This window comes from Hylobates moloch, unplaced genomic scaffold (assembly GCF_009828535.3).
Source record: "Hylobates moloch isolate HMO894 unplaced genomic scaffold, HMol_V3 SCAFFOLD_8, whole genome shotgun sequence".
Classification (NCBI taxonomy): domain Eukaryota; kingdom Metazoa; phylum Chordata; class Mammalia; order Primates; family Hylobatidae; genus Hylobates; species Hylobates moloch.
This window is the reverse complement of record NW_026652283.1, coordinates 37,496,324-37,636,914: the sequence shown is the minus strand read 5'-3', so window position 1 is coordinate 37,636,914 and position 140,591 is coordinate 37,496,324. Positions and strand designations below refer to the sequence as shown.

The window sequence follows — 140,591 nt, the reverse complement described above, 5'->3', positions numbered from 1 at the left end:
AAAAAAAAAAAAAAAAAAAAAAAAGGCCGGGTGCAGTGGCTAACGCCTGTAATCCCAACACTTTGGGAGGCCAAGGTGGGAAGGTCACCTGAGGTCAGGAGTTCAAGACCAGCTTGGCCAACATAGTGAAACCCTGTCTCTAGTAAAAATACAAAAATTAGCCGGGTGTGGTGGCGCATGCCTGTAGTCCCAGCTACTGGGGAGACTGAGGCAGGAGGATCGCTTCAACCCCGGAGGTGGAGGTAGCAGTGAGCTGAAAGTGTGCCACTGCACTCCAGCCTGGGTGACAGAACAAGACTCCATCTCAAAAAAAAAAAAAAAAAAAATTAGTTGGGCCTGGTAGTGCACGCCTGTAGTGTCAGCCATGAAGCTGAGGCAGAAGGATCACTTGAGCCCAGGAGATTGAGGCTGCAGTGAGCTATAATTGTGCCACTGCACTCCAGCCTGGGTGACGGAGCAGGATGCTGTCTCAAAATAAATTCGTAAATAAATAGGACGGGCGCGGTAGCTCACACCTGTAATCCCAGCACTTTGGGAGACCGAGGTGGGTGGATCACTTGAAGCCAGGAGTTTGAGACCAGGCTGGGCAACATGGTAAAACCCTGTCTCTACTAAAATTACGAAAGTTAGCCAGGCGTGGTGGTGCATGCCGGTAATCCCAGCTACTCCGGAGGCTGAGGCAGGAGAATCACTTGAACCTGGGAGGCAGAGGTTGCAGTGAGCTGAGATCATGCCACTGCACTTCAGCTTGAGCAACAAAGTGAGACTCTGTCTCAAGAAAAAAAAAAAGAAAATAAGTAAATAAAAAAATAAGTAAATAAAACAAAATAAAAAGTACCCACCAGAAACCAAAAGCAAACATTATGTTTGTAGTGGAGGTCTCCCATAAGGGAATGCCCACACTGTGAATCCCACAAAGGCAATAATTCAGGGTTAAATAAGTATCTGAATGTTAAATACAGATGTATTCTATTAAATATTTTACATTAAATACAGATACATCCTGCTAAGTTGAACGTTACTGTAATATGCACAAGCTGTCCTACCCATGCAAGGACAAGGTATAAGGGGTAACTGGGAAAGTATTTGGGCAGCCCCTTAGTCTCCATGAAACTCACCTCATATAAACTGTTAACATCTTGGTCACCTGACCAGGACATTTGTATGAGACCAAGAATATCTCTTCCATGATGTCTTGCCATCTGCTGAATGAGGCATCTCTAAGTAAACAGCTTGAATGGATAATGCATGCATGTTTCTCATAAATGAGGGTCAATCCTCCAAATTATGTTATAATAAAAATGGCAAACCGCGGCCGGGCGCGGTGGCTCACGCCTGTAATCCCAGCACTTTGGGAGGTCGAGGCGGACAGATCACGAGGTCAGGAGATCAAGACCATCCTGGCTAACACAGGGAGACCCTGTCTCTACTAAAAATGCAAAAAATTAGCCGGGAGTGTTGGCGGGCGCCTGTAGTCCCAGCTACTCGGGAGGCTGAGGCAGGAGAATGGCATGAACCCGGGAGGCGGAGCTTGCAGTGAGCCATGATCGCGCCACTGCACTCCAGCCTGGGCGACAGAGCAAGACTCCGTCTCAGAAAAAAAAAAAAGGCAAACTGCAAACCTCACTAAAATAAAGAACAAGAAACACATGCCAATTTTTCATCTCTTCTGGTCAACATTATATTGACTAAGGACAAGAAAAAGAAGAGGTATTAATATTTTTAAAAAGAGATAATACAAGTCCCCAGTAGCTGGACTTGAAGATTAAAGACACTACCTAGAAAATCCAAGCAAATCACTAGCCTGAGCAACACAGCAAGACTCTGTCTCTATAAAAAATTTTTAAAAAATTTAGCCAGGCTTAGTGGTGCACTCCTGTAGTCCGAGCTACTCAGAAGGTTGAGGCTGGAGGATCACTTGAGCCCAAGAGTTGAAGGCTGCAGTGAGCTATGATCATGCTGCTGCATTCCATCCTGGGTGACTAAGACCCTGTCTCAAAAAAAAAAAAAAAAAAGAAAAAGAAAAAGAAAAGAAAAGAAAAGAAAAAGAGGCCAGGTACAGTGGCTCATGCCTGTAATCCCAGCACTTTGGGGGGCCAAGAGGGGTGGATCACTTGAGCCCAGGAGTTTGATATTAGGCTGGGCAACAGTGAGACCCCCATCTCTACAAAAAATCAGAAAATTAGTTGGACATGATGGCACACACCTATAGTCCCAGCTACTCAGGAGGCTGAGGCAGGAGGATTGTTTGAGCTTGGAAGATAGAGGCTGCAGTGAGCCTGTCTAAAGAAAAAAAAAAAGAAAAGAAAAAACTCCAAGCAAATCAACTGAAAATTACTAGAATGAATGAGAGTTAATACAATGATTATGTATAAAATTACCATATAAAAATCAATAGCTTGGCCGGGCACGGTGGCTCACGCCTGTAATCTTGGCACTTTGAGAGGTTGAGGTGGGTGGATCACCTGAGGTCAGAAATTCGAGACCAGCCTGGCCAACATGGTGAAACCCTGTCTCTACTAAAAATACAAAAATTAGTTGGGTATGGTGGTGGGCACCTGTAATCCCAGCTACTCGGGAGGCTAAGGCAGGAGAATTGCTTGACCCTATGAGGCAAAGGTTGCAGTGAGCTGAGATTGCACCACTGCACTCCAGCCTGGGGGACAGAGCGAGACTCCATCTCAAAACAACAACAACAAAACAGCAATGGCTTTCCTATGACCAACGATAATTTATTAGACTATGTCATTAAAGAATATCAATTCACAATTGCTGTAAAGTTTATAAAGAACCAAGAAATAAATTTAAGAAGTGTGAAAATCCTCCATGAATAAAATTGTGCAGTTTTACTCTAAGATATAAATAAGACCCAAATAACACATAGAAAGCCACTTCTTTTAAAGATGTTGCTGGGCGTGGTGGCTCACGCCTGTAATCTCACCTCTTTTGGAGGCTGAGATGGGCAGATCACCTGAAGTCAGGAGTTCAAGACCAGCGTGACCAACATGGCTAAATCCCGTCTACACTAAAAATACAAAATTAGACAGGCGTGGTGGCTCATGCCTGTGATCCCAGCAACTCCGGAGGCTGAGGCAGGAGAATTGCTTGAACCCGGGAGGCAGAGGTTGCAGTGAGCAGAGATCATGCCATTGCACTCCAGCCTGGGCAACAAGAGTGAAACGCCATCTCAAAAAAAAAAAAAAGGCATTTCTCCTCAAATTAATCTATTAATGTGTTTTTTAAAGTGAAATTAAGCAAGTTGACAAAAAATGTTAAAATAGCCAAAAATATGAACCAAGCAGGAGGAGAAACCCTATCAGATATCAAAATGTGTTATAAAGCTATAATTACTCAAATAGAATTTTTTGGCTTAAGTTAAATAAACATAAAAAAACAGTAAAATCTCCAAATCCAGATTATCTACCCATCTATCTAGCTACCTACCTACCTACCTACCTTCCTGGTGGACTTTAGTACATGATAAACATGGCATTTCACATTAGAAAGGAAAATAATGACTATAGTAAATATTGTTGGGACAACTGGTTATCCGTTTGGAAAAAATGATATGTTCCAATCATTCTTTATATCTTATACAAAATAAATTCCAGTTTGATTAAACAAAAACAAAATAATAAAATAATAATAAAATAACAAAATAATAAAAAAATAGTAGAAAATATAGAATATTTTCAAGTTTGGGGTAGGGGAAGGAGAGGCATTTTTGAACAAGACCTAAAATTTAGAAACCATAAAAAAAACTGATATATTAATTACATGATAAATTAAAACTTCTCACAAAAACCGTCATAAGATTAACTATAAAGAGTTACTACAAGTCCATAGTAAAAGATTAACAATCCAGTAGAAAAAATGGGAATTCACATAAGAAGACATGAAAAGGTGTGCAATCAGCAATTGAAACTACAAAGAACAAAAATGATACTTTAAAAAAGTTCATAGTCCAGTCTCGGCTCACTGCAACCTCCACCTCCCAGGTTCAAGCTATTCCTGTGCCCGAGCCTCCCCAGTAGCTGGGATTACAGGTGCCCACCACCACATCTGGCTAATTTTTGTATTTTTAGTAGAGATAGGGTTTCACCATGTTGGCCAGGCTGGTCTCGAACTCCTGACCTCAAGTTATCCACCTGCCTTGGCTTAGCAAAGTGCTGGGATTATATGCATGACCCACCACATCAAGCCTACTGTTTTATTTTTTAAGACAGGGTCTCATTCTGTTGCCTAGGCTAGAATGCAGTAGCATGACAACGGCTCACTGCAGCCTCTATCTCCCTGCTCAAGTGATCCTCTCATCTCAGCCTCCCAAGTAGCTGGGACCACAGGCATGCACCACCATGCCTGGCTAATTTTTTGTATTTTTGTAGAGATGAGGTTTCACCACGTTGCCCAGGCTGGTCTTGAACTCCTAGGCTCGATCCATTGGCTCACCTTGGCCTCCCAAAGTGCTGGGACTTCAGGTGTGCGCCCAGCCTAAAAATATTTTTACAACTGATTACATCTAGATTTACTTGGTATGTATGGAGATGTTATTACTAGACTGCATAATATAGATTAAAGGCAATAAGTACAAATTTGTGCAATAGAAATGAAAGTAAAACTAAAGTCCATTGGTACAAATACTTAGGTTATTATCTGAAACATTCATATTTTCATATTAAGATAATCAGGCTGGGTGTGGTGGCTCACGCCTGTAATCCCAGCATTTTGGGAGGCCGAGGCAGGTGGATCACTTGAGCTCACAAATTTGAGACCGGCATGGGCAACATTGCGAAACCCTGTCTTTACAAAAAATACAAAGATTAGCTGGGCATGGTGGCATGCTCCTTAGTCCCAGTTACTCGGGAGGCTGAGGTGGGAGGATAGCTTGAGCCCAGGAGGCAGAGGTTGCAGTGAGCTGAGATCACACCACTGCACTCCAGCCTGGAAGATTGAGCCAGACCTTGACTCAAAAAATAAGTAAATAAAATAAATACATTGTGAATTAGCTGGGTATGGTGGCACAAGCCTGTAGTCCCAACTACTCAGGAGGATGAGGTGGGAGGATCACTTAAGCCAGGGAGGTAGAGGCTGCAGTGAGGCATCCGGCCTGGGCGACAGAGTAAGACCCTGTCAGGAGTTCAAGACCAGCCTGGGCAACATGATGAAACCCTGTCTCTACTAAAAATACAAAATTAGCCAGGCATGGTAGCGCATGCCTGTAATCCCAGCTACTTGGGAGGCTGAGGCAGGAGAATCACTTGAACCCAGGAGGCGGAAGTTGAGGTGAGCCGAGATAGCGCCATTGCACTCCAGCCTCCAGCTTGGGCAACAGGAGTGAAACTCCATCTCAAAGAAAAAAAAACACAACTAGCTGGGCATGGTGTGCATCTCTAGTGCCAGCTACTCGGGAGGCTGTGGTGGGAGGATTACTTGAATCCAGGAGGTCAAGGCTGTGGTGAGCTGTGATCATACCACTGGACTCTAGCCTCATCCTGTCTCAAAAAAAAAAAAAAAAGTCACCTGGAATTTTTGTGTATACAGGGATGGCTTATCTTCTGGTGGGCTTCATTCATAAGATTATCTGTTTGGATACTATCGTTGGAGAACTCTCAGCTATCTGACTTTGTACGCATTTCTCTTGGCTTAGTAAGTTTCCGTAGGGAAAGATCCTCCAATCTCTAGATTGAAGATACACACTTGGCTGGTGGCATTGTCAGAACTAAGTGAGGGAAGAGGGCTGAGGGTATCACCACTCAATATATAGACTTTCACTTAACTCTCTGTTTGATGGTGGTTCACTATGGGATTAACAGGAACAGTAAGGACAGTGGACTGAAACTGAACAAGGAGAATGATAAGAGAGGAAGTCAGAGAGAAGATGATGGGTATGCTGACAATTAGGGCCTTGTAGACCATTTTAGGAATTAGGAATTTTTCTCTGAATTAGTTAGGAAACCACTAGAGGGTTTTGTTTTTTTTTTTGAGACAGAGTCTCGCTGTCGCCCAGGCTGGAGTGCAGTGGCGCGATCTCGGCTCACTGCAGGCTCCGCCCCCCGGGGTTCATGCCATTCTTCTGCCTCAGCCTCCCGAGTAGCTGGGACTACAGGCGCCCGCCACCTCGCCCGGCTAATTTTTTGTATTTTTAGTAGAGACGGGGTTTCACTGTGTTAGCCAGGATGGTCTCGATCTCCTGACCTCGTGATCCGCCCGCCTCGGCCTCCCAAAGTGCTGGGATTACAGGCGTGAGCCACCGCGCCCGGCCACTAGAGGGTTTTGAGCAGGGGTAGCATAGCCTTACTTGAGCTTTTAAAGGACCACAATAGATTATGGGGGGTGGGAGTGTCATGGGTTAAATTGTGTACCTAAACAAAGATATGTTGAAGTCCTAGCCTCCTGTACTTCAGAATGTGATTTTATTTGGAAACAGGGTCTTTACAGATGTAGTCAAGATGAGGCCATTAGAATAAGCCTTAATCCAGTAGGACTGATGTCCTTATAAAAATGGGAAATATGGACACAGACACAGGCATGCATGGAGGGAAGACTATGTAAGGACACAGAAGGAGATCACCATGTAAAGACAGATGATTGGAGTAATGCATCTATCAACGAAGGAGCACCAAAGATTGCCGGCAAACCACCAGAAGCTAAGAAGAGGCAAGGATTTCTCCAGAGGTTTCAGAAGGAGCATGGCTTTGCCAACCCTTTCATTTCAGACTTCCAGCCTCCAGAACTGTGAGACAAAACTTTTTTTTTTGAGATGGAATCTCCCTCTGTCGCCCAGGGCAAAGGGCAGTGGCGCAATCTTGGCTCACTGCAACCTCTGCCTCCCTGGTTCAAGTGATTCTCCCACCTCAGCCTTCCCAGTAGCTGGGACTACAGGTACACGCCATCCTAACTGGCTAATTTTTTTCTTTTTTTTTGAGACAGAGTCGTGATCTGTCGTCCAGGCTGGAGTGCAGTGGCGTGATCTCGGCTCACTGCAACTGCTGCCTGCCAGGTTCAACTGATTCTCCTTCCTCAGCCTCCTGAGTAGCTGGGATTACAGGTGACCACCACCATGCCCCGCTAATTTTTTGTGTTTTTAGTAGAGACGGGGTTTCATCATGTTGCCCAGGCTGGTTTCAAACTCCTGAGCTCAGGCAATCTGCCTGCCTTGGCCTCCCAAAGTTCACTGTGCCCAGCTTAACTTTTTTTTTTTTTTTTTTGAGACGGAGTCTCGCTCGGTCGCCCAGGCTGGAGTGCAGTGGCGCAATCTCGGCTCACTGCAAGCTCCGCCTCCCGGGTTCACGCCATTCTCCTGCCTCAGCCTCTCCGAGTAGCTGGGACTACAGGCGCCCGCCACCACGCCCGGCTAATTTTTTTTTTTGTATTTTTAGTAGAGACGGGGTTTCACCCTGGTCTCGATCTCCTGACCTCGTGATCCGCCCGCCTCGGCCTCCCAAAGTGCTGGGATTACAAGCGTGAGCCACCGCGCCCGGCCAACTTTTTTTTTTTTTTTTAAGAGACAGAGTGTCAGTCTTGTTGCCCAGGCTGGAGTGCAATGGAATGATATTGGCTCACCACAACCTCTAGCTTCCAGATTCAAGTGAATCTCCTGTCTCAGCCTCCCGAGTAGCTGGGATTACAGGCATGTGCCACCATGCCCGGCTAATTTTTTTTTTTTTTTTTTGAGATGGAGTCTCGCTTTGTCGTCAGGCTGGAGTGCAGTGGCGCAATCTCGGCTCACTGCAACTTCCACCTCTGCGGTTCAAGCGATTCTCCTGCCTCAGCCTTCCGAGTAGTTGGGACTACAGGCATGCGCCACCATGCCCAGCTAATTTTTTGTATTTTTAGTAGAGACGGGGTTTCACCATGTTTGCCAGGATGGTCCTGATCTCCTAACGTTGTGATCCACCCACCTCGACCTTCCAAAGTGCTGGGATTACAGGCGTGGGCCACCACGCCCGGCCTAATTTTGTATTCTTAGTAGAGACAGGGTTTCTCTATGTTGGTCAGGCTGGTCTCGAACTCCCTACCTCAGGTGATCCGCCCGCCTTGGCCTCCCAAAGTGCTGGGATTATAGGTGTGAGCCACAGCACCCAGTCTGACAATATATTTCTGTTGTTTTAAGCCACCCAGTTTTTGGTACTTTGTTACACAGTCCTAGGAAACTATCCAGGGAGCAAGAGCGAAAGCAGGGAGACCACAAGGCCAACTAGTGCTTGGCTTCAGGTCAGTGTTGATGGTGGCCTGAGTGAAGGTCATCACTATGGATCTGACTACATTTTGAAGGTAGAATTTGATAACAGACCAAATATGGGGTATGAGAAAAGGGGAGGCATTAAAAATCATTCAAAAATTTCAGTGCTGTCAGTGACCCAGACATCTGCATTTCTGAGCCTGAGGCCTTTCCCAGAAGTACAAAAGGAAAGCCACTCTAACAGTTCCTACCTTAGACTGAAAGTGCTGAAAAATTATCCTGCCTGGGTGAAGCCCTCAACCAGCGATTCTCAGGAGCTGAGGTATAAATACTCCCGGCTCTGTCTCCCTCGGGTAGGATAATTCTGAGGCATGTGTTTTACACTATTTCCTAGAGTTTCCCTGCGGGATTGAGATCCAGTCAATCAGTGGTAGCTGGCTTAATAACATACCCTTTATTGGCTGCTGTCCCTTCCACATGTCATTTCCCACTCACCTTCAAGTGGTCCCTGTACTTCTAAAATAAATTACTTGAACACTTAGGGGAACAAACTAATACATAACATTTTTTGGCTTGAGCGACTGGAAAGATATTTATTAACATTTATTTATTGGCCGGGCACGGTGGCTCATGCCTGTAATCCCAGCACTTTGGGAGACCGAGGTGGATGGATCACAAGGTCAGGAGTTCGAGACCAGCCTGGCCAACATGGTGAAACCCCCATCTCTACTAAAAATACAAAAAAATTAGCCATGTGTGGTGCTATGTGCCTGTAATCCCAGCTACTCAGGAGGCTGAGGTGGGAGAATTGCTTGAACCCAGGAGGCGGAAGTTGCAATGAGCCAAGATTGTGCCACTGCACTCCAGTCTAGGGGACAGAGAGAGACTCTGTCTCAAAAAAAAAAATTATTAATAAGTTGACATTTATTAAGATGAGGGAGACTTTAGTAGATACAGATTCTTGGGAGAAGATCGGTAATATATTTTGGGTTTTTGTTTTGTTTTGTTTTGACACAGTGTATTACTCTGTCACCCATGCTGGAGTGTAGTGGCATGATCTTGGCTCACTACAACCTCTGCCTCCCAAGTTCAAGCGATTCTCCTGCCTCAGCCCCCAAGTATCTGGGATTACAGGCATGCACCGCCATACTGGGCTAATTTTTGTATTTTTAGTAGAGACGGGGTTTCACCATGTTGGCCAGACGGGTGTCGAACTCCTGATCTCAGGTGATCTGCCCACCTTGGCCTCCCAAAGTGCTGGGACTGATTACAGGCATGAGCCACCACTCCCAGCCGGTAATATATTTTGAACACATTAGTTTTGAGGTGCCTGTAAGGTCACCAAGTGGAGAGGCTGAGTAGGCATAGAGATATACAGTCTGGAGTCAGAGGATAAATTGGTCTAAAAATATACATTTGGGAGTCAACGGCATATAAAGAATATTTAGGGCCATGAGGCTGATGAGCTCACTAAAAGAGTGAGTGTAGATGGAGAAAAGAAGAGGTCCTTGTGTCCTGGGCATTGCAACATGTAAAGGTCAAGGAGGTGATCCAGCAAAGGTGATTGGAGAGGATCAGCCAGGGAGGTAGAAGGAAGAGAAGAGTGTGCGAAACCCCAGACACAAAGGGAGTTACATGTTCTATTAGTCTTTTTCTTTTTGTTTGTTTTCATCTCCCTCATTTATTTTCAGGCTTTCCTTAAAAGTCTGGTGATCCTTTTTTGTCCATTCGCATCAAAGAGGCAGGTATTAAAAGACTGATTTGAATTCTGTATCTATGTATGACGTTTGTCCGTTGGTGGCTTTTCATAATGGAAGCCCCAACTTTAGGTCATTTCTCTGGGGCTGTTTAGTTTCTCCAGAAAATTCCCCATTTGCATGCCTAGGGAGGGAGCAGCCTAGCCACCAGGATAAGGAGACTGTGGGGGCTGGGGTAGGAATGGACAGAGAAGGGTGTGTCTCATGGTTCAGTGTGTAGACTTCCAGTGGCTCGCTCTCTCTTGCTCTTAAAGCTCCCCTTCGGTTCAGTTGCTCCACAGACTAAACCTCTAGACTCCTGAAAGGTTCTAGATCATAGAGGGCTGTAGAGGCTAACTAATCCTTATAGAGACTTTTTTTTTTTTGAGACGGAGTCTCGCTCTGTCACCCAGGCTGGAGTGCAGTGGGGCGATCTCGGCTCACTGCAAGCCCCGCCTCCCGGGTTCACGCCATTCTCCCGCCTCAGCCTCCCGAATAGCTGGGACTACAGGCGCCTGCCACCATGCCCGGCTAATTTTTTTTTTTTTTTGTATTTTTTTTTAGTAGAGACGGGGTTTCAGCATGTTAGCCAGGGTGGTCTCGATCTCCTGACCTCGTGATCCACCCGCCTGGGCCTCCCTAAGTGCTGGGATTACAGGCGTGAGCCACCGCTCCAGGCCTAGAGACTTTCAACCAATCCTCTTGTCTTTCACCCATTCTTCTTCCTGGGTTCCTGGATCCCCTAGTATTTGAGCCTAGCTGGAACTCTGTGGCAGGAAATGGCTAGCTTCTCATGAGCACCACCTCGGCAGACGCTTGGTATACAGCTTTCTCACCACAGCTGATTTTTTCCACTTAGCTTTCCATCTTCTCATCCTCTGATGTTTTTCTCCCACTCTCTTTGTTCTTGTGGGTTTATTCTGGCTTTATTCATTTGCTCTCATTTTTTCTGGGGCTCCAGGAAAAAAAGGAGATAAACACATGTGTTCAAACCACCATTGTTCCTCCTTCAAAGGGGTATTTTGAGATTATCAAATATCCAGCAATTTTTAAAGTTCTGGGACCACAATTTCAGGAAAGATATAAGTTCTCCCTTGTAGAAGCCACATTCCTTGGAGTTCTTGGTACCTCTGGAGTTCCAGAGTATTCCTTGTTTTCTTTTTCCCAGAGGCTAGAAATGGTCCAGAAGCATTTCTGCCTGGTTCATCCATCTGTTTTCCAGCTATCTGACTGTGGAGGCATGTCCTACTTCCCGAGGAGCCAACTGAGGTTGTCTCCTCCCCGTTGCCAAGCCTTATGTGTCTGAGATCCACATAGCAGAAATATATGTACAACCACATTAAGTCCTTAAAGTGAGGGTAGTTAGGAAAAGTCATCTTTAAGTTATATGGAGAGAATATTTGGAAATTTTGGGCTGAGAACATGTGTATGGAGTGGGTGAAGGCAATTTGGGCCACAAAGGTTTTTTTTTTTTTTTTTTGAGACAAGGTCCCTCTCTGTCACCCACGCTGGAGTGCAGTGTCACCATCTCAGCTCACTGCAACCTCCGCCCCCCAGGGTCAAGTGATCTTCCACCTCAGCCTCCCAGGTAGCTGGGACTACAGGCGTGCACCAGAGCATCTGGCTAATTTTTGTATTTTTTGTAGAGACGGAGTTTTGCCATGTTGCCCAGGCTGATCTCAAACTCCTGACCTCAAGTGATACACCCGCCTCGGCCTCCCAAAGTGCTGAGATTGCAGGCCTGAGCCACTGTGCCCAACTCTGGGCCCCAAATCTTAACTTACATTATTGTATACACATCCTGGTGTTTCTAAATCTGCCAAAGTTAGTGCTGATAATAATTTTTTTTTTTTTTTTTTTTTTTTTGAGACGGAGTCTTGCTCTGTCACCCAGGCTGGAGTGCAGTGGCCCGACCTCGGCTCACTGCAAGCTCCGCCTCCCGGGTTCACGCCATTCTCCTGCCTCAGCCTCTCCGAGTAGCTGGGACTACAGGCGCCTGCCACCACGCCCGGCTAATTTTTTTGTATTTTTAGTAGAGACGGGGTTTCACTGTGGTCTCGATCCCCTGACCTCGTGATCCGCCCACCTCGGCCTCCCAAAGTGCTGGGATTACAAGCGTGAGCCACTGCGCCCGGCCAGTGCTGATAATAATTTAAAACATTTTCATAATGCTTGTTACAAGCCAGTAATATTCTACGTGCTTGTCTATTAATTTATAAAATAAATAATCATAGGTTAACTATATAATTTTCAATAACCTTATGAAGGAGGTACTGCCATTATCTTCAATTTATAGCTAAAGAAACCAAAGCACAAAGTAGTTAAATACAAGCCTAGGGCAAGGGGCTGTCACTCCAGAGTCCATGTGCGTAACCCCCAATCTATGCTGCCTCTCTTCTTAGGTTGTATTTTGTTTTGTCTAATTCATAAGATGAAAATTTTAGGATACCAAGTCTCAGAAACCAATCAAAGGCTTTTATATACTATTTATTTTCTATATATTTAACACCTATACCATATCTCGATAGTACCCTCACTGATTTTAGCCCTCTGTTTAAAAATGAGGTTCTTCCACTATCTGAATAGTTCTGAATCCCAGAGGTCATATTGCTTCTCTGTAGTTGGGGTTACTGATAGAGATGCCTGCACCCTTGCAGCAGAGTCTCTGAGTACTTGAGCGCTTGGTCTGAGTTGTGGTACCAACTAGAAGGAAGGCTCATTCTCATTTTCATGATTTTCCCAGTGGACAAAGTCTGTGGGTCCATAGTGAATTCTATTACAATTTCCTTTTTTTCTTATTGGAGATAAGAAGGAAAAAGTCTTAATCTACTTATGGATGCATCTGTTAAAAAATGAAAGGTGGCCAGGCACAGTGGCTCACGCCTATAATCCCAACACTTTGGGAGGCTGAGGTGGGTGGATCACCTGAGGTCAGGAATTCAAGACCAGCCTGACCAACATGGTGAAACCCTGTCTCTACTAAAAATACAAAAATTAGCCAGTCCTGGTGGGCGTTTGTAATCCCAGCTACTCAGGAGGCTGAGGCAGGAGAATTGCTTGAACCTGGGAGGTGGAGGTTGCAGTGAGCAGAGATTGTGCCACTGTACTCCATCCAGCCTGGGTGACAGAGCAAGACTCCATCCAAAATAAATAAATAAATAATAAAATAAAATAAAAGGTGGGGTTGGGCACGGTGGTTCATGCCTGCAAATCCAGCACTTTGGGAGGCCAAGGTAGGCAGATCACTTGAGGTCAGAAGTTCGAGACCAGCTTGGCCAACATGGTGCAACCCCGTCTCTACTAAAAATACAAAAACTGGCCGGGCATGGTGGCGTGCGCCTCTAGTCCCAACTACTCGGGAGGCTGAGGCAGGAGAATCACTTGAACCTGGAAGGCAGAAGCTACAGTGAGCAGAGATCGTGCCACTGCATTCTAGCCTGGGCAACAGAGACTCTGTCTCAAAAAATAAAAATAAAATAAAATATAAAATAAATTAGTAGGGGCAGGCACTGCAGGCATTAGCCAGGGGTACAGAAGCCACCTTGCAAAAGCTAGACGCAGGGCAGCAAGGTGGAGAGGGATGTCCTGAGGCACAGAAAATTGGGGGTGAGAATAAATCTCAGGTGATCCCCAAATTTAGCAGCTGAGCTATAAAGTAGAAAGAGATCTTCCACAGTTCAGAAAGTTGGCGGCCTGTTGGTTTTTTTGTTTGGTTGGTTCGTTTTTTGTTGTTGCTGTTTTGTTTTGAAACAGTCTCACTCTGTTGCCCAGGCTGGAGTGCAGTGTCGCAATCTCGGCTCACTGCAAACTCCGCCTCCCAGGTACAAGTGATTCTCATGCCTCAGCCTCCTGAGTAGCTGGAATTACAGGCACACACCACCACGCCTGGCTATTTTTTGTATTTTTAGTAGAGACAAGGTTTCTTCATGTTGGCCAGGCTGGTCTTGAACTCCTAATCTTGGGTGATCCGCCTGACTCGTCCTCCCAAGGTGCTGGGATTACACGTATGAGCCACTGTGCCCAGCCCTATTTTTTTTTAGACACAGGATCTCCTCTGTCACCCAGGCTGGAATGCAGTGGTGTGTTTATAGCTCACTGTAACTTTAAACTCCTGGGCTCCAGAGATCCTCCTGCCTCAGCCTCCCAACTAGCTAGGACTTCAGGCTTGTGCCACCACGCCTGGCTAATTTTATAAAATTTTTTGTAGAGATAGGGTCTCACTATGTTGCCCAGCTGGTCTTAAACTCCTGGCCTCAAGCCATCCTCCCACACAGGCAACCCACTTTAAAGCATAAAGAGTTTACTAGAATATTGCTGGTGCTCAGAGTCTAAGCCCTGCTGAAAGGAATCCTGATATGCCCTCAAAACATGTGAAGCCAGTGGTGAACTGAATCTAACTAAAGCTGCAACAAAGCTCAGATCCAGCTCTACTACAGATCACATTGACTAATTTGGCTGACAATAGTAATCTGACAAAAAGGGGCTTCCCTTTTTTTAAAATTTTTGTTAGTTTTTACAGTTCTTTTACATAAAATATCCCAGCATATAATAAAAAACACAAAGAACACACAAAGACACACAAAGGACAAAAAAAAGTATGGCCATGTCAACAGAGAAAACAGTACTAGAAGCAGATGAAGTGATAGCTGAGATTTTAAATTATCAGACAAGGACTTTGAAATAGCTCTGATAAATATGCAGAGGTTCTAGTGGAAAAGGTGGATAAAATGCATGAACAGATGGGGGAATTTCAGCAAAGAGGTAGAAACTATAAAAAAGAACCAAATGGAAGAGCTAGAAATGAAAAATTAGAAAGGAAATGTTTTTCAATGGGCTTAGCAGACTGAACACAGCAGAGGGAAGAATCAATATGCTTGAAGACAGGTCAGTATAAATTATCCAAACTAAGGTACAAAGAGAAAAAGAGAGTGAAAATATGGAACAGAGTGTCCAAGAATGGAGACAATATTAAGCATTCTAACATATGTGTAATTGGAGTCCCAGATGGAGAGGGGAGAGAAAAATCAGCAAAAGAAGTATTTAAAGAGATAATGGCTGAGATTTTTCTAAAATAGATGAAAGACAGAATGCACAGATCTAAGAAGCTTAGCAAATCCTAAGCAGGATAACTACATATAAAACCACACCTAGACATATAGTCAAACTACTGAAACCAAAGATTAAAAATAACATTTTTAAAGTCGCCAGTGAAAAAGGACATAGTGCCTCTAGGAAAACAACGATACAAAGAATGAATGACATCAGAAATGGAGACCAGAAAACTGGGGGCTGGGAGGAAGGGAGACAGAGGAAAAAACAAGGGAGACCAGAGGACAATGGATAACACTTTTATTTTTTATTTATTTTATTTGAGACAGAGTCTTGCTCTGTCACTCAGGCTGGAGTGCAGTGGCGTGATCTCGGCTCACTGCAACCTCCACCTCCTGGGTTCAAGTGATTCTTCCACCTCGGCCTCCCAAGTAGCTGGCATTACAGGTGCCCGCCAACACGCCTGGCTAATTTTTTGTATTTTTAGTAGAGATGGGGTTTCGCCATGTTGGCCAGGCTGGTCTCGAACTCCTGGCCTCAGGTGATCTGCCTGCCTTGGCCTCCCAAAGTGCTGGGATTACAGGTGTGATCCACTGGGCCCGGCCTGGATGACACCTTTAAAGTGCTAGAAGAAAAAAAAAAAAAGCTTCGAAAATAAAATAAAAATATTTGCAGGTAGACAAAAGCTAAGAGAATTTGTTCCAGGCAGACTTGTATTATAAGAAATGCCAAAGTAAGTTCTAGAAACTGATAGGAAATGATACCAGAAGAAAGTCCAGATTTGCAGGAAGAGATGAAAACTTGAAATGGTGAATATCTGAATAAATATAAAAGACCTTTTCAAAAATGATCTTTATTTATTTATTTTATTTATTTATTTTTTTTTTTTTGAGACGGAGTTTTGCTCTGTCTCCCAGGCTGGAGTGCAGTGGCGCGATCTCGGCTCACTGCAAGCTCCGCCTCCCGGGTTCACGCCATTCTCCTGCCTCAGCCTCCCGAGTAGCTGGGATTACAGGCGCCCGCCACTGCGCCCGGCTAATTTTTTGTATTTTTAGTAGAGACGGGGTTTCACCGTGTTAGCCAGGATGGTCTCGATCTCCTGACCTCGTGATCCACCCGCCTCGGCCTCCCAAAGTGCTGGGATTACAGGCGTGAGCCACCGCGCCCGGCCAAAAATGATCTTTAATAAAGTATATTTTATATATTTATATATGTATATAATATATTGTGAGATTTATAGAATAAATATATAACAAAGATTCAAAGGAGAAGAGGTAAGTAAATAAAATACCACTGTAAGGTTTCTTACATTATTTATAAAGGAGCACAGTATTATTTCAAAGTAGACTGTGGCAAGTTTTTTTTTTCATAGAGACAGGGTCTAGCTATGTTGCTCAGGCTGGTCTCAAACTCCTGGGCTCAAGTGATCCTCATGCCTCAGCCTCCCAAAGTTCTGGGATTACAGCTGTGAGCCACTGTGTCCAGCTGACTATGATAAATTAAAATGGCTATTATAAGAAGTGTAAGGCCGGATGCGGTGGTTCACACCTGTAATCTCAGCACTTTGGGAGGCTAAACCAAGATGATCACTTGAGCCCAGAAAGTTGAGGCTGCAGTGAGCCATGATTATGCCACTGCTCTCCAGCCTGGGCAAGAGAGTGACACTCTGTTTCAAAAAAACAAAAAACAAAACAAAATATAGCTAAGAAGCAATAGAGAAAATATGTGGAATATTAAGTTCACCCAAAAAAGGTGGGAAAGGAGAAACAGAAGAAACAAAGAGAAGACAAATACCAAGATGATAGACTTAATTATCCTGATTTGATTATTACATATTGTACCCTTGTCTCAAAATATCACATGTACTCCATAAATATGTACAACTATTATGTACTCATAAAAATCAAAAAGAAAAAGGCCGGGCGCGGTGGCTCATGCCTGTAATCCCAGCACTTTGGGAGGCTGAGGGAGGAGGATCCCTTGAGCTTCGGAGTTCGAGACCAGTCTGGGCAACATGGCAAACACCCGTCTCTACAAAAAACACAAAAATTAGTCAGATGTAGTGGTACATGTCTGCAGTCTCAGCTACTTGGGAGGCTGAGGAAGGAGGCAGGCTTGAGCCCAGGAGGCGGAGGTTGTAGTGAGCCGACATCGTGCCACTGCACTACAGCCTGGGCAACCCTGTCTCAAAAAGAAAAAAATGAAAAAAAGGCGGACATTTGCATTCGTTTATCCTTCTCTCTCAATACAGACATGTAGATATAAGAAATGGCAGAGGGGTTGTGATAACAATACTGTATTTAATGGTCACAATATGTAAGTATCATTTGGTTCCATTAGAAGGAAAAATTATAGCATCATTGTGTCAGGCATTACATTTGGTGATTTTCTGAGTATTACTGGTAGCATCTGGGCTTATTGATCAAATACATATTCTTATATTGGGAACTCATATATCTAACACTCTTCTAAAACTTGGCATTCCTGACAAGAGTTGATATCTATCTTTCAAGAAGATAACAGGGTCATGCATCTGTCAATACAGCAAAGAAGCATCCTGGAAGAGTGAAAGGAGCATTGGAATTGAAGTTAGAGAGGTGAGATTCAAATCCCAGCTAAGCTATTAATTAGCTCTGTGATCCTGAATAATAAACCCTCTCTCCTACTCTGGGCCTCAGTTTCCATTTATAAAAATGGGGATAGTAAGAGTTACCCACTCTACAGGTTTCTTGTGTCAGCTAAATAATATATATGGAAGGCTTCATTCAAACAATGTCTAACCCATGATAGGAGCTTCTTTTAATTATCCATTACTGCATAATAAACCATACTAAACAACAAACAACAATCATTTATTTGCCCATAATTCTGTAATTTTTTTTTTTTTTGAGACTGAGTCTTGCTTTGTCACCCAGTGAAATGCAGTGGCGCTACCTTGGCTCACCGCAACCTCTGCCTCCCAGGTTCAAGCAATTTTCCTGCCTCAGCTTCCCAAGTAGCCAGGAGTACAGGCATGCGCCACCACACCCAGCTCATTTTTGTATTTTTAGTAGAAACAGGGTTTCACCATGTTGGCCAGGCTGGTCTCGAACTCCTGACCTCAGGTGATCCGCCTGCCCCGGCCTCCCAAAGTGCTGGGATTACAGGCATGGGCCACTGAGTCCGGCCCATAATTCTGTAATTTGGCTGGGTTTAGCTGGTTGATTCTTCTCCTGGTCTCATCTTTGGTCACTCACATGGTTGTATTCATCTGGTGGCTAAATGGGGCTGGGTGGTCCAGGATGGTCATGTCTGGCAATTAGCTGTTGGCTGAGGTGTCTTGATTCTCTTCCATGTGGCCCATTCAATGGGATAACTTGGTTTCTTAAATAGTGGCCACAGGCCAGACGTGGTGGCTCACTCCTGTAATCCCATCACCTTGGGAGGCTGAGGTGGGCGGATTGCCTGAGGTTGGGAGTTCCAGACCAGCCTGACCAACATGGAGAAACCCCGTCTCTACTAAAAATACAAAATTAGCTGGGCGTGGTGATGCATGCCTGTAATCCCAGCTACCTGGGAGGCTGAAGCAGGAGAATTGCTTGGACCCAGGAGGCAAAGGTTGCGGTGAGCCAAGATCATGCCATTGCACTCCAGCCTGGGCAATAAGAGCAAAACTCCATCTCAAAAAAAAAAAAAAAAAAAAAATAGCGGCCACAGTGTTCTGAGATAATGAAACTGAAAGCTGCAAAATCCCTTAAAGCTTAGCCTCAGAAACTATACAATGCTACCTTCTTTTTGTTGTTGTTGTTGTTTTTGAGACAGAGTCTCATTCTCTAGCCCAGGCTGGAGTGCAGTGGTGTGATCATAGCTCACTGCATCCTTGACCTCCTGGGCTCAAGTGATCCTCCCACCTCAGCCTCCTGAGTAGCTGGGATTACAGGCATGAGCCACTGTGCCTAGTACAAAGCTACTTGCGATACATTCTGTTGATGTGGGAGGGCAGGGGAGTGGGAGAGAGGGTCTTGCTGTGTTGACCAGGCTGGAGTGCAGTGGTGCAATCATGGCTCACTGTAGCTTGACCTCACCGGGCTCAGGTGATCCTCCTACCTCACCCTTCTGAGTAGCTGGGGCCACAGGCATGCACTACCAGCCCCAGCTAAATTTTGTATTTTTTGTAGAGATGGGGTTTCACCACATTGCCCAGGCTGGTCTTGAACTCCTGGGCTCAAGCTGTCCACCTACCTCAGCCTCCTAAAGTATTGGGTTTACAGGCATGAGCAACCATACTCAGCCTATTCTGTTGATTAATACAAGTAACTAGGACAGCCCAGATTTAAGAGATGTTGAATGAGATGGGAGGTACAGCAAAATCACATTGAAAAAGGAGAAGGCACAGCCAAGATTATTCTCTCAGTCTACCACAATGTTCAATAAAGGTTTGTGTGGTGAATGAATGACTGTATGTCTTATAGTTCTATTCTTCATATTCAAGGTCTGCTATGATCCTGCTTCTGGAGCACAAATCTCATATCTTTTCTATAACACTCATCACAGTCTACTTCACAATTTATTTGTAATGATATTTTATCCTCAGAGAAAGATAACTTGTCTTGTTTTCTCTTATATCTCATGAGTCTAGCAGATATTCAGGCTCCAAATAGACACTCTGTAGATGCTTATTGAGTTGGATTTAAACAATCTTTAGATCTTATTCCCTACTTTCCTTACCATCATCACCTACTAGTCCCCTCTAAAGTCATTAGTTGGACATTTCCCTTAATATCTTACTGTTATTCCTGTCTCCATGCCTTTACGCATTTTATTTTCTCTGCCTAAAATACTTCTCCTTTTCCTCTTTGCCTATTGTAATGTTTCTCACTGACATTTAGCAACCTTGGTCTTATCCACAAAATGCCAAGAGAGTCTGGGCCATTCTGACAATCATGATAAATCTCCTGGTTGAATAACACTGGTAAAACCATCCTTTGGGCCTATAGTAAGCACAAAATTATATTGTCGGTCCAATAACACCTCCTGTCTTAGAAGTTCCTAAGTGTTCCCCTATCCCAACTATATTGTGTTTGAAGGAGTTACTATATTCTCATAAGGCTCTACCCTTCTAGGTATAGTTGAATTATCTGGCATTCCTGAAGGGGGTCAAATATTAGCCAATCTATAAGCGGGAGCTGAAATGTAATAGAACGTAGGAATGGGCCGGGCACGGTGGCTCATGTCTGTAATGCCAGCACTTTGGGAGGCCGAGGTGGGCAGGTCACCTGAGGTCAGGAGTTCAAGACCAGCCTGGCCAATATGGCAAAACCCCGTCTCTACTAAAAATACAAAAATTAGGCCGGGCACAGTGGCTCACGCCTGTAATCTCAGCACTTTGGGAGGCCGAGGTGGGTGGATCACGAGGTCAGGAGATCGAGACCATCCTGGCTAACACAGTGAAACCCCATCTCTATTAAAAATACAAAAAATTAGCCGGGTGTGGTTGCGGGCACCTGTAGTCCCAGCTACTTGGGAGGCTAAGGCAGGAGAATGGCGTGAACCCCAAAGGTGGAGCTTGCAGTGAGCCGAGATTGCACCACTGCACTCCAGCCTGGGCGACAGTGTGAGACTCCGTCTCAAAAAAAAAAAAAAAAGGTAGGAATGGACCAGACTCCATTTGTCCTTATGTGGTAGAATTCTTTTTCCCCAAGCATACATAAATGAATAGTCTCTTTAGACTGGTTGAGGCATATGTAACTGAAGTATAATTGACAAGTGCTAGGGATGCTAATGTCTAAATAAACACTACTGTCACCACCAAGCCATTAAGTTTCTTTAATGGAGGTGGGAGTCATGAAAACACTTGGGTTTTTATAAAAACTGAAGTAAAAAGCTTGAGAAAAAAATTGAATATAGCAGGGTAGAAGAATTTCTCATATTCACTTTTCCTGAGTAGGAAGCCAGAACGAAAAGGGGAATTGAAGAAAAAATATATGAATGGAGGCCAGGCACGGTGGCTCATGCCTGTAATCCCAGCACTTTGGGAGGCCAAGGCGGGTGGATCACGAGGTTAGGAGATCGAGACCATCCTAGCTAACACAGTGAAACCCTGTCTCCACAAAAAATGCAAAAAAGTAACTGGGCATGGTGGCAGGCGCCTGTAGTCCCAGCTACTCGGGAGGCTGAGGCAGGAGAATCGCTTGAACCCAGGAGACAGAGGTTGCAGTGAGCCGAAATCACGCCACTGTACTCCAGTCTGGGCAATAGAGCGAGACTCCATCTCAAAAAAAAAAAGAAAAAGAAAGAAAGAAAGAAAATATGTGAATGGAATACAAAAGAGTTCAGGTTTGGGGTGCTGTGGGGATAGCAGTTTGGAAATAGAATGGAGAGAAAGGCTGAGCCTGGGGACCACCTCTTTAGTCACCAGAAGTGACTCCAATTTGGACAATGAGTAGACCGGGGAGAGCTAGGAAGGAGAAATCTTTCATTCTACACATTAATTTGCACCAAGCTAAAGTGAGTCTGTATTTGGAATTAGTGACCTGCATTCTTAATTTTGGTGAATGGCATCACAATCCATCACTCACCAGCACAGAAATGTGGGTGTCACTGGAGTCAGATTGACTCCACTGTCCCTCGCCCCTCAAGGTTAATCATCCATCAAGCCCTGTCAGCTTTGCCTCTTTTTCCAATCCATCCTCTCCTCTCCATTGTTACTACCATTGACCTAGTTCAAGTTTCCATAATCTCCCACTTAGACAACTGGTCTTCCTGCCTCCAGTCTAATCCCCTTCCAATCCATGCTTCATATGCTGCTAGAATAATCTTTCTCAAGCATATATCTGGTCATATCGCTCTCCTTAACAAAGTCCCTCCCCACACCCCATCTGCTCTGTTCATACTGTCTAAAAACTAAACTTTTAGGCATAGCATTCCAGACCTTTTGTTCCTGGTTTAACCTTCATTATCTAACCTGTTCATAACCTGTTTAGCCTTTATTCTGGCCACACCTCCACACCATGCTCTAGTCATACTGACCTACTTTTAGTTCCTCAAACACAACATGCTTTTTCGAGCCCCTTCACAAACCTGGAATGCCTTCTCCTCCCTATACCAGCCTGGAGAACTTCAATTCATCTTTGAAACTCAGTTCAGGCCGGGCGCGGTGGCTCACGCCTGTAATCCCAGCACTTTGGGAGGCCGAGGCGGGCGGATCACGAGGTCAGGAGATCGAGACCATCCTGGCCAACACAGTGAAACCCCGTCTCTACTAAAAATACAAAAAATTAGCCGGGCGTGGTGGCGGGCGCCTGTAGTCCCAGCTACTCGGGAGGCTGAGGCAGGAGAATGGCGTGAACCCCGGGGGGCGGAGCCTGCAGTGAGCCGAGATAGCGCCACTGCACTCCAGCCTGGGCGACAGCGAGACTCTGTCTCAAAAAAAAAAAAAAAGAAAAAAAAAGAAAAGAAACTCAGTTCAGGAGTCATCTGCCCACTGACTTACCCCAGGCACAGTCAGTTGTCCCTCCCTCAAGGACAAATAGCTCCCTCCTGCAGCTACCTGTACACACCTCCATATCACACATGCTTGTTTGCTTGCCTGTCTCTGACTGCAGTGGGAAGCTCTCTGAGGACAAGATTGTATTTTATTTGTCTTTATATTCTTTGTATCTAGTAGGGGCTTAAAATAGGTGCTCAAATGGATGAATGTTTTATAGGTACTTTAGATTTGCCCAGTGTCATGGTAAGGGAGCTTCTGCACACAGACTAGCTGATGGTGTGTGCATATATACCTTGGGAAAAGGCCCTGGCATTTTTTTGTTTTTGTTTTTGTTTAGTCTCTAGTATTTTAACCACTTATTCAACAATCATTTATTATTTATTTATTCTTTTTTTGAGACAGAGTCTCACTCTGTCGCCCAGGCTGGAGTGCAGTGGTGCAATCTTGGCTCACTGCAACCTCTGCCTCCCGGATTCAAGCAATTCTCTGCTTCAGCCTCCCAAGTAGTTGGGATTACAGGCGCCTGCCACCATGCCCCACTAATTTTCTGAATTTTTAGTAGAGACAGGGTTTCACCACCTTGGCCATGCTGGTCTTGAACTCTTGACCTTATGATCCACCTGCCTTGGCCTCCCAAAGTGCTGGGATTATAGGCGTGAGCCACTGCACCTGGCCTCAACAATTATTTATTAAGCACCCACTATATTTCAGGCCCTATACCTTTAAAAAAAAAATTGAGTCAGGGTCTTGCTCCGTTGGCCAGGCTGGATGCAGTGGTGCGATCATGGCTCACTACAGCCTCAGGTTTAAGTGATCTTCCCACTTCAGCCTCCTAAGTGGCTTGGACCACAGGCGCTCGTCACCACTCTCAGCTAATTTTTAAAAAAATTTTTAGTAAAGGTGAGGTCTCACTATGTTGCTCAGGCTGGTCTTGAACTTCTCAACTCAAGCCTCCTCCTGTCTCAGCCTCCCAAAGTGCTGGGATTACAGGCATGAGCCATTGTGTCCGGACCTGTGCCGTTTTATTTTATTCTATTATTTCTTTTTTTTTTGAGACCGAGTCTCACTCTGTTACCCAGGCTGGAGTGCAGTGGTGCGATCTCGGCTTACTGCAGCCTCTGCCTCCCAGGTTCAAGCGAGTCTCCTGCCTCAGACTCCCTGAGTAACTGAGATTACAGGCACCTGCCACCACACCCGGCTAATTTTTTTTTTTTTTTTTGAGATGGAGTCTTGCTCTGTCACCTAGGCTGGAGTGCAGTGGCACAATCTCGGCTCACTGCAAGCTCCGCCTCCTAGGTTGACGCCATTCTCCTGCCTCAGCCTCCCGAGTAGTTGGGGCTACAGGCGCCCACCACCATGCCCGGCTAATTTTTTGTATTTTTAGTAGAGATGGGGTTTCACCGTGTTAGCCAGGATGGTCTCGATCTCCTGACCTCGTGATCCACCCGCCTTGGCCTCCCAAAGTGCTAGGATTACAGACGTCAGCCACCACGCCCAGCCTACACCCGGCTAATTTTTGTATTTTTAGCAGAGACGGGGTTTCACCATGTTGGCCAGGCTGGTTTTGAACTCCCAGCCTCAAGTGATCCACCTGCCTCGGCCTTCCAAAGTGCTGGGATAACAGGCATGAACCACTGTGCCCAGTGTATTATTATTTTTTGAGACAGTCTCACTCTGTCGCCCAGGCTGGAGTGCAGTGGTGCAATCTTGGCTCACTGCAACCTCTGACTCCTGGGTTCAAGTGATTCTTGTGTGTCAGCCTCCGGAGCAGCTGGGATTACAGGCATGTGCCACCACACTGGGCTAAGTTTTGCATTTTTAGTAGAGACAGAGTTTCACCATCCTCTCCTCTCCATTGTTACTACCATTGATCTAGTTCAGGTTCCCATAATCTCCCACTTAAACAACTGGTCTAGCTCCTATTATTCTGGTCGAACTCCTGGCCTCAAGTGATCCACCTGCCTCAGCCTCCCCAAAGTGCTGGGATTACAGGCTGAGCCACTGCACCGAGGCCCTGTACCGTTTTAAAAGTCAGAGGCTACTATGATAAGCAAGAAAAACAGTTCTGGCCTTCAAGCAGGGTACTCTCTAAGAGAAGCTTCATAACTGTATGCAATGACAATATGAATTTTTTTTTTTTTTTTTTGAGACAGAGTCTCGTTCTGTCTCCCAGGCTGGAGTGCGGTGGTGCGGTCTCGGCTCACTGCAACCCCTGCCTCACGAGTTTAAGCGATTCTCCTGCCTCAGCCTCCCGAGTAGTGGGACTACAGGCACACACCACCACGCCTGGCAAATTTTTTTTTTTTTTTTTGGTATTTTTAGTAGAGATGGGGTTCCACCGTGTTGCCCAGGCTGGTCTTGAACTCCTGAGCTTAGGCAATCCACCAGCCTCGGCCTCCTAAAGTGCTGGGATTACAGGCGTGAGCCACCTCACCTGGCCGAAATTATTTTTAAAATAAGATACTGGGAGATGCAGTTATTTTACCCCACCAAAGGAACATTTAAATAACTTGAATAATCTTAAAATGACCCCACGTCTCAAATGGTTTTAGGATAGAGTGGCATAACCAAGGTCTGCCACACAGTGGCAGTGTTTCTCCAGGGACGAAGGTAATTTAGCAGCCCAGGACTTTGGAAAAGCAGGTAGTTCTCAAACTTCACTCGAGAGGAATAGCAGTACTAAAAATGTAACATGGTATCCTTCCTCAATTTGCAGAAAAAGAAATAAAAGACATAATTCAGTCAATTATCTTCCTCCAAACTTTCTTAAGCCTTTGGTTTCCGCTTTTGTCTGCCAAGGAGCACATATAAACAGAGCACTTTTAGAACTGGCTGAGCATGTTAAGTTCCATGGCTGATCTTTTCCCAGACTTGGAATGTCAGAATTGCTTTTTAATTTTTTTTTGTGATATAATAATATATCCTACTAGTTAAAATGTTTCATCATTCAAATGACCAGATTAACAGCATCAGTACTGCAAAATGCTTCCTATTCATTAAACCTATTTGAGTGCCCTACTCATTACACCTATTTGAGTGCCCTACTCATTAAACCTATTTGAGAATCATGATCTCATCCAATGTTTTCTAGTTACAAAAAAGAAGAAGTTTCTTTTCTTTTTTTGAAATGGAGTCTTGCTCTGTCACCCAGGCTGGAGTGCAGTGGCGTGCGATCTCAGCTCACTGCAATCTCTGCCTCCCAGGTTCAAGCAATTCTCCTGCCTCAGCCTCCCGAGTAGCTGGGACTACAGGTGCCTGCCACCATGCCCGGCTAATTTTTGTATTTTTAGTAGAGTCAGGGTTTCACCATGTTGGCCAGGCTGGTCTCGAACTCCTGGCCTCAAGTGATCTGACTGCCTCAGCCTCCCAAAATTCTGGGATTACAGGCATGAGCCACTGCGTCCAACCTCCAAAAGAGAACACGTTTCTGAGAAACTAAATTACTTACGTAAGTTTATGAAGCCCTCTATGGGACAGGTTCAGACTAATCCCCATAAAGTGAGCACTCCAGATGTTTCCTTTGTTGCCATTTATCAACTCGATAAACAAGGATTGTTGGATGACTACAACAATGAAGGGACAGAGAGGTCAAGGTGATTCACAGGTTTCTGAACTGGTGAGTGGATTATGGTTCCATTCACCAAAATTGAGAATACAGGTTACTAATTCTAAATACAGACTCACTTTATCTGGCACAAGTTAATGTGTAAAATAAAAGTTTCCTGGGGATGGTAGGAATAAGAAGTTGTTGCTTAATGGGCATAGAGTTTCAGTTTTGCAAGATGAAAGAAGTTCTAGGCCAGGCATGTTGGGTCACACCTGTAATCCCAGCGCTTTGGGAGGCTGAGGTGCATGGATCACTTGAGGTCAGGAGTTCAAGACCAGCCTGGCCAACATGGTGAAACCCCATCTCTCCTAAAAATACAAAAAAGTAGCCAGGCGTGGTGGCAGGTGCCTGTAATCCCAGCTACTTGGGAGGCTGAGGCAGGAGAGTTACTTGAACCCGGGAGGCAGAGGTTGCAGTGAGCCAAGATAGCACCATTGCATTCCAGCCTAGGCAACAAGAGCAAAACTCCATTTCAAAAAAAAAAAAAAAAGAAAGAAAGAAAAAAAGAAAAGAATTCTGAAGACGGGTTGCATAACAATTTGAATGTACTTCTGAACTGCATACTTTAAAATGGTTAAGATGGTAAATTTTATGTTATATATGTCTTACCACAATAAAAAATGAATAAAAGGTTTTCCTTTCCTAGCTTACCCCTGTCCACCCATTGTTCAAACTGGAGCTTTCTCTCTTAGCTTCTGTGATGAGTGAAGAGGTGCTCCCCAAAGGTATTTTAAAATACCAATATAAGGAATATTATTTCACTTATTCACTTTCAGAGGGAGCTCAAGAAGTTGTCAAGTGAATGAATTAATTAGTTCAACAAATATTTATCAGTTTTCCTACCTTGAACCTGGGATGTTCTAAGCCCTTTGTTCTCAAAGTGTGGTCTCCAGATCAGCAACACTAGCATCACCAGGGAATTTGTTAGAAATATACATTCCTGTGGGGCACGGTGGTTCATGCCCATAATCCCAACACTTTGCTAGGCTGAGACGTGCAGATTGCTTGAGTCCAGGAGTTTGAGACCAGCTTGGGCAACATGGTGACACCCCGTCTCTACAAAATAAAAAATCAGCTGGGCATGGTGGTGCACACCTGTAGTCCCAGCCTCTTGGGAGGCTGAGGTGGAAGGGTTGCTTGAGCCTGGGAGGTTGAGGCTACAGTGAGCTGTGGTCATGCCACTGCACTCAGGGAGACAAAAAAAAAAAAGGAAAGACAGAAGTATACATCTCTGGACCCCACTTCAGACATACTGAATCAGAAACTTTGGCACTAGGACCCAACAATCACTGTTTTTACCAGCCTTTCAGATTATTCCGATGCATGCTCAAGTTTAAGAAAGACAATTCTAGGTTGCAATGATACAGAAGCAAAGAAAGCAAAGTGCCTGTCCTCTTGGAGCAACACCAGACAAATAGATATAAATAAAATTTCAAGCAAAGGAAAGTGTTATCCGGAAAACCAACACAGAAGAAGGAGGGAGAAGACAGAGGATGCTTAGGCAGCGTCTCTCTGAGGGGTATGAGCTCTGAAGTCACATCAAGTCTAAAAATTGGCTCCACCAGTTTCTAGCCTTTTAAAAGTTTGGTTTCCTCATCTTCTAAGAAAGAGATAATAATATTACAAGTTTACTCTGAAGATTAAATAAGATAACGCTTATAACATCCTTGCAACTGTTTCTGCCACTGAGTAAGGCTTCAATAAACGTTAGCCCTCCACATATGATGGGGAGTGCCATAGATGTATATCTGGGAATTGTTGATGTAGAAATTAATAGTAAAGTGGATGAAAAGGTGCATAAACCAAGACACAAAAAGAGAAGAGGACAGATGATGGGCTCTTGTTGGTGGGGACAGAAGTGGGTTGAGACATGGTGGGGAGGTAAAAAAATGAAGACGTGGAGAGGGAGCTTTTTTCTGAACCCAGCTAAAGCTGGAAACTTGGAAGAGGAGGCCAGTGGATTGGGTGAAGAACCAACCATTTGGTATGCCTGTGACTGAGGAGGTTCTCAGGATGCAGGACTTTTAGTGCTAAAACTAGGAAACTCCTGGGCAAGCTGGGCCAAGCTGGCTGCCCTGGCAGTGGATATGACCATGGAGGGTGAAGTGAGCAATAAATACTCTGACCTTTCTTTCCTGGTGGCCTCTCATCTCCTTACAGTAACCTTATAAGGTGCCTTTACAGGGGCCTGACCCAACCAGAAGCCAGAGGGCAAGGGAGCTGGGATAATATAGTCTAGAGAGGTCAGCCTTGCCTTGACACACATCAGGGTAAAGGAAGGACAGAAAATTGACCTGGAAGGGCAAAAAATAATGGCCAGCACAGTGGCAAAACTGGGATTAGAATTGTCTGGGATAGGCCAGGTACGGTGACTCAAGCCTGTAATCCCAGCACTTTGGGAGGCTGAGACGGGCGGATCACGAGGTCAGGAGTTCAAGATCAGCCTGGCCAAAACAGTGAAACCTCATCTCTACTAAAGTTACAAAAAATTAGCTGGGCGTGGTGGCACACGCCTATAATCCTAGCTATTCAGGAGGCTAAGGCAGGAGAATCGCCTGAACCCAGGAGGCAGAGGTTGCAGTGAGCCGACATCACGCCATTGCACTCCAGCCATGGTGACAGGGAGAGACTCCGTCTCAACAACAACAACAACAACAACAACAACAACAACAACAACAACAACAAAAGAACTGTGTCTGGGATAAACCTGATTTCAGAGCTTCAGTTTTGTTCCAGCCTTGTTTAAAGGTAGAATGCCCTCTAGGAGTGATGACTGCTTTCTACATCCTCAAATTAACCCTACATAAAATTATAAAGATTATCCAACCATATTCTTTGGTATCTGAGCAGCCCACAAAACTTTTTTCTTTAGAGACAAGGTCTTGCTCTGTCGCCTAGGCTGAAGTGCGATGGTGTGATCATAACTCACTCTAACCTCAAACTCCTGGACTCAAGCCATCCTCCCACCTCGGCCTCCCAAAGCGTTGAGATTACAAGCGTGAGCCACGGCGCCCGGCCCTCTTTAAAAAATAAAAGTGGGCCGGGCACGGTGGCTCACGCCTGTAATCCCAGCACTTTGGGAGGCCGAGACGAGGAACATTTGAGATAAGGAGTTCAAGAGCAGCCTGGCCAACATGGTGAAACCCTGTCTCTACTAAAAATACAAAAATTAGCCAGGGGTTGGTGGCGGGTGCCTGTAATCCTAGCTACTCGGGACGCTGAGGCACGAGAATCGCTTGAACCCTGGAGGCGGAGGTTGCAGTGAGCTGAGATCGCGCCATTGCATTTCATCCTGGCTAACAGAGGGAGACTCTGTCTCAAAAAAAAAAAAAAAAAAGGTGTGTGTGTATACATATATATGTGTGTGTGTATATAGGTGTGTACATATGTGTGTGTGTGTATATATATGTGTGTGTGAGTATATATAGATATATTCCGTGGTAAGTGTCATGTACAAGAGGCAGACAGGATCTAGCTGCTCCAGAAACGAAGTCAGTGGAGAAAATCCCCACGGAGACCTTAGAATTCCTCTAAAAAGTTCAGGTACAGGACACTCCCAGGTGCCCAGGAACCGTTTCCCAGCTCACTTCCCCCCGAAAGACTCACCCCTCCAAGCGCACTTGATGCTTTGGCAAGTGTCAAAGGTCAGAGACCAGGGTTCGCCTGGTACCGACGGCCCCGCCCCCGTGCACCCCCAGCTCCCCCAGGCTCCGCTACCAGCAGCTGCGACCCGCCAACTCAGCCTGAGTTATATGAGATTGGGCGGCCGGAGGCGCTGCGTGATTGGTGGGTCGGAAGGGGGCGGGGACTCGCTGGAAAGCCCCCTCTGGATTGGTGAAAACCATCTGGGTGGGACCTCCACTCTGGCTGGGCGGGAAAGCAAGAACAGCACTGCTGGGCTGGAGACGGCGGGAGCCGCTGCTCTCCGACTGAGGGAATCAGAGACAGCTCCGTCCCTAGTGGAGCGCAGGGGAGGCAGGAGTCATGACGGGCGAGGTGGGTTCTGAGGTGAGTTTATGCACACGCCCCCCATGGGGGCTGCGAAGGCCGGGCACCGAGAGGTTAGGTGGGGCCGGGGTAGACCCCGCTGACCCGAGGCGCCCGGGCGGGAGGACTGCGGCTCCCAGCGTTCGCCGCGCCGGCTCCCGCGACCTCGAGACTCGGCCGGGATGGGTTCCGACCGGGCATCCCGTCCCACCGCCGGGCTTCCCGCGCTTCGGGATCCGTGGCCGGGGAGCTCCAGGTCTCTGCGGCGCGCGCTGCCGGCAGCCCAGCCCCTCTTCAGCCGGTTCCTGCCGCCAGCCCTCCCCTTTCGCGCGCTTCCTGTCGCGGAAACTCCTCCCCTCAGGGTGCCCTGAAAGCCAGGAGGCTCTGGCCGAACCCGGCCGCAGCGGTGCGGGGGGATTCTCCGCAAAGAGAGGGCGAGCGAGGGTGTTAGGGAGTTCCACACTGGGCCTGGGAGGGGCCCTGGAGGTCATCGCGCGCAGGCCCTTTGCGTTTTCCGACGGGGCCCCGAGTGGGGAAGTCACCGTTGGGGCTCCTGGCTGGTGGCTGGCAGCTCCCTGGCGAAATTGGGCATAGAAAACAGATGTTTCCAGACCTGTGTCCTTTCTGGGGCCAGATTCGGGCAAGGCACTCCCGCCTTAGGAGCAAAATTTAAAGGGGCGTCAAAACCCTCAATCAAACTCATATTTTAATGCAATATTTTTTAAAAACCAAAATTAATGCAAAAACTTTTTATGATTTGATATTGAACAAAATATCAGACGTTTAAACAAAGAGAAGGTCCGACCAGTCATTTGCACGACCCTGCCTCACTCACCTCACCCTAATCCCATCCCTGTTTCCAATAAACTTTATTTACAAAAGCGGGCGTATTATTTACCTCATGGGCCGTAGATTATTGATTTAATTTTTTAAAAAAATATTGCATTAATATGTTATTTATTTTGATTACTGAATTTTTTGAGACCTCACCCCACCCTGTTCCTAGCCCTGCCCTTTGACGTTGCTGCAAATTGCCTAGAAGATAATCGTCATTCAAAGCAGCCCTATTCCTTGAGCTGTCTGGTTACCTAAATTCGGTTTCCACATTCACAAACAGAAGTAATAGTTTTACTGCTTTGGATTGTTGAGAGGATCGTCAGTGCATATATATTAATTCTCAGCAATCCCAGCACTTTGGGAGGCCAAGGCCGGCAGATTGCTTGAGCTCAAGAGTTCGAAACCAGCCTGCGTAGAAAACGTGGCAAAACCCCGCCGCTACAAAAAAAAAAAAAATTAGCCGGGCGTCACCTGTGGTCCCAGCTACTCGGGAGGCTGAGGTGAGAGAATCCTTTGGGCCTGGGAGGTCAAGGCTGCAGTGAGCCATGATCCTGCCACTGCACTCCAGCCTGGGTGACAGAGTGAGACGCTGTATCAAAAAAAAAAAAATTTGTACCTCGCATTCAAATCAATTTAGTAATTTTTTTTTTTTTTGAGGCAGAGTCTCGCTCTATTGCCCAGGCTGGAGTGCGGTGGCGCAATCTCGGCTCACTGCAACCTCTGTCTCCTGGATTCAAGCGATTCTCCTGCCTCAGCCTCCTGAGCAGCTGGGACTACAGGCACACACCACCACGTCCAGCTAATTTTTGTATTTTTAGTAGATATGGAGTTTCACCGTATTGGCCAGGCTAGTCTCGAACTCTTGACCTTGTGATCCACCCGCCTCGGCCTCCCAAAGTGCTGGGATTACAGGTGTGAGCCACCATGCCTGACCAATTTAATAATTTTTTGAGAAACCACTAGGGTGAGGCCTTGTGCCCTGTTACATTACTGATGTTCATATTTCTCCCTTTATTAATAAGTTGATTCAGAGCCCTGAGAACACTAAGGAGGTAGACTTGGCATCTAGGGTTAGCTTTAAGGTCACTAACTGATCAAGTCACCTAACACAGCCCTCCTCCTTAGGTTTTTATTTGCGACTTTTTAAACTGTCTTATTTAGAAATTTTCAAACCTATACAACCGTAGAAAGGATGGTATAATGAACCCATCACCTTACTTCAACTACAGTTTGAATATCTCTCGTCTGAAATGCTTGGGACCAGAAGGGTTTTGAATTTCAGATTTATTTTGGATTTTGGAATATTTGCATACACATAATGAGATATCTTGGGGGAGGGAACCAAGTCTAAACATGAAATTCAGTTATATTTCATATATACCTTACACACATAGTCTGAAGGTAATTTTATACAGCATTTTAAAATAATTTCATGCATGAAGCAAAGGTTTTACTGCAGCTCATCATATGAGGTCAAGTGTGGAATTTTCATTTAGTGGCATCATGTCAGTGCTCAGATATTTGGAATTGGGAGCATTTCAGATGTTCAGGTTAGAGATGTTCAACCCTTATTTTCAAATCATGGCCAATCTTGTTTTATTCATACAGCTACCCATTTTTCCTCTCACAGGATTATTTGGAAGAAAATCCCAGATATCATATTATTTGAACCACAAATATTTTAGTGTGCATATCTAACAGACAAGAGCTTTCCAAAAATAGATACTATGATATTATTACCACACCTAAGAAGTATCTAGTCAGTGTTCAGATTTCTTTGACTCAGAGATATTTCATTTATTTTTATATGCCATGTTAGCATAATTATTTACATTTTTAGTTTTTTGAATCATCATCCGAAGTTGGCATATTGCAATTGTTTATATTATATATGTGTATATATGCATATATGTATGTATTTTAAGATATACATACATATATAAAGCATACATTTATGTATATAGAAATATACAGGGCCGGTTGTGGTGGCTTACGCTTGTAATTCCAGCATTTTGGGAGGCTGAGGCAGGCGGATCATCTGAGGTCAGAAGTTCGAGACCAGCCTGGCTAACATGGCGAAACCCCGTTTCTACAAAAAATTAGCCGGGCATGGTGGCACGCGCCTGTAATCCCAGCTACTCGGGAGGCTGAGGCAGGAGAATCGCTTGAACCCAGGAGGTGGAGGTTGTAGGGAGCCAAGATCGTGCCATTGCACTCCAGCTTGGGCGATAAGAGCGAAACTCCGTGTCAAAAAAAGAAATATACACATAACCGGGCTTGGTAGCTCACGTCTGTAATCCCAGCACTTTGGGAGTCCGAGGCGGGCAGATCACCTGAGGTCAGGAGTTGGAGACCAGCCTGACTAACATGGAGAAACCCCGTCTCTACTAAAAATACAAAATTAGCCGGACATGGTGACACATGCCTGTAATACCAGCTACTCGGGAGGCTGAGGCAGGAGAATCGCTTGAACCCAGGAGGCAGAGGTTGCAGTGAGCCGAGATTGCGCCACTGCACTCCAGCATGGGTGACAGAGCGAGATTCTATCTCAAAAAAAAAAAAAAGAGAGAGAGAAAGAAAGAAACCACCCAGTTTGACTTGTAGAGTTTCCCACATCTAGATTGCACATCTGTGGTATTATTCAACATGTTCCCCTATTCCCTCTATTTCTTGTAACTTGCTAGTTAGATCTAGAGACTTGATAGGATTCAAATTTGATTGTTCTGTCAGGAATACTTTATAGCTAGTATTGGGTACTTCTATTAGGCAACACATAATGTCTGGTTGTTTCTCTTTTGGTGATGTTAGCAGCCATTAATGATAATTGCCGAGGTCTGTTATTTAATTGAGGGTTGATAAAATTGTGATAATCTAATTCTATCATTTATTAATTCATTAGGATATTTCTCTAAATAGAAACTTCCCCTCATCAATCATATGGATATATTGGGGAACAGTTCACACGGAAAAGGCATAATAAATGGTTGATTCTTTTCATTTTTTTTTACCATTACTAAAAGAGTTGGTTCTGTTAGCATCCTTCAAAGGTGAAAAATGAACTTTTGTTTGTTTGTTGTCCAGTAATTCTAAATGTCATCCCTTCAAGGAACCATTGTATTTGGTTCTTTCCTTAGTTCAGGTTGATGATCCCATGATGATTTGTGTGTCATTATGTACTTGGAGCTTTCAGTCACCTGCTGGTTAATACAAAGTATATTGTCATTTTCTAGGTTCACCTAGAAATCAGTGATCCAAAAGTCATTTCACAAGAGGAAGCAGATAGTCCTTCAGATAGTGGACAGGGCAGCTATGAAACAATTGGACCCTTGAGTGAAGGAGGTTTGTAATAGTATTTTTATTTTTAGGAATAGGTTGCGGGAGCCTCCGTTGTAAGTAGATTGGATTGATTTCATTATTCTCTTGATTTATTACATTATTAATGCCCCATCCTTATTGTTTGTTTTATTATAAAAGCAAAATAACAGTGCTTGTACCTTTTCAAAACTATGTTATATTGTTGAATGTCTAATAGCGACCATATTGCCTGGTTAATTGCATTCATCCTATAATAAAAGGAATTTTAACACCTGCCAGAGGATTAGAACAACTTTACACATTGTAAAGATACGTAAAATTACATTTCCCAGTAAGAAATATTTTTCCCAGGGAAAATGTTTTTCAAAATGTATTTTTAGATTTGCTTTGCTACAATCAGTTCTTAATAGTAGTTACATAATTTCACAAGGTAATATATCACTTGTATAACTGAATATATTTTTGAGGAGTAGTGGGACTAGGAGGAAGATCAAATGATGGTATAATTAAAAGAAAATTGTTTCCTCCAGATTCAGATGAAGAGATATTTGTAAGTAAGAAGGTGAAAAACAGGAAGGTTCTACAAGACAGTGATTCTGAAACAGAGGACACAAATGCCTCTCCAGAGAAAACTACCTATGACAGTGCCGAGGAGGAAAATAAAGAGAATTTATATGCTGGGAAAAATACAAAAATCAAAAGGATTTACAAAACTCTGGCAGACAGTGATGAAAGTTACATGGAAAAGTCTTTGTATCAGGAAAATCTTGAAGCACAAGTGAAACTTTGCTTAGAGCTGAGTCTTCAGTCTGGAAACTCTATGGACTTTACCACTGACAGAAAGAGTTCCAAAAGGCACATACATGATAAAGAAGGAACTGCAGGAAAAGCAAAAGTAAAATCAAAAAGAAGACTTGAGAAAGAGGAGAGAAAAATGGAAAAAATTAGACAGCTAAAAAAGAAGGAAACAAAAAACCAGGTACATTTTAAAGAATAATTTGCTATTGCTTGGGTAGGTTAACATTTTAGAAAAGGTTGCTGTTAGTACTTGAGGTTGTTTCTGCTGTCCGACTGTTGCTTTGAATTGACTATTTTGTGTTGAGAATTATTCTCAATAGGTATGTGATTTAAAACTAACTGGTCTTGGCCAGGTGCAGTGGTGCATACCTCTAATCCTGGCACTTTGGGAGGCCAAGGCCAGAGGGTCACTTAAGCCCAGGAGTTCGAGACCAGCCTAGGCAACAGAGGGAGATCCCATCTCTACAAAAAATTTAAAAATTAGTTGGGTGTGGTGGCCCTAGTCCCAGCTGTAGTTCCAGCTACTTGGGAGGGTGAGGTGGGAGAATCACTTGAGCCCGGGAAGTCGAGGCTGCAATGAAGCTGTAATTGTACCACTGCAGCCGGGCGCGGTGGCTCAAGCCTGTAATCCCAGCACTTTGGGAGGCCGAGGCGGGCGGATCACGAGGTCAGGAGATCGAGACCATCCTGGCTAACACGGTGAAACCCTGTCTCTACTAAAAATACAAAAAATTAGCTGGGCGTGTTGGCGGGTGCCTGTAGTCCCAGCTACTCCGGAGGCTGAGGCAAGAGAATGGCGTGAACCCGGGAGGCGGAGCTTGCAGTGAGCCGAGATCGCGCCACTGCACTCCAGCCTGGGGGACAGAGCAAGACTCCGTCTCAAAAAAAAAAAAAAAAAAAATTGTACCACTGCATTCCAGCGTGGATGACAGAGTAAGACCCTGTCTCAAAAATAAATAAATAAATAAAAACCAAGAAAACAAAACTTATTGGTCTTATTCTATTTTGGGTATGCAGAGGACATTTCCAAATAAATGGGTTTCTGATTTTCTTTATGAGCACATGGAGTAATTCTTTGCTATCTCTGAGCTGATGAAAATTAACTGAGAGAAGGCTTCTTTATGCATCTATCAGTCAGTAGTCTTGTTTGTTAACTAGAAAAACCATCCTCAAATTTATAAACTAGTTGCTTAACAAGTATTTTACTTCAAAAAAATATTTACTGTTTGTTCAGTTAGTTTTAGACAGTTGCATAAAATCACAACTTGGACTTCAAAGGATACGTGTGAGTTAGGAACCAGTGAGAATGTTCTAGATTTTATATGCTTGTCTGTTGATGAAACATGGGCTTTTTCTGGCCTGATCCAAATTGCCATATGATGTTGTGAAATACTGGATTTTTAAATGATTGGATTATGCTTTTTGTTTATGTATTACCTAGGAAGATGATGTAGAACAGCCATTTAATGACAGTGGCTGTCTTCTTGTGGATGAAGACCTTTTTGAAACTGGGTTGGAGGATGAAACTAACTCTCCATTGGAAGATGAAGAGTCATTAGAATCAATAAGAGCAGCTGTAAAAAACAAAGTAAAAAAGCACAAGGCAAGTAAAGCATGATTGTAATAAGAGTTAATCAACTGCTTCTAACCTTTGCTATATTTTTAATTTACTGCTGGAACCTTAATTTTTTTTTTTAACTGAAGAAAAACATGTGTCAGTTGACTTAAGTTTTTCAGCTGTTAATTTTGGAGACTTGTAGTACAAGTGATAGACATGCTAACTTCTTTGGAAACTAGTGCTTTATTATTACCCTTTTAGGAATGCTGAAAAAAAAAACACTAAGATATTTGATGGTGTAGTAAGATGCAGGTAAATAATAGGGAAGAGATGTAAATTTTGCAATCCTATAGCCCTTGAGAAATGAACCCTATAGGGTTTCAGGAAGGGTATCAAAGAGAGGCATCAGTCAAAACATTGTTGTCCCGAGTGTTTGGAAGCATAATTTTTCTTCCTAAGATTTTTTTTTAGCTTCCTGCGAGTTATTATCCCTCTTCAGGGAAAGATGTAAGCAGAGGTAAAAGAAATAAGGGTCCAGACTCCATTTGAGGTATCTAATTTGTTTTCTAAGCATAATAGGATGCTGTGTGTTTAATAATTTCTATTTGATGATTATTGATTTATTAACGTAGCATGATGTGGTGTTGGGCTACAAAAGTAGTCTTCAACTAAAGCATCCTCTTATTTGAATTTCGTTTTTGTCCTAATAATCAACCTGCCATTTCTTTTAGAACAAAGAACCATCTTTGGAGAGTGGGGTCTATTCATTTGAGGAAGAAAGTGAGTTATCAAAAGGAACCACGAGGAAGGTGAGGTAGAGCCCTGTATATTAGTCACACTAATCTCTTTACACAGGAGATTATAGATTTCTTAGGGATAAATATTTTATTTTGTCTATCATATTTTTCTGTTACCCATCATATTGCTTTGTACATGGTAGGAACAAAATATGGATTGGATTGAACAAATTCTCTGAGACTTGGGAATAAATGAATTCCTTGAGTTTATACTGCATTTGGGCTTACTCATGCTTACTATTTCCTTTCCTCTTTTCTTGGAGAGAGCAAACTCTTGAGGGATGAATATCTATCTTTCTGGATATTCATATAATTAATGTAGTCTCACTTTTTGTTTTCTTTAAGGAAAGAAAGGCAGCCAGATTAAGTAAAGAAGCATTAAAACAACTGCATAGTGAGACTCAGCGCCTTATTCGAGGTAATGCAACCCAGTAAACTTTGAGGCAAAATCACAACATTTCTTTGTAAGCTCAACTTGGATGTTGGGGACTTTTATTTTTTTAATACTTCTAATGTGAACTCAGGTTATAATATTAAGTTTAGAATTGATCTTGGTGAAAGGTCATTGTTCTAAAGCCCTTGGAACATTAGTATAAACTGAAGAAATTTTCAGAACTGTAGTGCAGGTAAGGAGGAAATTTTTTTTTTTTTTTTTGAAACAGAGTCTTGCTCTGTCACCCAGGCTGGAGTGCAGTGGCGCAGTCTCGGCTCACTGCAAGCTCCGCCTCCCGGGTTCACGCCATTCTCCTGCCTCAGCCTCTCCGAGTAGCTGGGACTACAGGCGCCCGCCACCACGCCCGGCTAATTTTTTGTATTTTTAGTAGAGACGGGGTTTCACCGTGGTCTCGATCTCCTGACCTCGTGATCCGCCCACCTCGGCCTCCCAAAGTGCTGGGATTACAAGCGTGAGCCACCGCGCCCGGCCTAAGGAGGAAATTTTTTAATGGTTGTCTATGGACTGATTGTGTCAGGATTCTTTGGAGAGGTAGTAATCCCTCCCTGTTTGCAGTTTTGGTTACCTGTGGTCAGCCATGGTCCATGGAATTTAAAAATATCATCCCTTTGTCCAGAGTATCACGCTGTATACATTACCTGCCTGTTAGTCAGTTAGTAGCCCTTTCAGTTATCAGATCAAAAAAACACTGCATGGTTTAGTACTATCTGCAGTTTCAGGCATCCACTGCAGGTCTTGGAATGTATCTCTCTGGATAAGCGGGGACTACTGTATATAAATGTTTAGGTCCCACAGAGATTCTGATTCAGTAGGTTTGAAATGGGATCCAAGAATCTGTATTTCTAAAAAACTTCCTGGATCATTTTGATTTCACATCTAGGTTTAAAAGCCACTGGTCTTCAGGGAGCTCTTTTGTACTTAGCTCCTCTGCCTTTGTTAAAGGGGAGTTTTCTATTTCTAGTGATGGCTTTGGTTATTATGTTTAGTTAACTGAATATGAAGTGACATTTCAGAATATACAGTATATATATTTGCTTGTTTTATTCCATTTTATAGAGTCTGCACTTAACCTTCCATATCATATGCCTGAGAATAAAACCATTCACGATTTCTTCAAACGTAAACCCCGGCCCACTTGCCAGGGAAATGCCATGGCACTATTGAAGTAAGAACCCTCTTTCCTTATTATAATTTTCATGAACATTTAGTTTTGTGGCAAACATCTGGCATAAAAAGTTCAGATTTCTCACTCCCTTAAAACTGATTTAACTGATATATACTAAGGGATGAGAATGTTTCACATTTAGGATAATTTTCAACTCCAGCTCATTTTCTCTTCTCTAGGTCATCTAAATATCAGTCAAGCCATCACAAAGAAATCACAGACACTGCAAATACTGCTGAAATGAACAGTGATCACCATAGTAAAGGTTCTGAGCAGACAACAGGTGCAGAAAATGAAGTGGAAACTAATGCACTCCCTGTGGTTTCAAAGGAAACCCAGATCATTACTGGATCAGATGAGTCTTGCAGGAAGGATTTGGTAAAAAATGAAGAGCTAGAAATTCAGGAGAAACAGAAGCAGAGTGACATTAGACCTTCACCTGGGGACAGCTCAGTGTTACAACAGGAATCCAACTTCCTCGGGAACAATCACAGTGAGGAATGTCAGGTTGGAGGGCTTGTAGCATTTGAACCTCATGCCCTGCAGGGTGAAGGCCCCCAAAATCCAGAAGAAACAGATGAGAAAGTGGAAGAGCCTGGGCAGCAAAATAAATCATCAGCAGTTGTGCCACCTGAAAAAGTGAGACGGTTTACTCTGGATAGACTTAAGCAACTGGGAGTAGATGTTTCCATTAAACCACGGCTAGGTGCTGATGAAGATTCCTTTGTGATACTTGAACCTGAAACCAACAGAGGTAATCCTTTAAATTGTGGGGAGCCTCCCTGGAGTGATTATCCTGGTAGCTTTTGATTATTGACTACTGTCGAGGACAGAGAACACAAGAGAAACCAATAAATACATTTGATCTTATCCTGCAGTTGTTCCAGATATGGGCAGAGTCTCTTTTAGAGAAATTTGGCAGGGTATCAGAATGATCTAAGCCGTGTTTAAAATGGAAGTCTGTTGGCCGGGTGCAGTGGCTCACACCTGTAATCCCAGCACTTTGGGAGGTGAAGGTGGGCAGATCACGAGGTCAGGAGTTTAAGACTAGCCTGGCCAATATAGTGAAACCCCGTCTGTACTAAAAATACAAAAATTAGCCGGGCATGGTGGCACTTATCTGTAGTCCTAGCTACTCGGGAGGCTGGGGCAGGAGAATTACTTCAACCCAGAAGGGAGAGGTTGCAGTGAGCTGAGACTGTACCATTGCACTCCAGCCTGGGTGACAGAGCGAGACTCTGTCTCAAAAAAAAAAAAAAGTTGTTGATAGTTAATATAAAAAAGAGGTACATTGCTATTGTGTTATGGTATTTAGGAATTTATTATTTCTGCCTTTCCAATCTGAAATTAGGTTTTTTCTATAATCCTGAGTCAAATTTTTTTTTTTTTTTTTTTTGAGATGGAGTCTTGCTCTGTCGCCCAGGCTGGAGTGTAGTGGTGCAATCTCGGCTCACTGCAAGCTCCGCCTCCCGGGTTCACGCCATTCTCCTGCCTCAGCCTCTCCGAGTAGCTGGGACTACAGGCGCCCGCCACCACGCCCGGCTAATTTTTTTTTTGTATTTTTAGTAGAGACGGGGTTTCACCATGGTCTCGATCTCCTGACCTCGTGATCCGCCCACTTCGGCCTCCCAAAGTGCTGGGATTACAAGCGTGAGCCACCGTGCCCGGCCGAGTCAAATCTTAAGACATTGATGAAAACATCATTTAGTTTTTTACTGCTAAAGAGAAACATTTTGGTTCACTTAAATTATCTGTGAAACCGAATTTCTTTTGTTTTCACTCATTCAACAAATATTAAACTATCTACTATGAGTAAGTTGCTGTGGGGCATATCAAGACAAATCTGACATTTAAGGTATACTTAAGATGCTTTTACTCTAATGGGCAAGGTAAGAAGTATGCAAATAACAAGTACAAAGGAGAAAATGGTAAATGATGTCTTTGATAATGAATATGTCATTGATAATTGGAAAATAAATAACATGAAGAAAAAGGAAAAGTATTATTATTATTATTTTTTTTTTTTTTGAGACGGAGTCTCGCTCTGTCACCCAGGCTGGAGTGCAGAGGCGTGATCTTGGCTCATTGCAAGCTCCGCCTCCCAGGTTCACGCCATTCTCCTGCCTCAGCCTCTCCGAGTAGCTGGGACTACAGGCACCCACCACCGCGCCCAGCTAATTTTTTTGTATTTTTAGTAGAGACGGGGTTTCACCGTGTTAGCCAGGATGGTCTCGATCTCCTGACCTCGTGATCCGCCTGCCTCGGCCTCCCAAAGTGCTGGGATTACAAGCGGGAGCCACCGCGCCTGGCCAAGTATTATTTTCTTAAAGAACATTTAGAATAAAGTACTGTGGGAATTCAGAGAAGGATAAATTTCTTCCAATGAATGGTTAAAGGACAGCTTGAAGAATAGGTGGATTAATTACTTGTTCACTGCCTTCCCTTTAGACTGCGAGTTGATATCTCCTGCCTTGTTCCCTACTCTATCCCTAGTGCTTCCTCAGTGGATGACACATTGTAGGCACTTGTATTTATCAAATGAATGAATGATCCTCAACATTGAACTCAAGTATTACCATGTTGAATAAATTTCCTGACTCTTAGATAGAGCTGGATGCTCCCCACTCTGCCTTGAGGCAGTATGGCATGGTGGTTAAGAGCTTAGACTTTGTAGCAAGACTAGGATTTGAACCTGAACTATCATGGTAATTGTTTAACATTGTATATGCCATTTGACCGCTTCAAGCATCTTTTTTTTTTAAAAAGAGAAGAAAGCCAGGCACAGTGGTGCGCACCTGTAGTTCCAGCTACTCGGGAGGCTGAGGCACAAGAGGGTCACTTGAACCCAGGAGTTTAAGGCCATCCTGGGCAGCATATGAAATCCTGTCTCAAAAAAAAAAAAAAAAAAAAAGAAAGAAAAAGAAAAAAGCACTATATGGCTTGTGGGCTATAGTGAAGATTTGTTGAAATAATGCATGCAAATGGATAGTATAAAGAAGCACTCAAAAAGTTATTGCTGCTTCTACTGTTATTAGTGAAATGGTTCACATCAAGACTTTTTTTTTTTGAGACGGGCTTTCACTTGCTCTTGTCAGCCAGGCTGGAGTGCAATGCTGCAATCTCAGCTCACTGCAACCTCCGCCTCCTGGGTTCAAGCAATTCTCCTGCCTCAGCCTCTCAAGTAGCTGGGATTACAGGTGCCCGCCACCACACCCAGCTAATTTTTGTATTTTTAGTAGAGACGGGGTTTTACCACGTTGGCCAGGCTGGTCTCAAACTCCTGACCTTAGGTGATCTGCCTGCCTCGGCCTCCCAAAGTGCTGGGATTACAGGTGTGAGCCATTACACTCAGCCAAGACTCTTTCATTAAACCAGGCACAGTCGGTGGCTTATGCCTGTAATTCTAGCACTTTAGGAGGCTGAGGTGGGAGGATTGCTTGAGCCCGGGAGGTCAAAGCTGCAGTGAGTTGTGAGCTGAAATTGCACTACTGCACTCCAGTCTGGGAGACAGAATGAGACCCTGTCTCTTAAAAAAAAATAAAACACAAAAAACATTATCTTTCATTAAACATCTTATTGTTGGCAGGTGCTATGTCAGTGACTCTATCTGGTGTGTAAAATATGCTCAGTGAGTCTGTTAATTGAATGGGTTGACTTTGGAGATGGAGAAGATAGAAAGAGCACCTTGTCTCATTAAAAAAAACAAAAACAAAACACACACAAAAAAGATTCTGTTTCATTAAACAGCTTATTGTTGGCAGGTGCTATGTCAGCCACTGTATCTGGTGTGTAAAATATGCTCAGTGAGTCTGATAATTGAATGGGTTGACTTTGGAGATGGAGAGAAGGATAGAAAGAGCTCTGTATGCTGGTGCATATTGGGAAGATGTGAAAGTCAGTTTGACCAGGACTGGAGGTTGAGGTGGCAGAGTTGTGTAACAGAACTAGCATAGCTCCATTAGCAAAGAAGCATGAGAATAAGCTGTTGTCCGGAACACTGAGGGAAAGTTTTTGTTATATGGTACTAAAAGTTACCTAAACAGTCCTAGACTGATAGGAAAGGGAGAAACATTTTTTGAGTACCAACTATATTAGACACTGGTACATTCTTTATTAGTTGTCTTTCTTAATTCTCATAGCACCAGGTATTATTTTGCAAAATGAAGAGACTGAGGCTCAGAGAGGTTAGGTAATTTTTCCAGCATTATACTTGGCTTATAAAGGGACCTATACAGTGGCTGGCATATAGTGAGCACTTATTTTTTAACTTGGAACATGTTTTCCTTTAGAAATAATTGACATGAAATTTGGGTTTCCAGACCAGCCATAATATACATGAAGTTAGAATCAACATTCATTCATTCATGCAATAAACTTTTATTTAGCACTGTGTTGGGTGTTGTGTATACACGTAAAACACTCCCTGCTGTCAAAGAAATTAAAGTGTAATAGGAGTAATAGGCAGGCAAACAGACTATTACAATACTGAATGGTAAGTGCTGCGATCAAGATATATAATTGAGGGTGCATTGGGAACCTAGAGGAAAGGTACCTCACTTGGAGCCTAGAAGTCAGGGAAGTTTCTGAAATGAGCTCAGTAGAGATACCAAGGCAGAGAGGTGAGGGAGGGCATTTTTAGTGGAGGGGTTGGACCTGCAGATGTCAGAGACAATAGAAAGCACAGGGTGTTCTCCCTGGCTGAAGTGAAGATAGCAAGGACATTGGTGATCAGAGCCCAGATCATTCAGGGGTTTTATGCCATGCTAGGAGCTTGGACTTTAGCTCTTTGTAAGTAGAGGACCACTGAAAGGTTTTCAGCAAAGGAAATATTCAATCAGATACTCATTTTAGGAAGTTAAATCTGGTAGCTGGTGTGGTGGATGCGTTGGAAGGGGTTAAGAGTAAAAACAGTGGGGGGAGGCTGAGGCAGGAGAATGGCGTGAACCCGGGAGGCGGAGCTTGCAGTGCGCCGAGATCGCGCCACTGCACTCCAGCCTGGGGGACAGAGAAAGACTCCGTCTCAAAAAAAAAAAAAAAAAACAGTGGGAACAGCTCAGTTTCTTTACCTCATATAGAATAAGGTTTCCATGAGAAAATGCATGTAAATTTAAATTTTGTGATGTCAGAAATACATTACTTCTGTTGCTTGCAATAGCATATGGAATAATCCCTGCCTCTAATTCCTCTACTTTCTGGACAAGAGCAATGTGAATGAGAACAGTTCTCATGCTGCTGATAGAGACAAGCTAGGGCAGAGACTTTTCACTTAAGAGAGGAGATGAGAGGTGATGGAGGATGAGAGGTGATGGACTAATAGAGACTAATGGAGGGAGAGGAACTTGAACAGGGGTTTTAGGATAAAGACAGTGATGGTTGCATCATGTAATGAAGGCCAAAGAAAGTGGTTGCACCAATGGGTTGGGGGAGGAAGAGCTTTGAGGATCCTAGCTTTCTCCAGTTATGAATGAAGGTACCTCTTGCCTGACTACTATTTTAAGTCCCAGGTAATCTTCCCACCCAAGCATTTCTCTTACTCTAGTGGCACCCATAATAACCTGCCTATTTCTATTCCCCTTTCCCTGCCACCACCTGTTGCTTTCAGCTTTACTGAACCACTGCAAAATAGGAGGCAGACTTACAGCTTGTCTCTCTACTCTTTTGTTTGCAATGTAAACATACCATCCTTTAGAGTTGGGTTTTTGCTGCTAATAATGTTGGGGTTTCAGGATAAAAAGATTTCCTTCATTTTTCTCTTTTTCTAGTAAGACTGTCTAGAGGAAAAAAAACACACATCTAGATGCTAGTCACAAAAACACTGAAGTATGATTTGAGTGCATTTTAGAAAATTAGCCAAAGTTTCATGCCTATAGTCCCAGCACTTTGGGAGACTAAGGTGGGAAGATCGCTTTGAGGCCAGGTGTTTGAGACCAGCTTGGGCAGCATAGCGAGTTCCTGTCTTTACAAAAAATAACAAAGCCAGATGTGGTGACATGCACCTGTAGTCCTAGCTACTTGGGAGGGTGAGGTAGGAGGAATGCTTAAACCCAGGAGGTCAAGGTTGCAGTGAGCTGTGATGGCACCACTGCACTCCAGCCTGAGCAACAGGGCAAGACCCTGTCTCTAAAAAGAAAAATGAAAAGTGGCCGGGCACAATGGCTCACACCTGTAACCCTAGCACTTTGGGAGGCTGAGGAGGGTGGGTCATTTCAGTCCAGGAGTTGAAGACCAGCCTGGACAACATGGCAAAACCTGTCTCTACAGAAAATACAAAAATCGGCCAGTTGCAGTGGCTCACTCCTGTAATCTCAGCACTTTGGGAGGCGAGGTGGGCGGATCATCTGAGGTCAGGAGTTCAAGACCAGCCTGGCCAACATGGTGAAACCCCATCTCTACTAAAAATAAAAATAAAAAAAATTAGCTGGGTGTGGTGGCGCACGCCTGTAATCTCAGCTTCTAGGGAGGCTGAGGCAGGAGAATTGCTTGAACCCAGGAGGTGGAGGTTACAGTGAGCCGAGATCGTGCCACTACACTTTGGCCTGGGCAACAGAGTGAGACTCCATCTCAAAAAAAAAAAAAAAAAAAATTAGCTGGGTGTGGTGGTACATGCCTATAGTCCTGGCTATCTCAGGAGGTTGAGGTGAGAGGATCACCTCTAAGCTTGGGGAGATTGAGGCTACAGTGACAGCCAAGATTGCACCACTGCACTCCAGCCTGGGCGACAGAGTGAGACTCCATTTAAAAATAAACCATTTTATCATGGACGAGAAGGCCGCCTGAAAATATCCAGTGTGCATCAACTTCAAAGGAACTTGCTCCTTAAAACTGCCAGCTCTCATCACAGATTCTATTATGATATGAAGTGTTAAGCAGAGTGAGTAGGGATTAGTTCCAGGTAACAGCTGGCTGAGGGAGAAAGGAGAAGGAAATTCTAAGATATTGCAATGGGGAAGAGGGGTAAGTTTATATCACTATTGGATTGCTGAACTTACTGTTCCCAGTATATATATATTTCCATTTGTATACAAGTTGAGCATGTGGTACTGGGGCTACAGTATTTCCTTTCTCATTGTACCAGTTGTACTAGTGTAACAGTTTTCACCAAAAAACTTTTTACAGTCCTGCTGCTTAGTTATATCACTGACTGGATTGTCATTTTATTTTCCCTTCTTTAAAAAAATTGACCTTGCCTATATTTAGTAAGATTGCCAATAATGAAACATTCAAAATAGGGAATTTGATCCCAGCACTTTGGGAGGCCAAGGTGGGCTGATCATTTGAGGTCAGGAGTTTGAGACCAGCCTGGCTAAAATGGTGAAACCCTGTCTCTACTAAAAATACAAAAAAATTAGCTGGGCATGGTGGTGTTCACCTGTAACCTCAGCTACTCAGGAGACTGAGGCAGGAGAATCGCTTGAACCCGGGAGATGGAGGTTGCAGTGAGCTGAGATCACGTCAGTGCACTCCAGCCTGGGCAATAGAGTGAGACTCTGTCTCAAAACAAAAACAAAAAACAGCAATAACAAATAGGGAATTTTAAAAGGAGACCGAAACCCATGAAAAATTAAGCCCTTGAATAGATGAGATTATAATCTTTTTTCCTACCAGTTTAATACTTTTAAAGGATTTTTAAAGAATGTTCAAAAGAATTGCACATGTTTAGAAATTTCAGGTATAAATTTCTGTCTGATTTTTTAAAGTCTGATTTTTGAAATGTTGAGGAAGAATAGTTGTGGTAGTCCATTAGTTTGGGTTAAGTTGTATGAATTTGACACAGGAGTTAGTAGCAAGGGGTTTTTGGTTTCTCTGTGTATGTGTGGTTTCCCTCATCATTGTTGAGCTAAAAAAAACTTAGCTTATAAGTCTTAAAGGAAAGAGTTTTGAGCATGGCAAACTGACCCACTGGTTGGCGTTTGGGTTTAGAACTGGAAGCCTTGAAGCAGCGTTTCTGGAAGCATGCTAATCCAGCAGCCAAACCCAGGGCTGGTCAGACAGTGAATGTGAACGTCATAGTGAAAGACATGGGCACTGATGGAAAGGAAGAACTAAAAGCAGATGTGGTACCTGTGACTTTAGCACCTAAGAAGTTGGATGGAGCAAGCCACACAAAACCAGGTATTTGAGCCCACAGATTTTGTTTTTTGCTTTTTGCTTTGTATTCTAACAGCTCTTCAAGGCTATTGAAAACCTTATAATGAAAAGTTATAGAATCTTTTTCCTTGGAGGCTTTGGACAGCAGTATCTCTGGCATGATTCACATGTTGCACACCTAGAGGTGTGGGGTGGACAAGCTGGCTTTATTTTTTTTAAATATCATTTGTCTTATTATAAAAAACAAATCCCATTATAGACAAATATATAGAATAAATGAAAAACTTAATCTTCTATCAGAAACAGGTTCTATAACCATATTGTGTGTCCTTTTAAACTCTCTTCTTTGCACGTATGTATATGTATTTAAACAAAAACAGGCCGGGCGCGGTGGCTCACGCTTGTAATCCCAGCACTTTGGGAGGCCGAGGCGGGCGGATCACGAGGTCAGGAGATCGAGACCACGGTGAAACCCTGTCTCTACTAAAAATACAAAAAATTAGCCGGGCGTGGTGGCGGGCGCCTGTAGTCCCAGCTACTCGGAGAGCCTGAGGCAGGAGAATGGCGTGAACCCAGGAGGCGGAGCTTGCAGTGAGCCGAGATTGCGCCACTGCACTCCAGCCTGGGCGACAGAGCGAGACTCTGTCTCAAAAAAAACAACAACAACAACAAAAAAAACAGGCTGGGTGCAGTGGCACTTGCCTATAATCCTAGCACTTTGGAAGGACAAGGCAGGAGGATCTGTTGAGCTCAGGAGTTGGAGACCAGCCTGGGCAACGTAGTGAGCCCTCATCTCTACCAAAAAAAAAAAAAAATTATCCACGCATGGTGGCCTGCACCTGTGGCCCCAGATACTTGGGAGGCTGAGACAGGAGGATCATTTGAGCCAGGAGGTTGAGGTTGCAATGAGTCATGATTGTGGCACTGCACTCCAGCCTAGGCGAGAGAATGAGACCCTGTCTCAAAACAAAAAACCCAAAACAAAACAACCCACCTAATAATGTGATCATAACATGCATTCTACTTTGTGTTTTAGAAATGTATTAAGGACAGCTCTCACCCCCCCCCTTGAAATCACAAGTAATATATCACTTGGAAAGCAGTTTTAAACACTGAAAAAAGGTATCAAATAACTAGTCTTCCCAAGGATAACTATTAACAATTTCTTGTATGTCTTTATAGGAGTATTTTTATCCATATACCGTTTTTTGTGAATGTGTGTGACATTGAACATGACTCCCTGTCAGGCATTGCTCTAGGTGCTTTATATGTTCTATCTCATTTAATCCTTACAACCCTATGAGGTAAATAACATTAGTATCCTTATTTTGTATATGAAGAAACTGATATGCAGAGCACTTAAGCCACTTACTCAAGTTTACACAGCTAATAATTGGTAGGACCAGTGGTCTAATCCAGACCACCTAACTCCAGAGCTCAGATCTACTTTATATTGCTTTTGAGGCTTTTTTTTTTTTTTTTTTTTTTTTTTTTTTGAGACAGAGTCCTGCACTGTCACCCTGGCTGGAGTGCAATGGCACGATCTTAGCTCACTGCAACCTCCACCTCCTGGGTTCAAGCGATTCTCCTGCCTCAGCCTCCCGAGTAGCTGGGATTACAGGTGCCCGCCACCATGCCTGGCTAATTTTTGTATTTTTAGTAGAGATGGGGTTTCACTATGTTGGCCAGGCTGGTCTCGAACTCGACCTCGTGATCTGCGTGCCTTGGCCCTCCAAAGTGCTGGGATTACAGGTGTGAGTCACTGCGCCTGGCCTTGAGGCTTTTTAAAAAATGGCTGCATAATATTCCATTGAATTAATACAACATGACTCATTAAACCATACTCGTATTGACAGATGTCTTGTTTGTTCCAGTTGTTGCTATTGCATACAGTGTTATATTATAGTGCCAGATATATGGTGGTATATTAGATGCGAAATTCCTTACAGTGGAATTGTCATGATATATATCACATTTTGATATATATCATCCAGTTGTCTTTCAGAATGGTTATAGCACTCTGAATCACAGTGTATGAATTCCTGTTTCCTCTCAATAATAGGTATTATCAAACCTTCTAATTTTTGCCAAACATGTTGAAAATGTATCTCGTTATTTTGATTTGTAGCTCTTTAATTAGAAGTGAGATTAAGCATTACTTTTAATTTATTAACAATATATGTTTATTTTTCTGTGAACTGCCAGTTCATATCATTAGCTCATTTTACTCTTGAGTTGTTTCTCTTTTTCTTTAATATAGGTAAATTTATCAGTGTTTTTCTTCATGGCTTTTGAGCCACAGACTTTTGAAGCTCTACTCCCTACCCCCCTTTTCTCTCTTTTGAACAATTATTTTATAATCCCTGAGTAGTATACTATCCAGAGTGCAGAAGTTCTCTTTGATACTTCAATTCATAATAATACTCTTGTGTTCAAATAACAAAAAAGCCCAGAATACTAGAGTCTCAGATTTTCCTTTTGGGATGTGACTAGAATACTTCTGGAGTTGCCTAAAATGCATACCTAATTATTGTATTATGTCCAAAGCATTTCTACATATTTCTGTTCAGGTGAAAAGCTTCAGGTGTTAAAAGCTAAACTGCAAGAAGCAATGAAACTCCGAAGGTTTGAGGAGCGCCAGAAGCGCCAAGCACTGTTTAAATTAGATAATGAAGATGGGTTTGAGGAAGAGGAGGAGGAAGAGGAAGAAATGACAGATGAGTCTGAGGAAGATGGAGAAGAGGAGATAGGGAAAGAAGAGGAAGAACTAGAGGAAGAGGAGGAGAAAGAAGAGGAGGAGGAAGAAGAAGGAAATCAGGAGGTTTCTGGCAATTATGTTGTTTTGTTACCTTGTCATGGTGAATATGAGAGAAAAAGTCAGACTTGAAAAAGAGTATAATAAGCATGTTCAATTGTATAAGAGGTTTTAGGGGCATGATGAGGGTAACTACCTCATACATCCCTAAATCTTAGGACCTTCAGTTCTGTCAGTACCACTGAATATCTGTAGATCATCATTATATATCTGAATACAGATATGCAGTGGTACTGACAGAATACCATTGCCTGGGCTTCCACCTGTTTATTTATATATTTTAATATAATACTAACATTAAAAATGGCTTTGTATTCGTAGGAAATTTTATCTTTGTTGTTTATTTAGGTTTCTCTATCAGATTAAAAAGCAGTCCTAACCTTGGCTAGATTGAGGCCTGGAGTAAATTCTCAGGGAGGTAGAGGCCTTTCTAATTTATTTTCGTTCTTCGTTGAAGACGGCATTTGTAGAAGGGCCTCTTGCCCTTGTTCCATAGTACTGTTTTCTGCCTAGGGAAAACTGGTGATGATACGATTGTTAAGTATTAAAAAGCTTCCCTTTTTGGGCCAGGCGGGGTGGCTCGTGCCTGTAACCCTAGCACTTTGGGAGGCTGAGGTGAGCGGATCACCTGAGGTCAGGAGTTTGAGAACAGCCTAGCCAACATCGTGAAAATCCATCTCTACTAAAAATACAAAAATTAGCTGTGTTTGGTGGCACACACCTGTAATCCCAGCTACTCAGGCAGGAGAATTGCTTGAACTCGGGCAGTGGAGGTTGCAGTGAGCCAAGATTGCGCCACTATACTCTAGCCTGAGAGACAGAGTGAGACTGCATCTCAAAAAAAGAAAAAAAAAAAACTTTCCTTTTTGTATGCTGGGATCACTTAATTTTATTTTATTTTATTTTATTTATTTATTTATTTAAATTTTTTTGAGATGAGGGTCTCACTATGTTGACCAGACGTCTGGAACTCCTGGCCTCAAGTGATCCTCCCATCGTTGTGGCCTCCCAAAGTGCTGGGATTACAAGCATGAGCCACCATGCCCAGCAAGTTGAGTTAATATTTAATTTTGGGTAAAGGAGAAAGAAAGCAATGGCTGAGCTATACAGCCTGTCTCAGTCTGTGCTTGGTTTGAGATCAGTAGTCAGCCTGCAATCTTAGACTGATTAACCTCTTACTGCCTCAATAAAATGATAATCCAGTCGTCCTTTATAATCTTAGCAATTTCAGGAGGGTAAAAGGTAAAAAAAAAAATACAAAAAAGTTCTAGAAGTGTCAGGGAAAATTATGTTGATAATGGTCATATGGAACTTCCTTCAGTTTACCTTTTTGAATTTAAGATGTGATCTGTAGCCAATCAGCCATATTTCAGGCTAACAGTGTATTTGCTTTTAAATGTTTTGACTTGTATTTTTTGTTTTGTGGTGGCATGATTGGTAAAGACTGCAGAATTCCTTCTTAGTAGTGAAGAAATAGAAACCAAAGATGAAAAAGAAATGGATAAAGAAAATAATGATGGCAGTAGTGAAATTGGCAAGGCAGTTGGCTTCCTCTCTGTTCCCAAGTCTCTCTCATCAGATTCTACTTTACTTCTATTTAAGGACAGCTCTTCGAAGATGGGGTAAGTGATTCTCTCTAAGAAAACTTAAAATTGCCTTGGATTTGCCCCTCCTGTAAAAACTAGGAACAGATACTGAACCAATTTATTTCTTATTTTGCAGTTACTTTCCTACTGAAGAAAAATCAGAAACAGATGAAAACTCAGGCAAACAGCCTAGCAAACTGGGTAAGTAGTGATTCTTGTGCAGAACTTGACATTTCTTTTGTCCCTCAGCTTTGATATTTAAGGACTGCAGTATGGTAAGTTTCCATGTTTTTAAATCTGGTCACTTCCCAGTTTCATGTGTAGCTATGAAAAGGGTTTATGAATTAGAATATTTTTCTTGGTCTATTTTTTGCAGTTTATTTATAGTAGACCATGCATGGTACATAATGTCCTTAGTGAATGTGTGTTGATTGAGTGAGCAATGAAATGTTTCTGTATGTAGATCAAAGGAAGACGTATAATTGACTGGATAATAAAGAGTGTGATCATAGGCATTAGGAAGGATAAGAGAAAGAAGAGAACTTTCGGCCAGGCACAGTGACTAACGCCTGTAATCCCAGCACTTTGGGAGGCCGAGGCAGGTGGATCATGAGGTCAGGAGATCGAGACCAGCCTGGCTAACATGGTGAAACCCTGTCTCTACTAAAAATGTAAAAAATTAGCCAGGTGTGGTGGCACGCGCCTGTAGTCCCAGCTACTTGGGAGGCTGAGGCAGGAGAATCTCTTGAACCCAAGAGGTGGAGGTTGCAGTGAGCCGAATTCGCGCCACTGCACTCCAGCTAGGGTGACAGAGCAAGACTCTGTCTCAAAAAAAAAAAAAAAAAAAGAACTTTCAAGTGTCACTTAGCTCAGAGTAATAAGCCCTGATTATATAATGCTATCTTAGTACTGTAATTTACCTTTAACTTAATGTTTTGGAACATATAACTTGAGGGGTTTGCCTATGAATTTTATCTGACAGTTTCATCCTCAACTCTTTTTCCTAAACAAATCCACCTTATTTCTGTAATCCTGCGCTTAAAAGGTGTTTCTCTTTCTCTAGATGAGGATGATTCATGTTCCTTGCTCACAAAGGAGAGCAGCCACAATAGCAGCTTTGATGCGCTTAAAAGGTGTTTCTCTTTCTCTAGATGAAGATGATTCATGTTCCTTGCTCACAAAGGAGAGCAGCCACAATAGCAGCTTTGAGCTGATTGGCTCCACGATTCCATCCTATCAGCCTTGCAACAGACAAACAGGCCGTGGGACCAGTTTTTTCCCTACAGCAGGAGGATTCAGATCTCCTTCCCCTGGGCTATTTCGAGCCAGTTTGGTCAGCTCAGCTTCTAAGGTAAGATGGTGATGGTTTTTCTAATCTCCTCCTCTCTTTGCTTCCCACATTGCTAAATAAAGTTTGTCCCAGCCAACCAACTCCCACCACGTTGGTACTGAGCTTATGTGTGTTCAGTTTAAAAAATCCACCCCCTTTGTATATTAAAAACAAGCTTCATACAGTATTCTTACTTTCTTGGAGATATTTTTCTTTATGCTTCTCATGGCTGTGTATTGTCCTCCTCAACTACAATTTCCTGAGAGTAGCTTAAATATTGCAAATAGCAACTTCTGTTATTGTCATGACAATGAATGACATTTGTAAAATGTTTTGTTATTGTTTGTTTTTGTTTGGGTGCCAGAGTTCAGGGAAACTGTCTGAGCCTTCACTTCCCATAGAGGATTCCCAGGATCTGTATAACGCCTCCCCAGAGCCTAAGTCACTTTTCCTAGGAGCAGGAGACTTCCAGTTCTGTTTAGAAGATGACACTCAGAGCCAACTGTTGGATGCAGATGGGTAGGTAGTTTTGTGTTTCTGTGGGCGGGAATGGTGCTGGGTACTGCTTAATTTTGTTTAAAAATAAGTGAGCTTCTGTCACTCCATCTGTGCTTTCTCTTCTGAGAAAGAGAAGGTGTACAGACCATTAGTATTACATTCTATAAGTTTGAACAAAGTCTGTCCAGAAAATAAACATAAATAGCTCTTGCTAACATTCTGGTCCTTAAATTTCTGTCTTATTTGAAATGCATAGATCTTGTATTGTAAGGTCATCAAATTTCCCTGTATCCATCCTGCTATGTTATTATTGTTGGGTAAGGTTGAGAATTCACAGACTGGTGGCACATTACAGGACATAATGCCAAGCCCTGCTCTAGCATCATCTGAGGCGAAAAGTTATCCTTTACACTTTACCTTCTGAGTAACATTTTATTCTTTCACAAAACTTTTCCCTCCCTCTTTAGATTAACACAAGCCTAAAGTTTGAATCTTTTGCTTTCTGGTTTGAGATTCAGCTTTTAACTGATGTAGGAAATGAATTCAGAGGTTTTTCACCCCCTACTTTGCCATTTCTCTGAGGAATTTTTTACACTATTCGTTGTGCTCATTGGCTCTTAGGTTCTTAAATGTTAGAAACCACAGGAATCAGTACCAAGCTTTGAAGCCTCGATTGCCATTGGCCAGTATGGATGAGAATGCCATGGATGCCAACATGGATGAGCTGTTGGATTTGTGTACTGGAAAGTTTACATCTCAGGCTGAAAAACATCTACCCAGGAAGAGTGACAAGAAAGAGAACATGGAGGAACTTCTGAACCTTTGTTCAGGAAAATTCACTTCTCAGGGTAAATATCCAACGGAGAGTATCAGGCTTACCACACCCAAGTATCAGTGTCCTTGTAAAGAATTCCCTGGGTGGGTGGGGTGGCTCATGCCTGTAATCCTAGAACTTTGGGAGGCTAAGTTGGATGGATCGCTTGAGCTCAGAAGTTTGAGACCAGCCTGGGCAACACGGCAAATCCCCATCTCTACGAAAAAAAAAAAATTAGCCAGGCATGGTGGCACGTGCCTGTGGTCCTAGCTACTTGGGAGGCTGAGATGGGAGGATCTCTTGATCCTGGGAGGTGAAGGTTGCAGTGAGCCGAGATCATACCAGTGCACTCCAGCCTGGGTGGCAGAGACCCTGCCTAAAAATAGAAAAAAAGAAAGAAAGAAAAGAAGCCCCTTACCCTCAGGTGAAAAGTTCTCAGAAAACAAGGCTGTGGTGGAATCTGTGTATAAACTGAATTCACTGCTTAGTGCCCTGACATTTAGAACTCTTACTTTCTTAGAGTGGTAAAGTATCAACTTAAGACTACTTTAGGCCGGGCGCAGTGGCTCACGCCTATAATCCCAGCACTTTGGGAGGCCAAGGCGGGGGATTTCCTGAGCTCAGGAGTTCGCCACCAGCCTGGGTGGCACGGTGAAACCCCATCTCTACTAAAATACAAAAAATTACTGGGCGTGGTGGCCTGTGCCTGTAATTCCAGCTACTTGGGAGGCTGAGACAGGAGAACTGCTTGAACCCCTGAGGTGGAGGTTGCAGTGAGCCAAGATTGTGCCACTGCACTCCAGCCTGGGCAACAGAGAGAGACTGTCTCAAAAAAAAAAAGTCTCAAAAAAAAAAGACTGCTTTAGCTTTGCCCATATGATACATCATTTATGATTAATGTATGTACAAAGTTTAGAACAGCGTCTGATATATAATAGCATATAAATGTTAACTTTCTGTTCCCTGCCCCCAATGCACACAACTGCTAGATCGAACATAAGCTCTATGAGACCTGGGATAGTGGTTTGTTCATTACTGTATCCCTGGTGGCCTGGCACATATGGCACATAGTAAGCACTAAATAAGGATTTGTTGAATGAATAGATGGTAGGCTCTTCTTGGCAAGCTTACCTTAGAACTGTATTGAGCTGGCATGACTTTAGATGGCTGGGAAAAGAGTATAAAGCTATCATTCCTTGGTGACACATCTTTTCCTTGTTGTGATGTAGATGCCTCCACTCCAGCCTCATCAGAGTTAAATAAACAGGAGAAGGAGAGCAGCATGGGTGATCCAATGGAAGAAGCACTTGCTCTTTGCTCAGGCTCTTTTCCCACAGACAAGTAAGTCTCAGATTGCTGGGAATTTGGGAAGGCCTGGCCTTTTGATAAAATCAAAATAACTGATCATCTTAAGGGCTTTGCACCTTTTCTGAGAATCTTGCAGTGGATTTGAGTCTCATATATGCCTAGTAAGCAAATTTTAATGCTTTGGTGGAGAACAGGGTAAAAAAGGCAAGAATATGAAAGATATTTAATATCATTAATAGGGAAATGCCAATCAAAACCACAGTGAGACACCCATTATGACTTGTATCAGAAAAACCCAAAAAGTGTTATTGAGAATGTGGAGAAATTGGAAACCTTGTGTACTATTGGTGAGAATGTAAAATAGTGCAGCTGCCAGGGAAAGTATGATGGTTCCTCAAAAATTAAAAATAGAGGCCAGGAGGCCAGGCACAGTGGATCATCTGAGGTCAGGAGTTCAAGACCAGCCTGACCAACATAATGAAACCCTGTCTCTACTAAATACAAAAAATTAGCTGGGCATGGTGGCGCATGCCTGTAATCCCAGCTACTTGGGAGGCTGAGGCAGGAGAATTGCTTGAACCCGGGAGGCGGAGGTTGTAGTGAGCCAAGATCATGCCATTGCACTCCAACCTGGGCAACAAGAGCAAAGCTCCATCTCAAAATAAATAAATAAATAAATAAATAAAAATAGAATGACCATATGATCCAGCAATTTCACTTCTTAGTCTGTACCCCAAAAAAGTGAAAGCAGGACTTGAACAGATATTTGCACTCCTAAGTTCAAAGCAGCATTATTCACAGTAAGTAGTCAAAACATGAAAGCGACCTATGTTTATTAGCAGATGAATGGGTAAACAAAATGCAGTATATATATGCAAAGGAATATTCAACTTAAAATGGAAATTCTGGCTGGGCATGGTGGCTCACACCTGTAATCCTAACACTTTGGGAGGCTAAGGTGGGTGCATCACTTGAGCTCAGGAGTTTGAGACCAGCCTGGATAATATGGCAAAACCCCATCCCTATTAAAAAAATATTAAAATTAGCTAGGCGTGTGCCGGTAGTACCAGCTATTCAGGGGGCTGAGGTGGGAGAATTGCTTGAGCCTGGGAGGTCGATGCTGCATTGAGCCATGATTGTGCCACTGCACTCTGGCCATCAGAGCGAGACCCTCTCTCAAAAGAAGTTCTGACACTTGCTACAACATGGATGAATCTTAGGATGTTATGCTAGAAGAAATAAGCCAGTCACCAAAAGACAAATACTGTATGAGTCCACTTACATGAGGTACTTAGAGTAGTCAAATGCATAGAGACAGAAGGTAGAATGGTGGTTGCCAGAGACTGAGGTTATGAGAGTGTAATGAGTACAGAGTTTTAGTTTTGCAAGCCAAAAAGAGTTCTGGAGATTGCTTAACAATATGAATGTACTTAGCACTACTGAACTATAGAAAGATCTTTAAAAAGGCAAATTTTATATTATGTGTATTTTACCACAATTGAAATTTTAAAAAATTTTCTTCCTGTTTAATTGAAGAGATTATTGGTGATAATAAAAGTTTTAAATTTGGCTGGGCGAGGTGGCTCTTATCTATAATCCCAGTACTTTGGGAGCCTAAGGCGAGCAGATTGCTTGAGCCCAGGAATTCAAGATGAACCTGGGCAACATGGTGACATCTGTCTCTACAAAAAATACAAAAATTAGCTGAGCATAGTGGCTTGTACCTCTAGTCCCAGCTACTCAGGAGGCTGATGTGGGAGGATCACTTGAGCCCTGGAGGTGGAGGTTACAGTGAGCTGAGATGGTGCCACTATACTCCAGGTGGTGTAAGAGACCAAGACTGTCTCAGAGAAAAAAAAAAAATTAACACACACAAAATTTTTTTTTAATTCCTAACTTGGCTGACTACTTGTAGTTTGCTTTCAACAACTTATTTATTGATTCATTGATTTACATTTTAGGGAAGAGGAAGACGAGGAGGAGGAATTTGGAGACTTTCGGCTTGTTTCAAATGATAATGAGTTTGATAGTGATGAGGTGAGTATGAAGGGAACAAAGTAATCATAACTGAGCTCCATGTATTGCTGCCCTCAAGTGTTTTTTTCCCCTCAGTTCTTGAGAATTCTAAGTTGGGCATCTTATCAGAAACAATTTCCTAGAATGAGGTGTTTGGGCAGATGTTTATAAATCCTTTTTTCATTGAGGACACATTTTATTCTGCTTAATTTGGATATGATGCTGATTTTGTAGGATGAACACAGTGACTCTGATAATGATCTGGCACTGGAAGACCATGAAGATGATGATGAAGAAGAACTCCTGAAGCGATCTGAGAAGTTGAAAAGGCAAATGTATGTGTTATTAATATGTCCATTCCTTCAGGTGTATTTAAAATTTGGTCACTAGGCCAGGCACGGTGGCTTGCGCCTGTAATCCCAGCACTTTGGGGGCTAAGGCAGGCGGATCACCTGAGGTCAGGAGTTCAAGACCAGCCTGGTCTTGGTGACACAGGTCAAGAGATCGAGACCATCCTGACCAATATGGTGAAACCCTGTCTCTACTAAAAAATATAAAAATTAGCCAGATGTGATGGTGGGTGCCTGTAGTCCCAGCTACTTGGGAAGCTGAGGCAGGGAGAATCACTTGAACCCAGGAGGTAGAGGTTGCAGTGAGCCGAGATCGCACCACTGCATTTCAGCCTGGGTGACAGAGCGAGACTCTGTCTCAAAAAAAAAAAAAAGTTGATCACTTAATATGTCCTGTGTGCTAATAACTGCTTTACAGGCATTAACATATTATCTTATGCCAGGTGCAGTGGCTCACGCCTGTAATCCCAGCACTTTGGGAGGCCAAGGCAGGCATATTACTTGAGGTCAGGAGTTTGAGACCAGCGTGACCAACATGGTGAAACCCTCTCTACTAAAAATACAAAATACAAAATAAAGTACAAAAATTAGCCAGGCATGGTTCCGGGCGCCTGTAGTGCCAGCTACTTGGGAGGCTGAGGCAGGAGAATTGCTTGAATCCGGGCGGCAGAGGTTGCAGTGAGCCAAGATTGCCCCGTTGCACTCCAGCCTGGGTGATAGAGCAAGACTCCATCTCAAAAAAGAAAAATTATCTTATGAGTGGGTACTATTATTCTCCTCATTTTACAGTTGAAGGAACTGAGTCTCAGAAAGATTAAATTTACCCAAGATCACATAGCTAGAAGGTAGCAGAGCCTGGATTCAACTTAGATTAGGTGAAATCTCCCCTAACAGTCAAGTTAATAGTTTGCCACTTTTTAACTTAAATCCTCCTGCCTCAGCTTCCCAAGTAGCTGGGACTACAGGCATGTGCCACCACACCTGGCTAATTCTTTTTATTTTTTGTAGAGATGGGGCCTTGTTTTGTTCCCAGGCTGGTCTTAAACTCTTGGCCTCAAGTGATCCTCCTGCCTCTGCTTCCCAAAGTCTGGGATTACAGGCATGAGCCACCAGGCCCAGCTATTTTTTTTTTTTTTTTTTGAGACGGAGTCTCGCTCTGTCGCCAGGCTGGAGAGCAGTGGCATGATCTCGGCTCACTGCAACCTCCGCCTCCCGGGTTCAAGCGATTCTCCTGCTTCAGCCTCCTGAGTAGCTGGGTCTATAGGCACGTGCCACCACACCCAGCTAATTTTTGTATATTTAGTAGAGACGGGGTTTCACCATGTTGGTCAGGATGGTCTCGATCTCTTGACCTCACGATCCACCCACCTTGGCCTTCCAACCTGCTGGGATTATAGGCGTGAGCCACCCCACCTGGCCGGCCCAGCTCATTTTTTTGATATGTTGTTCTGGTCATGAAAGTAAAATATTTATTTTAGGATATTTAAAAGAATACAAACCGGGTGCAGTGGCCCACACCTATAAGCTCAGCACTTTCGGAAGCTGAGGCGGGTGGATCACCTGAGGTCAGGAGTTCGAGACCGGCCTGGCCAACATGGCGAGACCCCATCTCTACTAAAAATACAAAATTAGCCAAGCGTGATGGCCAGTGCCTGTAATCCCAGCTACTCAGGCGGCAAAGCTGGAGAATCGCTTGAACCGGGAGGTGGAGGGTGCAGTGAGCTGAGATTGTGCCATTGCATTCCAGCCTGGGCGACGAGAGAAACTTCATTTCCCCCAACCCCCGCAAAAAAAGAATACAGAAAGATATAAATAAAAACTTATCCATGTCCACCATCCAGGATATAAATGAAAGTTAGTTCCTCTTAATCCTTTTTATGCATATATTTTTATATAGTTGAGATTTGTACAATCTTTCTATTGTATAATTTTGCATCTTTTTTTTTCCTACTTAGCATATCCAGAAACATTTTCCTATGATGTTAAAAAAAAAGTTTTATAAAGACAATTCTAATAGGTATTTAATATTATATTGTATGTGAATGATTTGGAATTCACATATAGGACATCATATTGATCCCTATTAGATTTATATGGTTGCTTTTATCCCATCATTTCATTCTATTAAGATTCACTTTGGTTTCTAATTTGTCACCTATCAAATTAACTCTCATACAGCTTTAGGTTATCCACAGATTTTTCTAAGGTAGTGGTTCTTATCTGCAGAGCTCTTTGTTCAAATAAAATCTTTTAAAGAATGACAGACAGGCCGGGCGCGGTGGCTCACGCCTGTAATCCCAGCACTTTGAGAGGCCGAGGCGGGCGGATCACGAGGTCAGGAGATCGAGACCATCCTGGCTAACATGGTGAAACCCCATCTCTACTAAAAACACACAAAAAAATTAGCCGGGCGTAGTGGCGGGTGCCTGTAGTCCCAGCTACTCGGGAGGCTGAGGCAGGAGAATGGCGTGAACCCGGGAGGCGGAGCTTGCAGTGAGCCGAGATCGCGCCACTGCACTCCAGGCTGGGTGACAGAGCGAGGCTCCATCTCAAAAAAAAAAAAAAAAAGAATGACAGATAAAAGTTGAACTGTTCAAAGATGGTAAGTGGGAAGTTTGGGAAACTTAGTGACTAGTGGCCCCTGAAGGAATTTTCCAGGAACCCTAGGATTTAGAACAACTTAGCTTTAAGAAAATACAGTATAGGCTGGGCGTGGTGGCTCACGCCTGTAATCCCAGCACTTTGGGAGGCTGAGATGGACAGATCACCTGAGGTCAGGAGTTCAAGACCACCCTGGCCAACATGGTGAAACCCTATATCTAGTAAAAAAACAAAAATTAGCCAGGCATGGTGGCACGCATCTGTAATCCCAGCTACTCGGGAGGTTGAGGCATGAGAATTGCTTGAACCCAAGAGGTGGAGGTTGCAGTGAGCCGAGATGGCGTCTCTGCACTCCAGCCTGGGCGACAGAACGACACTTCATCTCAAAAAAAAAAAAAAAAGAAAGAAAATACAGTATATAGGTCTTTGATAAAAATCAGTTTTCAGAAAGCCACCAAACTTCTGCCATTTTGGACCACATGGGACCAAGATGACTTTGAATCCAGGGTGACACCAGATTTATTCTCGGGGGAGCTGAAGTCAGAAGAAATAACTAGTAGTTGTTTTGATTACCAGGAGCCCTGAGCCTTAGTCTTCCTTCTGATGTGGGGGTCAAGATTTGTTAGGCTGTAAGAAGATCCCAGTTTATTACCTTTCTACACCACACCATCTCTAGTTTGTCTCTTAAAGCTGGTGTGCTCAAATGCAAAATGAAATAGTTTGAATCTTCCAGCAGGTATTCTAATACATGTGGAAGAGATTAAGAGTTTTCTGGCTTTCAAATCACCCAATCTAAGTTGAATCCAGGCTCTGCTACCTTCTAGCTATGTGACCTTGGGTAAATGTAATCTTTCTGAGGCTCAATTCCCTCAACTGTAAAATGAAGAGAATAATGGTACCCATTCCTAAGATAATATGTTAATGCCTGTAAAGCACAGTTATTAGCACACAAGACATATTAAGTGATCGACTTTTAAATACAAATGCTCCACATCTTACAATGGGGCTATATCCTGATCAATCCATCATAAGTTGAAAATGCACTTTCATCTTATCCAGATATAACTCCATCGTAAATTGAGAAGCATACTAAGTGCATATCACATTCATGTCATCGTAAAGTTGAAAAATCATTAAGTCAAACCATCATAAGTAGGAGACTATTACCAAAAAAATTTAAATATTATCAAATGTATTATGTTTATTATTATTAGAAGTGACTCTGTGTTCTGCTTTTCTCTGCTTCCATATTCTGTGAGTATATTCATTGTCGCATTTTCTAATCCTCAAAATTGCTTTCTAGGAGGTTGAGGAAATACCTGGAGGATGAGGCAGAGGTGTCAGGAAGTGATGTGGGAAGCGAAGATGAGTATGATGGGGAAGAAATTGATGAATATGAAGAGGACGTAATTGATGAAGTACTTCCTTCTGATGAGGAACTGCAGAGTCAAATCAAGAAAATACACATGTCAGTATCTCAACAAGCCCTTCTGAGTAATAGGGTACATCTTAAGACAAGCCATATAACCAGCCAGAATGGTCCTTGTTTTGAACACCTTATTTCTCCTGTTGCAGGAAAGCTATGTTGGATGATGATAAGCGACAGCTACGTTTATACCAAGAGAGGTACCTTGCTGATGGGGATCTGCACAGCGATGGTCCTGGGCGAATGAGGAAGTTTCGATGGAAAAACATAGGTATCTTGGTTGTTGTCTTTTTTTTTTTTTTTTTTTTTTTGAGACGGGGTCTCGCTCTTTCACCCAGCCCGGAGTGCAGTGGCGCGATCTTGGCTCACTGCAGGCTCCGCCTCCCGGGTTCACGCCATTTTCCTGCCTCAGCCTCTCCGAGTATCTGGGACTACAGGCGCCCGCCACCTCGCCCGGCTAATTTTTTGTATTTTTAGTAGAGACGAGGTTTCACCGTTTTAACCAGGATGGTCTTGATCTCCTGACCTCGTGATCCGCCCGCCTCGGCCTCCCAAAGTGCTGGGATTACAGGCGTGAGCCACCGCGCCCGACCTTGGTTGTTGTCTTTAAAAGCAATCAGTTATGGGCTGAGCATGGTGGCTCACACCTGTAATCCCAACACTTTGGGAGACAGAGGTGGGCGGATCACAAGGTCAGGAGTTCAAGACCAGCCTGAACAACATGGTGAAACCCTGTCCCTACTAAAAGTTCAAAAATTAGCCGGCTGTGGTGGCACGCGCCTGTAATCCCAGCTACTCAGGAGGCTGAGGCAGGAGAATTGCGTGAACCCGGGAGATGGAGGTTGCAGTGAGCAGAGATCACGCCATTGCACTCCAGCCTGGGCGACAGAGCGAGACTCCATCTCAAAAAAAAAAAAAAAAGCAAACAGTTACAATGCACATTTGTCCAGTTTCAGATGGCAAATGGCAAGCAAAACTATAACAGGCTATGTGAAGACCTAGTTGTAACTGTTTTCTGTTAGTGGATGGGAAAAGTTTACATCATTATGTAGTAAATGATAAGGTTTTATTTTTTGTCTGTCCAAACACTCTCTCTTGCGAGGACTGCCGAATGCTGATTACCTTCACTCTTTGTTTAGATGATGCTTCCCAGATGGACTTGTTCCACAGAGACTCTGATGATGATCAGACCGAAGAACAGCTTGATGAGTCAGAAGCCAGGTGGAGGAAGGAGCGAATTGAACGAGAACAGTGGCTTCGGGACATGGTAGGAGTTCACATACTCTGACCCTAGTTTATGAGTCTGTCCCTTAGCTTGTCATGATAGTTTCAAAATCTTAGCTTGTCATGATAGTTTCAAAATCTTAGGCAACATATTGCTATCTCTTTTAATCCTTGAGCTATCTTTTGTGTTTTGAGAAGGCTATACCATGGACAGTTCTCTTCATGTTTGTCTAAGATTAATTTTTTTTTGTCTAAAGCAGCAAAGGCTGCAAAAAGGAAAACAAATACCCCAGGAACTCTAGTTTCACAATCCAGGCCATGCTAACTATTTAGGAAGGCTATAGACTTTTAATGCTGTATAATTTTTTTTTTCAGGCACAGCAGGGGAAAATTACAGCTGAAGAAGAAGAAGAAATTGGGGAGAACAGTCAGTTTATGATACTGGCCAAGAAAGTTACAGCCAAAGCACTGCAGAAGAATGGTGAGCTCTTGTTTCTCCTTAGGGTCTAGCCCCCTGGATTGTTCGTGGTAGAGCTTTGGAGGTAACTCTAACCTTCAGGAGCTGTTGCAGCTTAATCATAAGCTTGTGTCTAATACTGTCTTAAAGAGGCTTCACAGAGGTGGTGGGAGACAGTGTACTTAGATCTTAGACTATTGGGCAGTAGAGACTGTATTTGTGAGTATATGTGGCTAGTTTTACTTTATGTTCTAAGGCTCAGAGTAGTTAATTCTGGCTTTCTCTATTTAGTTGCCCAGGATTGTATACCTAAGTGTTAGAGGTGGGATTTGAATCCAGGAATATTTAACTCCAGAAATGAAGCTCTTCACTATTCCCTACACTGACCACTTCTGTTTTTCTTAAATGATTACTGTTCAACTTAGTTGTGTCTCTTCTTGGAGCCAATTATTATAGTTTCAAAGTCACCATTGTATAGAACAGAGTTCCCATGGCTTTAGCATATTGATTTAGTTACAAGATTTCTTAGCTTGTTTAGATTTAAAAGTAATTCTAATCAGCTTTTCCCAGAATAGGCCTCTCTGTCTTTTCTTTCCAGCCAGTCGCCCTATGGTTATTCAGGAATCAAACTCTTTGCTCAGAAATCCTTTTGAAGCCATCAGACCAGGAAGTGCTCAACAGGTTGGTTGGGAACCTTGTTAATCTGACATCATAGTCTACAGGTTATAAAGGCCCAGGTCCAGCTTAGAGAATAGTCTCTCATTAGAGGAAGGAGGTGGCTGCAGGGAAAAAGTTAATGTCAAAGGAGTCTGCTATTTCTTTTCTGTTTGAATAGGGTAGGAATATGTACCCTCAATATCTGGGGGGAAGCAGGGAGGGAAGGACTTTTCATTCTTTAATTGGCACTTGGGATTTGATACCAGATGACTCTTCTTTCCTCAGGTGAAGACAGGCTCACTGCTAAACCAGCCCAAAGCTGTGCTTCAGAAACTGGCTGCTCTCTCTGACCGTAACCCTAGTGCTCCTCGAAATTCAAGAAACTTTGTCTTTCATACACTTTCTCCTGTCAAGGCTGAGGCGGCAAAGGAATCGTCGAAGTCTCAGGTATGGAATTTGAGAACTAATATAGTGGCTTCCCAAACCAGAATTTATTTATTTATTTAAATTTAAAAACAAACATTCTGGCTTAACCTCTTTATGCTGCAATGTTGAAATCTTGCAGTCCCCGATAAAGTACAAGAGAATTGCTATCCCAGTAGGTAGTCAACTTTTAAACTTGCCTAGAAAGTTTATCTTTCTTTCTTTTTTTCTGTTGTTAATCATCCACAATTTATGAGTTGCTTGAGAGCTAACTGAAGATAAGTACTTGTATGAAGGTCTTAAGCTGGCCCTGACTCCCTCTGTGCTCTCTAGGTAAAGAGAAGGGGTCCATCTTTCATGACTTCTCCTTCACCTAAGCGCCTCAAAACAGATGATAGCACTTCAGGACTGACGCGAAGCATCTTCAAATATTTGGAGAGCTAACACCATCAAAGGTGCCAAAATCTACATTGAGACTGCTTTGAGAAGTTTCTAGCACTGAAAGTTGGAATTGACACTCCAGCCAATGATCCTTCCTTCTTTCATAATCAATGCAATAAGATTGCAGACAGAAATTCCAATTATTTCTACTGCACAGCTCTGGACATCTCTTTTCCTGGTATTATTCCCTGGATTGGCCACTGATTTCAATTCTGCAGTATTTACAGCATCAACAACTCATGGAATACTTGGGTGAGGTTTCCTTTTTTTTTTTTTTTTTTTTAAGATGGAGTCTCACTCTGTTGCCCAGGTTGGAATGCAGTGGCGTGATCTCGGCTCGCTGCAATCTCCGCCTCCCAGGTTCAAGTGATTCTCCTCCCTCAGCCTCCCGAGTAGCTGGGATTACAGGCATGTGCCAATACGCCCAGCTAATTTTTGTATTTTTAGTAGAGATGGGGTTTCACCACGTTGGCCAGGCTGGTCTTGAACTCCTGACCTCAAATGATCCACCCGCCTCGGCCCCACAAAGTGCTAGGATTACAAGCATGAGTCACCACACCTGGCCTTGGGTTAGGTTTCACTTCCTCCATTAAACATTTGACATTTTATCGTAGCAGCTTTCTGGGTTAATATCTCTTTGTGATAGAAGTGGTTGGAAGAGGAAAAGTAGGGAAAAGTGTGACATTACAGATTAAACAGTGAAAATCAATACCATAATGACTCCTTTACACCCATGAGATATGTACCATGATGACCGGGGTTCGGTGAAAGAAAGATTTCTTTTTTTTTGAGACAGTCTCACTTTGTTGCCCAGTCTGGAGTGCAGTGGCGCAATCTTGGCTCACGGCAACCTCTGCCTCCCAGGTTCAAGTGATTCTCCTGTCTCAGCCTCCCAAGTAGCTGGGACTACAGGTGCATGCCACCACACCTGGCTAATTTTTGTATTTTTAGTGGAGACAGGGATTCACCATGTTGGCCAGGCTGGTCTCGATCTCCTGACCTCAAGTGATCCAGCTGCCTCAGCCTCACAAAGTGCTGAGATTACAGGCGTGAGCCACTGTGCCCAGCCAAAAGAACTATTTCTTAGATGGAGGATCTAGGAACCAATAGATGGGCTGCTGTATTACTCTTACCCCTTTCATTTTCCTGTATGCTTCTTCCCAAGACAGCATCAAATTTTCAATTAATTTTTGCTGCTTATTAAGGACTTAAACTGGTACCCAAGTCAGAAAGACTGTGCCTCTAATTTTCTGGAGCTTGGGGATGAAGATAAAGTGTTACACCCAGTGTTTGTCCACCACAGTCTATGGGGCAGAGAGACCCTTCCTGGGACTGAATTCTCAATTTGCAGCACTGTTGTTCAAAGATCTCCCTTCTGGGTCTGACAAGAAGAAACATAACCATTATTTATTGCATTCTCCTGGCTTACATACATTGCCCTCACTAATCAGTGAACATTTCAGTATTTCATTACTAATTTTGAGAGAAGACCACCATGGAATTTAATAAATATTATTGAAGAGAATTGCCATCATTCTCCATTTTCCCCGAACTACCACAAGCTTCTCAGAATTTTAGACAAATGTTTTTCCCCTCAGAACTGAGCATCAGTGCTGCTTTGGAAAAACATTCCATGTGAATACTGTGGTTTCAATGTCAGGACCTGGACTTGGGCAGTTGGAAGAGAGTGTGCCAGTTTTTTATTGGGAGATGGGAACACCAATTTAATTGATGCAATTAGGTTGTGGGTTTTCTACAGTTTTTCTTTTCTTTTCTGTCTCTTTTTTTTTTTTTTTTTTTTTTTTTGAGACATAGGCTGGCTCTGTCACCTAGGCTGGAATACAATGGCACGATCTCGGCTCACTGCAACCTCCGCCTCCCAGGTTCAAGCAGTTCTGCCTCGGCCTCCCAAATAGCAGGGATTAGGCGCCTGCCACCACGCCCAGCTAATTTTTTGTATTTTTATTAGAGATGGGGTTTCGCCATGTTGGCCAGGCTGGTCTTGAACTCCTGACCTGAGGTGATCCACCCGTCTCGGCCTCCCAAAGTGCTGGGATTACAGGCGTGAGCCACCGCACCTGGTCGGTTTTCTACAGCTTTCTAATACTCAAGATATTGACTTTGACAATACTTATGTTTGTATACTTGTAATCTTATAATGGGGAAAATATGTATAAAGATGTTTTAATATGTATGTAGTTTTTCAATAAATCTTAATGCCTTGAAGGGAAGATTTGCTGTCCAGCTTGAATGCTCATTCTTAGGTCAGTGCCTGTCTAACCTTGAGGAGCATTTCATTTTCAGGTTATCTCCATCCCAGGGAAACCCTCTGGGTCTAAAGTGAGAGGCTGCTGCAATTGTCCCCTCACTGGCTTCTTAGTCCTAGTGAACTGATCAAGTTAACTTACCAAGTGGTTTGGGTTCAGCTCAGGTGAAGAGGGTAATTGAGTTTACATAAATGGTACCTTCTATTACAGCTCTTTGTTTAAAAAATTTATTTTTTAGAGACAGTCTCATTCTGTTGCCCAGGTTAGAGTGCAGTGGCACCATCATAGCTCACTGTACCCTTGAACTCCTGGGCTCAGCATCCTCCTTCCTCAACCTTTGGAATAGCTGGGCCACATTATAGGCACATGCCACCGTGCCCAGCTAATTATTTTATTTTAGTAGAGACAGGGTCTTGCTGTGTTGCCCCAGCTGATCTTGAGCTCCTGGCCTCAAGTAATCCTCCCACCTTGGCCTCCCAAAATGCTGGGGTCACAGGCTCAGCCACCATGCCCAGCCTGTTACAGCTTTGATTTGCCTTTCTCTTTAGCTAAGTTTGTAGGTACTTCATTTTATCCATGGGTTCAAGATACGTGTTTTTACCTCTTTCTTTGAACTCTCTAAACAGTTCCCAAGGCAAGGTAGCCCTTGCTGGGCAAAAGAGAACTGAGAAATCCAGGGAGAAAATGGTTTCTGGGCTGGGCGCAGTGGCTCATGCCTGTAATCTCAGCACTTTGGGAGGCTGAGGCAGCTGGATCACCTGAGGTCAGGAGTTGGAGACCAGACTGACCAACAAGGTGAAACCCCGTCTCTACTAAAAATACAAAAATTAGCCAGGCGTGGTTGTGGCAGGTGCCTGTAGTCCCAGCTACTTGGGAGGCTGAGACAAAAGAATTGCTTGAACCTGGGAGGCAGGGGTTACAGTGAGCCGAGATCGCGCCACTGCTCTCCAGCATGGGCGACAGAGTGAGACTCCCTCTCAAGAAAAAGAGAAAGAAAATGGTTTCTGATTGAGGCTCCTGGGAGAAAGCACTCTTTGGAGAAAGAAAACTTGAGTCAAACTCTGGGTTACTTTTCCTTATGCCAGGATGGCTGTTCTAAAGTCAGCTAAGCCTTGATCTTGGTAACAAGATTGACATGGACAGTTTCCATCTGACCCATTATGCCCTTTGCCCAAAGCACTGAGCCAGCAGCATCAGCTACGTTTTAATGAAATTGAAGCCCCAGGACCTGCCACTATGGCTCCCAGGAGGACTCAGCTTCACTAGCTTGGAAATTACATATTTGGAGGGATGAGAGCCCATGAGTGTGGGAGATAGGGTAGGCTCAGTGTCAGTGTTTTTGTTTCTTCCTTGTTCCGTATGCTTGAGTAGGGATACATGGTATTAACCTCTTTAAACTGGTCTCTAATTTCATCTCATTAATTCACAGTTGCACAGCCATACTAGGGCCTCCCATAAACCATAAGATTTTATTCACCAAAGCTCTAGAGACAAGGTGCTCAGATCTCTGTGGCATCCCTCATTTTCTCAACTGCTTCTCTACAAACTTCTCCTCACTTTGAGAGTTTCTAATGCTCAGGCTGGAAGACTTTTTAGGGGGTGTTTTTGGTTTTTATCTCCTAGGGTTATGTCTAATCACTCTTGGGGCATCCTGTCCGGGATTTGTGCACCTAAGGATAGAGGAGAGTATTTCTGGGAGGAGTGTTCCCATGATACTATTCGATTATGTCATCCTTGAGGTGGTATTGTATCTTCTACCCTTATATCCTACTCATCGCCTGGCACACAGCCTGGAATGTAGTGGTGCCTACCACAGTTTGAATAAATAACACCTTTCAGAGCCTCTGTTTATAAAATGAGGATACTAAGTCATGGCTGTCTCAGAGTTGCTGGGGGGCTTCAGTTGGAAAATGTATGTCGGTGCATTATGTCAAGTGCCACTCTGTACGCATAAGAAATTGCCAGTAGCTCCCAGAAAAAAGAAATTCACCTCCTTTGAGAATGAAAGAAATTACCAGTATCACAATTATATCATATACCGTAGGCCACTTCTGAAAGGCCCATTGTTTCTCAAATATCTCAAACTTAACATGAAAATGTGATTTTCTCTAAAAACCTGCTCTTCCTCCTGTATTTGCCATTTCAGTAAAAGGTACCTCCATATATCCAGTCACTCAGACTGGAAATCTGAAGAGCATTCTTGACCCCTTCCTTAATCCTGTAATCAGACAATCTCCAAGTTCTGTTATCTCTACTTCCAAATTGCATCTTGAATCAGCTCATTTCTTCCAGCTCTGTGGCCAGCGCCCTGGTCCAAGATTCCAGTTTCTTTCCAGGGTCCTACCGTAGCCTCCTGACCTCCCCACTTCTGTTTTTGCTTCCCTTTCATCCAATCTGCACAACAGCCAGAGGCGACCTTTATGTAAATATAATTTGGAGGATGACACTTCCGTACTTAAAATCTTTTAATGTCTTCCACTGCACTCAAAGTTCAAACTTCTCATGGCCGATGCATGACATAGCTCTGCCTCCCAACCTCCTGTGTACTCTTCTTATGACATGCAGCCTCAGGAGCATCTGAAGTGTCTTCTTTTCCTGGAATGCCCTCCCCTACATCCTTCTTCTTTGTCTGACTAATGCATAATTCTCAAGGCGTTAGCTTAAGCCTAATTTCTTCAGAGAAGCCTTCTCTGACCATTAACACCCCTTTCTTTTTTCTTTTCTTTTTTTTTTTTGAGACGGAGTCTTGCCCTGTCGCCCAGGCTAGAATGCAGTGGTACGATCTCGGCTCACTGCAACTTCCGCCTCCCGGGTTCAGGCGATTCTCCTGCCCAGCCTCCCAAGTAGCTGGGATTAGAGGCGCGTGCCACTACGCCCAGCTAATTTTTGTATTTTTAGTAGAGATGGGGTTTCACTATGTTGGTCAGGCTGGTCTCGAACTCTTGACCTCGTGATCCGCCCGCCTCGGCCTCCCAAAGTGCTGGGATTACGGGCATGAGCCACCGAGTCCAGCCTAACACCCCTTTCTTAATTAGGTTACTTTTGTGTAAGTTTCCTATTCTTTTTTTTTTTTTTTTTTTTTGAGATGGATTCTTGCTCTGTCGCCCTGGCTGGAGTGAGTGCAGTAGCACGATCTCGGCTCACTGCAACCGTTGTCTCCCCCATTCAAGCAATTCTGCCTCAGCCTCCCAAGTGGCTGGGGTTACAGGCACGCACCACTACACCCGGCTAATTTTCGTATTTTTGATAGAGACGGGGAAGGTGTTAGCTTAAGCCTAAATTCTTCAGAGAAGCCTTCTCTGACCATTGCCACCCCTTTCTTAATTAGGTTACCTCTGTTTAAGTTTCCTATTCTTTTTTTTTTTTTTTTAATATGTATTCTCGCTCTGTCACCCAGGCTGGAGTGCAGTGACGTGATCTTGGCTCACTGCAACCTCGGCCTCCCGAGCAATCAATTCTCCTGCCTCAGCCTCCCAAGTAGCTGGGGTTACAGGTGCCCACCACCACATCTGGCTAACTTTTGTGTTTTTAGTGCCCAGCTAATTTTTGTATTTTTAGTAGAGATGGGGTTTCGCCATGTTGGCCAGGCTGATCTCGAACTCCTGACCTCAAGTGATCCAGCTACCTCAGGCTCCCAAAGTGCTGGGATTTATAGGATGAGCCACCTCACCCAGCCTTAAGTTTCCTGTTCTTTTGGGTCTGTCATCATGATGTGTTACCTTAATGTTTGTTGGGGCTTGCTTTCCCTACTAGACTGTAAGTGCTGTGAAAACAGACCATATCTGTTTTGTTGAAAAATGTATGCTTTGGGTAGCACCATGCCTGGCACATAAAATAATTCAATGAATTTTTTGAGCAATGAGTGATGGGAGGCCTGGAAGAGCTAATGGTGAAAAGCATAGGGCTGAATTATATACAGAGGAGCTTTCTAGTGTAGGACAGAAGAGAGGTGGAGAGCTTTAGTCCTTGCTCTTTCTGCAGCTTGTAAGCATCATGACTTTGGGTAAGTCAGTCTCTTAACTTTTTTCCTCAACTGGAAAATGGGGCTCATGTGAAATGACTTGGTTTATATGGTTAGGATCAAAGGTACAAATTAATGTGAAGTGAATGTGCATATTTAAGAGGCTGCACTAATGCAGGCTAACCCACTGCTGAGGAATGGGTAGAGCTGAGTGGGAAGGAGAAGCCAAGCCCCAACAAAGCTCCGTAGTGCACCCCTGGTGGCTAGCTATGTGCTGAGACTTGTTATAGCAGTAGAAATGGAGGCCTGCATGTATGCCTGGACTCTCTAGTGAACTGGGGAGATAGACATGGCTTGTGTATGGCTGGTGTCACCTCAGATTTTACCTTTTGAGACCAAGGTGCCTGGTTTCTGTCCCTAGTAGTTTTATCGTCTTGGTCTCTACCATCCACGTCCTTCCCATCCCCTCTTTTTGTCCTCTCTCCTCTCACCTTAAAGGTTTTTCATTTTCAGTTTATTGATTTAGTTCCTCCCTGTGGTGGGATTCATAATGGGAAAAGGGAGTCTGAAGTAGCTACAGCCTAAGGGTGATGGGAAGAAGTTGGGCTGGACACCTGAGTTCCTTCCCTTCATTTTAGAGAGAACCATAGTCCGCAGTATTCTTGATGGCTGGTGGGCTAGATGTAGGGCTGCAGAGGCAGCTCCCAGCTCCAGGCTGGAGAATTATTGCCTAGTCCAAGGGGTAGAAAGTGCTGGGGCAGGGTTGGGAGTGAGCCCGTGGTTTGGGTTTTTCAGCCCTCATGTCTTTTTCTCAGAGGCTGAGGGAAGGAAAAAGGCTGACTGCCCACCCTTCTGTTTGTTTGTCTTGTCTAATTTAACTTACGTTATTTATCAAAAAGACAGGTTATTTGGAAAACCAGATGGACCTAGGCAGAAATCATCTGGGTTTTCCAAACGTGAAAAATTAGGTTCTGGGGGCCCAGGAGGAAAGGCGTGTGTGTGTGTGTGTGTGTGTGTGTGTGTGTGTGTGTGTGTGTGTGTGTGTGTGTGTGTGTGTGTGTGTGTGTGTGTGTGTGTGTGTGTGTATGGTTGAGGGGAGGGTGAGGTTGAGTGAATGTCTCTGTAGTTAGACCCAGAAATTGTTCCATGACTTCCCAGCATACTCCCTCCTTCATTTTCCTTCAAGTTCTTTATGATTAGAATCTAAATGAGAAAATTAAAATCTTCATGTTGGTTGCTGGATGTCTTAATTGACCAAGGATGAGAACCCATCAGGGCTATAGACGAACAGCAGCTGACAGTTTTCTGTATCTTTCCAGCCCTCAGTCCCTTACACAGAGTGGGCAGGTTAGTGAGAGGTGTAGGGTACTGAGAGTTTTCTGAAGCAGAAACCTGTGCCTCTTGTCCCTTCAATGCTATTGTCCCAAAACAGTTGCAGCAAATATGGAGGTTAGACATTAGGGAAGAACTTACCATCTCAACCTTCTGATGATCAGATGGCTAAAAGAACACTGAGGATCCAGGGCTGTCTCTCCATTGACTATCCAGGGAAGGAGCTAGCCCAGTTTCCTTTTGGGCAATGGTGGCTTGCTCTGTAGCTACAACCAGGAATTTGTAAAGCTTGTGGTTTTGGGCCAGGCATGGTGGCACATGCCTGTAATCCCAGCACTTTGGGAGGTTGAGGTGGGGGGATTGCTTGAACGCAGGAATTTGAGACCAGCCTGGGCAAAATGGCGAAACCCCGTCTCTACAAAAAATACAAAAATTAGCTGTGCATGGTGGCATGCAGTTCCAACTACTTGGGAGGCTGAGGTAGGAAAATCACTTGAGCCTGGAGGTTGTGGCTGCAGTGAGCCAAAACTGCAGCATTGCACTCCAGCCTGGGTCACAGAGTGAGACTGTCTCAAAAGAAAAAAAAAACAAAACAAAAACCTTGTGGTTTTGTTACCTTGGGCAGCAACATTTTTAGGAAGGAATTAAAGCAGGAGGCTACTGAGGCATAGCTCTTGGCTGCCATAGAGGAAATGTTCTGGCTGAAAGCAGAAAGCAAGCCATCCCGTTCATACACATATACATGCACACACACAGAAGACAGCCAAGACCCTTTCTGGCCTGAGAAATCTTTGGCGGCAGCAATAGCACTTGTCCCATTGTGAATGGCATTTTTTTCAAAGTGTCATTGTACTGTGAAAGCTACTTAATAACTTGATCTCATCTGAATAATCTGAGTTAATACTAGCTTCACAGTTGTGAGGATTAAACAAAAAAATTTGTAAATTGTCTGCCTCAAGGCCTGGCACACAGTAAATCTCAACAAATGCTCATTGAATGAATGAATCCATGAATCTGAGCATTAAGGCCCCCCTCACCGTTTCCAGGGATCAGTGCATAACAGCCCTGGTAACAGACTTGTAGACTGTCCCAACTGAGCCTGCAGCTTGAGGCATGATCTAAACCTACTGTCCCTTTGACAAATATTTGATGAGTTATGGTGTGGAGGGTGGACCCTTCCATGAAGGCCTTGTTGGCTCAGCTGTTGGAAGCACTATGCAGACAGCCTTCCGGGGTGGGAATTGCCTCAGAGAGCACCTTGCCCAAGGTCAAGGATTAGCCCACATTCAATGGCAACAGGTGTATAAAGGCCCGGCCTTCTTAGCTCATTTTGGGTCAACTCTGAAGAGCCATTCTAGCTTCAAAGCTCCCTGTGGAGTTGGCTGAGGCTGTCACAGGCTTGTCTTGTAGATCAGCTTCTTCCGCTGCCCACTCCTGCTCATTCTCATTCTTCCACAGCTGTTGATCCCAAAGGAGGTTCTTAATAAACATCCGGCACATTAAACAGTCTCAGAGTTGGCTTCCTGGGAAATCCAAGCTATGAATGCACTAGTCCTGGTGGCCAAGCCTTTAGAACAACAAAGAACGGAGACTCCTTTGCAATGGATTTCCAGCGTTGGAGGTGTGGATACTGTCTCTTTATGCCCACCAGAGGGCAGCAGCATCCTAGCCACCTGCCATTCTGAGGCTCCAGGAGTGGTCTTGAAGCCTTTTTCCTGGCTACTTCACGCCCCACACCAGTATTGGGCAGGATCACCTCCCTTAAGGTGTTCACCCTCCTGACTAAAACAACAAAACGTTCTTAAACTGTCCAGGCCTTAGTTTTGTTAGTCTCAAGCTCCTGCACCACCAGCACTGAAGGCCAATCAGTCTTCCTACTGTGCCCCTTCCCCTGCTCCCTGGCTGGCAAGCTCCGTGCCTGGGATCCTCCACCTTTCACACTTACCACCCACAATAGATTTGTTTTCTGTGTGACAAGGTAATTACAAGCTTGGGGGCAGTAGGGCCAGGGGCCAGTCTGAGGATGGTCACTTCATTCTGGCTCTCCCTGTTCTGCTAACGGTATTGATTTTCAGTTTTATTTATTATGATGATGTGTGTGTGTGATCTGGCCCTGGTGACATGACATATGGAGGCAAGAGGGCGACAGCAAATTTCCTCTTGTCACAATTTGACTTCTTGAAACCGCGCCCCTCCCCCCCAACCACCACCCAGCATTGCTTATCTACAGGTTTTAGCATCTTTGCTTACCTGTCTTCATTATGTCCCCTCATTCCCAAAGATTTCTTAGAGATTCTTCTGGGAATTGGAGCCAGATGGATGTGGCTACAAGAAGGAGGAAAGGGTCTGGGAAGAAAAGCAAGAGCAGCAAGCACACCACCTTTTGTTAGCAGTCATTAACTCATCCAGCAAACATTTACTACATTCCCATCACTGTCAGTTACTTCTAGGCTAAGCTCCCCAACTCCCTGCTGGGGGCCATCCTGGAGACAGGTTTTGCTATGCACCTTTTTTTTTTTTGTCTGCATCTGTTTCTATGGCTGTGAAATGGGTGTGAGGAAAACCTGGCCAGGAAGCTTCCAGAGAGAGTGAGATTGAGTTTGGGTGCAACCAACTCAAAGAACGATGCTTGCCTGAACTTAAGGCTACTTAAGGCCTCCCGTAATGTAGTCTACTTCCTTACGAGGAACAGGAAGGGCAAGCTTGAGGCAAAACATTACAAGTGGGAGAGGGCACACTGAACTGCAATGATTGCCGTGGCAATCAGCCGAGGCTGAGGGCGATTTGTGGGGCCATGTTTCCCCAGCCTGCCTTCTCTGTGCGTGGCAGGAGAATGAATAAATCATTGTTCAGGGGCGGGATGCAGCTGCCGAGCTCCTCCCCTCGGCACATGCCCCGACTCCAGCTCCTCCATTGAGGGCTGCTGGAGCAGAGCGGTTTATACACCCAGCTCCCCAAATCCTATTGAGGCCTCCCCCTCCGCACGAGCCACCAGCTCCAAGCCCATTCAGGATGGCCCTTTGTGCTGGGGGTTAAGTGGTTACATGTGGGGGGCACCCAGAAAGGAACTGTCAGGCCTTGAAAGGCTGTGCTGATACAGTGCCCTCCTACTGATGAATGGGGTGGGTGGAGGAGAGGTGGGCGGCGGCCGGAGGGTGGGGTGGGGGAGAGGGCATGGGGATTATGGAGCCCACAGAGGCAGCTGCTAGGAAGGGGGTGGAACAGGCCCCGCCTTCTGTCTTTCCTCCTTCACTTCAGCTTCTCCGTCTAGCTCACTCCCTCTGTTGTGGGCACTGGATGATTAAGAGCCTTGGGACCTTGGATTTGGCTTTTCTGGTCTCCTGGTGACCGCTTGAGTGCACTGGAGAGAAAGAGTTTATATTACCTTTCATTCTTCCAGCAGCTCTGAAAAGACCTGTTTCTCCCTTTTCCCTTGGAAGGGGTGGGTGAGAAGGGGAACAGGGTCGGGGACAGGGGGAGGATTCATTTCCTAGGTTCATCTGGTGCAGTGGATTTGCAGCTGTGCCCTGCTGAACTTTAAAAGCTTCTCTGAAGTTCCCTCAGAACCCTTAGGTGGAGGGTTTAGGGGAAGACAGATCTCAAACTGGATATATTGGAAAGATTTTGTTGAGGAAAAGGAAATGACTTCAAGGCTCTAAAAATGCTTTAAAACTTCTAACTCAATGTACTGCCTTGTCATTTTACAGCTGGGAAAACAGCCAAAATGGAAGATAGGGGAATGGGCATATTTTACCTAAGGTAAACACATAGTGATTTCTTGATAGACTAAAGAGGCACTTTACCTTTAAGATGCAGTAGAGAAATGGATGAACAAAACAAGTAGGTCACCAGCTTCCTAGGCCTTCCTTTCCCAAGATGAACCAATTCTGGGGAATAATGTTCGTTCAAATCTGCCTTAAAGGCTCTTTGGCATGTCAAAGGTCCTCTGGGGTTGTGCCTGGTCTTGGGAGCCCAAGTAACAATGTTCACCACTACGTTATTGAACAATTTTTAAGGCATATTATTTTATTTAGCCCGAAAAGGTTAAAATGATTTGATTTGCCTAAGTTCCCAAAGCCATGTGGGGAAGTTGACAGATGATGTGACCTCAGGAAGAGAGAAGAAAGCAGGTTAGCAACGTAGTTTTTAATCCAGGATTGTGCTTTGTTCTGATATGGAAACTCCGAGGGCTTCCTCAGTTATTTCCCTGCTGCCCCCAGGATGGAGCCCAAGCTCCTTGGGATGGTGTCAAGAATTTTCACAACTGGGCCAACTTTATCTTCTAGCTTCACCTTACCTCCATTTCCCACCGAGCTTCTAGCTTCACCTTACCTCCATTTCCCACCGAGCTCCAGCCACACTGGCCTACGGGGTGTTTGCTGAACTCACTCTGAAAATACAGTCTCCTATGCCTTCTCTTGCTTTCTCTTGATGAGCTCTTATTCATCCCTCAAGGCCTGGCTCAAATATCACCTCTGTGCTAGCTGGGTGTAGTGGCTCATGCCTGTAATCCCAGAATGTTGGGAGGCCAAGGTGGGAGGATCACTTAAGGTCAGGAGTTCGAGACCAGCCTGGGTAACATAGCAAGACTCCCATCTCTTAAAAAAAAAAAAAATCACCTCTGTGAAGCCTTTCCTTACCCTTTTTTGGGCTTACTACTTTTGCCTCCTGGCTCTGTTGCAGGGCTCATTACATTGTTGTAGCCCATTCTTCTGTCTATTCCTTTTTTTTTTTTTTTTTTTGAGACAGGGTCTGGCTCTGTCACCCAGGCTAGAGTGCAGTGGTGCGATCTTGGCTCACTGCAACATCTGCCTCCCAAGTTCAAGCAGTTCTCCTGCCTCAGCCTCCCAAGTAGCTGGGATTACAGGCTTGTGCCACCATGCCTGGCTAATTTTTGTATTTTTAGTAGAGACGGGGTTTCACCATGTTGATCAGGCTGGTCTCAAACTCCTAGCCTCAAGTGATCTGTCCGCTTCGGCCTCCCAAAGTGCTGGAATTACAGGCATGAGCCAACACACCAGGCCTTCTGTTTCCCTTTCTAAACAAGGAGCTCCCCAAGACCACGACCGGTTCTGATTATGCTCTGAATTCCCAACAAAGTACCTGGCACAAAGTAAGCACTCTGTAACTGTATGATACATGTAAATGAATGGGTGGGAAGGGACAAGGTCTTTGAAGCTGAAACACCTTGATCTTACCCACCCCTTTCTTCCTGAGAATACTGACATTGAGAAATTATCCACCTATGAATAACCCTTAGGCCTGTCCTAGTTCCTGGATGAGAAATTCATCTCATCTTCTCTGGTCTCCTTGCCTGACACCCCAGGCCCTGGGACCTGGATCTGGCTACTCACTGCTAGCCTCTCTTGGCTCTGACATCTGTCTGTTTGCCAAGAGGCTTACCCACTGTCCATCATTGGGTCTTGATGGCATGGCCTTTTGCAAAGCCCTGTTCAGGCTGATACTGGCCATCTCTGGAGATTTCTGCGTCCCTGCCACTTAAGTCCCTGGCATGTATGTGGGTAGGTGAACCCAGCCACAGATACCCTTTCACTTGGGGGTGAATTATTCTCTGGTGTCCTCACTGGAAAAGCCTCTGGTGAATGAATAACAGGCATCTCTATAGCTGCTTTTTTGTCTTCCTGTGGACATGGACATCCCTGCATTTGGAGCTTTTTTTTCTTCAGGCTTTGAGCTCTGAAAATTATGCAGTGACCAGGACTGCTGTGTGAGCACTGACTGTATTAATTATACAGTGCTAAAGTATTCCATACAACACTGCCCTTGATTAACAAAACAGGCTACAGGCTGGGTGCGGTGGCTCACGCCTGTAATCCCAACACTTTGGGAGGCCGAGGTGGGCAGATCACTTGAGGCCAGAAATTTGAGACCAGCCTGGGCAACATAGTGAAACCCTGTCTCTATTAGAAATACAAAAATTAGCCAGGTGCAGTGGCACACACCTGTAGTCGCAGCTACTCAGGAGGCTGAGGCATGAGAATCACTTGATCCTGGGAGGCAGACGTTGCAATGAATGGAGATTGCACCACTGTACTCCAGCCTGGGCAACAGAGTAAGCCTCCGTCTCAGGAAAAAAGAAAAGAAAAGAAAGAGAGAGGCTACGATCTGACTTCCTTCAAATGAATTCACTTGACTTAGCAGGTATTGTATTATTTAGGAATAACTAGCTTTAGGCCAGGTGTGGTGGCTCACACCTGTAATCCCAGCACTTTGGGAGGCCAAGGCGGGCAGATCACCTGACGTCAGGAGTTTGAGACCAGCCTGGCCAACATGGTGAAACTCTGCCTTTACTAAAAATACATTCACCCAGTGGTGGGCACCTGTAATCCTAGCTACTCAGGAGGCTGAGGCAGGAGAATTGCTTGAACCCAGGAGGCAGAGGTTAGAGTGAGCCAAGACTATGCCACTGCACTCTAGCCTGGGTAACAGAGAGAGACTCCATCTCAAAAAAATAAATAAATAAAAGGAATAACTAGCTTTTTAGAACAATGGAATTGATGACTCAGCTATTCCAGGCTGGGGTGCTGCCCTGCAGAGCACGGAATAGTCTTTATTTATTTTATTTTTATTTTTATTTTTTTGAGACAGGGTCTTACTCTATCACCCAGGCTGGAGTGCAGTGGCGCGATCTTGGCTCACTGCAACCTCTGCCTCTTGGGTTCAAGCGATTCTCCTGCTTCAGCCTCCTGAATAGCTGGGATTACAGACACGCACCACCATGCCTGGCTAATTTTTGTATTTTTAGTAGAAACGGGGTTTCATTATGTTGGCCAAGCTGGTCTTGAATTCCCAGCCTCAAGTGATCCGCCTGCCTCAGCCTCCCAAAGTGCTGGGATTACACGTGTGAGCCACCACACCAGGCCCAATATAGGCTTTAAATCAATGTATATAGCCGGGCGCAGTGGCTCATGCTTGTAATCCCAGCACTTTGGGAGGCTGAGGTGGGCGGATCACGAGGTCAGGAGATCGAGACCATGGTGAAACCCCGTCTCTACTAAAAATACAAAAAATTAGCCGGGCGTGGTGGCGGGCGCCCGTAGTCCCAGCTACTCAGAGAGGCTGAGGCAGGAGAATGGTGTGAACCCGGGAGGCGGAGCTTGCAGTGAGCCGAGATTGCGCCACTGCACTCCAGTCTGGGCGACAGAGCGAGACTCTGTCTCAAAAAAAAAAAAAAAAAAAAAATCAATGTATATAATGCTTTGTCCTTTGTGGCCAGAATGCATAGGAAGAAGAGGTAGCGGTGGTTGTGGCACCTTATATGATTTACCTAAGGACTAAGAGTTTTCTTCCTGTCTCTGAGATTCTGGGTATTGCAAGTCAGAAGGTGATAGCATGGGCCAGGCACGGTGGCTCACACCTGTAATCCCAGCACTTTGGGAGGTCAAGGAGGGCGGATCATTTGAGGTCAGGAATTTGAAATCAGCCTGACCAACATGGTGAAACCCTGTCTCTACTAAAAATACAAAAATTAGCTGGGTGTGGTGGCACGCGCCTGTAACCCCAGCTATTCGGGAGGCTGAGGCAGGAGAATGGCTTGAACCTGGGAGGCGGAGGTTGCAGTGAGCTGAGATCGCACCACTGCACTCCAGCCTGGGTGACAGAGTGAAACTCTGTCTTGGGGAAAAAAAAAAAAAAGATGGTGATAACATCATGGGAGGAATGTTTCTAACCAAGAAACACAAAGATGATTCCCTGGGATTTCGGCTCCTGGTAGCACTAGAGGAATAGGAGAAGGGGGTGGTCACAGTGTAGACTGGACTGATCATGGCTATCAAGGAGAAAGGGAATTACTGCTACCTAATAAGAGTTGAGAGGTACGTGAGTGGAACCCAGAGACCCTGGGGTCACCACCTTGTGCTATTGTATTAATCAGCATTCTTTCGATTGTCGGTGAAAGAAATTCCACTCAAGTTAGGCTTGGCAAAATAAGGCATACAAAACTATAAATTTAGATGCAGGAAACAGGGTCTGCAACATTATCAGAACTTCTGTCTCTCATCTCTGTTTCTTCCCTATCTCATCTTCCTTTAATTTCATTTCAGAAGATCCCAGAGAAGGACTCTGACTGGCTCACCTGGAGTGGAGCTCCTATCCCTGGATTCTTCAGGCTTTCATTTGACCCACATGGTTAAGCTGGGAGAGACAGTCCAAAGAGAGGCGGAGAAGGGCTATTCTGGGCAGAACAAACAGTCGATGACTTTATGGCTCTGTGATCTGGGCAGAACTGTGCAACCCTAGATCACCAAAGCTGAGAGCCTTTAAGAGTGAGGATTTGGGCCAGGCATGGTGGCTCACGCCTGTAATCTCAGCACTTTGGGAGGCTGAGGTGGGTGGATCATGAGGTCAGGAGATCAAGACCAACCTGACCAACATGGTGAAACCCCATCTCTACTAAAAATACAAAAATTAGCTGACATGATGCGTGCACCTGTAATCCCAGCTACTCAGGAGGCTGAGGCAGGAGAATCGCTTGAACCCGGGAGGTGGAGGTTGCAGTGAGCCAAGATTGCGCCACTGCACTCCAGCCTAGGCGACAGAGCGAGACTCTATCTCAAAAAAAAAAAAAAAAAAGTGAGGATTTGGGTCACCCCAGACTGAAGGCCAGGGGAACCTGAAGTGGATAAGGGAAGGGAGAAGACTTAGGCCACAGGATCTGATGTAGAAATGGGGCTGACGTCTCCACCTGTATTTTCTTAGCTGGAGGAGTGTGCAAAGTTTGAATTACTTCTGCTTTCTCCTTCTTATTTCCTTTTCCCTCTTAAAATAGTCATCATAATCATAAAAATTTCTTTTCCGTTTTCCCTGTTTTTGCATATAGGATTTCTTGGTGTGATTTAATTTGCCAATTAGTCTCTAGGTTGCAGAATGGTGACTTGGAATCAAATTGAAACTGGAAGAGGGCACCTCATATATTAGGGTCAGCAATTACTGAACTCTGTTCTCTTTTATTCCAAACAGGGTCCCCAACTTCACATTTCCCCAGGGTGCAAAAGAGTGAGGGAGATCAAGCTTCAGTAGAGTGGAGCTCTGAGAAGAATCCACTGGAGTTTGGAACCCAGGACCCTTTTTTATCACGTTGTTCCTCCTCACCTGGGCAAAAGCACTGGTGCCCACTGTACAGGCATCATGGGTGGGCTGTGTCCTGCGGAGAGCTCCCGTCCTGGGTACAGGACATCAGCCCTGAGCCCTATCCCAGACTTGGATCTTCTTCTTTCTCTCTCTCTCTTTTTTTTTTTTTTTTTTTTTTGAGACGGAGTCCCACTCTGTTGCCCAGACTGGAGTGCAGTGGTGCAGTCTTGGCTCACTGCAACCTCCACCTCCCAGGTTCAAGCGATTCTCCTGCCTCAGCCTCCCGAGTAGCTGGGATTACAGGCGCCCGCCACCACGCCTGGCTAATTTTTATATTTTTAGTAGAGATGGGGTTTCACCATGTTGGCCAGGCTGGTCTGGAACTCCTGACCTCAGGTTATCTGCCCGTCTCGGCCTCCCAAAGTGCTGGGGTTACAGGCGTGAGCCACCGCACCCGGCCTCAGTGACTTTAGTCAAGTAAGCACAAAAAGGAATATATAATTCCAAATTGTGATAAATGCTATGAAGAAAAGTAACGTGCTCTGACAAAGGAGGGAACGAATGTGATCTAGGGAGTCAGAGATCTCTCCGAGAAGAGATCTGAAATAGGAGTAAGTTGAGAGGGGGAAGAGAATGCTAGACCACGTGCCAAAGCCGCGTGGCGGAAAGGGGCGTGCGGCAGGGTAGCTGCGGAGAGGGAGGGTAGAGGACGAAGCCAGAGAGGCAGACGGAGGGCAGGACGCGCAGAGCCCCGCGGCTGCCGCCTTAGGGGTTGTCCCGGTGGTGGGGAAGCCACTGAGGAGTTTAAAGCCGGAAGGTGGTGACTAATCAGATTTCACTTGAAAATGGCACGGTGTCTGCAGCGAGGCCAGCTGATGGGAAGGGCCCAGCGAATGCCAATAGGAGAGAGCACCGGACCTGGAAGGCCTGGATCAACGCGGCTCCGCGCGGGAGAGAAGCGGTTCCGGCGCAGGGGCCCGGCGCGCGGCTCCGCGGAAAACCGAACCGGCCCACGTGGGACCGGCAGCTCCGCCCAGCTGCGCAGACGCCGCCTGACTCCGCAGTCCTGGTGTGGGGCTGGGCGCGCTGCCCGGGAGCCCCGCACCCACGCCTGGACCGCGGAGACGCCCAGGCCGAGGAACCCCCAGCCCAGACACTAGACACCACCGGGGCCGGGCGGAGCCAGAGCCAGACGCGCCGGAGCGGGCGCCTCTAGGCCGTGAGTCCGAGTCTGGGGCCCGAGGCGGGGGGCTTGGGGCCCAGCCGCGGGAAGCTGGGAGTCACAGCGGCCTCCTTCGAGGAGACTAGGCAAGGATGGTCTCTGTCTCCTGGGGTGGTCTCCCACTCTCGCAAGGCCAGGAAAGGAGGCTGCCTCCTGTTTGGGTGGAGACCTAGTCCTGGGGTGTCGGGGTTCCCATTTTACGATCTCTGAGAACCCTGTGATCCCTAGCGCCACCCCTACCCCATCCCAGCTTCCTTCACGGCCCCATCCAAGTATAGGCAAAATAAAAAATTGGGGCGAGGGGAGATCTCTAGGCACCTTCCCACAAGCCTTGCTTAGAGGGCGATTAGAAAGGAACTGTTCCTACACCCTTCTCCCCAGGACTTCTGCCCATTGCTGGGGGTGGGGAGGGTCCATGCCACCTATGGAGCGCCTTCCAGTGCCGGCTCCACTTACAATATCCTTCCTCTTCATGCTCTTCAATTGTTCTAATCCCAGTGCTGTTTGGTAGTAGAATCCCTTTGTCAATTCAAACCCTAATTTTGGTTAGGAGCAGGTTATGGAGGAGAGAAGAGTGGTGTGGTATGCCCTCCCTCCAGGGCCTCAGGATGGAGCAAGCTAGGGACAGGGACACAAGATAGTGGCCGTGTTCCAGAGGCATTGGGAGGGAAGGGGGCAGGCTCAGAAAAAAAGCTTGTCACTGGGGAAGGCGGGGCTCCCTGGCTGTGGTACAAAAGGGAACCAAATCCAGCTCTTCCAGAACCCAGCTCTTCCAGCCCTGGGGAGTCGAGAGTAGATTCCTGAGCATGGAAATTCACTGCAGTCTCTTCTCCCATTCACTCACTTAGCAAGTACCTGTATGCACAGATGGCCTGGTTCAGGGCTCTATGCTGGCTGACTCTGGGGAATATGATGGAGGATATATATATATATATACACACACACACACATGCAGGAGGTCCAAGCCAGATTACAAACTGCTATTACAAGATCATTACCACAAACCAAAAATGCCAGTTGAATAGACATTCACTGATCGTCCACCATGTATGCCAGGGACAGACGCAAAGTTGGATAAGACAGTGTGTACCCAGGGCAGTGGGGACCCAGAAGAAGGCATAACTAACCGTGCTTGTTCATGTAATATTGATTGGGGCAGTATCAAGACGGCTTCAGAGACATGGGGACATGGAAACATGGGGATATTACAGCTGATTTTGAAGTACAAAAAGGAATTTGCTGGGTGGAGAAGGGAGGAGCTTTGAGGGGAGGAGAGAGGAAGGATATTGTAGGCCAGGAATACTGTAAGAAGAACAATGGTGTGTTTTGAGATCTCTGGGCAGTTTGCTATGATGGGAGGGGCAGAGTGGCAAGAGGCAGGTATGAAGGGGTGAGCAGGGGCCAGATCAAACAGGGCGTTGTAGGCCAGGTAGAGGTTTAGCAGGAATTCAGGGAGGGCATTCGGAGTGGTGACAAGTGAAATTTACATTTTTAACTGGAGGCAGAGAGATCAGTGAAAAGGCCGAGACAATAATCCAGGTCAGAAATGGCCTGGAAGAGGAAGAATGGTCAGAATGTGGTTATTAATGAGATGGGAGAAGGAAGGATAGTGAGGAGCCCAGGATGCTCCCAGCCTTCTGGATGGAGGACGGAGCCATCTTGCTGAGGATACTGAAGGAGAGCTTGTTTGCTTATGTAGAATTTTGGCGGGGGGCGGTGGTGGAGGGGGATGATGTCTCACTCTGTCACCCAGGCTGGAGTGCAGTGGCGCAATCTCGGCTCACTGCAACCTCTGCCTCCTGGGTTTAAGTGATTCCCCTGCCTCAGCCTCCCAAATAGCTGGGATTACAGGTGCCTGTCACCACGCCTGGCTAATTTTTGTATTTTTAGTAGAGATGGAGTTTCACCATATTGGCCAGTCTAGTCTTAAACTCTTGACCTCAGGTGATCTGCCTGCCTCGGCCTCCCAAAGTGCTGGGATTACAGGTATGAGCCACCATGCCTGGACTGGTTATGTAGAATTTGAGGAGCCTATGGTTGTTTGCAGGGTTGGATAGCAGTTAGATCTGGGCTGAAGACAGATCTGAGAGTCACCAGCATATGATGGTCCTTGAAGCTACAGCAGAGAATGAGGTCCTCTGGAGAGAAATGCACAAAATCAGAAGACAGCCTCTGAGGACTGAGCAAAAACCCTCTGCAGGAGACTGAGAATGAACAGGTAGACAGGGAGGACGAAAACCGTGAAGGGAAGTGTTACCAGCGTCAAGAGAAAGGGCTAAGGCCGGGCGCGGTGGCTCACGCTTGTAATCCCAGCACTTTGGGAGGCCGAGGCGGGCGGATCACGAGGTCAGGAGATCGAGACCACGGTGAAACCCCGTCTCTACTAAAAATACAAAAAAAATTAGCCGGGCGTGGTGGCGGGCGCCTGTAGTCCCAGCTACTCGGAGAGGCTGAGGCAGGAGAACGGCGTGAACCCGGGAGGCGGAGCTTGCAGTGAGCAGAGATTGCGCCATTGCACTCCAGCCTGGGCGACAGAGCGAGACTCCGTCTCAAAAAAAAAAAAAAAAAGAGAGAAAGGGCTTGACAGGGAGTGGCCAGGCTCTTGTTTGCAGCCTTGTCCCTGCAGCTAAGTTGCCCTGACTTCAGGCACCCCACCCTGTCCTACTGTGACTCGGTCTCCTGCTTTCCCTTTACAGACTAGATGTTCGCCATCCAGCCAGGGCTAGCTGAGGGGGGCCAATTCCTGGGGGACCCACCCCCTGGAGTATGTCAGCCTGAGCTCCAACCAGACAGCAACTCCAACTTCATGGCAAGTGCCAAGGATGCTAATGAGAATTGGCATGGGATGCCAGGCAGAGTGGAACCTATCCTGAGGAGGAGCTCCTCGGAGTCACCCTCTGACAACCAAGCCTTCCAGGCCCTTGGATCCCCTGAGGAAGGGGTGCGCAGCCCCCCAGAGGGGGCAGAGATTCCCGGGGCTGAGCCTGAGAAGATGGGTGGTGCTGGCACAGTCTGCTCCCCTCTGGAGGACAACGGCTATGCCAGCAGTTCCCTGAGCATCGACAGCCCTAGCAGCAGTCCTGAGCCTGCCTGTGGGACCCCGAGAGGCCCTGGCCCTCCCGATCCCTGTCTGCCCTCAGTGGCCCAGGCTGTACAGCACTTACAAGCCCAGGAGCGCTACAAAGAGCAGGAGAAGGAAAAGCACCACGTGCACTTGGTGATGTACCGTCGCCTGGCACTGCTCCAATGGATCCGGGGCCTGCAGCATCAGTTGATTGACCAGCAGGCCCGACTGCAGGAGAGCTTCGACACCATCCTAGACAACCGGAAGGAGCTTATTCGCTGTCTCCAGCAGAGGGCAGCACCATCCAGGCCCCAGGACCAGGGCTAAGGGTGTGCCTCTACAAGTGTGCAAGGGTATATGTATATATTTGTAGGCATGTGTGAGGTTGTGCACTAGTAAGTACATAATTTGCTGGCATGATTGCAGGTAGGCATGAGTGTGTATGTGCTAACATGTAGGCTGGTGTGTGTAGGCATGTGTGAATAAGCATGTATAAATGAGCTTAAGTGTGCTGTGTGCACATGTGTACACACAGCTAATTTATCTGCAGACCTATATGTGAGCATGTAAGAGTGAACATATGTGTGTGTGTGTAGTATGTAAGAATGAGGAACTCTGTATGTGCATGTGTAGACAGGTACCCAGCAGTGTGTGTATATGTGCATGAGTGAGGAGGTATATGCAGAAGATGTGTGTGTCTATGAGTGAGTTTGTGCAGGCTTGTGTTAGGTGTATGTGAGGGAGCCTTTGTGTGTGCAGAGGTGCACATGTTTGGCCGCAGGCATGGAAGGTGTAAGGAGCATGTGTGTTTGCAGGCAGACTCATGAGCAGGTGTGTGCAAATATATATCCAGCTGCACTGTGGGGTGTCCACCCACACCTTGTGTTCCTCATGGCCTACCCTAGCCTTTCTTCTCCACTGGGTCCCACTGTTCCCTGGAGACAGAGGGCTAGCATGCTGTCATTTATCTGAGGGTTGTGGCTGACCCATTCTCCTGGGATTTCCCAGGCCACCTCTCCTTTCCCTTTCCCTCACTTAACCCAGACTTGCTCAGCTGAGGCTATTGTCCCTGATGTTGGCTTTGCTTGTAGGAGGTTTAGTGGCTGCTCTGGCCTGCCATGGAATTTTGGCTGCAATTTTGGCAGTGGGTGGAGAACTGGTATCAGGAAGGGGAACTGGGAGTAGTGATGAAGATGATGGTGGGGGTGGGGACAGAGGACATAGGGGACTGTCCCTCTTGAACTCTGCCTTTGGGCACATGGGAGATGGAGACAGGAGGGATGATAACAGTGGAACCCTGTGAAGAATAGGCGAATGGGAATTCTAAAATACCAGTTCCCAAACAAACCATCTCTCCATTGGAAAAAGAGCTGTTGCAAACCCTGTTCATTTAAGCTTCTGATGAAAAGCAATGTATGTTTATAAGCTTGCAAGTAACAGACAAGATGTTCCAAGGCTGATGAGGAAAATATCGCTTCCCTGTCTCTGCCTCTACCTTGCTGTTCCTCTCTGGCTTTAGCAGCATTGGATGTTGAATTGGTTTGGTTCATTTCTCTGAAGTCGGACTGTCAGGGGGAGCCAGAGGTTGGCTTTCTGGGATGGGAAGGAAATGCTTAGGATTTCCTAAGCCTCTGGAAATGCTTAGGATGCTGAATTTTAACCCCTTCTTTCACTGCATGGCCCTTCAAACAGGGATTGGCAGGCTCCGTGAGTTACAGAGTGGGTGAGTCTTGGAGAGAACCAACGACTAAGATAGCTTAGCTCTCTGCTTTGTTCTGGGGAGCCAAGAGAATGCAAGATCCTGGTGGGTGAGCAGTGGTATGAAGAGGGGACACTGGTGGGTGAACAGTGGCATGGAAGTCACTGATGCAGCCTCTGGCCCTCAGTCTCCCTATCGGCAAAGTGGGGGGCTCTTCCTGTCTATCTCTAAAGAGTTTCATCCCTGACAGGTGGATGAGTGAAAGATCCAGGGAGTGGGGGTGAGGGGTGGGCTCTGAAGACTTTTTGTCTGTAGCTCTTGCATATTGAGTGTGTAAACCCGGCCTCTGGACCAACTCAAGATGAATAAACTGGGGCAGAGAATTACATTTCTTGAGTATGTGTTTTGCTTCTACCTGTTGTCTGGTGGCCTCTTTTTCATACCATCTGAGCTCCCCTTTTGGGTAGGGTCCTGGACTAGGAGCTAGGGAGGTGGTTTTGGGGAAAGACACTGAAGAATTTAGACTGCTGTGCCTGGCGACCCAGTGGGGTGGAGAAGTCTCTCAGGGGCCTCCCAGTGTGACAGGGGAGACGTGACTTCTACCCTGAGAACCCCATATGGGATTGTCCTTGTTCTGTGTCACCTTTGGGCCTAAACGAATTGTGAGGGACACATACCATACACAGTCTCACATACTCAACTGTACCCTGGGCAGGGCACGGTGGCTCACACCTGTAATCCCAGCACTTTGGGAGGCTGAGACGGGTGGATCACCTGAGGTCAGGAGTTCAAGACCAGCCTGGCCAACATGGTGAAACCCTGCCTCTACTAAAAAATACAAAAATTAGCCAGATGTGGGGACGGGTGCCTGTAATGCCAGCTACTCAGTAGGCTGAGGCAGGAGAGTCACTTGAACCTGGGAGGCAGAGTTTGCAGTGGGCAGAGATCGTGCCACTGCATTCCAGTCCGGGCAACAAGAGGGAAACTCCATCTCAAAAAACCAAATAAAACAAAAAACTGTACCCTGGTGTCATCACTTCCCTGAAGGGCGCTCTGACTATGACTATGAGTTTGGGTCCTTAGATGGTTTTGACACACATGTAGTTATAATATACAGTCACCCTTTGTTATCTGAGGGGATTGGTTCCAGGATCCCCAGGGATACCAAAATTCACAAACCTGAAATACTGTATTTTATTTTTATTTTATTTGATTCTTTATTTTTGGAGACAGTGTCTCGCTCTGTCGCCCAAGCTAGAGCGTAGTGGTGCAGTCATAGCTCACTGTACCCTTGAACTTCTGGGCTCAAGTGATCCTCCGCACCTTAGCCTCTGAGTAGCTGGGACTACAGGCATGCACCACCACACCCGGCTAATTCTTAAGTTTTTTTGTAGTGATGGCTTCTTGCTCTATTGCCCAGGCTGGTCTCAAACTCCTGGCTTCAAGCCATCCTTCCACCTGAGCCTCCCAAAGTGCTGGGATTATAGGTGTGAGCCACTGCGCCTGGCCAACATTTTTATTTTATTTTATTTTTATTATTATTATTTTTTGAGACGGAGTCTCGCTCTGTCGCCTAGGCTGGAGTGCAGTGGCGCAGTCTCGGCTCACTGCAAGCTCCGCCTTCCGGGTTCACACCATGCTCCTGCCTCAGCCTCCCGAGTAGCTGGGACTACAGGTGCCCACCACTGCGCCCAGCTAATTTTTTTGTATTTTTAGTAGAGACGGGGTTTCACCGTGGTCTCGATCTCCTGACCTCGTGATCTGCCTGCCTCAGCCTCCCAAAGTACTGGGATTACAAGCGTGAGCCACCACGCCTGGCAACATATTTATTTTAAATCTCACAAAGTATACTTCTCACTGAAACAGTTAATAATTCTTGTCATCTCCACACTTGACACTTAAACAGAAATAGTATTGAACCAATTTTAACAAATTCCACTTACTAAGAGATGTTTTGGCAAAGGGCTAAGGCTAAATTTGAATGGAGATTTCTGTCAATGAGACGTCTGTCAAACCTTCAGAGCATAAGAGGGTGAATTTTTATAAGGAGCCTTTTTTTTTTTTTTTTTTGGAGACAGTCTCACTCTGTTGCCCAGGCTGGAGTGCAGTGGTGTGATCTCGGCTCACTGCAGCCTCTACCTCCTGGGTTCAAGTGATTCTCCTGCCTCAGCCTCCCAAGCAGCTGGGACTACAGGCACATGCCACCACGCTTGGCTAATTTTTTGTATTTTTAATAGAGACGGGTTTTTGCCATGTTGCCCAGGCTGGTCTCAAACTCCTGAGCTCAGGCAATTGGCCCACCTCAGCCTCCCAAAGTGCTGGGATTACAGACATGAGCCACCGTGCCCGGCCAGGAGCCCCTTTTCTGAATGTGTGAGGGCTCTTTTGAGCACAGCCCCTGGTGAAGGACAGAGACCCTGAAGCCAGACACCCTGGATTTGGACCTTGTCCCCATTGTTTTATGTTTCTGTGACCTTGGGCAAGTCAATTAACTTTTCTGTGCTTTAGTTTCCTCATCTTAAAATTGGGACAATAGTAATAACTACTTCGCAGGGTTGCTGCAAGGATTAAATAAATATGTAATATATAGAAGACTTAGAACTGTACCTGACACATAGTAAATTACATTAATGACTTATGATTATTATAAATCATACTTTTTTCCGGGCACGGTGGCTCACGCGTGTAATCCCAGCACTTTGGGAGGCCGAGGCGGGCGGATCACGAGGTCAGAAGATCGAGACCACGGTGAAACCCCGTCTCTACTAAAAATACAAAAAAAAAATTAGCCGGGCGTGGTGGCGGGCGCCTGTAGTCCCAGCTACTTGGAGAGGCTGAGGCAGGAGAATGGCGGGAACCCGGGAGGCGGAGCTTGTAGTGAGCTGAGATTGCGCCACTGCACTCCAGCCTGGGCGACAGAGCAAGACTCCGAAAAAATCATACTTTGGTACATACAATTTTTCATAGAAAAATTTTTTTGTCGGGTGGTCACTTGTAATCCACACTTTGGAGGCCGAGGTGGGGATCACAGGTCAGAGTCAAGACCAGTGAAACCCAGTAAAAAACAAAAAATTAGCAGGTGGTGGCGGGCCTGTAGTACCACAGAATCAGAGGCAGGAGAAGGGTGAACCGGAGGGTGACCGAGATTCCAGTGAACTCGCCTGGGACAATCCGTCTCAAAAAAAAAAAAAAAAAAAAAATTTTCTGGTGAATTTGAATCTTTGAGACAGGGTCTGGCTCTGTCGCCCAGGCTGGAGTGTAGTGGTGTGATCTTGGCTCACTGCAACCTCCGCCTCCCAGGATTGAGCAATTCTCGTGCCTCAGCCTCCCATGTAGCTGGGATTACAGGTATGTACCACCACACCGGGCTAATTTTTTTGTATTTTTGGTAAAGACGGGGTTTCAGCATGTTGGCCAGGCTGGTCTCTAACGCCTGGCCTCAAGTGATCCGCCTCAGCCTCCCAACCTGCTGGGATTACAGGCGTGAGCCATCGCGCCTGGCTGAATCTAAAATTTGAATGTCATCTTTAAAGGGGAAGGGGATTTTAAAAAATAAAGCTGCCTAATATTCCTTTCCAGAAAAGAACTCTCTGAGCTGAGAAAAAGAAGAAGGTGAGACCAAGGGAATGTGTGGTAAATTGTATGTTTACAGGACCCCTGCCAGTCACTGAAGGCCAGAGACTCCCTGGGGGGTGATGGGTTTGGGAAGGAGACTGGCAAGAATAGAGCCACAGCTAGGACGGCAGAGTTTGGGGCAGGAAAACGGAGGCAGGACTCCAGTGGCTGAAGCAACTCAGCCAAGAATTGTGGTTCTCCATCAGGTCCACTGGCCACAAGGCCTAATCATGGGAAGTGCTAAGGTGACCACAGTACCTCCCATGGGCAGACCTGAGCTACACTCTCTAGACTCAGTTTCCTCACCTGTGGCCACTATAAGGGCTGAATGAGGAAATGGACGTGAAGATGCTCTGTATGGATTAAGAAGACTGTGTGCCTCCCCTGCATGAGGCCCTGAGGAGCCTGCTCTTGTCTTTGAGCAGCTGTGGTGTGCACAGGTAGATGAGACTTGCATCCAAAAGCCTAATGCAGGCTGGGCACAGTGGCTCATGCTTGTAATCCCAACACTTTGGGAGATTGAGGCAGTAGGATGACTTGAGCCAAGAGTTTGACACTCCATCCCTACAAAAAGGGAAAAAAAATTAGTCAGTCATGGTGGTACATGCCTGCAGTCCTAGCAATTCAGGAGCCTGAGGCTGGAGGATCACTTCAGCCCAGGAATTTGAAGCTGCAGCGAGCTATGATCCCACCACTGCACTGAAGCCTGGGTGAGAGAGCAAGACCCTGTCTCAACTCCCTCTCCCACAAAAAGACCCCAAAAGCCTAATGCGCAAGCCACTCGTAACCTAGGAGAGGGTAATGCAGGACTGGCTGTCTGTCTAGTTTTCAGTCAGGGACTTCTATACGTGGGTGTTGTCTTAAAGTCATTGGGCCAGGTGCGGTGGCTCATGCCTGTAATCCCAGCACTTTGCGAGGCCGTGGTGGGTGATCATTTGAGGTCAGGAGTTTGAGACCAGCTTGGCCAACATGGTGAAACCCTGTCTCTATGAAAAATACAAAAATTAGCTGGGCATGGTGGTACATGCTTGTAATCCCAGCTACTCAGGAGGCTGAGGCAGAATTGCTTGAACCCGGGAGGCGGAGGTTGCAGTGAGCCGAGATCGTGCTGCTGCACTCCGGCCTGGGTGACAGAGCGAGATTGTCTCAAAAAAAAAAAAAAAAAAAAGTCATTGGGGTGGGGATTCCTTAGTCCCTGGGACAGTGAGGAGAGTAGGAAAGGTTCATGCACTTGGTAGGAGTTTGGCCAGTCAGCTACCTCCACCCCTTGACCTCTCTCACCAGAATAAAATCCCAAGGAAGTCGAACCTAGGTTTTGGGTGCGACATGAGTCGTCTTGCTTAGGAGACATAGGGATGAGATTGGAGCAGAGACCCAGAGACCAACATGGTCAGGGCACACAGCAGAGGCCTGAGTAGGCTGCAGGTACAGGACGGAAAGCATGGAAGGGATTAGCAGAGAGGCCTATGAGGCTGGGTCCACTGAGAACTTGCTTGCTCTCCAGGGACACCAACTAGGTCAGCCCCATCAAGTATGGTCAGAGTAGATGGGGTTAAAGCCTGAGTGCAGGGAGGCAGAAAATGAACTGGGAACTGGGTAAGAGGGTAAAGCATTAGAAGACCGCAGAAGAAGGCTTCAGAATATCAAAGGCAGGCTCCCCGGTGGGGGATCTGCCTTGTTAGGGCTCTGTATAATGGCTATCTCTAAGGAGACTGAATGCCCCCTGGTGGCAGCCTGTGACCTGTCTACCTGCCTCTTAGCCTTCAAGCCTCACCGGAAACCCTGTGTAGGTAGGTTTGCTCCTACTCACAGCATGAACAGGTGACAGGAACAGGAGAGAGGCGAGATCTGTAAGGGCCTGGTCAAGGAAGGCTTCCTGGAGGAAGAGGAGCCTGGAGACCCAGTAGAAGTGGAGGCAACAGAGGACAGTGATTTCTAGTGCGTAGTGGACCCAGGTGTCTTGGATCCTCCATTTATTAGTTGTGCCTCACTTTTCTCGACTGTAGAATGGGAACAATGGGAGTACTTCTCTTACAGGGTTACTTGAGAGTTAAATAAGTTAACAGATGTTAAGGGTTTAGACCTGAGCCTGCCTGGCTCACAGAAGTAGTCCACAAATGTTAATTGTTTTTATCTGACTAGGAGAGGACAAGAAGGTCCTCAGAGGTAGGAGATGCGTGGAGCATCTCCTACCTCTATATCAAAAAGCATTGCTAAAGGGCCTGGAATCCCAGGCCCAGGAGTTTAAAGGATGCAGGTGGTGAGAAGAGGAGCCTGAGATGGGGATGTTCTGGGATCTGAGCCAGACCTCAAATCCACACTGGTATACGTACTCACGCCCACCAGGCACCTGCAGACACTCAGGCACCAGCCCCCACACCCGTTCACACACATACACATGCACCATGATTCGTTCACACTCACAAATGCACCCTCCGGGACATAGAGCCACATACATACTCCCTCCTCCTCCCCACCCCTGGCAGAAATGACTGGACCCAGCCTGGGGAGGTTTCCGCACCCCAGCCCTGGCACCAGACTGCCAGAAATGCGGCTGCATCTCCACTCCGGCCCTGTAAGCTTCTCCAGCCGAACCTTATCCTTGCCCAGATCCCCACTCCTCCCAGCCCTACTCCTGCCCCCAACCCGTAGGCTCTAAACCAGTCGATCCCCTAATCGCTCCATTCTCATTTATCACCCATAGATTTGAGAAGAGATTCGTCGGGTGGAGACTGGCGGGAGGGGGAGACGGTGGCTTTGGAGAAAGGGGGGTGCGTGCATCCTACTAAGGTCTTAGATGTCGCTGCCGGGGGAGGGCTGGGTTCCCCGAGGGCCTCCTCACGGTGAATGAAAGGGGGCTCGGGCTGTGGAATGGGAGCCGTCCGAGGGGCTCGGGCGTGGCGGGGGGCCGCGACCTCTCCCCAGGAGGGGGCTCCAGGCCTCCGCGCCGGGAAAGAGGTAGCGGGCGGGAGCGCGGCGCTCAGCTGGTGCTCGGCGCTCCCCGGGCGGGGCTCGTCCCCGAAAGGCGCAGACAAAGGGGCAGCCTCCCCGGAGCCCCGCGGCGCCTCGAGTGGCGCGGGCTGGGGGCTGCGCACAAAGCAGGGGCGGGCGGGACCGAGCCCGCCCCACGCGCCGCCCCGCACCGACTGTTGATCCGCACAGTCCCGAGCGCCCTTTACTGCCCCTAATCCCAACAAGCATGAAAACGGCTGGGGCCGGCCCGCCAGCAGGCCCTTTGTCCCCGCGGGTCCGGGGCAGCTGCAGCCCGGGCCCCTCCCCCTTTTGTGTCTCCTCCCCCGCGGCCCCCGCCCCGCCACCTCAGCTGCCCGGAGCACTCGCGCCGCCCAGGGCTTTGGCCTCCGGCGCGAGGGCGCACAAAGCGGGGAGGGGAGGATTAACCCGGGTCTGCAGGGCGGGGTGGGACCACGGAGGAGAGGGCTGCAGGGGGTAGGGGGTTGGGGTGGGAACCTGGTGATGGGACTGGGTTTGTGGGTGTGTTCTTGAGTGGTGCGAGTTAGCACCGGCCCCCAACATTCAGTGACAGCTCTCAGGGTGAGGACCGCTCCCTAGACCTTGATGTCTCCCTGGGCTGTCGTAGGACCGCTTCCCTCCACACTCCTGGGATCTCCTCCACCCTGAGGCCTCAGTTCTCACTCACTCTCGGGGCTCCCAAACCTCCGTCTCCAGCAGGGGCTTTGCCTTCCGCCCAACCTGCAGCACATCCTCCCGCCCACTGGACAGCTCCACCCACGTCACCCGCAAGCACCTCAGGCTTCCCATGTTGGAAGCCGAGCTCGTATTCTCCCCAGCCACAACCTGCTCAGTCTGCTCATCACCTGAAGTGAGGCGAGCCTCAGGCCCTCCCACCTCACTCCGTGCCAGTCAAGTACTTAAGCTCTGTCCCATCTGCCTCCCAGCCCCTCTCCTGTTCATGCCCTCTTGCCTCAGGCCACCGCCAAATCTCATCTGGACACGTGGAACGGTTCCTGTCTGACCCCCTCCCATCCACGGGACACAGTACTCTAGAGTGGGCTTCTGAAAAGCAAATATGGCCCCATCCCTCCTCCAATTTAAGATCTTTCCAAGGCTCTCCAGGGACTTAAGTTGCTCAGCTTGGCTTGCAAGGGCTTTGCTGGCTGCTTCCTGCGTCCCCGCTGGCACAGCCTTCCCCAAGGTCTGATGTTTCACAAATCCACAAAGACTTTCCTTAAGAGCCTTCGTGGCGGGGAGCGGTCGTTTACGCCTGTAATTCCAGCACTTTGGGAGGCTGAGGCAGGCAGATCACTTGAGCTCAGGAGTTCGGGACCAGTCTGGCCAACATGGCGAAACCCCGTGTCTACTAAAAATACAAAAATTAGCCGGGCGTGGTGGCGCAGGCCTGTAATCCCAGCTACTTGGGAGGCTGAGGCAGGAGAATCGCTTGAACCCAGGAGATGGTTGTTACAGAGAGCCAGGATTGTGCCACTGCACTCCTGCCTGGGCGACAGAGTGAGACTCTGGCACGTGCACGCACACATAAGAAAGAAGGGGGTAATGAAAGCAAGTATCATCTACTTTACAGAAGCAATGTGAGTATTAAATAAATAATGCTCTCGAAATTGCTTTGTAAATTGCAAAATATTTTACTACCAAATGTGTTGTTTTTTGTTTTTTTTTCTTGATTTTTTTTCACTCTAGGAGCAAATATTTTTATTTCAATAATTGACCATTTGTTCTCTAAACAGTGTTTGTGCTCTTTTGTGCTTTTGTTTGTTTGTTTGTTTTAAGACAGGGTTTCAGGCCGGGCGTAGTGGCTCACGCCTGTAATTCTAGCACTTTGGGAGGCCAAGGTGGGCAGATCACCTGAGCTCAGGAGTTCGAGACCAGCCTGGCCAACATGGTGAAACCCCATCTGTACTAAAAATACAAAAATTGCCAGGCGTGGTGGCACGCGCCTGTAATCCCAGCTACTCAGGAGGCTGAGGCAGGAGAATCGCTTGAACCTGGGAGGTGGAGGTTGCAGTGAGCCAAGATTGTGCCATTGCACTCCAGCCTGGGTGACAGAGTAAGACTCCTTCTCAAAAAAAAAAAAAAAAAAGGGTCTCACCGTTGCCCAGGCTGGAGTGCAGTGCAGTGGTGCAGTCATGGCTCACTGCAACCTTGAACTCCTGGGCTCAGGTGATCCTCCTGCCTCAGCCTTCTGGGTCCTGCGTAGATGGGACTACAGGCAGGTGCCACACACCCAGCTAATTTTTTTTTTTTTTTTTTTGTAGAGATGAGAGTCTTGCTTTGTTGCCTAGGCTGGTCTTGAACTCCTGGCCTCAAGGGATCCTACTACCTTGGCCTCCCAAAGTGCTGGGATTACAGGAGTGAGTCACTGCACCTGGCCCTGTTGTGCTCTTTTGAAACTAATTTTGATGGAGGCCACTGAAATGGTAATCTTTATTATTGTGATTATTAATAATTTAAAAGAAAGTAAAAGTTGCTTATGTTAACAAAATTGGCAGTATTTTCCACAGGAAGTCCTGCCTCTAGATTCCCTCTTTTATTTCCCAAAAGCCATTGTGAGCATTCCTAGAATGCTCTAGGACAGGATGGGAGGAAGATGTGATGGGAATGGGAACTGAGAATGGAGAAGCGGATGGGAATGAGGTGGAGACAGGGGCAGCTAAGGGATACGGGATAAGACAAAAATTGACAACATGTGTCAGAGCCTTCCTGTTTCACCCTCGCAAACTTCCCATGAGGTGGTTTCTCCATTGTCCTATTTTACAGGTGAGTAAACTGAAGTTGCTGTAGGTGAGTTCCATTTCTGAGAGGACAGACACACTACTGTTTCCACACTCCCCCAGAATAGCTAACAGCTGCTACCTATTCTGCTTCCTGTGCCTGGGGTGTGTGAAATCCTCATACAGCTTTCCAGGATTCACAAACCACCCTAGACTGAATTTATTCCTACCCCCATACTCAACCAGATAGAAGCAGATCCTTCTGAATAGACTTCCTTGATGCTCCCACTCCCTGCATGCCTTAGGTGCAATCACTGTGTTGATCTCCATAATGAAACTTATTTTATTATTTTATTTATTAATTAATTTATTAGTTTATTTTTTGAGGCACAGTCTCACTCTGTTGCCCAGGCTGGTATGCAGTGGCATAATCTCAGCTCACTGCAACCTCTGCCTCCCCAGTTCAAGTGATTCTCGTGCCTCAGCCTCTCAAGTAGTTGAGATTACAGGCATGTGCCACCATGCCTGGCTAATTTTTGGCTAATTTTTGTCTTCTTAGTATACTGAGACAGGGTTTTGCCATCTTGGTCAGGCTGGTCTCAAACTCCTGGCCTCAAGTGATCTGCCCGCCTCAGCCTCCCAAAATGCTGGGATTACAGGTGTGGGCCACCGAGGCCGCCATAAAACTTCTTTCACGTGAGACACTAAGATACTCCCCTAATTCTTAATGAGACTTTCTAGCTTGTGTGTCTGTGTGTGGGCTCATGCACATACGCGTTTTGGGATGGAGAAGTTAGAGTGAATATGTAACCATCTAACAGACAGAAGACTAAGGTAGCAGGAGGAGAATGGGAGACTCTTTGGGTTCATCTGGAAATGACAAATTACGTTATGGAGTTTTCTAGTACCTTGCCTCTTCATCATATTTAACATTTTCCAAGTTAATTTCACTTCTGTTTTTTGGTATAAAGTAGGTGCAACCCCATTTTTCAGTGGAGAATGTGTGGCCATGGTCAAACAGCATTAACTGTGGAAGCTGACCTTGTGAATATGAGCCCCTCACCCAGTGAGGCAGGAATGGTTGGGGTCACGATGGCCTTATAAACCTCTCACAGAGGACAGCTACCCTCAGGAGCCCCTTACTAAACCAGCAGCGTAAGGCTCTGCTCCCCATTCTAATAACATCCCCTATGTGTGCACTAGTTTTTGTTTTGTTTTGTTTGTTTGTTTGTTTTGTTTTGTTTTTTGTTTTTTTTGGGGGGGGGGCATGGAGTCTCGCTCTGTCGCCCAGGCTGGAGTGCAACCTCCACCTCCCGGGTTCAAGTGATTCTCCTGCCTCAGCCTGCTGAGTAGCTGGGATTACAGTCACATACCACCACATCTGGCTAACTTTTGTATTTTTAGTAGAGACAGGATTTCGCCATGTTGGCCAGGCTGGTCTCAAACTCCTGGCCTCAAGTGATTTGCCCGCGTCAGCTCCCAAAATACTGGGATTACAGGCGTGAGCCATTGCGCCCGGCCGTGTGCTCTAGTTTTAAGGTGTATAAACCCCTTTCCCTCTATTATCCCATTGTTTTGTAGAGGCTATCCTGAGAGGTAGGCATTGACATGTCTATTTTATTTCATTTTATTTTTATTTATTTATTTTTTGAGACAGAGTCTTACTCTGTCACCTAGGCTGGAGTGCAGTGGCACCATCACAGCTCACTGCAGACTCAACCTCCTGGGCTCAAGCAATCCTCCCACCTCAGCCTGGGATCAATCTCTTGGGCTCAAGTGATCCTCCCACCTCAGCCTCCCGAGTAGCTGGGACCGCAGGAGTGCCCCACTATGCCCGGCTAATTTTTGTATTTTTTTGTAGAGACAAGGTTTTGCCATGTTGCCCAGGCTGGTCTTGAACTCCTGGGCTCAAGCAATCCTGCCTGGGCCTCCCAAAGTGCTGGGATTACAGCCATGCACCATCATACTCAGCCAATATGTCTATTTTATAAATTGGGAAATAGAGACTCAGAGAGGATAAATGAATTGCACAAACTCAACAGCTTGAGATGAAGCAGGGACCCTGTTTGTTCAACTATTTGACTATCCAGGACTCTGTTAAGTCCGTGGTAACACAGAATGGCAGGGCTTAAAGGAAAGGTCTGATTTGTGAGTGTGTGTGCGCGTATGTGTGTGTGTGTATGCACACCTGCACTTGTACAGGAAGGGTTGGCCCAATGGGAGTGCCTTTGGCATTTGGATAATTCTCTGAGTGAGCCTTCCTGGGCAATGGAAGGTCCCAGTTAGCATCGCTGTCCCCTAGACAGGAAGTACTAATAATAGCACTGCCTACCCAATTATTGAGAAAACCAAAACATCTCTTTCACTGGTTTAAAAGCCCCCTATAGGGGTAGTATCTCCCTACACTTCCCCACATGGCCACCCCCACCACTTAGAACCACAGGGCTAGAGTCCCAGCTTTGGACACTGGTCCTTGTTCTATTGTCCCACCCCCTTCTGTCCTTCTTCCTGCTCAGGGCAGTTCGTCCTATCTCTCCAGCTGTCTTAGCAAGAAAGAGTGGAATTACTGAGGCTGGAGTCTCAACCTGCCTCTGAGGCCAAAGGGCTGTTCCTTTAGGGAGGCTGGTTCCCAGGATTGAAGGGAGTTTCCAGGGTGGGTTAGTAGAGGTAAGAGAGGGAAAGGACCCCACCCCCGCCCCCTGCAGGCCTCACCTAATCGCCACACTCTGCATTATTACCCGCCTAACGCAGCGTGCTTTTAAATAAAATATGCAAAAATTTTCCTCTCAAATGATCTCCCCAGGCAAGCTAGCTCAACTCCAGCTTGTTAATGGGAAAAATGCAAATAGGGCCTCCCCCCCTCTCCCCCAGCCCCTAGGCTCTGGACAGCTAATGCGCTTTGCTTTCCTTCTTTCTGGAATTTGTTTCCCTTGAAACCATTACTTCGGGGGGAAGTCGGGGGAGGGGGTGGTGGCGAGGAGGTTTTTCCCAGGTGCCATCCAAAGGGAGAGTCTTAGAAGGGAGGAAACAGCCCAGGCAGGAAAAGTTTGGGAAAATAGCGCTGTTAGGAAGCCTGCCCCTTTCTGAGCCTCCTTTCCCCCATCTGAGATCTCGGTTAGTCCTTCCCGGGGCTGCTGTGAGGCTGAATAAAGGGAGAGGCATTAGCCGGCATATGCATTTGCAGGTTCGATTTTCCAGTTTAAACTTGCTATGCTTGAGGGATACAAAGATGGAGATAACAGACATGACTTCTGCCCTCATCAAGCTCACAGTCTAGCAGAAAAAAAGCCCCAGATCATTTGAAATTTAAAAAGCAATTATAGGACACCTTAAGCAATCAGCTTCATCATGATGGAGCAATGGACATCTGCCTCCCAATGCAGCCTTGAGGACTCCCCTAGGTACCACTCCTGCCCATGATGCGGAACCTGAAGAATGCAGAACCAGGAGGAGACCATCAGGCAAAGCCTAAATTCAGGGTCGGCAGGTGCTCTTCAGAAACATCAACGCCATGAAAGAGGAATGAACTGTTCTAGATTACAGGGCACTAAAGAGACAGGAGGCTGGGTGTGGTAGCTCACGCCTGTAATCCCAGCACTTCGAGAGGCCGAGGCAGCAGGATCACTTGAAGCCAGGGGTTCGAAACCAGCCTGGGTAACATGGCAAGACCTTGTCTCTACAAAAATAAAAATAATTATCCAGGTCTGGTGCCTGCACCTGTAGTCCCAGCTACTTGGGAGGCTGAGGTGGAGGATCACTTAAGCCTAGCACTTTAGTCCAGGTGACAGAGCGAGATCCTGTCTCCAAAAAGAGAGAGAGAGAGACAGGACAACTAAATGCAATGCATGATTCTGGATTGGATACTGGAGGATTGGAAAAATATTTCTGTGAAGAGCTCGGTGCGGTGGCTCATACCTGTAATCCTAGCACTTTGGGAGACCAAGGCAGTATGATCGTTTGAGCCCAGGAGTTTGAGACCAGCCCTGGCAACATAGCAAGACTCTATATCTACAAAAAATAATAATATATATATTTTTTGATTAGCTGGATGTGGTAGCATGTGCCTGTAGTCCCAGCTACCCAGAAGGCTGAGCTGGAAGGATCACTTGAGCCTGGGAGGTAGAGGCTACAGTGAGCTATGATCACACCACTGCACTCCAGCCTGGGTGACAGAGTGAGACCCCGTCTCAAAAAAAGAAAAAATTTCTGCGAAACTGTGGTTCCCAACGTTTTTGGCACCAGGGACTGTATTTGTAGAAGACAGTTTTTCAACGCACTGGGGGAGGAATTTTTGGTTTTGGAAGGAACTGTTCTACCTCAAGATCAGGCATTACTTTCTCATAAGGAGAACACAACCTAGATCCCTCACATGCGCAGTTCACAATAGAGTTCGTGCCTCTAGGAGAATCTAATGCTGCTGCTGATCTAACAGGAGGCGGAGCTGCTGTGCAGCTTGGTTCCTAACAGGTCACTGACCTATACAGTCCATGGCCCAGTGTTGGGGACACCTGTTGTAAAGGACATCATTGGGACATATGGCAAAATTTGAATATGGATAGTATTGTAGATATTTTATTGTATCAACCTTAAATTTCCTGAATGTGATCACTATATTTTGGTTATATCAAATAATTTCCTTGTTTTGGGGAAATATATGTGGAAATGTTTAAGGATAAAAGATCATAACATATGCAACTTAGTCTCAGATAGTTTGCAACTTTTCTGTAAGTTTTAAATTTTTCAAAATAAAAAGTTGAAAAAGAAAAAAACAAGTATAATTGGCCTTTTAAAAGTGTGATAATGATATTGTAACTATGATTTTAAAAGTCCTTATCTTTTAGAGAAACTTGCTAAATAAAACATTTACAGATTAAATAAAACGATCTGTTTTATTGTTTAAAAATAAGACAGGAGGAGGGAAGTAGATGGGGGGTTAGGTGAAACCAGATTGGCTGTGGGTTGATAATTGTTGAAGTTGGGTGATTAGAATACTCTTCTTTTTTTTCTTATGTTTGAATTTTTCCATAATAAAAAAAAATTTTTTTTTAAAGAAAAGCAATTACAAAATGTAATTCATGTCAAGAGAAAGGTATGTGTTTAACCAGGGAACACGATCCAATTAAGGGCTTTGAAGAAGACTTTCTAGATAGAAGACAGGAGTGTGTGTTGTGTTTTTTTTTTTTTTTTTTTTGAGACAGAGTCTCGCTCTGTCACCCAGGCTAGAGTGCAGTGGTGCGATCTCGGCTCACTGCAAGCTCTGCCTCCCAGGTTCACACCATTCTCCTGCCTCAGCCTCTCCGAGTAGCTGGAACTACAGGCGCCCGCCACCATGCCTGGCTAATTTTTTGTATTTTTAGTAGAGACGGGGTTTCACCATGGTCTTGATCTCCTGACCTCGTGATCCGCCCACCTTGGCCTCCCAAAGTGCTGGGATTACAAGCATGAGCCACCGCACCCGGCCGAAGACAGGAGTGTTTAAACAGAGACTTAGGGTGAGCAGGGCCAAAGGACAGTGAGCAGGGGCGAGGTAGGGAAAAGCTTTCCAGGCCAAGATACAACAGGTACAGGGATGAAACAGAGCGGTGGGGTTTGCAGGACCTGAAAGAACTGAGGCAGAGAGAAGTCAGGCCAAGAGTAGAGAGACAGGGTGAGAGATGACCTTGCATGCCAGTTATGGGTTTGGGGATTTTATCCTGAGTGCGACAGAGAGCCTTGCAGGAAGGTGACAGGATCAGATTTGCATTTGAGAAACAACTCTCTGGTGCTGTGCAGGGAAAGAGGACTGTGCAAGGCTGGGGACAGTTGGAAGCTCCAATCTTGTGGGTTGAAGCTGAATCACTTTCCCTGTACTCCCCAGCTTTTCTGACTTTATCACTTCCTGTATTAGTTTGTTTTGGCACTGCTGATAAAGACATACGGGAGACTGGGTAATTTACAAAAGAAAGAGGTTTAACGGACTTACAGTTCCACATGGCTGTGGATGCCTCACAATCATGGCAGAAGGCAAGGAGGAGCAAGTCACATCTTACATGGATGGCAGCAGGCAAAAAGAGAGCTTGTGCAGGGAGATTCCCCCTTATAAAACCATCAGATCTTGTGAGACTTACTCACTATCATGAGAACAGCATGGGAAAGACCTGCCCCCATGATTCAGTTACCTCCCACTGGGTCCCTCTCACAACATGTGGGAATTCAAGATGAGATTTGGGTGGGGACACAGCCAAACCATATCACTTCCCTTATCCATTTTCAAATGAAGGATGAAGCTTAGGTGACAGGTTTTGAACATGGGAGCAATCCACCCACAGAGCTGGGATGGCTGGCTGTCTCATTTTTAATTCCCTCCACCACTAGCATGACAGGAAAGCAAGATGACTGATGGTTCAGCATTCAGACTCTGGATCCAGGCTACCTGGATTCAAATTCTGCCTCTGCATCATTACTAGCCAATGACCTTGGACAAAAGGGATGGTAATAATATTACCTACCTCACAGGGAAGTTGTGAGGATTAAATGCTTTGCTATGTGTCAAGTGCTCAGAATAGGGCCATAATAAGGACTTAAATGGGTCTACTCTGGACTGAGCACCACCCTGGAGAGATGTAGGTGGATGGAAAGGGAAGAAAAGACAGATTCTTCAAAGATCTGAGCCTTATTGGACAAATGGAACACAGACATTAAAGAGCAACATCAAAGCACCATGTTACTGCGTTATTCACATATTAAATACAGCTGGACATAACCAAGCATCCATTCATAAGGGAATGGCTAAGGAAATTGTTATATCCAGTAATGTTCAGGAAAAGGTTGGGGAATTCCTATTTTATTATATGAAGTGAAAAAGCCAGAAGCAAAATTGCAAATGTCACATGACCTCAACCGTATCCTAGAAAGGATAGGAAAAAAAAAAAAACATTAGAAGGAAATACACTGAAATGTTTATAGTAGTTAGCTCTAGATGGTGCTATTTGGGTGTGGCTTAAATTTTTTTTAAGTCTTTTGGATTTTTTTTCCCCCAAATACAGAATAATATGCAATAATTACTTTTATAATGGGAACATTTCAACCTTATTTTGTTAAAATAAAAAACTGGTTTGGGTTAAAAATGAATAATAGTGGTGTAGTGGCTCATGCCTGTAATCCTAACTTTGGGAGGCTGAGGTGAGAGGATTGTTCAAGCTCAGGAGTTTGAGTGTGCAGTGAGCTGTTATTGCACCACTGCACTCCAGCCTGGGTGAGAGAGCGAGACTCTGTCTCACACACACACAAAAAAAAGGAACAATGGTGAACATCATTAGCCATCAGAAAAATGCAAATCAAACTACAATGAAGTACTCCTTCACACCCACAAGGATGTTAATAATCAAAAGAACAGATAATAACAAGTGTTGGTGAGGATGTGGAGAAATTGGAGCTCTCATAACTGGCCGGTGGGAATGTAAAATGGTGCAGCTGCTTTGGAAAATAACCTGGCAATTCCTCAAGTGTTTAAACATAGAGTTACCATACAACCCAGCATTTCCATTCCTAAGTACGTATATACCCCAAAGAATCAAAAACATATACAGTATTCACGCAAAAATTTGTACGCAATGTCATAGCAGAATTATTTATAATAGCCTAAATGGAAATGACCCAAATGTCCATCAAATGATGAATGGATTTAAAAATGTGGTAAATCATACAATAGAATGTTATTTAGCAACAAAAAGAAGTGAAATACTAAGGCATGTCATTTATTATATCATAATTATATTGTATTATATATTATATGTTATGTTATAAGGCCACCAATTACAAGTTTGAGAAGCAGGGTTATGGAATTACTCTGATCATAAGAGGGGCTTCGGATAGCAACCTGATCGAAAAGACTGAATCTTGAAGCTGCACTTCCAGAGTGCTTTACATACTAAGAAGACGTTGTTGTCAATATCAGAGAAAGAAAGACCAATGGTAAAAATTACCATGTGGGAACGGGGCTGAAGATACCAGGGATGACTTTTCTTTTTTTCTAATACAACTCTTAACATGCTGGTGTATTTTCTTTCAGATTGTTTTCCCTAATAATACTTTTTACGTAGTTGCAATTATAGTGCATAAGCATGATGAATCCTAATTTTTTGACTTAACATTGCAATAATTTTCCATGCTGTTACATAGCATGGAAACCATTATTTTTAATAGTTTCATCATGTTCCATTGAACCACCCATTCTTAAATATCTAACTAATTCCCTATTATTAGATATTTAAGCTGCTTATAGTGAATAATGTTAGAATGAACATCTTTGTTCATATTTTTTCTCATATTTCAAACTATTTATTTGGGATAGGTTCTCAGAATTCCCAGATCAAAGTGTCTTTATGGCTCTTGAGAAATACTGTGAAACCATTTTCCCAAAGACATCCTTGCAAATGTAATAAATATAAAATTAATAAGTAGACATGATGGTATAGATATAACAATTAAAACATACTATATGGTGTTATATATATTACAATTAACAATATTTGTTATTAAAATCATTATTCTTCCTTCTTTACTAATTCCTAGGAGGTTGAGTATCACACACTTTTTCTTTTTCTTTTTTTTTTTTTTTACAGTATCCCAACAGACTGTTCATGTAGCACCTGCTCTGCATGTGCTGTGCTGAGGCTCTTTCCACTGAATCTGTCAGATGGTCATTGAAGTACGATGCCATAACAAGGTGGTGAGGGCCGAGCCAGGTCAGTGGTGGGGAAAGAGGAGATGGGAATGATGAATTCAAGGGAGTTTAGACAAAGCCTAATATCCTCTATGGGATGAAGTCTTGGTTGGATATAGGGTAAAGGAGAAGGAGTTGTTGAGGATAATTGACTCAGCTACCAAGTCTAGGAGATTGGTCATACCATCAAATAACACAGAAAAGGAACAGATTCAGTTCAGTCTCAGGCATGTTGAGTTTGAGATGCCCGAGGGCTTCCAAGTGGAGATGCTCAGCAGGTGGCTGGTAGGAGATGATGTGATACTTCACCCACATCCCCCTTTCAGAGATAAGGCACTCATTGCCCTGTTTCTAGGAGTGTTGGTAGCTGAGGGCTCTCAGCTGAGTGCCCCTCTGCCTTTGCCCTCAGCAGAAGAGAGCCACCTGGCCCAAGGTCGCACTGCTTTCCCAGGCAATCAACATCCAATGACTGACCAAAGTATGGGTATAAAGGCCGGGTCCCCTTGCTTAAGGAGAAGCATGTCTGAAGGCCACTCAGTTTGCAGAGCGCATTTCAGGTTGTTTGGGGCTTTTGTTCTGACCATTCAGTTACTTCATCTGCGCAGTCCTCGTTTCTTCCCTCCCCACTGTGTTGATCCCAAGAGCATTCCTCAATACAATTCCTGCCCGCAGGTCTCCGCCTAAGAGTGTTTTCAGAAAACCAACTTTAGACAGTTGGGAAATACATGCCTAGGCTAGGGAGGAAAGTCTTTTTGGAAGATAGAAATTTGGAGATTATTCATCCTAGCAAGGTTGGTGGACATGGGGCGGTGGGCAAGATAATGGGAGATGAAGAGCCAGAGAGTGGAGGCCGCATTTTAGGAAAGGAAGGCTTTAATTTACGGGGTGGGAAAAGGAAGAACAGGCAGAGGAGGGAGCAGAAGCATGACAATTACAGTGAAGCACGGAGGTGGGCATTTTCAGGAGGGGCAGCCAGTCAGGGCCTCTCTTAGGCTGTCAGAGCCCAGGCCACCTTTGTTTATTTGAAGGTCCAGGGCACATTTAAAAAATGTTGCCGCGGCTGGGTGTGGTGGCTCATGCCGTAATCCCAGCACTTTGGGAGGCCGAGGTGGGCGGATCGCTTGGGTCAGGAGTTCAAGACCAGCCTGGCCAATATGGTGAAACCCCATTTCTACTAAAAATTAGCTGGGCGTGGTGGCATACACCTGTAATCCCAGCTACTCAGGAGGCTAAGGCAGGAGAATCACTTGAGCTCAGGAGGTGGAGGTTGCAGTGAGCCGAGATTGCGCCACTGCACTCCAGCCTGGGCAACAGAGCTAGACTCCATCTCAAAAAAAAAAAAAAAAAAGTGTTGCCAGGACCAGTGACACTGTGACACTTGCCTATAGTGCCAGCTACTTGAGAGGCTGAGGTGGGAGGATTGCTTGAGCCTGGGAGGTCTAGGCTGCAATGAGCCAAGATTGTGCCACTGCCCACCAGCCTTAGTGACAGAGTCTCAAAAAAAAAGTATGTAACGCCAAAACAGTGTTTTTTTTGTTTGTTTGTTTTTTTCTGTCATTCAGGCTAGAGTGCAGTGGTGCGATCTTGGCTCACTGCAACCTCCACCTCCCGGGTTCAAGCAATTCTCCTGCCTCAGCCTCCCGAGTAGTTAGGGTGACAGGCGTGCACCACTATGCCCAGCTAATTTTTGTATTTTTAGTAGAGATGGGGTTTCACCATGTTGACCAGGCTGGTTTCGAACTCCTGACCTCAGGTGATCCACCCTCCTCGGCCTCCCAAAGTGCTGGGATTACAGGAGTGAGCCACCACACCCAGCCAACAATGTGTTTTAAGTATGGTATAATTTAAATGCTTACTTTGTGTCTTAGTCTGTTTGGGCTGCTATAACAAATTACCATAGACTGGGTGCCTTAAACAATAGATGTTTATTTCTCACAGTTCTGGAGGCAGGGAAGTCCAAGATCAAGGAATTAGCAGATTCAATGTCTGGGAAGAAACCACTTTGTGGTTTGTGTATGGCTGCCTTCTCACTGTGTTCTCATGTGGTAGAGAGCAGAGACAGATCATCTCTCATCTCTCTCATGTCTCTTTATAAGGGCATAATCCCATTTGTGAGGGTCTATCCTTGTGACCAAATTGCCCCCCAAGGTCCTCCCCTCCAAATACCATCACACTGGGGATTTAGGCTTCAACATATGAATTTTGCAGGGGACACAAACATTTAGTTCATAGTACCTTAATAAATTCGTCCTTTTAACAGTTTTTTAAAAGTCAGATGAATTGGCCTGGCATGGTGGCTCACACCTGTAATCCCAGCACTTTGGGAGGCCGAGGTGGGTGGATCACCTGAGGTCAGGAGTTCCAGACCAGCCTGGCCAACATGGTGAAACCCTGTCTCTACTAAAAATACAAAAATTAGCTGGGCATGGTGGCATGCACCTGTAATCTCAGCTACTCAGGAGGCTGAGGCAGGAGTATCACTTGAACCCGGGAAGCAGAGGTTGCAGTGAGCCGAGATTGTGCCACTGCACTCCAGCCTGGGCATCAAGAGCGAAACTCCATCTCAAAAAAAAAAAAGGTCAAATGAATCTATGTATAATTTAATTGGAAATAAAAGTATAAAATGTAGGCGCTTCATGAATATGATGCCTGTGCCAAAAGTCTCTCCTAGCCGCTGGTTGTCCCACCTTTCCCTGCACTAGGCCTTGCAGTTAGCAGAGTGTGACCTAGTCAGAATTTGGGAAATGCCTTTAGGCAATGAGGAGGTGACCTTGATTTCAGTCATGGCCGAGGGGGCCTACATTAGAGCCATACTGTTGAAGATAAGAATGTTGGCTGTAATCACAGCATCATTCAGCTTAAACCTCTATCTCTCTCTTTTTTTTAAAGACAGGGTTGCCCAGGCTGGAGTGCAGTGGCATGATCACGGCTCACTGCAGCCTTGATCTCCTGGGCTCGAGTGATCCTCCTACTTTAGCCTCCCAAGTACCTGGGATCACAGTCATGTGCCACCATGCCTGGCTAATTTTTTTATTTTTATTTTTGATTTTTTGAGACAGAGTCTTGCTCTGTCACCCAGGCTGGAGTGCCGTGGCACCATCATGGCTCACTGCAACCTCTGCCTCCTGGGTTCAAGCAATTCTCCTTGCCTCAGCCTCCCAAGTAGCTGGGATTACAGGCGTCCACAGCCACAACTGGCTAATTTTTGTATTTTTTAGTAGAGACAGTGTTTCACCATGTTGGCTAGGCTGGTCTTGAACTCCTGACCTCAGGTGATCCGCCCGCCTTAGCCTCCCAAAGTGCTGGGATTACAGGCGTGAGCCACTGTGCCCGGTTGGCTAATTTTTTCAATTTTTTTTTTTAAGATATGAGGTCTTGCCACGTTGCCCAGGCTGGTCTCAAACTCCTGGGCTCAAGCGATCCTCCTACCTTGGGCTCCCAAAATGCTGGGATTACAGGCGTGAGCCATCATGCCTGGCCTTAAAACTCTCTCAAGCTGGCTTTAGGCTCCTGGGGCAGTCAGAGGCTGATGGCACCATCTGTGGGCTGAGAAGAGGAGCCCATAAAGGAAAGATGGAATATGTTGGACAGAGATGGCCCGCTGCTGCCATCAGGATGACCCAGCTCAAGCAGCGAGGCAGGAAAAAAAGCAACAAATTCCTCTTTCCTCTGCCTTTTGTTTTATTCAGGCCCTCAAGTGAGTAGATGATGTCCAATCACACTGGGGAGGGCAATCTACTTTAGGGAGTCCACTGATTCAAATGCTAATCTCATCTGGAAACACTCACAGATACAGAAAACAATGTTTAATCTGAGCAACCACAGGGTCCACTCAAGTTGACACATTAACCATCACAGCAAGGCAGGGTCAGTAGACTGATAGAGATGGGAGCCCGATTAGAGAGACGGATAGAGTGAGCAGAACTTAAGGAAATGAAGACTGTGAATGTTGACCACATTCAGAAGTGATTGCCCTACTTTACTAGGGCAATCTAGGATAGCTATTGTCAAAAACAAATAAACAAAAATCCAGAAAATAGCAAGTTTTGACAAGAATGTGCAGCATTGAAACCCCTGTGCATTGCTGGTGGGAATATAAATAGTACAGCACCTGTGGAAAATGACATGGCAATTCCTCAAAAAATTAAACATGGAATTACCATATGATCCAGCAATTTTGTCTCTGGGTCGGGGTGGGGATTATTGTTATTTGATTGTAGTTACATTAGGGAGCCTCCAGTTTATGTGTGGACAGGTGTGCATTTCCTGGATACCAACGCCAGCTCCTCCTCAAGCAGAGGAGTGGAGGAAGCGGCTTTCTCCCTAGTGCCAGGAGTTGGCTATATGCCCCTGGTTCTTAGAACAGTGTTGAGACAACTCTGACCAGCTGTAGCCACTCTTCTGGAACAGATGTGAGTTTTGTTGGGGCTGTGAGGGCTGGAATTGTGCCCTAAGATGCTGACCTCAGAGGCAACTCAGCCTCTCCCTGGCCCAGAGGTTCAGCTGAGTGCTCCCACTGTCCCGATTTGGAGTAGGAGAAGGAGAACAAGGTGTGGCAGTATTTATTTATTTATTTATTTATTTAAAAGATGAGGGGGTCTCCCTATGTTGCTCAGGCAGGTCTCGATCTCCTGGGCTCAAGCAATCCTCCTGCCTCACCCTCCAAAGTTGCAGGGATTACAGGCACAAGCTCCAGTGTAGGACTTAACAGCTCTGGGCTTCGTGAGTGTCTGTGGGTAGAGAGGGTTCCTGTAGCCCTGTGTGTGTTGGGGTGGAGAGTGTTCCCGTAGCCCTGTGTGTGTTGGGGTGGGGAGGGTTCCCGTAGCCCTGTGTGTGTTGGGGTGGGGAGGGTTCTTGAGAAGTCTTCTGGGCTGCAGCTAGGCTTCCTCTGAGGGGCCAACCTGGGGCTCCAGAGGCTTAGGGCTCCGGCTGAGTACCTGCTCAAGTGTGGGGCACCCTGCAGCCTCCCAGCCTTGTTCTTGCTTCTTCGACCCTCCCCCACACCCACCCTAGCTAGCTCAAGCCCACAGGACTTGCTGGGTGTCCCCCAGGCAACTGCGTTGACAGCTGCAAGTCCCAGTGGAGAAGGCAACCCCATGCCTTCCCCTCTTTACCAACTTTACAACCTCTCTCCAGGGGTCCTTTGTAGAAATGGAGTGAGAGGCAGAACAGAGGCAGGCTCCAGCTCTTTATTGAGAGAAAGAGTGTGTGTAAGGAGAGAGAACTGTGCTGAAAAATGAACGTGTCCCTTTTCCACTTTCCCTCCCAGCCCTGCTCATCTGTGCAGGTGGACCCAGGGCTTGTCATTAAGTCTCTACCTCTGACACTTCTGCAGCTTTCATGCCCGGGGCACCCTGCCTCTGTCTCCCCCTCTCCCCCTCTCCCCCTTGGCCTCAGCTGCATACAGGGGCCCAGCACCCTTGAAGCTGCCCCCCCACCCCAGCGCCAGCCCTCAGAACTAGCCCTTCACAAAATAACCCCCAAGCCGCACTTCAATCTTGGCACTGATCTCCTCGATAACAGGAGACAGAGGGAAGAAAGAGAGGAGAAATGCAGAGAACAGAACTGAGTGTAGGTTGGGCATGGTGGCTCATGCCTGAAATCCCAGCACTTTGGGAGGCCAAGACAGGCAGATTACTTGGGCTCAGGAGTTTGAGACCAGCCTGGGCAACATGGCCAAACTCCATCTCTACCAAAAATACAAAAAGTAGCTGGGCACGGTGGCTCACGCTTGTAATCCCAGCACTTTGGGAGGCCGAGGCGGGCAGATCACGAGGTCAGGAGATCGAGACCACGGTGAAACCCCGTCTCTACTAAAAATACAAAAAAAATTAGCCGGGTGTGGTGGCGGGCGCCTGTAGTCCCAGCTACTCGGAGAGACTGAGGCAGGAGAATGGCGTGAACCCGGGAGGCGGAGCTTGCAGTGAGCCGAGATTGCGCCACTGCACTCCAACCTGGGCGACAGAGCGAGACTCTGTCTCAAAAAAAAAAAAAAAAAAAAAAAAAAAATTAATTGGATCTGGGAAGTCTAGGAAGAGAGCAGAGGAAGAAAGAGGCAATAAGTGGTAGTCAGAGAGGTAAGGAGACAAGAGAGCCGAGACTTGTCAGGAGAGAAGACAACCAGGGGAAGAGAGTTCCAAGAAGAAGGGAATGGTCAACAGTATTCAGTGCTGCTAAGGTGTCCCTACTGGAGGGACTGAGAAGTGAACATTGTGTCTAGCTGGAACCCCTGGTGAACAATTGTGTGTGTGTGGGGGATGGGGTGCAGTAGACAGATTGCAGTGATTTGGGGAATGAGGGGGTGATAGGAGAGAGGGAGTAGAGGCAACTCTTTTAAGAAAATTGGCAATGAATGAAAGGAGAGAGACTGAGTGGCAGATAGAAGCAAATGTTGTGTAGAAGACTTTTTTTTTTTTTTTTTTTGAGATAAGGTCTTGCTGTGTCACACAGAGCTGGAGTACAGTGATGCGATCATAGCTCACTGCAACCTTGACCTGTGGGATTCAAGCAATCCTCCCACCTCAGCCTCCCACCTCAGCCTCCTGTGTAGCTGGGACTACAGCTGTGTGCCACCATGCCTGGCTAATTTTTTAAAATTTATTTTAGTAGAAATGGAGCCTCACTATGTTGCCCAGGCTTCTCTTGAACTCCTGGACTCAAGCAATCCTCCCACCTTGGCCTCTGAAATTGCTGGGATGACAGATGTGAGCCACCGTGCCTGGCTAAGAGAACTCATTTTCTTAAGATGGAAGAGACAGCACCATGTCTATCTGTGAAGGGAAGGAGCTAGTAGAGACCAAGTGACTGAAGACGCAGGAGAAAGGGGAGAAACTGCTGATGGAGCAGGTTTTCAGGTGATGTGGGAGGGGCGGGATGTAGAGCGTCAGTGAGCAATCAGCCCCGCACCCTTCTGAGATGGGAGAAGAGAAAAATGAGACAAATGTGAATAGCTTCTCCTGATGGTGGTGGTGGCTCAGGAAGTTAAAAGGGTCTCCTGATTGTCTGTAATCTATTTATGTTCTCTGTAAAGAAAAAGGTGAAGTTGGCCAGGCACGGTGGCTCACACCTGTAATCCCAGCACTTTGGGAGGCCGAGGTGAGCAGATCAAGAGGTCAGGAGTTCTGGCCGGGCGTGGTGGCTCATGCCTGTAATCCCAGCACTTTGGGAGGCTGAGGCGGGTGGATCACGAGGTCAGGAGATCGAGACCATCCTGGCTAACACAGTGAAACCCCGTCTCTACTAAAAAACAAAAACAAAAACAAAAAGTTAGCGGGGTGTGGTGGCGGGCACCTATAGTCCCAGCTACTAAGGAGGCTAAGGCAGGAGAATGGCGTGAACCCGGGAGGTGGAGCTTGCAGTGAGCCGAGACTGCGCCACTGCACTCCAACCTGGGCTACAGAGCAAGACTCTGTCTCAAAGAAAAAAAAAAAAGACGTCAGGAGTTCGAGACCAGCCTGACCAATAGGTTGAAACCCCATCTCTATTAAAATTACAAAAAGTAGCTGGGCGTGGTGGCGCGGGCCTGAAATCCCAGCTACTTGGGAGGTTGAGGCAGGAGAATCACTTGAACCTGGGAGGTGGAGGTTGCAGTGAGCCGAGATCGTGCCACTGCACTCCAGCCTGGGTGACAGAGCAAGACTCCGTCTCAGAAAAACAACAACAACAACAACAACAAAACTCAAACAAACAAACAGAAAAAGGTGAGGTTTTGTGCTGAGAACGACGCCAGGAGGCCTGGAGATGTGGGGGTTTGAAGCAGCTGTTATGGGGAATGGTGGGACACCTATTGGGGGCTTGTGAAAGGCTGAGACCCTCATGAAAGAACAATTAACACATGCCACTCCTTGGATAAAGCTCTTCCTTTCCCTGAACACATTTTTAAAATCACCCAAGTGGGGACCCAGGTGCGTATTGCTCACCTGTGGGGGATGCATCAGAGAAGCCAGGAGGAGGGAGGCAAGGGGCTTGGGGCAGCTGATTTTGTGCAGACATCCTATGAGATGTATTTGATGACTGGCATTGGTCTCAGGGATAAGGGCTCTCTAAGGTCAGGGACAGCAGCTCAGAAGATTCCCAGCTTCTGCTCAGGAGGGTGAGAGTGGGAGCCCCTGGGCATCTGCGGAGAGGCAGACCAGGAGGGAGAGATGAGAGTTCTGTTCTTTCAAACCTGCTCCCTTCTCTCTCTGCCTTGGCCCCAGACACGTTGATTCTCTGCTGAAACAAATGTCCTGGAGCAAAGCTGCAGGTCTGCGGTGAAATCATTCGCTAACCAAGGTATTCTCCCTGGCTCATGGATATTCAGTCAACTCAGCCCTCCTTAGGCTGGAAGATTCTCAGTTTAATTGTGTATGGGCACATGTGCCTCTGTGAGTGTGAGAGAGTGTATGTGTGCGTGCACACATACTCACATGAGCCTAAATGGCAGTGTATGAGTATGCTTGTTTGTGAGAGTGTGTTTGTGAACTTGGACATGTGTGGGTCTGTCTGAGAATGTGGTGGACAGTGTGTAAGTGTGTGTTAGCCTGTAAAGATCTGTGTGGGCCTGTAGGGGAATGGGTGAGTGTGTCTTTGTGAATTCATGAGCTGGTGTGGACACATAAGCCCTAGCCGAACAGTATGAGCAAGGTGGACATATGAGAGCCTCTGCATATGTTTGTGGGCTTATGTGTGTATCATGCCTGTAATGCCAGCACTTTGGGAGGCCAAGGCAATAGGATCACTCAGGTCAGGAGTTCAAAACCAGCCTGGCCAACATGGTGTGGAGCCTGTTTGTCAATAATAGTAAGAATTATTAATTAATAAATATTAATTTTTAATATTTGTATCATTTATATTTTTACAAAGCATTTAGATATGCTTCTTATTTGATCCTCACAACCTTGTGAATAACATAGGAGAGAACATTCTATAAAAATTCCACATACCAGCCAGGCGCAGTGGCTCATGCCTGTAATCCCAGCACTTTGGGAGGCCGAGGTGGGTGGATCACCTGAGGTCGGGAGTTCGAGACCAGCCTGACCAACATGGAGAAACCCCATCTCTACTAAAAACACAAAATTAGCCAGGCATGGTGGCACATGCCTGTAATCCCAGCTATTTGGGAGGCTGAGGCAGGAGAATCGCTTGAACCCAGGAGGTGGAGGTTGCGGTGGGCCAAGATCATGCCACTGCACCCCAGCCTGGGCAACAAGAGTGAAACTCCATCTCAAAAATAAAATTCCACGTACCTTCATGATGTCTACTATAAATAGTGTGTTAGAAAGGGTATATGTGGTTGGGCTCAATGGCCCATGCCTGTAATTCTAGCATTTTGGGAAGCCTAGGAGGGACCTGTAATCCTAGCACTTTGGGAGGCTAAGGTGGGAGGATTGCTTGAGCCCAGGAGTTCGAGACCAGCCTGAGCAAGATAGTGAGACCCTGTCTCTATTGAAAGAGTAAAAAAGTTAAAAACTAAAGGGTATATATGAGTCTAGGGGTGGGAATGAGAGTGTATGTGGATAGTCTCAAGTGTGGATGATGTAGACCTGGACACTGAGGCACACCCCTTCACATGCCCTCATCTGCCTGTATCAAAGGGCAATAGGGCCCCCTTTTAGCACAGGCAGAGCCTGAATTGGTCTAGGCTCTCTCACTATGCACACAGAACGGACAAGGAGATGCCCAAAGGGAGGCTGGAAATATCTAGCTCTTGGTCAACCCTTCACTCTTCTTCAACCTGGATCCTCACCCTTCTCCCAATCTACTGAATCCTTCTTTTTTTTTTTTTTTTTTGAGATGGAATCTGGCTCTGTTGCACAGGCTGGAGTGCAGTGGCGTCATCGCGGCTCACTGCAACTTCTGCCTCCCAGGTTCAGGTGATTCTCCTGCCTCAGCCTCCTGAGTAGCTGCAATTACAGGCGCACACGGTCACACCCGGCTAAATTTTGTGTTTTTAGTAGAGACAGGGTTTTGCCATGTTGGCCAGGCTGGTTTTGAACTCCTGACCTGAAGTGATCCTACTGCCTCGGCCTTCCAAAGTGTTGGTTTTACAGGCGTGTAAAACCTTCTTTTGCTTAAAAATTTGCTTAGGTTTTCTCCATTCCAAAATGGGCTTGCCTCTCCTTAAGCTATCATTCAAATCCTTTTCTTTCCTTCACTAACACGATTCTTGGAAGTATAGTTGCAGTCAGTAGATACACTTCCCCTTCATTGTCTCTGCAACACAGTGTGGTCTGACTTCCACCCACACTCTTGATAGAGCTGCCCATACATACAGATGTTGATCCCAAACCCAGTGGGCTTTCTCACTGCCTGTCTGAAACACTTGACCCTGCAGACCCTCTCCTCTCACCTGGAACTCTCTCCTTCCCTAGCTTCTGTGATAGCACTCTCTGCTCCTCTTCTTCCTCCCTTGTGATACTTGTTCGGGGTCCTATGCTCCTCCCACCTACTCTTTAAATGCTGGCATGGGCTCCAATCCTTTTCTGTTCATCTATATCTCACCTATGCCTGAGTCATGTTCTCCTAACTCACTCGTCTCTGTCTTCAGCCCAGATGTCTCTCCTGCAATCTAGACACTTTTAGCCTGTTCCTATTGGACGCCCTCCCCATCATCTTTCTCACAACTCAGTGTGTCCAATACTGGTTGCATCATCTTGCCCCTAACCTTCTTCCCCTTCTCTTTCTCTAACCCCACCTGGTACCATTACCAACCCAGTTGTTACCCAAGCCAGAAACCTAGGAATCATCCTCTACTTCTCTCCTTTCTTAAACCCCTATTTTCTTAGGCACCAAGTCTTGTTTATTCTACATCAACACATTTTATTTTATTTTTTTGAGACAGAGTCGAGATGGGTTTCACCATGTTGGCCAGGTTGGTCTCAAACTCCTGACCTCAAATGATCCACCCGCCTCGGCCTCCCAAAGTGCTAGGATTACAGGCATGAGCCACCACACCCAGCCTACATCAACACATTTTAAATTTAACAAATGCTTACTGAGCCACCACTAAATGCCACACAACATCTTCAGAACAACTCTGTAAGTCAAGTATTATTATTCACATTTGATAGATGAAATTCAGAAATGTATGCATCTTAAAAATGTTCTTTTCTCTATATTCCCAAAACACTATAATCTCTCTTTCTGTTTCCCTCATCAGGCTAGGAATTCCTTGAGGTCAGGAATCAAATTATGCCCCACTGCCCTGGCAAAGTGCCCAGTATCCTAGGTAAATCTAGTGGGGGATCATTAATGGAAGGAAGAGAGAAAGGAAGGAAGGATGGAAGGAAGAGAGGAAGGAAGGAAGGAAGGAAGGAAGGGAGGGAGGGAGGGAGGAAGGGAGGAAGGGAGGAAAGAAGGGAGAAGTGAAGCAGATTCACTGTGCATTGGTTACCAACTTGTCTGGGTCTGGTGAGAAAGAACACCCACACACACAGCAGGTTACATGAAGCGGAGTTATGACTTACAGATAGGCAGCAAGGGATAACCAAAGCCTATGATTCATTGGGAGCTGGTCCCCCAAGGCTCAGGAAAGCTGCCCAGAGTGGATGAAATCTCATCTGTGCAGGCCTCACTTGCACTGCAGCTGAGGGACCCCAGAAAGCAGCCCGCCCTGGGTTTTATACCCCAAGGTTGATGATTCACTGGACTAAAGCATTGAAGGCTATTCTGTTTCTAAGGGGCAATTGGAACAAAGCCTGGGTTCTTCTGGCCAGTTCCTCCCTATCTCAGGATGTTGTATTCCCAGCATATTCTACAGTTATTCTTGAGAACTACAGGCAAAAACAGGAAGAGAACAGGGTTGATTCAAGGCCACCCAGAGAACTGTACTGCAGTAGAGAGGAAAGCATTCATATTTACCCTCATTCATTCCTACCCTCTCCTCTGACTTTGAGCTCAGTTGTTTGATGCACATGTGTGTGTGACAGCAATGGAAAACTAATTTTGACAAGATCCCCATTTAGACTCCATGTACCTAATGACAGCATTGTCTAAGGGATATTAAGCACAGTTGCATCCCTGTGTCAAGACCCCATTGCAATTTTTTTTTTGAGACAAGGTCTTGCTTTGTCACCCAGGCTGCAGTGCAGTGGCATGATCACCACTCACTATAGCCTCCACCTCAAAGGATCCCCCCAGTCAGCCTCCCAAGTAGCTTACACCACCATGCCCAGCTAATTTTTAAAAAAACTTTTTGTAGAAACAGGGTCTCATTATGCTGCCCAGGCTGGTCTCAAACTCCTGGGCTCGAGCGAGCCTCCCACCTCAGTCTCCCAAAGGGCTGGGATTACAGGTGTGAGCCACCATGTCTGGCCCCCATGCATTCCTTTTTTTTTTTTTTTTTTTTTTTGTGTGAGACAGAGTCTCGCTCTGTCGCCCAGGCTGGAGTGCAGTGGCGCGATCTCGGCTCACTGCAAGCTCCACCTCCTGGGTTCATGCCATTCTCCTGCCTCAGCCTCCCGAGTAGCTGGGACTACAGGTGCCCACCACCACCATCCCTGGCTAATTTTTTGTATTTTTAGTAGAGACGGGGTTTCACCATGTTAGCCAGGATGGTCTCAATCTCCTGACCTGGTGATCCACCCGCCTCAGCCTCCCAAAGTGCTGAGATTACAGGCGTGAGCCACCGTGCCCGGCCTCATGCATTCTTTTTTGTTTGTTTTTGAGACAAAATCTCACTCTGTGGTCTAGGCTGGAGTGCGGTGGCATGATCTTGGCTCACGGCAACTTCTGCCTCCCAGATTCAAATGATTCTTGTGCCTCAGCCTCCTGAGTGGCTGGAATTACAGGCGTGTGCCACCACACCCAGCTAAATTTTATTTTGTATTTTTTTAGTAGAGATGGGGGTTCACCATGTTGGTCAGGCTGGTCTCGAACTCCTGACATCAAGTGATCCACCCGCCTTGGCCTCCCACAGTGCTGGGATTACAGGTTTGCGCCACCGCACCCAGCCCCCATGCAGTCTTTTATTTAATTATTACACCTGTGCTATGAGATTGGTATAATTGCTCACCTCATGAGAAAAAAGGCTTGAAGAAGTATCTTGTGCAGCTGATAAACAACAGAGCCACATTGGAACCCAGATCTGCTGACTCACTGTTACTCTAACGCCTATGTTACTATGTCTAGAAAGTGAGGACTGAAGACCAAACCTATAGCAACTGTAAATGTGTATTTAATGGAAATTGTTTGAAAATGATAACAAATGAGAATGGAGGGGCTTTTATTGTGGTGGAGGAGGTCTGTTGGGGTCTCCAGAGCCAAGTGCAAAGTGTCTGTGATACTAATAGTGTCACATTTGTTCAAAGCTTTGCAGTTTACATTTTGTTTTTATTGCTTATTTTTAAATTGTGGTAAAATATAAGTGACAGGAAGTTTACCATTTTAACCATTTTAAGTGTACAGTGTTGTGGTATTAAGGACGTTCTTATTGTTGTGCTACCATTACCACCATCTATTTCCAGAACTCTTTTCATCCTGCAAAAATAAAACTCTATACCCACTAAACAATAACTCCCCACCGCCCCTCCCACAACTCTGGAAACCCTCATTCTGCTTTCTGTCTCTGTGAATTTGACTACTCTAGGTACCTCCTATAAGTGGAATCATGCAGGCTGGGCACAGTGGTTCATGCCTATAATCCCAGCACTTTGGGAGGCCGAGGCGGGCAAATCACCTGAGGTCAGGTGTTCGAGACCTGCCTGGCCAACATGGTGAAACACCGTCTCTACCAAAAATTACAAAAATTAGCCAGGTGTGGTGGCACGCACCTGTAATCCCAGCTACTCAGGAGGCTGAAGCAGGAGAATTGCTCAAACCCGGGAGGCAAAGCTTGCAGTGAGCCAAGGTCATGCCACTGCACTCCAGCCTGGGCGACAGAGCGAGACTCTGTCTCAAAAAAAAAAAAAGTGGAATCATGCAGTATTTGTCCTTTGTGACTGGCCTATTTTGCTTAGCATAATGTCCTCAAGGTTCATGTAGTAGTATGTATCAGAATTCTCTTCCTTTTTAAAGCTGAAAAAGTATGTATAGACCACATGCAGTCTACATTTTTATATACTTACTTGGGTGTATAATTTCATACAGTGGAGATTATGTCTCCATTTTTCAGGCAAAGAAAGAGATTTAGAAGGAAAGTGGCTTGCCCTAGAGACAGACCCAGGGCTAGGACCCAGACCCCATCTTATTTTTTCTCCTCCTCACGCCTTACTTCATTATAAGGCTTCCCAGGCACAGGCCTCACACCCCTCTGTGTTTGAGATCCATAGACAGCGCATGGTGGTGAGGGGGTCTGACCATGCCCGTCATCATACAAGCCATCGTAAGCTACACCTAGCTATAGAAGACACAGACTGTGACAGGGACTCAGACCCCATACAGACCTCTACGGACAAAACAGGGAGAGCCTGTGGCTGTCGGTAAGGAGGGGGCTTGTTAGGCAGAAACTTTGAGCTCTGGCAGAAGACAGTGAGAGCTGGCTCTGGCCTGAAGGACAGGATCATCAGAAGGAGGTGGGATGATGAGAGGTGGGGATGGATTTTTAGCATGGACCAGCAGGGGCCCAGAGAAAGAGCGTTTTGTAGGATTTGGCCAGGAGGTTCCCTATGCATTTGCCAGATAGGCTAGCAAGCTGCTCGCTTGCATTCCTATGAAGCAAATTGTTCCAGATGGAACTTTCAAGGTGGGTGGGAGTAGGAGGAGGGAAACACACATAGATAGGGTGGCTTTACTGAGCCTGGCACATAGGAATAGGTGTGTTTGAGGGTGGACTCAGGTATGAACCTGCATAGTAGAAAGTGCAATGCCATGTGCAGGGTCATGTACCAGGTCCAGAGAAGGGGAGGGGACTCCCAAGCCATCTCAGCCACTGGGTGAGGACTCTCTGTGTTTACTCCCAGCCCCACCCTGGCCTTTGTGGAAGGGAGGCATCAAGAGGACAGATCACATCACGTCAGAACCCGGCACGAGCTGGCTCCTGGCTTCCTTTGGCTAATCTTGCCCTGGTGTAGGCCATCACAGAAGCCCCCTGGATATTGCCTGGTGCCTCATTAATGGCATTGCTGAGCTCATTAATTTGATTTTTTCTCCTCTCCTTAGTCTTCCAACTTGGAGCTGTCACCTCAGTCACTCCCAGCCTGGGGCTGGGTTTGCACGGAGGATCCCTCAGAGGTTGCTGTCGGTCTCATGACACAGATTCAGAAAGACTCGACCAGAGCTCCCTTTGGGGGTGCAGTATTTTCCTAGGGGTGTTGCAGCAGAGCACCACAAACTGAGTGCTGAAATTACAAAATGTATTGTCTTGGGCTGGTGCAGTGGCTCACACCTATAATCCCAGAACTTTCGGAGGCTGAGGCAGGTAGATTACATGAGTCCAGGAGTTCGAGACCAGCCTGGGCAACATAACAAAACTCTGTCTCTACTAAAAATACAAAAAATTAGCTGGGTATGGTGGTGGGTGCCTGTGGTCCCAGCCACTGGGGAGGTTGACGGGAGACGATCACCTGAGCCCGGGGAGGTCGAGGCTGTAGTGAGCCGAAGTCACACCACTGCACTCCAGTCTGGGCAATCACAGTGAGACGCTGTCAAAAAAAAAAAAAAAGAAGAAGGCAAGAAAGAAGGGAGGGAGGGAGGGAAAGAGGGAGGGAAAGGAAAGAAAGAGAGAAAGAGAGAGAGAAGGAAAGAAAGAAAGAAGGAGAGAGAGAGAAGGAAAGAAAGAAGGAAGGAAGGAAAGAAAGAAAGAAAAGAGAAAGAAAGCGAGAAAGAGAAAGAAAGAAAGAAAAAGAAAGAAAGAAGGAAAGAAAGAAAAGAAAGAAAGAAAGAAAAAGAAAGAAAGAAAGAAGGAAGAGAGCAAGTAGGGAGGGAGGGAGGGAAGGAAGGAAGGAAGGAAGGGAAGGAAAGAAGATGCTGAGTGCAGTGGCTCACACCTGTAATCCCAGCACTTTGGGAGGCTGAGATGGGTGGATCACTTGAGGTCAGGAGTTCGAGACCAGCCTGACCAACATGGTGAAACCCCATCTCTACTAAAAATACAAAAATTAGCTGGCTGTTGTGGCATGCACCTGTAATCCCAGCTACTTGGGAGGCTGAGGCAGGAGAATCGCTTGAACTCAGGAAGCGGAGGTTGCAGTGAGCTGAGATCACGCCACTGCAGTCCAGCCTGGGTGAAAGAGTGAGACTCTGTCTCAAAAAAAGAAGAAAAGAAAGAGAGAGAGAGAAAGAAGGAAGGAAGGAAGGAAGGAAGGAAGGAAGGAAGGAAGGAAGGAAGAAGGAAGGAAGGAAGGAAGGAAGGAAGGAAGGAAGGAAGGAAGGAAGTTTGGTTTTGTCTTACAGTTCTGGAGGCTTGAAGTCTGAGATCAAGGTATTGGCAGGGTTGGTTCCCTCTTAGGGCTCCAGGGACAATGGTTCCCTGTTAGGGCTCCAGGGAAAATCTGTTTCATGCCTCTCTTGCGGCTTCTGGAGGATAGCTGGTGTCTTTGGTGTTCCTTGACTTGAGGATGCATCCCCCCATCTCTGCCTTTATCTTCACATGATGTTCTCTGTGTGTGTGTGTGTGTGTGTCTGTGAATATGTCCAATTTTCCCCTTTTCATAGGACACCAGTCTTATTGGATTAGGGCCCACCCTAATGACCTCATTTTAACTTGACGGCATCTGAAAGACCCTATTTCCTGTTGAGGCTACATTTTGAAGTAGTGGGGACTTGGAATCCAGCATATCTTTTTTAGGGGACACAATTCAACCCATAATGTGGGAATCTTTTGTTCTTCAAAACCCTCTTCTGAACACCATGTGTCTTTAGGAAACTCATAAGCCTTTGTATCCAGAATGGCATGAATTTGAGCTCAGAAAGAACTTCCTAATAGGATGTAGTGAAAGTCATGACTATGGCCAGGGGGAAGAGCAAGGAGAGGAGGGGGAAGAGCAAGGAGAGGAGGGGAGGGGGAAGAGCAAGGAGAGGAGGGGGAAGAGCAAGGAGAGGAGGGGGAAGAGAGGAAAAAGGAGAAACTAGAGAAGGAGAGGGAATGAAGGAGAAAAATCGTATCCAAACTCTGTCTTTTTTGGGGGGGAGGTGGTTGGCGAGGACAGGGTCTCACTCTGTCGCTCAGGCTGGAGTGCAGTGGTGCAATCACAGCTCACTGCAATCTCGACCTCCCAGGCTCAAGTGATCCTCCCGCCTCAGCCTCCAGAGTAGCTGGGACCACAGGTGTGTGCCATCATGCCTGGCCAATTTTTTGTATTTTTTGTAGAGGTGGGGCTTTGCCATGTTGCCCAGGCTGGTGTCGAACTCCTGAGCTCAAGCAATCCGCCCACCTCGGCCTCCCAAAGTGTTGGGATTACAGGCATCAGTCTCCAAATTCACTTTCGATATGCTTATAGGAGGAAACCATGGCAAAGTCTTTCTAAGAACGCGGGTTGAATCTCTCAGCTGGACCCAAACCAAAGCCTTGGCCAGAGAATATGATTTATATTAAAGACCCCTTCCTCTCACAGCCAAAATGTTGAGGGAAAGAAGTTTCACATAAAAGAGAATGTATCAGCCAGGCGCAGGGGCTCACGCCTGTCATCCCAGCAATTTAAGAGGCTGAGGAGGGTGGATCACTTGAGGTTGGGAGTTTGAAACCAGCCTGATCAACATGGAGAAACCCCGTGTCTACTAAAAATTCAAAATTAGGCCAGGCACGGTGGCTCACGCCTGTAATCCCAGCACCTTGGGAGGCTGACGCAGGTGGATCACGAGGTCAGGAGATCAAGACCATCCTGGCTAACACAGTGAAACCCCGTCTCTACTAAAAATACAAAAAAATTAGCCAGGCGTGGTGGCGGGCACCTGTAGTCCCAGCTACTCCAGAGGCTGAGGCAGGAGAATGGCGTGAACCTGGGAGGCAGAGCTTGCAGTGAGCCGAGATCGCACCACTGCACTCTGGCCTGGGCAACAGAGTGAGACTCTGTCTCAAAAAAAAAAAAAAAAAAAATTAGCCGGGTGTGGTGGCGCAAGCCAATAATCCCAGCTACTCAGGAGGCCGAGGCAGGAGAATTGCTTGAACCTGGGAGGCGGAGGTTGCGGTGAGCCGAGAGCGCCATTGCACTCCAGCCTGCGCAACAAGAGTGAAACTCCATCTCAAAAAAAAAAAAAAAAGAAAGAGAACATATTGCAGATTCCTATTTACATAAGAGTGAAGACTAGAAAAACAAATCTATGGTGATAGAAGTCAGAAGTGGTTACTGTTGGGAAGAATAAGCTGGGAGTGGGCATTACAGAGCCTCTAGGGCACATTGACTGGGTGATGGTGTACGTATATGTGACAATTCACAGAGCTTGATATTTAAGATGACTTCAGTTTACTATAATTAATTCATATCATAGAAATCAATCAGTCAATCAATAAAAGAACCCCTTTCTTACTTTTTTCACCCCGCTGATCACCCCAGGCCTCTCTGTCCAGTTCTCAGGCTGTTTCCATATTCTGTGCTCACAAATGTGAAATAAAATAGAAAAACAACTAGCATGATGTTCAGCACATAATAGTACTCACAAAATTTAAATTTCCTTTATGCACCTGTGCACATCACGTTCTGGGGATACAGAAAGAGAGGTGTCCATAGATGACCTGGGATTCTTCTCCATCAGCCATCCGTGGAATGTGGAGGCCCTGGGAGTAGAAGCATGTTCAGGCTTTGGTGGAAGACTGGTAAAAAATAAATAAATAAATAATGTCCCCTGTCCTCAGGAACAGAACACAGCCCAGCAGAAACCCCAAATCATAATTAAAAGATGCCCTGCAACTCTCTTGGCAGCATACATTTTGAAGATGAAAGTAAATGATTAAAATAATTAAACACTTCAAGCTGACAAGCTGGAGCAGAATCTTGCCAGCGGACGTTTGTCAGTAATTAGCTAATTAATCCTGGCGCAGATTATAAGCCATAACAAACCAGTCAGGTTGAACACAGCCGGCTGCTCAGAATTAGACTTTTAAAAAAGAAGAGAAGGGTGGGGGGAGGAGAGGACAGATAAGAGGGAAGGAGGAAAAATAAGAGAAGAATAAGACAGGCATTTGGGGCCACCTGGCTTTATGCTACCAGACAGGGCAGGCACAGCCTAGAGGGGGCTTCCTGGAGAGTTTTGGGCCTGTCTAGGCTCGAGGCCCAGCCCATGCTGGTACTTCAATCCAAATGGATACGGAGGTTGTGGGGGAGAGGGAGGGCTCTGTACCTCTGGGCCCCAAACCAGAAGGAACAGTGGGATGGATAGGAGTCCTCTGACCATCCAGGTAGGAGGTGATGTCCCCATCAGGTGGATATGGCATTATTCCATTTCTTATTCCATTCAACAAAGGACTCTAAGAATGACAAGGGTCTCATTTCTGTGGAAAGAAATGACAAGATCCAAATAGGGAATCAGGGCCCCGTCAAGCAGTCTGGATCATGGCAGGCTCTAGACCAGTGCTGACCAACAGAAACATAATGTGAGCCACAAGTGTAATTAAATAAAGAGAAGCAGATGAAATTCATTTTAATTATAGATTTTATTTAACCCAGTATTTCCAAAATGCAAGTATTTTGTCATTATGGTCAGAGCTATCTTTTTTTTTTTTTTTTTTTTTTTTTGAGATGGAGTCTCGCTCTGTCGCCCAGGCTGGAGTGCAGTGGCGCGATCTCGGCTCACTGCAAGCTCCACCTCCTGGGTTCACCCCATTCTCCTGCCTCAGCCTCTCCGAGTAGCTGGGACTACAGGCGCCCGCCACCACGCCCGGCTAATTTTTTGTATTTTTAGTAGAGACGGGGTTTCACCGTGGTCTCGATTTCCTGACCTCGTGATCCACCTGCCTCGGCCTCCCAAAGTGCTGGGATTACAGGCGTGAGGCACCACGCCCGGCCATGAGCTATCTTACATTCTTTTTTCCTAAGTCTTTAAATTCCCGTATGTATTTTATACTTTTAGCCCATCTCAACTCAGACTAGTTATATTTCAAGTGCTCAATAGCCATGCATGGCTAGCAGCTCCTGTATTTGGCAACACAGCTCCAGATACAAAAAGAAGTAGGGGAGAGGGATCCTAAGCCCTGGGACAATCTGCAGCGGGGGTGGGGGCAATCAGAGTGACATGACCTCCTCATTGTCTGTGTTTCTCTCCTTGGCCATTCTTCCACCTCGCTGCCCTGGTTGGCTGTTTCCAACCAAATCGGCCTCACTTTCTTTTTTTTTTTTTTTTAATGTTTTATTTATTTATTTATTTATTTATATTATTATTATTATACTTTAAGTTTTAGGGTACATGTGCACAATGTGCAGGTTTGTTACATATGTATACATGTGCCATGTTGGGGTGCTCCAGCCATTAACTCGTCATTTAGCATTAGATATATCTCCTAATGCTATCCCTCCCCCCTCCCCCCAGGCCTCACTTTCAAGGCTCTCTAAAGATGAAGGTTCTGGGAAGGACAGAGAAGAATCCAGAGGAAATGGATTCCTGCTCCGGTGCATACACATGGGGCAGGGGAGTGCTACTGCTGCTGCACAAAGAGTTGTGCCCTGCAGTCTGGGAGCACGATTGTGTCTGTGCACCTTTGTGTTTCGGAGATGCTTCAACACACCAGCACTGACCTTCAGGCAGCCTCTTGCAGCCTCAGTCCCTGGGAAAAGCCCAGTTTCTTTCAATAATCATGTCAGGGAAGGGACAAGAGATGGCACATTTCACTCTAATGGAATGTTTTGGAAAGGCTGTCAGAGGAAATTTGTCTCTTGGAAAATGATCAGGATCTTTTTGAGGTGAAGATCAACCACTTCTAGGCAGAGACCAGTCCATCTTCCACAGCAATTCTGGCTTAAGCTCTCCACAGATGAATTGAATCCCTCAGAAGCCACATCAAAGTTCTGGAAAGAGTGAGGGAGTGAAAGGACCATAGCCCCTGGCCAGTGGCATGGACTTGTTGGTGCAGCCACTGCCATGGGCTCCACTGCCCAGAGGAGAGGTCTAGGGAGGGCAGAGGAGGCAAGAGGAAGAAGGTGGGCTCTGAGAGCCACATCCACAGCTCAGATTGCAGGGCAACAGAAGCCACTTTTGTCTTCTAAACTCACTTCCCAAGGAACAAAATCCTTCTTCCTCCGCTCCCAAAGTGCATCCTTGTTTAGTCAAGCCTGTGTCCCCTGCCTGTAGGAAGGAGGAAAGCTCTTTTTTGTACACCAGCAGAACTACATTTGAAGATGCATCTTAGTAACTTTGTGCTTACAATAGAACAAAGCAGCACTGCTTAGGGCCAAGGGAGGTGAAAGAGAATCTCATGGTGGTCAGAGCTCCGGGACATCCCTGTTAGCTGGGTTGATCAGGGAAGGCCTCAGGAGGAGGTAAGCTTGATCTGTACTTTGGAGATGGGAGGAATCAGAGAACAGAGAGAAAAACGGAGGGCACTTTGGTGGGGAATTTAACACAGACCCTCTTACTCATTGCACATAGCTCTTTAAAGCTTACAAAGTATGTTCACATGTGTAATCTCATTTCATCCTCATTGCCCTATGGGATCCCAGAGGTACTGTCGCATTTGAGAGGCAATTCAGCATAGTAATTAAGAGCGCAGTTTTTGAATTTCTGGTTAAACGTGGCAGATGGAATAAATGCATTTATATCTGCTCCCTCAACAAACCTCACAAAAATAAAAGTAAAGCGATGTAAAGAAGCCAATGGTGGACCACAGATGTCAACACATTTTTGGAAGATGGCAAGTGGATCGATGGGTTGGCAGAGCTGAGATAGCTGCATACCAAGTGCTATAGCAAAAGATGCCAGTGAGAAGTCAGTCAGTTGGAGACCTAGGACAAGGGAAAGATTAGATATTGGAGGCACCAGTTATTGCAGAAGGTGGGAGTGAGGTATGGGCTAAGAACAAGGGAATGGGTTGAAATTCTGCATAAGAACCAGGTCCCTTCCATAACATACACAGGCAAATAACTACATCTTCCATATCTTGTCAAGGACTGGAGGTTTTATTCTAGTTAAAAAGTGAACCAGGCCAGGCGCAGTGGCACATACCTGTAGTGCCAGCTATGTGGGAGCCTGAGGTGGGAGAATGACTTGAGCCCAGGAGCTTGAGACTAGCCTGGGAAACATAGTGAGATCTTGTTTCTAATTAAAAATAAATAAGGCCGGGCATGGTGGCTCACACGTGTAATCCCAGTACTTTGAGAGGCCAAGGTGGGAGGATCACGAGGTCAGGAGATAGAGACCATCTCGGCCAACAGGGTGGAACCGTGTCTACTAAAACACAAAAAATTAGTTGGGTGTGGTGGCACGTGCCTTTAATCCCAGCTACTTGGGAGGCTGAGGCAGGGGAATCACTTAAACCTGGGAGGTGGAGGTTGTGGTGAGCTGAGATCGTACCACTGCACTCCAGCCTGGTGACAGAGCAAGATTTCATCTCAAAAATAAATGAATAAATAAATAAATAAATAAATAAATAAATAAATAAATAAATAAACAAGCCAGGTGCAGTGGCTCACACCTGTAATCCCAGCACTTTGGGAGGCTAAGGTGGGTGGATCACATGAGGCCAGGAGTTTGAGATCAGCTTGGCCAACATGGCAAAACCCCTCCTCTACTAGAAATACAAAAATTAGCCGAGCATGGTAGTGCATGCTTGTAACCCCAGCTACTCGAGAGGCTGAGGCACGAGAATCGCTTGAACCCAGGAGGCAGAGGTTGCAGTGAGCCAAGATTGTGCCACTGCACTTCAGCCTGGGTGACAGAGTGAGACTCTGTCTCAAGAAAGTAAAAAAAAATTAAAAATATATATTTAAAAACCCACCAAAGTTACTCAGGAGACTGAGGCAGGAGGATCGTTTGAGACAGGGCGTTCTAGAATGTGGTAAGTTATGATCGTGCCTGTGAATAGCCACTGCACTCCAGCCTGGGCAACTTAGCAACACCCCATCTATAATTTTTTTTTTTTAAGTGAACCAGGGATACTTCAGTTCAGAAACACCGGGCACAGTGGAAAGCAGGTGACATAATGAAAACAGCTGTGTTAGGGGACAGTCTGAACAATGAGACCCTAGGCTCGTGAGACACAGTTTGTAGAATACTGATGGCCAGGTGAATACCCACCCTCTCAGGTGGAGACTAGGGGATTTTTTTTACTAGGGCAACTGAGTAGAGAAAAGATCTTTAGCTGACCATGGTGGGTGGCTCACACCTATAATCCTAGCACTTTGGGAAGCCAAGGCAGGCGGATCATTTGAGGTCAGGAGTTCGTGACCAGCCTGGCCAATATAGTAAAACTACTCTACTCTCTACTAAAAATACAAAAATTAACCGAGTGTGGTGGTACACGACTGTAATCCCAGCTACTCGGGAAGCTGAGGCAGGACAATTGCTTGAACCCAGGAGGCAGAGGTTTCAGTGAGTGAGATGGCACCACTGCACTCCAGCCTGGGCAACAGAGCAAGACTCTCTCTCAAAAAATAACATAATAAAATAAAATAAAATAAAATAAAATAAAATAAAATAAACCCTTTAGATACTGAGAAAGAGAACAGAGAAAATGGAGAGAAGAGAGAGCACAGAAATAATAGAACATTTCTCAGAGGTAAAAGACATGAGTTTCTAGAACAAACAGACTTACCCAAAGACCTACAAATATAATATATAAAAATATGCCCAAACCAAGTCTCATTTGCATGAAATTTTAGATGGACTAGGATATGGATAAAATACTTAAAGTTTCCTTACAGAAAGGAGAGGGTGCACACAAAGGATAGCGTGGAATCAGGAATGGCAATGGACTTCTCAACAGCCGTCCTGGAGCAATGTCTTTAAAAGTCTAAAGAATTCCTATATTTGCCGGGCTCAGTGGCTCACGTCTGCAATCCCAACACTTTGGGAGGCTGAGGCAGGTGGATCCCGAGGTCAGGGGATCAAGACCATCTTGGCCAACATGATGAAACCCCGTCTCTACTAAAAATACAAAAATTAGTTGGGGGTGGTGGTGCGCGCCTGTAGTCCCAGCTACTTGGGAGGCTGAGGCAGGAGAAGTGCTTGCACCCAGGAGGTGGAGGTTGCAGTGAGCCAAGATCGCGCCACTGCCCTCCAGCCTGGTGACAGAGTGGGACAATATGATGAAACCCCAAAAAAAAAAAAAAAAAAAAAGAATTCCTATATCATTCAAGTTATAAGCCAACTGTGAGGGTAGAATAAAGAATTCTCTGAAATACAAGGTATCAAGATTTTACTTCTCATGAATTCTTTTTTAAATTTTTGAAACAGTCTTGCTCTGTTGCCCAGGCTGGAGTGCAGTGGCCCAATCTCGGCTCATGGCAACCTCCGCCTCCCAGGTTCAAGCAATTCCTGTGCCTCAGCCTCCCAAGTACCTGGGACTACAGGCACGTACCACCACACCTGGCTAATTTTTGTATTTTTAGTGGAGATGGGGTTTCGCCATGTTGCCCAGTCTGGTCTCGAACTTCTGACTTCAAGTGATCCGCCCACTACGGCGTCCGGAAGTGCTGGGATTATAGGCGTGAGCCACTGTGCCCGGCTCTTCTCATGCATTCTTTCTCAGGAAGCCAGTAAAGGACATGCCCTATCACACTGAGATAAGGATGTGCTTCACTAAAATGGAAGACTAAGCCAAGAAAGAAAAGATACATGGGATCCAGGAAAAGGGGACCCACCCAAGAAAAGTGTCAAAGGGAATCCTCTGAACAACTTCTGTGCAGAAGGCCCAGAGGGAGATGGAAGGCTCCAGCTCTCCTTAAGGGAACAAAACGGGGGAATTAATAGCTTGCCTGATGTGTTTCATCATGTGGAAATTAGCATTCAGAAGATTTTTACATTCTTTTGAAGAGTTGGGGATGAATTCATGATAAAGATATGGAAAACTAAGAAAATGGCAGAAAGCAAAAAACAAGATCATTAACATAAGGAAAAACAAAAACTCAGCACAAGAAAGGTAATGGAAGATTAGTTTCAGCAGTAAATCATGTGTGTGAGATCAGTAAGGCCAACACTGAATATTGATTTGACAAAAAATTATGAGGTAACTATACTGGAGTGGTGGAGAAAGGAGAGGAGTGGGGGTGGGGTGATATAAACTATTAAATTATTATCTTCCATAATAAACCAAGAACAAGCATTATAAGTATATTATTTTGATATTCAGAGGTAAATACCAGTAGGCAGAGCTCAAATGGTTTTTGTTTTTTCTTTTTGTTTTTGAGACGGAGTCTCACTCTGTCACCTAGGCTGGAGTGCAGTGGTGTGATCTCGGCTCACTGCAATCTCTGCCTCCCAGGTTCAAGTGATTCTCCTGCCTCAGCCTCCCAAGTAGCTGGGACTACAGGCATGTGCCACCACACCTGGCTAATTTTTGTGTGTGTGTGTGTATTTTTAGTAGAGATGGGTTTCACCATGTTGGTTAGGCTGGTCTCAAACTCCTGACCTCAAATGATCTGTTCACCTCGGCCTCCTAAAGTGCTGGAATTACAGGCATGAGCCACCACATCTGGCCTCAAATGTTTTTGAGGTTGCTCTGGGGAGTGAGACTTGATTAGGATATGAACTGCTGTTTTTGTAGCAAGACTTGTAGCACTAGTTTGCTTTTAAAAACAATGTACATGTATTGATTTTCTTAAAAAACAAAATGTAGCCTATGATTCAGATCTCCAGAAGATTAAAATGCAAGAGTAGAATGTAGATTAAATGGAAACTCCAGGCCGGGCGCAGTGGCTCACACCTGTAATCCCAGCACTTTGGGAGGCCGAAGCGGGCGGATCACGAGGTCAGGAGATCGAGACCATCCTGGCTGACACAGTGAAACCCTGTCTCTACTAAAAATACAAAAAAATTAGCCAGGCATGGTGGCGGGTGCCTGTAGTCCCAGCTACTCGAGACGCTGAGGCAGGAGAATGGCATGAACCCAGGAGGCAGAGCTTGCAGTGAGCCGAGATCGCACCACTGCACTCCAGCCTGGGCAACAGAGCGAGACTCCATCTCAAAATAAATACATAAATAAATAAATAAATGCAAACTCCAATAGGTCAGGCAGTCTTGTCTGCTCACTGCTGTAGTATAGAAGTCACTCGAATAAATACACTGAGCACTCAATAAATGCTATCTACTATTGTTCTTTGTGTTTGTCTTCAGGGTACATCCCTTCATGCTGGAGCGTCAGCATTACTTCCTATCATGCATATGCATACATGTACACATATGCACACACATATGCAGGTAAGCTTCAGGGCATATTCCTTCAACAAGTACTTGCTGAATGAATTAAGAATGATTCCACCAGGCAAGCATCATTGCCTCATTTTGCAGATGAAATAAATGATGTCATATAGCCCATAAATGGAATAACCAACATTTTCAACCTTGCCCTTCAGACTCCAAGTCTTATGTTCTTCCCTCAACAGCCAGCAGCTGAAGAGTTGTAGAAGCACAGAGCTGAGAAATCACCTAGATAGGCTGTGGATGACAAATGGCCCTCTTTGATTGGAAAAGAAGAGGGTTTGTGCACAGGAGAAGTGGGCGATGACTCTAGAGATGTGAATGCTTGTCATATGGTGGAGGAGGGCTTTGAAGTGAAGTGAAGTGAATTATTCAAAAGCATTGGGCCCAGGTGCAGTGGTTCATGCTGTAATCCCAGACATTTGGGAGGCCAAAGCAGGAGGATCCCTTGAGACCAGGAGTTCAATACCAGCCTGATATTGAACATAGGAAGACCCTGTCTCTTCAAAAACATTTAAAAAGGCTGGGCGTGGTGGCTCACACCTGTAATCCCAGCACTTTGGGAGGCCGAGGTGGGCAGATCACGAGGTCAGGAGATCAAGACCATCCTGGCTAATACAGTGAAACCCCATCTCTACTAAAAATACAAAAAAATTTAGCCGGGCATGGTGGCGGGCGCCTGTAGTCCCAGCTACTCGGGAGGCTGAGGCAGGAGAATGGCGTGAACCTGGGAGGCGGAGCTTGCAGTGAGCCGAGATGGCGCCACTGCACTCCAGCCTGGGTGACAGAGCAAGACTCCGTCTCCGAAAAAAAAACAAAAACAAAAAACAAAAAAACACAAAATTTAAAAATTAGCCGGGTGTGGTGGTGTGCGCCTATAGTCCTAGCTACTCCAGAGGCTGAGGTGGGAGGATTGCTTGAGCCTAAGAGTTTGAGGCTGCAGTGAGCTGTGATTGTGCCACTGCACTCCAGCCTGGATGACAGAGCAAGACCCTGTCTCAAAAAAAAAAAAAAAAAAAAAAACACAGACACACACACACACACACACACACACACACACACACACACACACACAGAGCCAGTGGTGTCTGTCCATGGTGGTGACATGAACCCCTATCCATTTCTTCAGCATGGAGCCAAGCCCACTACGTTCATCCTCAATCCCAGGCATCCTTAAATCCCACGGCATCTGTCCATGGTCTTGACCACAATCCTCATTTGCCACTACAGCCCTAGTGGTCTGTATCAGAGCTTATAATTTTTAGTCACACTCTTTATGTATAGAGACTCCAGATGATGTTTTCCTCTGGGAAAGCCTAACTCTGTCAAGGCTGAAGCCAAGCTCTGGTAACAGATGGCCTGACAAACTTGGAGCAGAAGGCCAGCCATCAGTAGACATGTCCGGGTCCCTGGGGAGAAGTCTGGCAAGATCAAGGCAGGAGATCAGGGTCAGTGCCAATTGGGAGAGTTCTAGCCTTGGAGGGACAAGAGAGAAAACTAATGAAGGAAGTCTGCCATGTGGACTTTGTACAATTAGAGGTAATGGAAGAGGTCCTATTCTGGCAGGCACAAGAATGTCAGAAAACTCCCCAGATACCATGTGCCAAGCTTAGAAAGAACCTGTAAGTCCAGATGGACCTTGGTGGTCTGATGAATCTGAGCCTGTCTGGTTCCCTTGCTGTTACTTGACAGTTCACTCCCCAAAAGGCAACCCAAAACTATGGGCTGAGCTTCCTTGAAGGCAGAACTGCCCCAAGTTAGGGCAAACACTGAGGCTCTTGCTGTCACTTGTCTTCAACATTCAAATGATGAAAAGAGAGGTAGAAGTGGGACCAGACAGGGGTCCCCAGAGTGCCTCTTGAAGACAGTGGAGAGTCCATTTCCAACTAACATTTTTAGTTTCTACTATGTGGGATCCACCAGCCTTAGCCTCCCAAAGTGTTGAGATTACAGGTATGAGACACTGTGCCTGGCCTCAACAATCTACTGAGGAAGGTATTTTTAATCCCATACACGTAGAGCAATTGGAGCCCAGAAAGGCAAATGACTTGCCCAAGGTCACATGATAAGTATGTGGCAGAGTCTCTGCTTTTTTCATCTTATGATGTAAGCACCCAGCTGAACCCTGCACCCACTCACTCACACAGGACTCTCCAAGCAGGCAGTGCCTTCCTGAAAAGCCATCTGTCCTTCTACCAGCTGCAACCAGCATGGCTAAGTGAGGTGGGTATCATTTATGCCCCCACCTTTGGTTGGATGCAGCTAAAGTGGCTCTGAGCACCCATTAGCTCTGGGGTTTGGAGGAGGTCTGCAGACTCCAGGTAGTAGGGATGGGGAGAAAACCTCTGTGGAGGGAAGAATCTGGTGGCAATGGGAGTGGGAGAGGACTGGCTTCCTGCTGCTCCCAGAACGATTCTCACCTGCCAATCGATGGCTGGAGACTCACGCAAGTGCTAATCAGCTCCATTGACACACACAGGCTGGGGCTACAATCCATTTTCACATGGAACGGCAGATCGATTCCTCATTCTCTGCAGTCCCCAACCAGCCTCATCAGGCCATGTGTCCTTGAGGGACTGAGAAACTGGTTAACTCCCTGCACCTCTGGCCACCTGTGAGCTTTGCCCTTCTCTATATTCTCCTCCAGATACAATTTCACTCCTTGAACCATTGCCAGGCAGAGCAGTACAGCAGAACTCCAGGCTGGGAGTCCAACAGGCCTGGGTTCCACTCTTAGATCAGCAGCTAATTGTGTGACTTTGGACCAGTCACTTCACCTCTTCTAACCTCAATTTTCTCAGCTATGCAGCAGGGATAAAAATATCAACTCTGCAGGGTTTCTGTGAGGACTCAATTATAGTTAGTGAATGTAACATGGGGAAAAACTGCAAAATGTAATTAATATAAAGCCCAGGATGCTGTTCCTAGAATAGTTTCTTCCCTAAACCCAGCCCCCTGCCTTTCACCTAAAGCCCTATTTTTGAGGTCTGACAATACTGGGAGTGCATTTCTGTTGACATAAATCTAGGAGAGGTTGTCTCCTCTCTCAGGTTATGTTAAGTGGCCCAAAACAGCTCTTGATCCCTTGTTTTCCTGACATGATCAGACCTTCTAGCGGGGACCTCTGAGTTCTGGAAACTGAGCTTAGAAGCAGCAGAAACCAGGTAGGCAGGAGCTGGACCCAGCCAACCCAGGTGGAGTGCCTGGTAAAAGGGTGTTTCTAGGGCTCTGGGTAAATTTCTAGGTTTACCTCCTACACTCAGAAGTAAAATCCCACCCATATTGACAAACACATATATTATATCATATATATCTACACACACACACACACACACACACACACACACATATATATGTAATTTTTTGAGACAGAGTCTCCCTCTGTAGCCCAGGCCGGAGTGCAATGGCGTGATCATAGCTCACTGCAGCCTTGAACTGGGCTCAAGTGACCCCCCAGCCTCAGTCTCCTGAGGAGGTAGGACTACAGGTGCGTGCCACCACACTCAACTAATTTTTTTTTTCTTTTTTAGTCAGGATCTGTATCTGTCATCCAGCTGGAGTGCAGTGGCACGAACAAAGCTCACTGCAGCCTTGACCTCCCCAGGCTCGGGTAATCCTCCCGCCTCAGGCCCCGAGTAGCTAGGACTACAGACGTGCGCCACAACGACCGGCTACTTTTTTGTAGCCATAGGGTTTTGCTATGTTGCCCAGGCTGAGCACAAACTCCTGGGCTCAAGTGATCTGCCGGCATTAGCCTCCCAAAGTGTTGGGATTACAGATGTGAGCCTCAACAATTTTTTTTAATTTTTCATACAGGCAGAGTCCTGCCATGTTGCCCAGGCTGGTCTCAAACTCCTGGCCTCAAGTGATTCTCCTGCCTTGGCCTCCCAAAGTGCAAGGATTATAGGCATTAACTACCATGCCCAGCCCCATGTTCACATATATTTTGACAGTACTCATCAGTTTTATTTAATTTCAGAAAAGAGGATCACGTTCTAGAGATGCTCTTCACATTCTTCCCATACATATTCTCTGCCAAAAGGCAGCGCTTTCTTTCTTCCTCAATCCTATTTCCAGTCATAAATGATTATACAGGAGTAGGAAACATTTGACCAAGTTGGGCCAATCAGATTCTTTCTAACTTCATGTGCACTGTGGTAAAGAGGAAATAACCATTTGGGGGCAGCCATAGTAGTGCATGTGAAAACAGAGGAAGCCAGTTTACTGAGAGGAGACTGGAGCAGACATGCAGATAAATGCAGAGGCAAGAACTCAGGAGGCCCTGAGAGAGCAATGTGGGGAGTTGCTCCATGATGACTTTCCAGTTCCAGAGCATATCAACTGTATTTCTTTGTCCCTGTGTTGGTCCACTATAAACAACCTTTTATAAAGCTGGTTTGCATGCATTTCTGCTCTGTTAGAGTCTAATAGCCAGACTCTAGCTAGAACAGACCCAAAGCGTGAAACTGCTCCTTTAACTTTTTAAAAAAACCATCTAGTATTAATATTGACATGTTAAGTGGACATTTATAAACACTGAATTAGAAGCTGTTTGGCCATGGAACAGGTCTTCCAAAGTGCTGCTGAATTAGTGTCTGCACACTGCATCTACCCTGGGGTTAGACTGCCACTCATTTATTCATTTAAAAAAGTATTCAATAATAATACTTGATAGTAATTACTATGTTCCGGGTACCATACTATGTACTGAACATACAATGGGAGCAATACAGTCTCTGCTTATTTGAAGCTTGCTTTCAACTGGGCTAACCCTAAACACATTTAATTTAAGCACATTAATCAAATGATTGAAACACATACATAACATCATACCTGATATCTCCTAGGAAATGTTATACATGCACTTCACATATTAATTAACTCATTTAATAATTACATCATCCTTTTGGGGCAGATACTATTATCATATCTTTTTTTACATATTAGAAAATTGGAGGACAGAAAAGTTAAGTAACCTGCCCAAGGTTACACAGTTGTTAAGTGGCAGAGCTGGGATTCGAACCTAGTCTGCTCGATGCCATCACCCATACTTAACCATCACATCATACTCCCTCTCAATACAAATGAATAACACTCTAAGGTCAGGGATGAATCTGAACCAATTCCTCTGTTCTTGTGTAGGCCCATTTCCCCAGATGAGGGCCAGGAAGCTGAGCATATCTAGCCAGTTACTAAGAGTGACTGAAGGGAGCCCCATCAGCTACCTCTGGCACTAGGGCAATGCATGGAACTTGGGCCCAAGCTACTGGAAAGGAGCTCTGGTCAGTGCCCATCCTACCCTAGGCCCTGCACAGCCATCTGAACTCCCCAGACCTGCCAGATTTCTGAGGTCTTCAGAGAGATTCCTGGTGAGGGATGCCAGGTCTCATGGCTAGCTGTTTGGCAAATGCCTCCAAACAGAGGGTTGCTCTGTTCAGGGCCTGTATCTCCTGACCGTACTCTGGGTTCTTTCTATTCCAGAGCATCCATTGGCAGCTGCTCTGATTCAGAAGTTTTCTCACATCCATGCCTGCCTTTTCACCTCATTTCCTGACTGCATCATTGCTCACTGGGATGGTGCTAACAGCCTCTTCATGGGTCTGCTGGGGCCAAGTCTCTCTCCTTTGAATTCTTCTTCTTCACAACTGCTACAATGAACTTTCTAAAATACATGCCTATGTCATGCTCTTGCTTTAAAAACAATGGGTCCCCTTAAGATATTACCATTAGGGGAAACTGGGTGTGATATTGGAACTGTCAGGACTCCTTTGCAGTTTTTTATAAACCTAAACTTATCCCAAAATAAAAAGCTTGTTTAAAGAAGTAATGACTCACTATATATCACTCACTCTGATACTCGGGATGCTGTGTCAAGCCCCCGCCCCCTGCTGCCTTCTCATCATTCCCGGAGGGTGTCATCCTGTTGGAAACCTCAATACCCATACATTGTTTGGAGCGCTCTTCATACCCTTAACTTTCTACCCTGGTAGGCTGAGGAGCTCCTAACCAGTCGTATTTATTTATCAGACATGTATAGAATTTTTAACTGTGTACGAAGCACTTAACACATAACTCATATGATCTTTACAACCACTCCATAAAGGAGCTACTATTGTTAACTCATTATACAGATGGGAGAATTAAGGCATTCACAAAGAAATTCAGTAACCACACATGCCCCAAACCACACGAAGGTGGTATTCAAACCCAGGTAGTGTAGATCCAGACTTTACACTTTTAACAAGGACACTGTGCTTGCTGCCTTTTCAGCTCTCAGAGTTCAGCTTAAGTATTACCTCCCCTGGAAGACTTCTTTGATTCATTTCCAGCAAAGTTACTGTCTTCTCCACTCTCAGATTCCATATCCCTTTGTATATTCATTCATTCATTTATTCATTCAGATGCTCATTCATTCAATATTCATCAGAACACATATACTGAGCTCTCACTATGTCGTATCTTTTTTCTAGGCACTGGGAATCTACCCATCTGCAATACTCTGTGTAACCCTGTATTGGAATGATGTGTTGATCTCTCTCTGCCTCTGGACTATATCTTGAAGCTATTAATCTTTGTAGCTCCTTTAGAATCTTGCACAGTACCTACCACGTGTTTTGTCCTCAGTAAATGTGCTTCGCATGAATAAATGAAGTTATCAAAAATTGTGATGACAGTAATGATAATGTCAACCATTCAGATGAGTCTGGTGTGTGACTGGGACAGTGTGGGCTGTGAGCCAGGGGCCAGGTACCTCATCAGAGTCGAGCCCTAGGCCAGGAGGCTCCTGGGGAGATGACAAGTGCCTTCTGCATGTAGACCAAGCCATCTTTGTCACTGTGATTATATCTGCCATTAGTGTTGGTGTTTCTGCTGCAGTGTGGCAGGTGCCAGCAGCAAACTGGCTTGTCACACTTCCTCATGGCAAGAGAAGCATCAGGGAGGCAAATGCTCCTAGAAGATGAGCAGCAAGGAGGACCAGACTCAGGCTGAGCTTTCTGCTCTGAGTCTCAGCAATCCAAACATCAGCTCTGGGTGGCTGGGGCCAGCGCACATTTGCATCTTACTCCTGTCTCTGAGGTTCAAAGCCCTAGATATATTAAGCGTGGGATATGGAGAACTGGGATGCTATGGAGCAGGAGTCACCAAATTAAAGGACCCTGAACAAGAGGACTCATCAACTTTCATTGGATGAAAGCCTGAGTGTATAGTGGGCTAATTTGGGGTGGGCTCCACGGAAGTTGGGTCTGAGGTGAGAATAGAAGGGAACAGGTAAGGCAGGGGTTAACATGGTTCTGAGTGCCTTCATAGTACCATACCCTGGGAGGAGGCATCTTAGGCTTTCTCATTCTATATAATCTCTTTGGGTACCAGAAGTCAGATGGCACAAATAATACTTCTGATGTTTGTGCAGAATCCTCTTATGTTCTCTATGACTTTTCCTGAAGGATTCCAGAATTACTATATTGAATGATTATAGGTTTCCTATGTGACTGGAATTCTCTAAAAGTCAGGTCTATTTCCCTGCCTCTGGGAAAGTGGTTGAAACAATTATAGATGGCAAATAACAGTTGTTTGCCAGTGAGGTGCTTGGTGCAGGTAGTTTCAGATCACACAACCAGTCTCTCATCATGGACCACTTCAGTTCTACTGGGTCTGCATTAGCTCCTGTGAAGCCTACAAGTGTTGTGTTTTTGGTCATCAGCAGATGTGACTGCCCTGATCCCTGGGTATAATGAAAGGAGTAGGAAGGTGCCATTTGTCTGAAATCCCCTGGGATACTGGAGCCTGCTGCTGAAGACATCAGGTAGCCCTGATGCTTGCGTTTTAGGCCAACCACACGCTCCAGGGATGAGGGGAGGCAAAGATGAGATATTCTAGGGAGAGGTCTTACTTTCACGTGGAGAAGCTAAAGCCTAGCATGCAGTGCAAGACCTAGCCACAAAGTTTATCCAATCTCTAGGCCCCTGATTTTCAGTTTAACTTCTATCTTAAAATTGGCTCCATTCCAAAGCTTTCAAACTTAATCCCAAACTTCTTTTTCCTGGGTCAGTACCGAGGAAGCAGGAGAGACAATTTGAAATTAAGGAAGGTTATTTATTTATTTATTTATTTATTTAGAGACAGAGTCTCGCTCTGTTGCCCAGGCTGGAGTGCAGTGGCACGATCTCAGCTCATTGCAACCTCCGCCCCTCCAGGTTTAAGCAATTCTCTGCCTCAGCCTCCAGAGTAGCTGGGATTACAGGCACGTGCTACCATGCCTGGCTAATTTTTTGTATTTTTAGTAGAGATGGGGTTTCACCATCTTGGCCAGGCTGGTCTTGAACTCCTGACCTCGTGATCCACCCACCTTGGCCTCCCAAAGTGCTGGGATTACAGGCATGAGCCACCACACCCAGCCTAAAGAAGGCTATTATCTGTTCTGGCTCTATTTCTCTAAGACTCTGCTTCTATCACCTTGAGGTACTCTGGGCTACAAAGGATATTGCCTTTCAGGGTACTTATTCCAAATCTCCATAGTTTACTCATTTGTACTTTACTCTTTCCCCAGCTGCTCCCAAAACACCCTCACCCATCCCTGGCCGTCTCCTTTGCCCTGCCTTTCTAGTTGAGGCTTTGATGGGCTGCTTTCGCCTTTCCAGATGTTGGTTTGCTACTCTTCCTTCCATCTGGCCTGATCTCCCTCTGGCCCAACTTCTTCAGTGATGGACTTCCTTCTGAAAAGCCTAATTTATTGCTCCCACAC

General features: G+C 45.7%; 2 protein-coding genes and 1 long non-coding RNA gene across 7 annotated transcripts in view; 2 read left to right on the top strand and 1 right to left on the bottom strand.

Moving 5' to 3' along the window:
• The first annotated feature begins 29,882 nt into the window (after positions 1-29,882).
• On the top strand, positions 29,883-80,700 carry CLSPN (claspin). 3 transcript variants are annotated; one of them, XM_058443135.1, is made up of 25 exons: positions 29,883-30,050; positions 34,097-34,205; positions 34,712-35,160; positions 36,421-36,582; positions 37,269-37,346; positions 37,680-37,752; positions 38,845-38,953; positions 39,133-39,707; positions 46,874-47,065; positions 49,612-49,862; positions 51,300-51,478; positions 51,579-51,643; positions 52,594-52,793; positions 53,137-53,291; positions 53,892-54,118; positions 55,314-55,425; positions 57,354-57,429; positions 57,643-57,743; positions 61,663-61,827; positions 61,935-62,056; positions 62,925-63,052; positions 63,385-63,490; positions 64,065-64,147; positions 64,409-64,570; positions 80,611-80,700. In XM_058443135.1, exons 1-25 carry the CDS (start codon positions 30,027-30,029, stop codon positions 80,698-80,700), a joined length of 3,993 nt encoding a protein of 1,330 aa, XP_058299118.1. In that variant the 5' UTR covers positions 29,883-30,026. The 3 variants fall into 3 exon arrangements, with proteins under 3 accessions (XP_058299118.1, XP_032016121.1, XP_058299117.1); XM_032160230.2 differs by lacking the exon at positions 80,611-80,700 and adding an exon at positions 64,880-66,223; XM_058443134.1 differs by lacking the exon at positions 80,611-80,700 and having other exon boundaries at positions 64,069-64,147; positions 64,409-64,547.
• A 1,757-nt stretch (positions 80,701-82,457) lies between these two features.
• Positions 82,458-88,010, top strand: CUNH1orf216 (chromosome unknown C1orf216 homolog). 2 transcript variants are annotated; one of them, XM_058443376.1, is made up of 3 exons: positions 82,458-82,856; positions 84,907-85,077; positions 85,556-88,010. In XM_058443376.1, exon 3 carries the CDS (start codon positions 85,561-85,563, stop codon positions 86,248-86,250), a length of 690 nt encoding a protein of 229 aa, XP_058299359.1. In that variant the 5' UTR covers positions 82,458-82,856; positions 84,907-85,077; positions 85,556-85,560; the 3' UTR covers positions 86,251-88,010. The 2 variants fall into 2 exon arrangements, with proteins under 2 accessions (XP_058299359.1, XP_032016120.1); XM_032160229.2 differs by lacking the exon at positions 84,907-85,077 and having other exon boundaries at positions 82,459-82,856.
• A 35,942-nt stretch (positions 88,011-123,952) lies between these two features.
• The window catches only part of LOC131384128 (uncharacterized), a 29,561-nt gene continuing 12,922 nt past the window's right edge, over positions 123,953-140,591 (bottom strand). Inside the window, exons 3-4 of one of the 2 annotated variants that reach the window (XR_009214684.1) lie at positions 124,188-124,316; positions 123,953-124,094 (exon numbers count right to left, since the gene is read on the bottom strand). This is a non-coding gene — a long non-coding RNA (uncharacterized LOC131384128). Of the gene's footprint in view, positions 124,095-124,136; positions 124,317-140,591 lie in introns of those variants that run through there. The other variant, XR_009214683.1, reaches the window with a different exon arrangement.

Coding starts and splice junctions, on each gene's coding strand:
- CLSPN (XM_032160230.2), top strand. CDS start 30,027: ATGACGGGCGAGGTGGGTTCTGAG. Junction 36,583..37,268: donor ACAAAGTAAAAAAGCACAAG/GCAAGTAAAGCA, acceptor CATTTCTTTTAG/AACAAAGAACCATCTTTGGA. Junction 51,644..52,593: donor CAAACAGCCTAGCAAACTGG/GTAAGTAGTGAT, acceptor CTCTTTCTCTAG/ATGAAGATGATTCATGTTCC.
- CUNH1orf216 (XM_058443376.1), top strand. CDS start 85,561: ATGTTCGCCATCCAGCCAGGGCTAGCTGAGGGGGGCCAATTCCTGGGG.